Raw genomic sequence first — 139,448 nt, forward strand, 5'->3', positions numbered from 1 at the left:
AGACCGAGAGTGCAAGGTGCTGTAAAAACAGAGAATAAAAGCAAACCTTCAGCGTGGACTGTTGCAGACTGGCCTTGGCATGTCTGGAAAGTCAGATTTCTAGGGGAAGTATAACTTGGCTTAAAATATAGATGCACACATATATTTATGCATATAGTACGTAGGAGGCTGGACGTCCATGAACATAAAGGACCAGAAATAAGTATTCAAATCTTAATCTTTTCGTCCTCGTATTCAAAGTTGGTTGTGATTTATCAGGGTCTAAGGCACAGTTAGAGGCCAAGGTGATGATTACTTGACGGTACGAGCCCGGATGCTCAAACATCTTCATGTAATGCCTGGCACCGCTGTGGAGACCCAGCCAACGCGTCTGGGATGGGGAAGCAGCTTCGTGGCACCTAGACTGAAACTGGGGCAAACTGATAATTCCAGGCTGTGCCCTGTCGGTTTATGCAGACCTTTTCTTCCAAATGCATCTGTCCAGCAACTTGCATAAACAATGAATTGCCACATATTAAAAAAATATGTTGAAGGCTTTGATTAATTGCCTGGTCTTTCTAAATCCACCCCTTAGATCCAGGTGATGTGGCAGCAGTCTGGGATGCATTCTACTAATGTCAAACCAACTCATTACCCTAATCCTCTGAGAAAAGCCTGGCCGCCGTGTATGGATATTTATTATGGGTTACAACTTTTGTGATCAGTTAATCCAAGAAATTACTCAATTCTTCCAATTTACTAAGTCAAAATATGATTACTCTTCAAAGAATGAAAACTTGTATGAATTAATCTCTTCATCTAGGGATTTAATGGTTTTTTACTAATTTTATACAAAAATGTTGCCATGTGTGGCCTCCATAAATCTGTCTCACCCTGTTACTAGTTACTTTCCCCAGATGCTTTGAACTTTAACAAAAAGTTGCTTAACCAAAAAAACACAGCTGCCACATGTTGTAATTTCCTCTTTGGGGGCATCTGTTACCGTCTTTACAAACCTTTTGCCAACTTTCCTGAGGATTTTTCTCTATTCCTTATGTTTCTCGGTATCTTTCTAGTTTCACCCCAGAACACGAAAGCTGTTTGCTTCTCAGCACCTTGCCTATATCCTGGACAATGCAGTTGCATAAACCCAGGTTATATTCAGCATTCAGTAAAGAAAGCACATTGTCCCAGCTCTTTGACCTCTAGCAGGCACATTTTCCCTTGCTTATTGGGTGTCTGACTTTTTGTCTGACTAACATTGGTGTCGAATTCAGGCGAGGGGGGAAAGAAGGGAGGAAAAACTTCCATGAGACAATAAATCTGAGAAAGAATAAAAGGTCACGGTGTGAAATTTACCTTTAGGTTCTGCTGCCCGAAGGCTTCCCCTTGCGATCATGAGTGGCTCTACTGACTTCAGAGGGGTTATTTTCAGAGCAGGTGAGCCGGATGTGGCCCCTCTTCCAACGACAAACACTAACGTTGCTTGGGCAACCGCTGAGCCCAACGCTTGTAAAGTTTTGCTTAAGTTGCACCCACAAACCATGTCTACAGAAGCACCAACAGCTTCTCTAGACATCACACGGTGCAGAGTGGTCCAAGGAGAACAGCAGCAAGGGTCCTGACTCACTGCTTTCCGTCTGTGCTTTGGGATTTGGGTTACTGGGTAGTCTTCTGAAAGCTTATTTCCCTCCTGACTAACTCAAGGAGTGAGTGAGTGATTTTATTTGGCAAATACTGCTCGTTTCTCCCATTGTTTTTTTGCTGGGGTTTTGGGGGTTTTGTGTGTGTGTGTGTGTTTTTTTCTAACCACAGATAAAATTAGCTGAGTTTTGAGTTCTGTTTTGTCTTTTGCAGCTTAATTTTCAGTGGAAGCGTTGTCATGGCTCCTCTCCCCTGAAGACCAGGAGCTGGGAGAGCGGCGTGACTAAGCCGGCTGCTTATCTTTGCTTTTTCCAGAGGCGACGTGTCTCAGGTTGCTGGAGCTCTGCTAACTCTGAGCTAAAACACCAACCGCAGTGTAAGTGCTTGACTTTTCCTCTTAGCTTCCCAGCCTTATTCTCAAAAAAATCTACCTTTTTCATCATGCCTACAGCTAATCTAATCTAAAAGGGGGCACGATCCAATGTCCGTGGCATCCCTCGCTCCAGGGCATGGTTCGTCCCCCGGCTGCCCGTGCTTCCGCCTGCGGTCCATCCCGTGGGCAGCGACTGCAGACCACGGGGGTGCAGCTCGGAGCCCCAAATCACCCTTGAAGGTATGACCTGTGTTGTGTCTGATGTTGCTATTTCAGGCTTAGGCTGTAATTACCAGTAAACACGCAGGGAACTCTTAGGCACCTCCATACTCTACACGACCGGCCATTCGTTATAATCCCAGGCTTCGTACTGTGGAAGCTGTTCTACTGGAGTAATGCAATACGCTGTCAGTATTGCAGCAGGACTATTTTTCAAACACATAATTTTCTGCAAAAATAGCATGAAATTTGAAAAGGAAAGAGGAAGAAAAAAGCCAAGCTAAGCCCCAGGAGCTCAGCATCTCGAAGAATTGGGCCCTTCGAAAGCAATATCTTAGCAATCGTCCCTGCTATCCTTCTCTTTTAATGATCTATTTGACTACAATTTGCAGAAGCAGACTCTGTAACGTAATTAATCTTTGACTATGAAGTACCTGCTGTGCTGCAGTGAGGTTGAGAAAAATGTGCCTTCTGGAAAGTGCTTTGTCTCATAATATGCTGCTCTCTTAATATGTACTCTAATAACAGTGTAAAGGGGAAAACCATTTGGAAGGATATGTTATTTCTCAGTGCTTCATATTGGAATTCATGACACTGTAGAAGTTATTATTGTAATAAAAAGTAAAAATGAATTCTCAAAATACGCTATAGCATATTATTCAGGACAGCCTGTAAGCACAGCCTTAATGTTAAGCACATGCATGGGTCCCTCTGAAGTCAAACCAAAGACTTCTGCTCTCAGTAGGGATGAATTTAAGCTATCTCTTTTCCTGACTCAGGACTTCGTGCCGACCCTCCTGATAATATAAACAAACAGACACAAACTCTTGGGGGAAAAAGTCCTAATCATATTAATTCAATGGCAAATTCCCCTTCACTCTATTGCAGCCCAGACTTCATTGCTAGCTTAGGACAGAGCAAATTTCTGTATTTGTTTTTAGAAACGTTTCCTCACTGGCTGTGAAGCCATGTGTGCCTGCAGCACGGCATGCACAAAGGGATTAAACTGCACTTGAGGGCTGGGCTGATTTACCTCCTCTAGCAGTATCCGAACGATGCTCCAGACCTCCCTGTTCTGATGGTGGGAGACCTTCCCCCAGCACCTGCCATCACTCGTGTGTTCCCCTGTATTTTCTAACTCCTCGTATTACTTGGGGTTTCCTCCTGGAGCACTTCCACTCCCTTTCAGTCTTCATTTTCCTGGGCTGAGCAAACCAACCTCTCCTAGTTTCCTGTTAGAGGAGGAGCACTTCGGTCATCTAATAGACCTTCTCTGAATCTATTCTGCTTCCAATTAATTTTTCTTGAATGCAGTCACCAGAACTGCCCTTTTTTCCAGATATGTCTTTATCTAGACTTTGCCCAAGGACAAGAATACCCCTTTATCGCTCTCGGAAATCGGGTGGAAACACCAAGAACTGCCTTTGCTCGATCCATCAGGGCATCACATTGAAGTGTCATAACTGTGTCATAAAAGTCTAATGCTCCATTTCCTCCTGTCTGGTTTCTGATTGATGAAATAGCTTCTTAACCCTAAGTGTATGATTTTTCAGTCCTTCACATTTATCTGCACGGCTTGCTGGCACTTTATTGCCCCGTCACTCAGGATGATGTGCTCTGTCCACAACTTTTCTCAATTGTTTTCTGATAAAACAGAGTGAAACAAGACCTTATTATGGCCACTAGCAAAAACACAGGTGACTTCAGAGGGATCATTAAACTACCTGACTTTTCAAGGAGAAAAGCAGTAGAACAGAATATGTAGTAAAAAAAGACTCTCTGAAATGCCCTGAGATTGCAGTTGCCTGGGACTCAGGAGCCGTTCATTCAGAAGCCTTACAAAGGAGAATAATAACTCATACAAAACATTTTTTAAAACCCTTTACATGGCATTTTTCATCAAAAAACCCACATATTGGAGTCAGCACAATATTTTTGATCTTTCATCTGGTTCAACTTCCATTGTCCTGAATTTAGGGGAAAAAATGTAGTTCTTTGGGAAGATTTCCCAGCACTGACGTTTTGTGAAGGCCATGTCCCAGCACGCGTTGGTCAGGGTTAGCTGGTGCCACATAAGCCAGGAAAACTGCTCAGATAAATCTAGCAGTCAGGAGACATATTTCTTTAATAAATAATGAAAACTTCCACACCAGCTTATTGAAGACGCTGACATTATGTGTGAATTAAAATTACCAAAGACTTTTAAATGACACAGTGAAATAGGAAAGCAAAGCAGATGGAAAGCATGTATTAGTGGATCTCCTAGGTTTTGTCTTTAAAAAAAAAGATGCTTTTGTAATACTTCCCCAAGAGGTGACTTCAAGCCACTACTGACCAGTATCTATGTATCTTGGCAAATCTGACAAGATCACAGGACTGTGAAATTCATAACCTGCCCCTGGTTTATCAGGAAATATGGTATGTAATAACCCCCACTGTTGACAATTAATGTGATGCAAAGATGTATTTCTCATCCTTTCCATCTCTTCAAGATAGTTGCTCATTACAAGAAGGTATTCAGGCAAATGTCAAGAGCGAGGCGGCCTTCCTTCCTCCCGTGTAATTCGCTAAGATACTTAAAGGAATTTTAGGAAAGCAGACGAGCACTGAGAATCCGACTGACGGAGGCAGCGAGCTGCCAAGTTATTATTACAGCATTTTGTTATTATTTAATAGGAAGCATCCCAGACATCTTAACAAACAGGAGTCCCTTGCGGCTATTTTCCACAATATTGCTTGGATCCTGTGACTCAGCACTTCATTGACGAAGCAATGATATCAAAAATAGGATTTGAAGAAGCAGCAAGTAGCAATAGCAGCGGATCATAGCCAGCGAGCCGGGCACTCTTGGGGGCTCAGCAGCTGGGGAAAGCCCGGTGGTGTCCTGCAGCAAGACTGCCATGACCCCCGGCCCCTCCACACTCTTCCTCCTCAGCAAGGAAGTGTCTGTCCCACTGCCCCAAGAGGAGATGCTAGACCAGCGCCGCATGGACAAGATATCGTATCTAAAGGCAGACTTCAGACACGCTCATGCAGTTCCTAACGTCCTCATGGTGGCCATATGAGGGATGAAAACTGGTTTCACACCAGCATTTGCTGACAGCAAAATATAATGAAAAACATTTACATGAAACAATGTAGACCACATACTAATTGGCATTTTATGTAACCACCCTGAAGATCATAAGAATTCAATTTAGCATGGCTAATCACGGCATTGATTGCGTTCCCCTGGAGCCACGCGTTACTGTGAAGGCATATGGCAAAGAGAGGCTGCACACTTCTGTCCCGCAGCTCCAAACCACATCCATCAAGGTCTATTCTCATTATGTCAAGCTCTTCTAAGCAAAATAAATACTGAGCACAGGTATCCAGGCAATGGTGGCTACAAAACAGGTCTTTCAGTAGTATCCTTGGAAAAGGAAAAAAGAAGGAATTAAAATTCAGTGGTATTGGAGTCATATTGGACTCAACCATCATTAGTGTGTCAGCAGCTGTTAGGAAATTTGAAAGTCTCCTTACTCCTCTTTAAGGCTATATGGGCCCTGGGACCTTTAGCCTTTACATTCTATGTAAAGGCACATAAACAATGGCAAATGGCCATCATAAAGCAAGGGGCCAAGGGGACATCATTGCTAATGGACACCGAACCAGTTCCTCCATCCCCTGCGGCATGATGACACAGCCCAGGAGGCCAGTCAGAGCCCACCTGAGACATTTCACCTACTGTGGTGGGCAGACCCTTCAAAATCAGGGAGCTGAGCTGTTCCCGCTCAAATTTTGAAAGTGGTTTCAAAAACACATACGTTTTAAAACCTCTCACCGTCCTGCTGATTGGCAGCAAGGGCAAGCTCGCAACTTTGGGACGCCTCCAAAGATGTGCCACCAAAACACGCACGCTCTCCGTGCAAGACCTGGCAAGCCTGCCGTTCTGCAGAAACCCTTGCTCAACAGTTTGCAGCAGTCAGTAATGTACGATGCCTGGCATGATCTCAAGACCTTGAAATGGAGCTGTTTGTGTGCATTATGACTGCTAACGGTGCTTGCCAGGCTGAGCAACTTACTTCAGACCTGGAACGCGTCCCAGTTTTGTCCACTAGGTTAGCAAAACTTTGTGATGGATCTCTTGCAGGAGTCTATTCTTTCTACCAAATATTTGCTGAGGAACTGGGCACCAACACCGGACTGAATGCAGTAACTGCATGTGCTGCTTGTGACCTGCCGTTGCTCCTGGACTGGGGCATGCGTGCAAACACAAAAAAGTTGCACTGCACTTCAGCTTTGAAAAGCAGCTTGTTCTTCTGAGTCATTTCTTACTAAAACATCATTTTTGGCATAGTGTCTCCTCATTCTCTACCTTGAAAGGTTTTTTGTTTTGGGTTTTTTTTTGTGTGTATGTTTTTTTTTTTTTAAGAATGTCAGCTACTGTAAAAACTCCACTTGAAATAAAAATGAAGGGCTGGAAAAAGCAGCAGATGCACTTTTGCCAGCTTTCCAAGACTGCCTAGCGAGTCAGTGGCAGGACTAGGAAGAGAATCAAGGATTTTGGTCCCCCTTGGTAGTCTGCGTTCCCTCTTGCTTTCACCGAGTTGCTTCTGCAGTTATCCACAGTCCTCTCTGAGGTGGTTGGTGTCCAAAGGTCTAAGGGACAGATGCAAAACTGACATTAGAAAAATTTCCCATAGCTTTCCCTTGCATTGGCAGGTGACTTCGCAGCACTCCCAGGTCAGGCTGGCTGGCTCCCACCTGCTGCAAGCGCCACGTCTTCCTTCGCTAAGGAAACAACGATATCTACTGTGTCATGCAAAGAGCGTTTCCCAGAGCTAGATTTCGTTTCTCCCCTCCCCCTCCAGGCCAGCTCAGGATACCCCGGCATAAAAATATGACCAGTCAAACAATAAAAACATTAAAAAAATGAGTGCCACTGCAGCCACACACAGAGGGCTGCTGGAGCGGGTTAATGCCCGCTTGCCGGGCAGGAATGCAGGCAGCCACGAGTGCTGGCAAGAAAGTGGGTCCAAGGTAAGCAAAGCGAAAAACAAACCCACCACGTCCCCCCAGGTTGTTGTTTTCTGGCTGGAGGTTGAACAGGAAGTTTGCAGCCGGATGCGCCAGTGACCTCTGCTCTCCACGGTCACATTAACGCTTCGCTTGCCTCTTCTCCCACAATAAACCTCGTGCTTCCTCCCCAGGAACCCGGCCGTGGCTGCACACTTCCAGCATGAAGGAAGAGCGCAGCGCAGAGGAAGGGCACGCTGCCACAGCAGCGCCCTTCGCAAGGGTCCATCCACAGTGCCCTGTGATGGCCAGGGCTGGTCCCAGGAGGTGCACCTGCTGAGGAGCTGAGGTGCTCAGCTCACCCCAGGAGCAGAGCACAGACGAGCAGCTGGCGTTCGTGAGCTCATGAGCTGATCAGCACCGGCACCTGCAGGTGTTGCAACACCTGTGGGGAGGGCTCAAAAGGGCTCTTGGGAGGGTAATGAGCCCTTGCAGAGGTGGAGATGTGGTTGGGGTGAAGATGTCTTGCAGGAAAGGGGAAAAATTGGAGGGGAAAGAGAAAGATGTGGAAGAAACTACGGCCAGCGCTGTTGGCTGATGCTAAGGCAGGAAGCAAACAAGCTTTTCAGAGGCAAGAAGGAGGGCAATGGGCAGGGCTGGAGGTAGCGCAGCCATGTGGACCTCTTGTTTGAAGTCACCTGGAAGGAAGCAGCCCTGAAGGCAAGCCCGGATGAGGCAGGAGATTAGGTCAGTTAATACCCAGGAGTTTAGCTATGGCCCTGGTCCCTCAAGGACATGGGGGAGAGACCTTATAGGGGACCTCAGACGTAGCCGGGGCTGCCATGCAGCAGCGAAGGATGGAGCTCGTGGGGCCAGTGTGGCCTGCCAAAGCCCCACAGAAAAAACACTGCTAATAAAAGCAGGATAACATCTGCCAATAGCCAAAGGGTCCTGGCATCAGGGACGTAAATCTGCTCCCTGCCACAGGAGAGCAGGACGGTTCAGGCCCCTCTCCGGGCTGGTGGGAGTCTGCCCAAATGCATGTAAAAGTTCACGGGGTTAAGAAAACACTTTGTTCTCGTATGGACAAACCGGAAAATAAATCTGGGAACAAATTGTGTCGTGACAGTCAGACACTAAGAATATCCTGGGGTGGCTGCCTTACTCTGGGACTCCAGGAGGCCCCCCGAAGTGGCTGGGGTCTGGGGACCCGCAGTGCGAGCTGCGGCAAGCTCGTGGCGTCCTTGCACTCACTGGCCAGCTGAGCTGGTCTGGTCGGATCCCTTTAGATACCACCATGATTTGGACTTGCTTCCTGCCAGCAATGGTGCACACGGTTATCCTTGCTCTATAGGAGGAGAGGAAGGAAAAAGGAACAAAACACAAATCAGCATTTTTTTTTAATTAAGAACAAAATTAAAGTCATTTTCAGTTGGAGAACTGCAGCCCTATCTGTGTATTTCAGCCACTTTGAAATTAGAAATATGCTGGCACAGGGCCAGGAAATGCTCTTGACCTCTGCCGCTGGGGAGACTTGTCATGGCTGTGCCTGTCCGCGGCCGCAACGCCACCGAAAGGTTCTAGGCGGTCCTGTCCCCCGAGGCTCGGCCAGCTCCTACTATCTTGTTTTAATTATGCTTCCTGGTGGGGGGGCATTCACAACAATGGCTCAAAAACAGGCGCTGGAAAGAGCGACTCACTTGCTGAGCCATTGAGGATGTTGTTTATATGTTAGATCCTGTTTTCTTCCTTGAGCAAAGTGCTTCTCCTCCCAGGTGCATCTCCCACGGCTTTCCCCGCCACGCCAAAGCACGCGGGAGCTTCCTGCAGCCTCTGTGAACAGGGAGCTGCGCGAGAGCCGGCAGGGCTGCAGCGTGCTGGCCAAAGGCTATCTCCCACCTGGCCCCCAGTTCCCAGCCACAGTAAGAGTTGCTGCTGCCACGTAAGGTCAGCGGGTTTGTGCCTCCAGTCACATCACCCCAAGCCTTCCCACCACCAAAGCAGCACTTGCAGGGGAACTACTGTTGCAGTAGGGGAAACCGTGGGCAAATGTCCCGGGCTGGCTAAAATTGCAGTGTAATGAGTGAAGTCCTCCTCACGCCAATGGTGGTGAATTCAAGACCCAATTTAAATGTGATGCACACTGCTGTTTGATCGAGGTTATTCTAGCTTGTGCATGCGCTCCTGCAACACTGGGGCTGGATAGCCTTCATCCTCCGGGGGGCTGAAGCTCAGCAATGCTGAGCAGGAAGGAGAGCTTGGGCAACCACACCACCACGAGAACCTTCCCATGGCCAGGAACCTGGGGGATGGCAACTGTACCACCACAAGAACCTTCTCCTAGCTGGGGAGCTGGGGGATAGCAACCACCACCACCACAGAGGGCCTTCCCGTGGCCGAGGAGCTGCAGATGGCAACCACCACCACCACGAGGGGCTTCCCGTGGCCAGGGAGCTGTGGATGGCAACCAGCACCACCACCACGAGAGCCTTTGCATGGCAGGACAGTGGCAGGGGCACGCAGGGAAGAACTGGCCCCTCTTCAGCAAAAGGAGATGGGAACAGGGGCCAAAGTGGGACAGCTGCCAACAAGAGAATGTTTGAACCAGGAGAGAAACCTCATTTAAACAAATAAATAAACAATGTGACATCCTCTAGGTCCAGGTTTATGATAATAAAAACAGAGCACACAGCTTGTGGGAGGAAAATACATCGTGTATTTTCACATCTCCCATTTCCTCCTAGACCGTCGCAAGAATTTCCTCCAAGCCCAACACTTCCTTCTGACATTTTGAAGCCCAGAAATTCATATCTGAGCCCGGTGCCCTCAGCTCGCCAAGTGACGCAGGACAAAGCGGCTTTGAAGGATACCTCTCGGTCAGTTTTGCGCCTGATTTCTTTGAAGTGCTGGACAAAGCGCAACAGCAAAGAAGTGCAGGGATGGTGCAGAAGAGCCAGCACCAAACCCCAGTGACAAGGCCATGAGATCTGCAGCTGCAGGGGCTGGTTCAAGTGCAAAGGGCTCTGCTGTCATTTGGCCAGTGCTAACCTGTGTTGTACAAGTGGGTAAACTGAGGCACTGACCAGGCAAGCAACTCGTTCAGTCACCTCCACAGGTCCATTGCAGGGCCCAAGACAGAGTCCAGGGACTTTGGCTGTGTTTTCCATGTGAGGGTGCTTAAAACTACCAATGCTTTCAAAAAGCAGGTGTGAAGATGTCCTCACTTTCCATTTCCTCATGTCATGCTAACCCTGGAGCCCTGCACAAGGCCAGCTGGACAAATATCCCCAGTTTCTGAGCACCGGGATAATGTCAGCACTTTCGTGGGGCCTCAGAGCTGCTTACGCTATAGTGACGTTTAGTTATTTGCATTCAGTCAAAAAACTTACATTTCACCTAATATCATAGTAGATGGGTTGTAGACATGTGAGCCGGGGTATGGCAGAATACCCCAGCTGCCTGGAAAAGGAAAAGAGAGAAAAAGAAAAAGTTATAAGGATGTGACAGAGTCCTTTAGACTGAAGTGAATTTGCCCTAACTCTGGTTGCAGCCAGGGCAATTTTTTTCCGAGAGAACTCTTAATTTGGACTCCTTTGCCCTAAAACAGTGACCTCCAGCTTTCACCTTGGGGCCATGTCCCTCAGGGCAGGGCCGCTCGTGCAGCCCTGCCCCCCAGGCCTGAGAGAAACCCGGCATTTGTATCACAGGGGAAAAAAAGTACAGTCACCTTGGGAAGCGAATGCTTCCCATTTTTTGGCTCTCAGAGGTGTCAAAGGAAGCAATCTGACGTCGAAGGGCCGGAAAAAAACAGCTTCTTGGCTGATGTTGCTCATGTACAGCGAGGTCACTTAGAAAGCTATCAGTGGCTTAAAAATAAATCCTGCATGGAGGTTGCCATTCAGCGATATCCTGTATCCGAAAGCTGCCGGGGGTATAAGCAGGAAGAAACTGGGATGACCTTCCCTCCCCCCTCCCCCATTCCCACTTTTTTTTTTTTTTTCCTTTTTCATCGTCCTGGTAGTAAATCACTGAAATTTCTGCATTCAAGTGATTGCATCAAAAATAGAGTCCGCTCTACAGCAGCCAGGACTCTGAGTGCGCCCACTCTCTTCCTCGGCCACCCAGGCACAACAGGAGGATGTTTGCCCAAACTGTCCCCAAGTTAGGCTTGCTGGTGGGCAGGGCATGGCAGGCACTGCCGGGGAAGATTGCTGTGTGCTGCTTCTTATGCTAAAATGACGATGATGATGATGATGATGATGATGATGATTATTATTATTATTATTATTATTGCCAGATGGAGGTAGTTAAGAGTCCTCCCCACGCACCGCAAATTCACGGACGCACACATGTGGAAAGAGAAACTCTTGCACGCAATTATTCCTCTGCCGTTTTCCATAGTCTCTTCTCCAGTACCGATTCCCTCATATCATCAGGAAATTGTGTCCCTGTCAGCAGCCTTGTTGATGGCCCCTTTTCCTGCTCCGTAGCCTGGGATTTCCCGGCCGTGCAATGGTGCTGCTCATTCGTGGCACGTCGGCCACAGGCTGGCGAAGCCAGTGGGTCTCTGGCCTCGGGTCTTGCCAGCTCCAACTGCTAAAGCAGATTGAAAAAGCAGCTGAGAAACATCAATATTTTCCTAATGTAACCTGTCGGGACAAAAGGCAGCGTGGTCACTGTGGGAATGTTCCAGAGGAGCGTGCAGAGGTGAAGGTGGTGGCATGGGCACAGACCAGGCAACGTTTGCTCACGGGACAATGTGGCGCTATAGAAATGTCCCGGCCCCACTGCTGCCACTTGCTTGCTCTGCTGTCCGGGCTCTGCCTTTTTCTCACCTTTACAGCTCCCTCTGAGGCCTCTGACCTTCACTGGAGATTGTGTTTTGGGGCAGCCGGAGGAGGCTCTGACCGAGGGCCTGGGTCCAGGCTTCCCTCCCGAGCGAGCAAGCCCCTTGCATTTCCCAAGTGATGAACATGCAGAAACTTTGCCCAAAGGGCAAATTACAATTTCAGGCACATTATGCACAGACTAAACCAGTCCTTGTCCCAAACGTTTCTTGCCTGAAAATGTCAGGGCTACATCCTTGCTGCCTCATCACCCACCAGCACCTTGAGTCAGTCCCCTGGGAGAATGGCAGCACCGAGGAGAGCAGTGGTAATGCCTTGCTGCAGTGCGGTGTGTGGACCCTGCTCCCCGTGGGCCCGGTACCTCTCCTTCCCACTGCAGGCACCTGCCAGCTTGAGCAGAGTTATCCTGATTTATCCTGGGGGGATGGAGAGCAGAAGGGCTGCAGGGTTTTTGATGTATCAGATGGTGAAAGAGTCATGATAAGGATCACCAGGGTAAAAATCTGCAGACAAATAATCAGCTAATAAACCGGCTTACATTTTCTCCTGAGAAACTTCCGAGCACAGGAAAGGATTGACACCCAAACAGAGAAAGAAAGAGGAAGAAGATTGATGTCTCCTAGGCTTAAAGGATCAAAAACTGCCATGATGTAATGTGCGGCCAGGCCTGCAGCCCCCTTTTGATGTCTGCAGGAAGGAAAGAAGATGCTGAGAACTTTCTCAGCTCGGTGGAAGCTGGCCTGTACTTCCACGTTCAGGGTCAAGAGGTGATGGAAAGAAAAATAAACCCCAAGTCGGAAATGAAAAGTTGAAAAGAGCTCTTTCCTCCTTGGAGGCGGGTGGGCATAGGCAGAGACGTGCGAGGAGAGCAGCCAGCACCATGGGGCGCAGGTGTCCCATGCCAAGGCGAGCTGCGAGCAGGTGCTCTGCAGCACCGTGCCAAAAGCTAAGGAGAAGTGGAGACAAAGCTAAGCCTCAGTCAAATGTCTTGCCTGCCCCTCGGAGCAAGGCACTCACCACTGCCGGCAAAGCCCAGCACCCCCAGATTGCACCTTCTGCTCCAGAGCAAATGACTCCAGTCGGCTCCTTTAAAAAACAGCCCCAGCTGCCCCAGGAGCTCGTCCGGCTCTGGGGCAGCTCCTGCATGACCCAAACGCTCTGTGAGCACATTTCAGTGGTTCACACAGTGGGAAGGGCTCAGCCCCACTGCACGCTGGCCACAGGAGTGACAGTGGCTAAAGCATCAAGCGGAATCTCTGCCCTTCCAGCAAACACTATGGGAGTTCACCCAGAAGTTCAAAAAGGGATTTAGAAAAGTAAATGGGACCTGTTACTCCTTGACCTGCCGTCCCCCTTGCTGGCCAGGTCTCCTTGAACACTAGTCTGTGCTCCGGGGCACGCTGCTCACGGCCAATGGGACCCTAAATTTAGCTATACCAGCTGTGAGCAGTATGCAAGACATTTAAGGGCCTATAATTTTAGACTAAGCATAATTGTGAGACATATTTAATCATGTTATATCTGGGGCTGAGTAATGCAAAATATTTTCCACAGTTATTCACATAGATCCGTGAATTAGCAATAGCTGTGGGCATCCCTTTCTGGAGGCCATCAGTCAAAGGAGAGAAGGTGAATCTGAATTTTCGCTTCTCAGCAGTTCATACCGGTAAGGAAAGCGCTCAGGCACTTATCAAATCAGGGAAGAGAGAAATCCCTGGGTTGCATGGTCGCTGTCACAGACATCGTGACTGAAACTGGAACGGGCACAGTCCATCATCAAAGTAAACAAAAATTCATCAATCAATAAAGGGGATTTATCAAATAAGCCAAGAAATGTAGGGAATTTTTTATCTGCTCACAGATTTTCCACAAGCAGAAAAATGGGCTGCTGGGCCAGGTCGGTGACTGGGGTAAATCGGCAGAGCTCCCTTGAAGTCAAAGTGCTAATTTATAACAGCTGGGAAAAGCTGGCTTGGAAGTCCCCATGAGTCACTTGGTTAGTTTTGCTTATAGAGCTGCTCTATTCCCCCTCCGTGCATATGAGCAACAAGCACATGCTTGTGTGCAGGGGCAGATGACCAGCCTTGGAGGCGAGGAGCATCTCAGAAAAATCCTCAGAGAAGCACCTCTGACCAGCAGCTGTGAGAAACTGTAGTTGTTTTCAACTAGGAGAGTCATTTCTGCTGGAACCCAGCTGGCACCTTCTCTTGAAAGGAAACTAGAGCCATGACCCTTCCTCCATAGAAATGAATAGGATAGCTATTCTTTTTTATGCCATTTTCTGGGCAGCTTGGCCAGGACTCCAGGATTTCATAGCACAACTCCATCCAGGCCACCTAGGAATGGCAGGACGAGGTCTCCTGCAAAGCTCCATGAGCTGGAGCATAGCGCCAGCACGAGCATGGAACCGCGTCCCGGCACCAGGTGGAAGAAGCCACCAACAAAACAAGCGTGGGGTTGGGCCTATCTGTCACATGGCAAATGCGAACTGCTCCTCACAGCCTAGCAGGAGGCTTGCGATGGTCACTTGGTGCAACGGATTCAGTGACCTGGCAAGTTATTCACTGCCTGGTGCATGCTTGGGGACTTTTTTCAACACCTCCAAACATTTCTCTACACCAAGAGGTCCAAATGAAGCGGTTCAGGCTCTCACTCCTGCAGTCCTCCTTTTCCATGTTTCAGGCTTTAATTCTTCTGCTGAGGATACCAGGTTGCAAAACCCAGAGCACCTTTATTTCTACAGACTGCTCGAGGATCGTTCCAAATGGAGGCCTTTGGTCTCAGTTACCAACCCTTCCAGACAGTGTTTTAAGTTATGTCATTTTTAATAAGTCACAGCCAAAGTGCTGACTAGATCGGTTTTGTTTTGCTGGCCTGATATCCATGAAGTCGCCACCTCTAAACGCCTGCATGTTCAGTTAGAGCTGATTGCCTGTGTTTTCTTAATGAATTCCTTCGTGCCAGTTTGAATTATCCTGGACAATGGAAAATCCACTCAGCAGATGCCATTGTATCCCGCTCGGACTGCCTGGCACGCGCTTCGGTGACGCGGAGGCTTTGCAAGTTGCACCTACAACATACATTCGGAAACATTCCAGTCATTAGAAAAAAGCAAAAATAAACAAAAAAAAATCAGCTTTTCATGTATAATAGGAAAGATTGAGGCTGTGTCTATTGCCCCCTCAGGCTGATGCTCCTTGGGCTTGGCACCGAGCAATGCACAGAGGAGAAATGCCTGGCTGTGGCAAGTGAGCATTTGCAGAGATGGAGGCAGCTAAGGAGAAATTTCACAGCTGGAGAAAGATGGGGTGTCTGAAAGCGCATCTGCCAAACCCGGTGCAGAAGCCTTAAATACAAAACTGTCCCTGCTGCTCTTGATACCGTTTGGAGCTTTCTTTATAGAAAGGGTAAATCTAGAGATAATGAAAACATTGGGGTTTTGGTAAAGATGACAATGGGCTGCTCCGATTTGATGGAGTTACGTAAAATCAAAAGTGTTTTATTTGAATTGCATCCCAGTGAGACTGGGATGCTCTGGTAAAGAAACCATGGACAGGTCTCCTGGATGGGTCCTGCAGTCCATTGTGCTGCATGACGGCCAGGAGGCTCCATCGCTGAACCCCACACACACCATTTCCCTCTCTGCCTTGGTGCTGCCCCAGCACGCCATGGCACCAGTCGCTCCACGCTCTCCGCTCGAAGCTGGCCTTTTCCTATACCAGACACATCATCTATCATGACGGCAACGAGTCTTTCCAGAGCGTTTCCAGAGTTCAATGCTTGCAAGGCCAGATGCAAAGTCCACTGCAAGGCATTGGCTCCCAGCACTCCCCAAATTACTGAGCCCCTGCTCGCCTCCCCCTTCTTTTTATCTTCTAGTATTTCATGAGGGAGAAGAGGAGGAGGAAGGAAAGGATCATTCTGAAGGATGACGAGGTAGCAGTTTGGTGCACCTTGGCCAGCTTTTTGTCAAACACTCAGCACCCAGGCTCGTTCTTCCCTGAGCATCGGGAGGTTCGTGTTACCTTCCTACCTGGCAGGGTTGTGATGAGCTGCGGATGTCCTCCGAGCAGGTCCCATTTTTCCAGCCCCCACCCAGCGCAAGCACTCGGCAAGGAGCTAAACTCCAGCTATTTCCACAAGGGGGTTTTATTTTGTGTGTTGCTTTGTTTCCCTTTGCTTCGAAAGTGCTTTTTGGCTGCGGCTCTGAAAGCCTTTTTGGAGAGCCTCAGAGGCGGCCACGGCCACGGGGATGCTGCCCCCACGCGGCCCTCACCACCATGTCAGCAGTGAGCGCTCAACCCTGATCAGCCAGATCAACTCTGTCTGCCCCAAAATGCAGCGGAGGGGGCACAACGCAAAATGCCCGCCAGTGAACAATGCTGGGGATGCTCCGTATGCCCTGGTGGTGCTTGGGGACTCTTCCTGCCTTGGGGCAGGTCGCAGAGCAGCTATGAAGCTGGCACTGCCTCACTCTTTCTGCCTGCCAACCCACCCTTGGTGGTCTCCACGCTGTGGGAAGCAACAGCACCTTTTAGCCTCTCAGCAAAAAAAACATCCCAGCTCACGGAGTGACTTAAAAACTGCCAGTTTGGCCTTTGCATTGAAATAGCTTTGAGAGGATACGAAAAGGGGAACGTAGGTCTGTAAACGTGCAAAGGGCCAAGGTGTCCTGACAAAGTGTTGTGTTTTTTTGTTGATAGGATAAGACCAGGCAGGAGACAGGCAAAGGCTGAAGATCCAGAACACCTTATCTTATGGAACAGGCCGCAGCTTGGAGGAGGGATTTGAAGAAAATACAGAAGCACCAACATCGAGAAGAGGCCAAGCTTGGACAGGCCATACAGCCCCAAAGCTATCCCAGGGCTTTCAAGAGCGACAAAGTGTCCATCTTGATGTTGTTCAGCTCCGCTCACAGACTCTCTTCCAACTCCCAAGATTTCCTCTGCGTCAGCATCGTATAGCAGTGGCGGCCAAGGAGCAAAGGGGAAATGACCAGGCCATGCTGTGGCTGTGCACAGCCTTCACTTCGTATGCTCTGCGTTGAATGAGAATTGCCTTGGTTTATAAACATCATGACTGTACAAGCAACTGGGAAAAAGCTGAGACACCTCAAAGAAAGGATAGCTGAAAGAGGGGATCCTTGTTAGCACAAGAATCACAGCTGTAGGCAAAGACATTTATCCGTATTATGGATAACATTCCTTCCTTAGCCGACTACAAATGATTAACTTCGAAAAATCCAACTGCCTTTTATTATGAATGTTCTACCTTAGCTCCTCGTATTTCAGAATGAAATGAATTTGGGTCGTTTTCAGGTTTATCTTTCATTGGTTTCACTTCAAGGTGTTAAAGATGAAAAGTGGGTTGCAAACAAAATAGAGATTTTGCATACACTTATAATCAAATGATTTAATGGAAGTATGATTCCCAAATCATAGCAGATTTTTCTTTCCAGTTTTGGGGGGTTTATATTTGTTGATTGCTTTGAATAAAACCTAGTTTGGGATGGTTTTTTTGTTTGTTTGTTCTTCTCATTTGGGATGCATATAAGTGCACAGCATCTGCTGAAGCTGTGTGAGCATGTGGTTTAAACCTGCCTCGAAGCAGCTGCAAGTGTGTTACTCATATTTATCATGGCGAGAGGGATTACAACATAATTATGCACCACTAGTCAATAAAACAGGAATTATTGTAACAGCTTCCCTGTCACACACGGGATCCCATTCCAATTAAGCAGGGCGAGCACACAGTTAATCACTCTAAATGCTTTCTGCATGTTGTACACAAGATATCGAGGGGAGCATTTAGAGGGAGAAGCTACAATCTGAAGACATTGCCGCTTCCCAAACGCCATGGATCTGCACCCGCTTTCTCAGAAATCACTAGGCTACCTGCTCGCAGGAGGTCACAATTGTACCCATCAGAAAGGGTGGCAGTTTCTCAACTGGCCATATTTTGTGCTGCTACCATGAAATGGAAGAAGTTGTAAATGCTATTCTAAACTTATAGAGACAGTGAAGGACTTTTGACTTATTTTACTCTGCTTGCCGCTCCAGCGGTTCCCCAAGAAGACGTTCTGTCATCGCCCAAGTTCATTTCCCTGTACTTCAAGGGAAAACTGCACTCATTTTCCAAAGCGTGCTCTTTTCCTATCGTGAAGTGTATCTAGCCATGGATGTGATAACTGTCATAACTGCTGTTGGCTCGGGGTTAGTTTGCTGTTGCTATAATAGAAGCTCAGTCCCCTTCCAAGCACAATAAATGTTGCAACCACCAGGCCCAGAAGTCTCTGTTCTAATTAAAGGCTTTGAGTATGGATATTCCAAGAGCTGCTGAGACTCAGTGGAAGCGAGACAATGTAAACACCTTAGAAAATGCCTCAGTTTCCAAATGAGTTACCCACATAAAAAAAAATTAGCGTCTATCCTACCAGAACAGACCAGCAGTGAAGCCAGTACATTAGTCCTCGCTGTACTAAGCCATCAGGGAGATGGAAAAATACGGCATATTCATTCATTCCTAATCATTACTGATCAGCAGCGGTCCAGAAACTTGGTAATTGATAGCTATTATTTTTATTCCAGATTCTGCATGCAGGAGTGTCTATTACTGTTATTGAGTCCTGTCCTATTGCACTGAATTTCATGCTATATGATGAGTTATAAGACCTAAAAATCAAAAGCTTTCCTTGCTCTGTAGGCAAAGAGGACTGGAAATGTCTGATCCACCATTTTAACGCCCTCCGTTCACAGAATCACAGAATGGTTAAGGTTGGCAGGGACCTCCGGAGATCATCTAGTCCAACTGCCCTGCTCAAGCAGGGTCACCTAGAGCACGTTGCCCATTGACCTGCATAGGTCTCAGCCATGCATCCTATGCCTTTCTCTCCCTTTCCTTCTGCTGGGGGCAGCTGAGAGACTGGACAGGGGCCACCAGGACTAATAAAATCAGTTCTGCGTGCTCTACATTATCTTATGTCAAAGAATCTCGGAGGCCTTTTTGCACTCCTTAATTAAACCTTGCAAGCTGCCTGGGAGGTAGACACAGATTATCCACCTCGGTTCAGGCTGGAAGAGGTGAATCAGCTCATGGGAGCTCACGGATCGAGGCCAGCAGGTGCCCTCCTGATCCTGCTGGGCTCCCGGAGAACCCGATGCATAGTCCTTGTACTGGTGCCATGTTCTCCTGCATCCCATCATGGACCACACAGGGGAATCAAGGGAGCAAAAGCAACTGAAAAAAGCAACTCTAGCTTTTCCTAGTATCCAGAGGAGAGAAAGAAAGAAAAAAAAAAATTTAAAGGCAACATGAAACCATTCCACACTCCCAATGAGAAAATAAAAATGGATGTTGCAGGCTCATGTGTTCTATACGTTTCCAAATATTTCCATCTGCTTCTGAAATTTCCATTAGGAGTTGCCAAAAAGTCTTACAGAATTGTTAACACGATGGTAAATTTAGATTCTTTTTATGGAGAGATGTTTCCCCACCCTCTTAAAAGTCTGGTATCAATTTGTTCTGTCACCGATAAGCCAAAGGTATCACTGGAGTTGCCCTTTTGCCCTCCTCCTGGCTCAGCAGATGCACTCGCCAGGACGGGGGATGATGGAGAGGGCATTCGGTGCTGCAGAGGAGAGAGGGCAGAGGGGGCAGCACCACGTTCGGCCAGGTCCGGCTCCAGGATCTGTTCTGGGTGCACGTTTTTTTTGCCGCAGAAACCAAAGATTCCTCTCTCAGAGCCGCGCCTCTCAAGTGCACTTTCTACTTTCCCCACTGGGGACAGGATTTGGTGGGACAGTGCCGTACACAGACCCAGCCGAGCTGCCACCCTCTTCTCCCTGTGTCAGCGCTAATAGCAGAGATGTCTTGCAAGATAAACACAGACCGTCCGTGGCTAGTTTTCCCCAGCAATCGTGCAACGGGCACATTCAGAAACTCCCAAAGGAGGATTGGAGACTGCTCTGTTGAAGCAGTACCATCCACGTACCGCACAGCGTCCCAAGCCCCGATTGCAACCTGCCAGGCATTTCTGAGCTAGTGAATCACAAACACAAGCTTCTTTGCACCATCCGCGCTAGCAGGAAGCCTGAAGCCTTAGCTGCCTCCACTTAGGCGGTATCACAGGAGCATCCTGGACTTGCAAATCCAGCTGAAAGGCTGCAGTACCCTCACTGCTGGTGAAATGCGGCTGTCAGTGCAGGAAACGGACAGCTGCTCTAATTAAGGGATTGAAGCGCGAGCGATGGCTTGGCTCCCACCCATGCAGAAAGCGCTCGGGGCAGCTGCACATGCAGCTCGATGAGTTCAGAAGTCATCAAGCACCAACGCAGCCACTCTCCAGCGTAGCTCCTTCGATTGAGATGAAGTCATGTCACCAGTCTGGTTTGCCAAGGAGGGTTCACGCAAAATATTGGCACTTTCTCTGCAAAGCAGCACATTCTTTCCTGTTGGAAGGTGCTTTCTGGGGGTTGGCTCCTGCATAGGCTCTGTTTGTTGAATCAACAGCAGCATCATTCAGGGCTGATCAACCCATAGTTGGAATAACTGAGCAAGGGCACAGCGAGTACTCCCCAATATTATTTTAAAGCAATTACTCTCTGTGACCATTTAATAACAGTCCTATTCCCACAGCATAGCAAATAAGGGCTATTTGCCACAGGAGGCACTTAACAGAGATTACAGATTCAGCGCTGTAACAACAAGGTGGAAAGCACCAGTCGCCTGTCTCCCAACAGACGCGATGCTGAACAAACGGGGCCCTGAGCAAACCCCATCCGTGGATGCACATCCCGGGAGGGACAACGCTCGACGGGGACGGCGAGCTCCCCGTGCCCGCAGCCTCAGGAAGCTCCTGCACAGTACTGGAGCCGTGCCCGTCGCTTCACCTGCACTCCTGGCCAAGCTGCTCAGTTATCATAGGCTTTGCTCAAACCCCTTTCGAACGCCTTTCATCATGAGAAGAATCCTGCTACAGCACCTAGAGAATGGGGATTTCTAGAATGCTTAAAGACACTATAAATAATAACTTAATAAATGCAAATTTTACCCTTCCTTAAGGAAGGAGGGAGCGCTGCCAGTCTGAATTCCTGAGCCGAGGAGAACGGCATGACAAGCCGTGCCGAGGGAGTGAGAATTAAAGATGCATCTTTTCATCCTTTCTAGTTCTGAGATATCCCCGATGTGCCCCAGAGCGTCACATCTTGGGGGACGCCGATGCAGTTCGGGATGACTCCCCTGCGCGGCAGCTGGTGTAACCAGACCTGCACTGCAGCTGCGCGACGGCTGAGAACAAAGCAGAAAAATCACAGCAGCCGCCTTTAGAAACACACCATCCCCACCAAAAGGAAACCTATTTGCTCCCTTTCTGAAATGCTCCCCGAGTTGACATTGATCGTATTCCCCTCCCGATGCCGTTCTCCTTTGAGAGCAGCGTCCTCCGCTGCCGGCGTGGACGCGGCGGCGGCGAGCGAGCTCGGGTTCAGCGGCAGGCACATAAACGCATTGCCACCTGCAGCCCGCTCGCGAAAGAGCTGCCCTTGGGCTCACGCTGCTCGGACCAGACCTGCTGGTACTGAAGCTGGTACTGAAGTGCCTATAGAGTAGGTTATCCAGGAACGAAGGCTGTAAGCTTGCCTTGTCTCATCATTCTCTCAGTTCCCTCGACCGCTTTATCCGGAGTTTTAGAACGTGACTTTCGGCAAGTGGAAAACTGAAGAGCGGGACGAGCTAAGACGTGAACGTTTCGCTCTGATCACGTTCCTGGGCACTGTGCATTATTAGCTGCTGGAGCCGGTCAGTGGTTTTCACATCTCACGGTTAGAAAGATGAGGTTAATGCTTTCCCCATCTTTGATATTCTTGTCAAATTTCAAAGCAAAACTTCCTCTCTTTTTGCAAATAGCTCTAGTAAATACACATAAAAATGCACGATGACATACCTCAGTTCTCCAAAGATGAGCTAAGAAGGCGTGTTTATGCTGCCATGCATTTTAAGTAGTTTTATCTTAAACTGTTAATATTTCATAACATTGCATTTTTTGAAGTATTAGTGACTATGCTCTTAGCCAGATTTTTTTTTCATATTTGCATATTTGTAGGCAAAAAAATCATATTTGCCTGAAGAAAATGTCAAAATTTGAACAGATGGGAGTTTTTACCAAAATAAGACTGTTTTGCTCAGAAATCATTCCATTTCCAAAACCTCACATAAAGTTTCATATCTTTCAGCAAATCTTGGACTAGGATTATAAATTCAAAATAAAAATACAGAAATTTCCTATGTTGAGCTTATAAATGCCAGTTTACGACACTTTCTGGTGTCTTAATGAGAGCCATGTGACTACAGTTGCATATTATAGGAAATAGCCAAAAGGCATATGTTATTTTACAGGTATATTTTTAAACACAGAGCATTGCTTTTTAAAATTTTAACACAATATGTTATTATCCTTTTTTAATTAAAAAATTACTGAGGGTTTTTTTTTTTTTTTCCATTTTTACTACGCTCTGCACAGCACCTTCAAGCTAGACAAGAGAAGAAACTCTGGTCTCCAGAGCCGTCAGTGCCCTGCAGACATTGGCCCTGCTGTTATTCCTATTAACCTCGCAGCTTCCCAAAGCTCTGGTCATCCGTTTTCTTCTGCTGGGAGTGTGTGCTGTATTGCTTCGTAAAGGTTTTCATGAGTGTAGCACCACTACTGGATACTGTTGGATATTAACGGCATCATTAAAATAAATACTTAAAAACAGAGAACTGTCGAAGAACAGTGAGCAAAATGGCACGTAACGGTATCAGAGGGGAGCAAATCAGGGCCATCGCTAAGCCTTGCTGGTTATATATTGCCAGCTTAGTGCTGCAGGCGGAAGAGGTCTCTGCTTTTTGCACCTTGGTCCTTGCCATTATCCCCATTTACAGCACGGTCTCGGCTTGCTCGTTCACATTGACAGCGCTGCTTCTGAATACACAGTAATGCGCTGTAGCCTCCAGCTATCCTCCCTCTCTGGTAAAACACAACAGATGAGCCCATACGCCGAAAGGACGGCAGGCTGGGCTCTGTTCAAGGCAGCATTTTTCTCGGCAAAGGCATCAGTGGAGAGGAACGTGAAATTCATTTGGCTCTTAGATCCTCAGGTCATGCCTCACATGGAAGTGACAGCACCGCGGCTGTTTCTGTGTATCTGTATAGTATTAAACATGGGCTCACATTTCAGTGCGCGACCAAACTCGTCGACCGTCAGCAATGGGTGGACAGCTTGAGGCTAGCTTAGGGAGAAAATTCACTGGGTCCGCTTTTGAAGCGATATGGAAAAGTCCTCTCTGGCCCAAGTTGGTCCATACAAGGGAGGAACCGCAGCTGAAATCTGTCCTGGCATCTCAGATCTCCATATACTACCAAGAGATCAAAAAGTATCCCTAAGACAGTCCATATAAGCCTTCAGTGGCACCAATTTCATTGTAAAATATTTGCATGTTTTCAATTATAAGTTAGTCCAGGCAGACCCATGAGGCTCTGTGCAGTATTTTCAAGCTTTATGAGACTGAGAATGTATAATGGATGCATTATACAGTTCTCTTAAGCATTGCCTGGTGGGTCAGAAAAACACTGGGTTTACAAGAGTTAAGGATTGGGGGTTGGGAACTAATTGACATCTTCCAACTTCATGTGATCTCAGGTGGATACTTTATTTTTTGTCTTAGGAGGTTTATTTTCCTCCAGACTGATTGGATGAATTGTGTTCCCAGAGATCAGAGAGTTCAGATGGCAGAGGATCCTCTTACCAGAAGATGAAAGCCAATATAATCAACTGCACAACTTCAAAACATGCAGCTTGTTCTTGTTGGCTGCGCCTAAGTTTTCCCTGCAGAGAGGCTGTCGACAATGATTTGATATCAATCCAGTAACAATCCCTGGTTTCTAATAATAATTTTCACTTCAGTAGAAATGTTCATGTGAGGCTCTGAGAACATTTAGCAGATGGTCATTAGCGAAGCTCTGCAGTTCTCCTGCAAGGAAGAGATAACAATTATTAGCCTTGTTTTACAGATGGTGACACTGAGGTGAGGAACTGCAAGGTGAAATAACTCTCCTAATTTTCCATAATGAGCCAGTGGCAACAGATCTATGAATGAAACCCAGGCATCCTGCTGCAATTACTCTACAAATCCCCTCTCCTTATCTCTTACAGGAAAACATGGTCAAAGAGGTGAACCTGGAAAGCAAAAAGAGAATGACTCAAAAGCAGGATTCATGACATATTTTTGGAAATAAGGAATTAGGTCTAGGTCAATAAATAACTGGAAAACCAGGGGGATGCAATCTGAGAGGCACGTGAAATGAGGATGGATGGAAAAGTAAGAAGATAAAGGAAGGGAGGGGAAGGAAAACAGGGAGTACATCTGACTTTTTATTTCCACTCTTGGTTTCAATCAGTGCTATAAAATTAAAGGTTAGGGCTACGAAAGAAAGAAGAAAGCAAGCTTCATCTGTGCCTTTGAGGGTATGTCCAGTGGGTGCGGCTTCAAACACAGCGTGCAAAATCCTCATTCTCGTGCATCGTTTGATGCTCATGGCCCCGCAACAGAAGTGCACGGAGGGAGCAACAGCTGCCAACAGTCCACAGACAGGGGAAAATACCGTTTTGTTTTGGGTGATGAATGTCCACGTTTCATGGTGCTAGGTCAAGGAACGCAAGATCTCAAGATGATACGAAGCCCCTGCCTCTCTCTGGCCTTGCAGGGGTGCTTGGACAGGGAGGGTGAAAAAGGGGCTGGAGCTCTTGGAAATGCCGACTCCACCTGGGAACACCTCAAAAAACAGAGCTGGAAAGCTGGGGGGCTTGGCCGGGCTGGAGACCACTGCCTCGTGTCCTCGAGCCGGCAGAGGCCAAGTAGTAGGTCAGCCACGGAGTAGAGGTGCACCAACGGGTGCTTCAGGGACTAATTTTAGCTTTCAGTTATTCTGTTTTTTCCTTTCTCACCCAGAACGTCTGGACTGCTAATACCGATCGACTGGCTGATACTACAAGCCGGCTCTCTAACATCACACATACATGACAAGGGGAACCCAGCCCAATGAGCTGGCCCCGTGGTTAAGTTTATAAAACAGCCAAATGGAAGCCAAAAGACTTGAGTTTAATCCCTCCAGTTAAGTCATCTAGATTCCTTCTCGCCACTAGCCATCTGATCTCAATCAACAAATCTTGGCCTTCATCTCCTAACCTAGCTGAGAAGCGCAGTGCTTGGGCTTGAAGTAATCTGCATGCAAAATGCTTTAGTAATGTTCCTTCAAGAGGGATTTTTTTTTATTATGATTATTTCACAAAAACACTTTGATGAGGAAGTGGTTTGCAAACAAGAAAGGTGTCTTACTAACATTTCTTACTCACATTTCCCATCTACAATTTGTTAACACTGTGTAATGTTATCCAATTCATAACAATGCCTAATTTATTTAATAGAAGTATTTATAATACTTTCTAATTTATTTAATATAAGTATGTTAAAATAAGTGTATAGACATGAAGACATGAAAAGCAATCACTAGGTATTAAAATGGCATGATTTTTGTATGGCAGAAAATACTTCCCATTTGTCTATTCCTCTCATAATATTAGTAGGATTTGGCAAGCAAGTCAAACTTAGAATTAAGAGTCTATATCTATAACATTTGTAAGCTACATCATCTCTATATGCAAGATATTCCTATGAAACTTCACAGTATATAGCTTTCAGTGTAATACCATGTACCTCCAACATCACAGAGCCAGAGAGCCTGAACGGTGACCAGAAGTGTGCTGGAATGGTGAAATGTGCCTTTGTCACAGGGAATGTACAGGTAATTTAGAGAGCAGAAATGATGTCTCTGTTGGCAAGATCAGAAGTAACATTTTAAATTTGTAATCATGAACATATACATCGATGTTGCTATTGCTAGTGCTTCTGAGGGGCACTGGGAGCCTGCTGGAAGGAGCAGTTACCCAGCAGCCAACTGCAGCACGAAGAAATGGGACAGGAATTTCTGAGTGCTTAACTGGGCATGTTTGCATTTTGGGAGCAAATCGTACTGCACACCCAAAGAAGAGTAAGAAAGAGAAGAGCGGGGGGAGTAATCTTGCGCTGCTGTGCCTGGGCTAACTACAGCCTCATCCTTCTTGATACTGAAGGGAACGTGGCAGAGGAGCTCATGCCAAGGAAGAACATGTGTTGCTTAAAGAGTCTCATTTTCATGGCCCATTTTATACAACCTAAATGCTAAATTTTATGGGCCTTGTCATTGCCACAAGGAAATCAACCAGCAATGGATCCAACCTGCAGAGAAAGGAGTATATTTGAACAGATACTGTGTGATAAAAAGAAAACTGGAGGTTTTTGAAGTCATTGGTCCATAGTCCCGGAGTTCTGGCACCACAGAGAAGCGTTCATCAGCAAAGGAAGATGCCATTTGTCAGACCAAAGCATGTCCCAGTAACAGTGAGCAATTGACGTTGGATTCTAGATATTCGATGCTATCCTTAGTAACTTAGCAAGAAAAAGCTGTCGAATACATCTTTCTCTTCAATTTTATGATCTCCCAACGACTACAAATTATTTATGCTTCAACATTTGCTTTTTTCTTATCCTCTCTTTCAAATTTCAGCAACTTTCATACAGCAAGTATGTGTAAAACAAGGACACGTTCACTGGCCAAGGTACTTTTCCCAAGGGCAGGGACATTCCTCCAAGGGTTACCTGCTGTGCAGAAGATCCCGCTTGTGCCATGTGAGGAGAAAACAATCAACAAAATTGCGTGTATATTTGCACATGCACAACCACCAGGCAAAGGCCTCTTTCCAGCTTTGAGCGTTTCAAACACAACTCTAGGAGCGCATTTATCATTACTAGCACAGGAGGTGCTGAAGTCCCACGGAGGGACCAAATCCCTTGTCATGCATGGGTGCAAGAAGGAGTCCTGGCCTCAGAGAGCTCACTTCAGTTTCTGTGAAACGGCTCTTCTTTTTTTTAACTCAACTCCATGAGGTGGCTGCGTCAGATGAGATTCAGGCACTCATTCCAGCCTAATTTTCATTTCTGTTACAGGAAGTTTTACTTTAGTGGTGGCCGCAGCGCATCAAGAAGGTGCCTACAACTTCTGAGAACCCAGTCCTGACCCCAAGTTGGCCCTGCAAGTTACGTGCAGTGCGAGCAGCTCAGTTTTGGCCCTTTGGGAAAGCAACCCAAATAATGACCCTGTAAGAGCACAGGCTTTAGCCAGGACACATGTTTAAGTACTGTCAGATATAGGGATGTTCCCGTTTGGCTGGAGGAACCTCAGTTTTCACTCTTCTTCTTTCCCTCATTTGAAAGTGACCTTAGTTGTGATACTGTAGGGCGTTATCTCGCAATTTCTTTTTCTGCACACACATGAAATTCTATCTAGTAGGCAATGGAGACCGCGAGAACAAGATCTGCCATTTTGCCAACTAAAATAACTGTATTACAAAGCTCAGCATGGCTTACATTATTGTGCCTTGTTCAATCAACTGCTATCCCAAAGGTGCATACATATCTCTCGACTCTTTTAGGGGTTGGCAGCTGCTTCAGCACACTTACTCCTTTTTATTTTTTTTTTCATCCTGGGGCTTTTAAAATTGATGGGAGGTTGAAGGCAAGAACTGATGCATTGTAGATGACAACAAAAGAGGCTCTATAAAATTGCTTTTGGCATCTCCTGTGCGTTCCCTCTGCATCTTATAAATTACTGCTGCATTTCAGCGATAAAAATAGTTTTGTATTTGGAATTGATTACAGTGAGATAAAGCTCTAATAAAAAAAAAGTACCGATGCATAAATATTCTGAACATACTCGGGTAATTTGATTTGATAGAAGTATAGTTCTTAATTTCTTCCTTTTAAACAGAGCAAAAACACACACACACATACTGCAACACAAATAAAACTTCAGCAGCTGTTTTGCTCAGGATTCCCAGAAATGGTTATGTGCCTCTTGCAGCTCTTAAGACATTTTTATGGCAAGCTTCGTATCACCAGTGCTCTCCCCACTGACGCCGGGTTACCTTCTCCTAGCAATCCGAAAGCGTCCAGCCCCGGCCACTGTGCTTTCCTCTATCCGATAAATACCGATTCCTTTCCTGTGCCCTTAAAGGTTATTATATTACCCAGGCTATTTCTGTTTAATTCATTCCTTAGTGCATCAGCTCCGCAGCTAGTGCTTTTGCCTTAGCTGGGACTGCAGGGTCAGCAGAGGGAGCTGATATATTGTTCTCAGCAATTCTAATATAAATGGAAACATAACTTTATTTACATGAGGAATAGGGAGATATTCATGTTTCAGGATGACCCAGACCAGCATTCTTCACGCAAGCAAAATGCCTTTTGACTTAGACTAATGAATCAAAGGCGAAAATTTGCTTTGCACCGCAACAAATGCGCAGCCTAAGAGTTACCCATTAAATGTAAGGCTTACGTGCAGGTGACGGTGTCGGGGCCATAAGCGGCCTCTCGGGTTGGATCCCCAATCTGGTGAAAAAAAAGCAAAAGGCTGCGTCCGGGCTCGGCAGCCAAGCTAGCTGAAGCACAGAAAGAACAACCAGCGACAGAAAGGCTGACGAGTATTTCCATAGACCAATTGCAGCATTTCTGCGTTTTCAGCAATAGATGATAAGCCGATACAAGTAAAATGATCCTTAAAAATCTTCCATATGAATAACAAAAGCAGCACAAAAATGTGTTCCCAGCAGTGCCTGGTAGCGCTTCCACCCTGATAAACACAGGTAGACTGACAGCATGTTATTTTTAAAGTTCATTTATTTATCTTTGTGTACATTTTTCTTAATTTGACTGACATACCATCGCTATAAAGATGCCCTGCTCTTTGAATATTTAAACCAAGACCACTAGTTCAAGTGTGGTTATGAAAACTCACGGCAAACATACGACTGGAAAGAGGTGGTTGGTTTTGACTTCCAGGCAGTTGTTTGAAGCGCTTTGTAGATGCACACGATAACCAGCAGAGCACACGCACACGCAGGGCTGAGGTTAACACGCACACGCACACGCACACGCGCACACGCACACGTCTCGAAAACGGTTACAGTGGTTGAAGTTTCCAAAAGGTGTAACTGTCCCCTTCTCTCAGCAGCAGTAATTAACCTTTGGGTATCCTGAGAAATAAAATCCAAGCGTAGTAAAGAGTATTAACTTATTCCACCAGCAGGGTTGGGGTTTTTTTGTTTTTTCTGTGTTTTTTTCAAGTTAAATATGTTCTCCCAATCTAACTGTTTTGAGTCAAAGGGGGCGGAGGGACGGGATCTGGGGTAGCGAGGGTTTAAAGACCAGCTCCGTTGTTCCGCCAACATCCTTAATCCAGCACGACGCTGATCCTAAAAGCATCTCATTAAAACAACGACATTAAATAAAAGCCTATCTAAAGTTACGCGCAGGCACCTACTGTCGGGCTCCCGCTGGGTAACATCACCGCGGCACGAGACGCGGGTGTGAGATGCGGCGAGTTTTGCCACGCTCAGCCCTCCCCGGCCAAGTAAGAGCCCAGCGACCTCCCCGGCGGCGGCGGCACCTCTTTTCTCTAAATAAACGACGAGCTTTCTCCAGCTTTTCCCTCTGGGGACCCCCCCAAGCTGAGATGCGGGTGCAGGAGACTTGGCTTCTCATGAGCTTCCTAAACAAGGCTGGAAAGGAGCATTCCCCCCCCCCCCCCCGGCATCGCCCTGCTTTTTCATCCATTGTGCGTTCATTCATTTTTCCGCTCCTCCCGTTTCGTTAAGGCCAGGGCAGCGCCGACGAGCCCCAGCCCACGCGAGGGCCGGCGACGGCCTCAGGAGGATGAAAAACGAAACACGAAGCAATGAAAAGGAGGATGGGAGATGTGACGCGAGGCGTTTTGGCCGCGAAATAGGTTATCTGAAACATCGCCTTTTTTAACAAAAACGCTCGGGCTGCGCTCGGTTTACCTCTCCCGCAGCTTTGCAGCGCTGTCTCGGATTTGCGCCGAGACGAGTTTCTCGGGCGTTTTGCCCAGCCGCCCGGAGAGCGGCGGCGCGCGGGGAGGCACCGTTGACGCGCGGCTGCGGCAGCTCCGCTTTCTCACGGATGCTCCCGGACGAGGGGCGCGCGGGAAAGCGCCGTGTAAAGTTCCCGTCGGACGCCTGCGGAGCCCCCGTTCTCCTGCCCAGCCGTTCCTACCCGGCAGGGGAAGAAAACACAAAGCGGCCAAGAGATGCAAGCTGCGCGGGACCAGGTGCGCGAGACAACAACTGCAACCCAATCGGTGCTTTCTCTGGTTTGAGGTTTTTTGTTTGTTTGGTTTTTTTTTTTAAACGTGGACATCGGGTTTATTCAGCAGCCTCCAAGGCGCTTAAAGAAAAAGTGAAAACCATAATTCTTTCTTTAAAAAAGGTGCCTTATCCCCTCTCCTGAACTCCAGAGCAGAGCAGGTCACTAAAAAAAAAAAAAAAAAGGCAAAGAAAATTAAGATTTCTATAAATATAATTTAAAATAATAATAGTTTGCCATCTACTGACATTTGCCATTCCAGCTGTCAGAAGATACCAGAGTGATTCGACACGGCTCCAGAGCGGGCTGGTGATACCTTCAGCACACCTTGGGTAGTACCAGAAATGGATAAATAATAAATAATATGAGACAGAAAAAATGGCTTCCCACATGTGAGGAAAAGCGGGGACTTTCACAGTTATAAAATAAAAGATGTTGCTGTAAAAAATAAAACCAAAAATAAAAATAAAAATAAAATAAGATAAGATAATAAAATAAGGACTTGCATTACAGTAGGCTGGAAAGTCTTCGCTTTACTAATGTGTTCAAAATAGCTGCTTTGCCTGTGACCTCTTCACTACCAGCAGCCCACTGGGAAGTGGTTGCATTTGGATTGCGCTCCATTCTTTCTTAGTTTTCCTTTTTTTCAGCTAAAAGTGTGTGGAAATGTCTTTTTTTTTATGATTTTTCCCACCATCTCAAGAAAGAGTAGACTTCACACCAAAAGAAGGAAACTCTGGAAACTTCATATATTTTGATGCAAAATACGGATCTTTGCCAATAAAATTGTAATTGCTCAAATTGAAGATTTCAGGCATTTTCAGGTCGTTTTTTTCCTTTTTACAAGAACAAGTTTTACTCCAAACATACACCCAGTTTGCCAGAAGCTACATGTAGCAGCTTCGCCCCAATGTACTGCTGTTCAAAAACAAATGCAAAATTCCCCCGATTTTGTACGCGGTGACTACTTCCACCAAGGCAGCTGGCGCAGGGACAGCTGTCCCCAAACGCCACCCACTGGATTCACAGTTAGGGGGAGAAACGAAGGGGCGGCAGAGCTCCGGCGATCCCCGACACACCTGGCTTGTATTGGAAATGTTTGGAGCCGAACTCTGGTTTGGGTGTCCCCGCACCTTGCAGCAGGAGCTGGGGGCTGGGGACCAGGCTGTTAAACACCTCCGCGGGACTCACGACTCAGCCTGAGCTAACCGCAAACGCCGGCTCTGCAGCTGCACCTCTACACGTGAAACTTTGATCCTGCCTTACCAGCTACGATGTAGACTGTAATTTATCTTTAAAAACACCTTTTTGGCTCTTACTTAGCAGTTGGTCTACGTTGCTTTGTAAATCAAGGACACCTGGTCCTTTTTGACTTTTCACAGTATCCTTCCCAAAAAAAAAAAAAAAAAAAAACAGTATACAACTGGGCTGAGAAATCCTGCAGACCTTCAGATGATGTTTCTGGATAGTCCAGGCTGGCTGAGCAGAGCCTAGCTGCTCGCGGGGCTTCGGGCAGACCAAGGGTTTGGTTTTACCTTCAGTAACGTGCTTAAGTCAGGCTAGTGTAAGTAAAAATCAAGACCTCTGGTTCTCATAAAAAGAACAATAATCTGGGGCAAAAAAAGGATTGAATTAGGATAAACTCTGAGCTGGCCTGAATTCTTCCTACGAGAGACAGCAAACAGAAACTTTCCTGAACAGTCCAGTAATACTTGGGGTGTGTGTGTTTTCTCTTTATTTAAAAATTACACTAGTCTGAGCTTCCTGGATTTAGCTGCGCCCAAAAGCGAAAGTAACATATCAAAATACCATGAAATAAACTGCTAGGCAGGGTTTTCAGGTCTGGCGAAAACCACACAGCACTGGAAATTGCCGAAAGCTGTCTGATCTTGTGAGATTTCCATCTCTATTTCCAGAGCGCTTAAGACGCTTCCAAGCTTTTCCCAGCTTATCCTCACGGCACCTCGCAGCCACTGGAGTTTTGCCCCTTCCGTCAGAGGAACCCGGAGCCTTTCTAGGAAGCGGTTTCATCCCGCACCGGAGCCAGGCTGCCGGCACGGCCGAACCGCGGCTCAACTGGGCTGGGGTCACTCTGGAGCTGCTCCACTTCCAGGAAAGGATTTTTACGGTGATGCACAAAGGAAGAGCGCTCGGATGGACTGGAGAAGCTCTCACTTTCATGGGACACCTGCAGGGCAGCAAGCCCTGCTGTGACTTCCAGTGAACAGTCGCCGGGCAAGGGACAAGCAGCTCCCTTCCCCTCCCAAAGCACATACTGCCAAGAGCACCAGGAAATGTTGACGGAGGCTAAGAGCTTTCTTGCAACCTAGGAGTTCCCTAGAGGAGGCCAAGTACAAAATGTCATACAGCCAAGATCACTCCTGGGGGAACATCACTGCCTGCAACACAGGTCTCTGAAGGACTAATTTGTCTTTGCAGACTCTAAGTTGGATATTCCTACCAACAGGCTATTTAGAGACAACCTTAAAAGGCTTACCCTATTCTTTCTCAGCTGCAGAGACCTTTCCCGTGCTTTCCCTATTAATTGTGCCCAACCTTTGGATCTTACTGACAAACCTAGCATGGGAAGCAGCAGTGCACAAGACCACACATCGGGCAACGAGCCCAGCAGCACTTGCGGCCAAATCAGCCTCAGCTAAAAACCCTACTACAGGTTGACTTTCCTAGGACATTTTTCTTCCCTGACACAGAGGAAAAATAAAATAAAATAAGAGAGAGGTGGGTGAAGGAAGAGCTGTCTGAGGAAGCACTACCCATGCAAACCCAGCTGTTCACCCCAGGCAACACGGTTCAAACGCCTTGTGACAGGCAGCACCCAGCATGAACCTTTGCATCCAGACTTTCACACCATGACCTCTGAGCCATGTCTAGACTCATCTGCAAACACATGAAAGCCAAGATTCAAACGAGCCTTTTCTGGGCCTCTTCTATAGTGAAATCAGCAATTTTTATGGTGTGAGGCTATGTGAAGGAGCAGTGTCCTTCCAGCTTGGAGTAGAGCTGCCTACTGCGCAGAGAGTATCTCCTCCTACAAGGCTTGGGCAAGTGAACCCGTCTGTACTGCAGAGCCCTGGCCTACCAGAGCACACGTCAAACTCCATATTATCCATCTGCTCCAGCGAAGGCTGAGCTGAAATATTAATTAGGAGATCTGATCCCTTCTCACCACGAACAATCTGGATTTTATAGCTCAGCCAGAGGCCAGCAGAGCAGACAAAGCTCTGCGATACATCTTTTGCTGCTGGTTAACAGCTTTCAAGGAAACAACTGACTTGGGGGGAGGACACAGACTGTAAAACACGTGGACATCTGGTCTGTTATGTCCATCTTTCACATCCCCCCGCACTCAGCTCCCCCTCTAAACGCAGGCTCAGAGCAGAAAGTAAAGACTCCTCTGACATAAACAGCTATAATATGGCAATAAAGATTAATGAGTAAGACTTGCCATTTTATGTACAATCCATGGGGATTTACAATCATTAATCTTTATTAGTGGGTAATAACTGTTCAGATATTAAGGACAGATTCTCAGCTGGACAAAACTGGCCTTATTCCAGCCCAGCCAATGGAGCTATGCCAGTGTACACCATGCCTGACCCTTGCACTAAACGAGACCCATCCCCATTTGCAGGAATCGTATCGCTAGCAGTATTTCCCCAACAGCAGGGGCAGACCAGGGAAGGCAACTATTTGTCTTTCTCTGCATCCGAAAAAGCGAGCTGCATGTGTCCAGGAAGCTCAACAATAGACATGTCAATAAACATGAGGAAATTCAATGAAAAAGCAACAGCAACAAAAGGAACCCCAAGGAGCAGGGAAGTGGATGATTTTTGAGGCAAGACTCTAAGATCTGGTTTGGCAGGAGCATAGCTAAGAGGGATGTAGCAATCTTTGGCATGTGAAAGAGTGAAAGCACCAAGACGGGCTCCGAGAGTTCCCCTAAGAGGAACAAGATGGAAGAGAGAAAAAAAAAAAGAGCATCTTGGCTGGCTTTTCTGAGAGAGGAGTTTGGGGTTTGCTTTTAATAAAAAAGAGGTCTATTAAACAAGGGAGCTGGTGGGAACCTTGTCTGAACTACATCGGACCAGCCACTAATGCAATCTTGCATCGGCAGAGCCAGATTTCCTCTTCCAAACTATCTAGGAAACGATGGAGATGTGCAGGTAGATTCTTGCTTGCTGCCAACAGGGAGAAATCCTGGCTATGGGCACGTGTTCCCATATTCCCATGGACATCTCTGTGCTTTGTCTCTGCACCAAGACCAAGAGCTTTATCCTAACAACCCTCTCGCCTTCTGCTCAAAACTCAGATAATGTCGCAAGCATCACAAGGTACCCAGTGCCAAAGGGGACACTGTAGTGAGGCTGGGTGAGGAAAGCCCTGGTGAGGGCAAGGGGGTGGGCAGAGGCACTCACCAGGCTCATGATCACATCCCTCCACAGCTGCCAAAGAAATGGGAACTCAAGTGCTTTTTTTTTTTTTTAAAGAGCTATTTTTGAGTAGTGGCCCACCAACCGCCTCCCCCTTTTTCCAGGATGGGCCAGCTACCTCCAGAAATGGTGGTCCCACCTCTCTAACACATCAGAAATGTCTCCTTTCTAGCCAATGAACACAGCAGAAGTCAGGAAAAAGGCAGAAATACAGTACATAGATATCTGTGTAAAGTTCTGTACATCCGGAAAATCTCCAGAAGAGATGGGCATGTCACCCACCACAGCAGCACGAACCTGGCATGTACAAACAGTAACCAACAAATGCCCTCCAGCTTCTCTTTCAAGTTTAAGGGACCTGTGAGGAGCCCAGAAAACAGCTTTCCTATAGCCAGTCTACCGGCTACAGCTCAAGAGCACAAGCTAGCGATGGCAAGGCTTCGAGAGTCCAGGGACATCGGGAGACATGAGGCATTTGCGCTGGCTCCCCTCCAGGAATAAGGCGAAGAAGAGAGGACGAGCATCGCTGCTCTGTAGTGCCACTGTGAGGATGGAGCTGGGCCTCCTGCATGTGGCTTGGTAACCCCTGCCCGGGGCACAGCGGAGGGGTCCCTGCAAACACCTCACTGTGCCGGCATTAATTCACGTGGCCCATCGAGGCCACAGCTCTGTGTTGAGCTCTGAGCAGAGGTTTCAACTGGATGAAAGAGAAAAGAAACAGATCCTACTCTTGCAGCCCAGCCTGTTTTCAGAGCTGTCAAGGACACGAGATCCTGCCTCTCCACCAGCGTGGAGGCCACCCATTCAGGTGTCTAGGAAAAACTCTGGGTGGGTACAAGCTTTGTGCTCATATTCATCTTAAGGATGCCAAGATGGAGACAGCCCCTACCTTTCTCTCCTGCCGTTACTATCTTTTGCCGTGGTGATCGCTTGGATCACTTTTCTCAGTCATGCTGGTCACACAGATTCACATTTGGTGCTGACGTAAATGACTTTCAAAGGAACAAAGTTGTGGAGAATCGGGAGGGAAGGGAAGTTATTTCTTGCATGCCCCATTGTAATGTCATTAAAACAAAGGGATTAGCCGACCCAAGCACTGCAAGAGCAAAAAGCATAAAAGCAAAGCACTCAGCATGTAGTGTTGAGGCACGCAGGAATCATTTTAGAGGGTGACTAGCTGCAGACAACACTGACATTAATTTTCTATTGGAAAACGCTGGTGACATTAATATCTGCTATTAATACTGAACTTTGACAGTATCACATAAATTCAACCTGCCAATTAGAATGGCACTGAAATAAAGGTGCTCTGAGGTCAAGGAGATGTGGTGTCCAAATGAGACTTATATTCCAGGAGAAAAGCAGCAAAAACAATCTTTAACGAAAAGCATCAGATCCATATGTAGGAAAACCAAAGGGTGGTTTTAAATGTCATGTTTTTCAAAGCGAGAATTGGTGCTGGAACCAACTCTCTAAAGTGGCTGGCCGGACTCTGCGCTGCAGCTGAGGACAATCAATCAGAACAGCTCTGCGACTACGAGAAAGCGGGCGAGAGGAAACACACGCACGCACCACGGAACAGGGGAAGGCAGGTTATGAGCTGTGCTAGGCCTTTTAAAATTACACCGAGAAGTAAAACATGCTTGGGCTTCACCCACAACAACGCGTAACCTGAAAGGTTCCCCTCAACGGTGAGTGGAGTATGGAGCTTCTCATTACCGTGGGCCGGGCTGGCTCATACAGCCCAGGCTGAGCAATGGGGAACCTTGTCTCCCAAAACCCACAGGGCCAGTGAACTCATGGCGGCGTGCAAACGCTCCATAGGCCAGCTCCCGTCAGCCCTTCTCCAACCGCCCTGCTTTGCAGCTGCGGGGGACAAGATCAGCGAATCCCCGCGAGCAATACCTACGAGCAGCTCTACGTGGGGCCGTGCAGCAGTGCCTAGAGTGCCCAGCACCGCTTTGGGGACCCCTGCTCTAACACCGTCCTCCCCATCAACCTTACAAGGGCACCTCTTCCCCAACAGATGCTCCAGCTAGCCTAGGAGCCCGGTCTGCACTCCCAGCGTGCTGGCCCCGCTGTCCCGGGAGAGGAAGAGCTAGACCCCAAGGTTACATCCCACTGAACTTCCACATTGCTGAGCCAGGCATGTGTCTGGTCAGGATTTGGCCCTGAGGGTCTGCATTTAGAGGCTCCTACAGGCCAACACGGGCTTTGCAAAGAGCTTTTTTCAGAGCCTCAATGCATTTCTGCCTATTTCCAGCAGGACAACCAGGGGGTTCTCCTGCAAACCCTTCTCCTCACCCCGACTTTCTCCAAGAATTTTTCTTCCCCTATTATGGAAAAGACACAGAGGGAGTCTGAGCAGCAGGTTGTAGGGGAAAGTCTCCAGCAACGGAAACCAGGAGCGAGGGGAAGGGGGCTGTCGCTGCGACCGTAGCGCGAATCTTCCAGCTGGCAGGAGTCCACCAGCTCCACCTTTCCAACCAGCCACCTTACAGCTACCGGCCGCGAGCCCCGACGGGGCGGCCGCGATGGACGTGGAAGGGCAGCGCCGCAGAGGGACACCAGGCACGCACGGACGCACGTGCCGGAGCGGCCGCGCACACCGGGGGGAAGCAGCCGCGGGGAAAGGCAGAAGCGCTCAAGCGGGGCAGCGAGGCAGGCGACGCATGGCTCAGACACACCGTCGATCTGCAGCGGGCGGCATCGCTCCAGCTTCACCGCAAAGCCTCGCGGAGCACAGTCCTCGCGTCCCCTAAAACCAGCGGGATGGCGCCGCCCGCCCCGCCGGTCCCCCCGCTCCTGCCGTGGCAGCTCTGCCTTGAGCACGGGTCCGACAGCCACGAGGTCTGCCAGGGCTGGACCGTGGTTTTCCCAGGCTGCAGCTCTCGCTGGGACACCTGCAGCCCATGCGCGAGCCCAGCGCTCCCGGCTCCGTTCGTCATCCCGAGCGGAGCTGGACGCGGACCAAACCGCGCTCGCTAGCGCTTCCAACGGCTGCGGGGAAGCGCAGAGGGATTGCTGCCGAGGCCGTGCCGAGAGCGCTGGAAACTCGGGCTGCAATATCCCCGCTTCTTCCCAGACGCCCAGCTACGCAGGCTGTTATCCGTTCTCATTCGGAGGAGAGAGGACCACCCGAAGCAGCATGTCGCGAGCCCGGCGTGAGCGCGCGGATCTCTGCGACGCCCCCGAGCGCGCAGGCAGCAGCGGGACGGGCTGCTGCAGCCCCTTTCTGATCTTTGTGCAACTCATCCAGCACCTTTTTACCCCGGGCCTGTTGTCCCCGACAGTATCGCAGCACTGCCTTCCCGCTCCGGACCTTGCTGCCTGCCCAACACCAGCCATATAAAGAGGTGGGACGGCCGGCAGGACGCGGAGCCGGGGCCGGCGGGGCACCGCCAACGGCCGGCTGTCCGGCCACCGCGGCCGGGCTCAGGGCACCGTCTCCCGCAGGAGAGGCGACCTCGCGGGACGCCCGCGCCTTCCCCCGTGCCCCTGCGAAGGCAGCTCGAGGAGCCGAATTGAGATCCTTGATTATAAACTTTTTTTTTGACGATGCACATTAAATATTTTCCACAACACAGACACTTCTCTTCTTCCTCTTTTCCTGTGACACCTTTTCGCCAGCAAAGCCCTACAACTACTGCTTGCTGTGGCCTCATTTAGCATCATCATCGTCACCACGCATTCATCCTCATATAAAACAGAAATCTATTCCATCAAGCACTTAACATAAATATTAAAATAATGGAAGGGACAAAATATAAATCTACATACAACTTCATGACTACCATAGCACCTATTACCATGACAAAGCAAATTCCGGTTCAGGAGGAAGGGAAGGGGGTCGAGGAGCAAGTTAGGAAGAGGGATTTCAACTGTCATTAAATATGTAAATCACGCTTAAAATTTTTGTTGGCTTGTTTTGCGCTTGTTTTAAGGTCACCAACCTTATTAAAATTCATTTCACTAACCGGCTCGTTCTATGTCACTATGGATACCAAAGAACCCTTTTAAAAACTTCGGAGAGGCGGGGGTTTCTCAGAATAAAAACAAAACAAAACAAAACACGGCGACTTTCTGTTGGTGCTTTCATGACAAGTCCTGCCACGCGCCCCTCCCCGGCACCCACCAGTCCACAGAAGGGCAATTCATTTACAAGTCCAGTTCTCAGTCTCCCAGGATGAGTTTGACAAAAGAGGCGACGTCTGTCTCTTTGGATTCGTGCAGGGTGAAGAAAGGATGTTGCTGGGAACGAAAAGAAGAGAGAGAGAAAAAAAAGAGAAAACGTTTTAAAATTTATTATTCACAACTCAAAGGACCAGACCTAACAGCTCGTTAGCCAGTCTCCCAGACAGTGAAAAAAAGGGGTTTGCTAGCATCATAATAGGGGGCTTTCCATCTTCTGCGCTTTGGTCCCTGTCTGCATCCTCTCCCCGGAGGAGACGTGCTGCCCACCCCGGCAGCGCCCACGGGAGCAAGGGAAAGCCTCGCAGGAAGGCTGACGGCGGTGGGTTTTCACTCAGCTCCCGGCTTTATCTGCGTATTTACCCTTCGGTGACATCTGAGTCTCATTTCGTCCCTGCGATTGCTCATAGTCCCAGCAGGAGACGGCTACTTCACCCCTAACCGCCGCAGAGGAAAGCCACCCCAGCTGGAAAGCCCGCAGCACGCTGTATGTTTAACTACTTAATCGTGACCAACGTGGGAAGACATCCTGCCAGAAAACCTCGCCTGCATCTCAGCACAAACGGAAAAATACGTGTCAAGAGCAAAAAACACCACCAAATCCCCCTCCCCAGCACAACAGAGCCCCTCGCTGCTAGGACGGGCGACGCAAGCTTGACGCCGGGAGCGGCTCCGACGCTGCTCGGCACCCACCGCCTCGGCATCTAGTACGCCGTTACTTACATTTGCTCGTATTGAGGGCTGAGCCCAAAGGGCTCAGGCAGGGATCGGGACCCTGGGACATCAGAGGTGACCGAGAGGCCCCAGGGCCCTGCGGGGCTCGGGCGAGCAGCCTCCCTCTGCCTTGTGCAAGGTGACTTTGGGCTTCCCATACATTAGCCCAGTGGGACTGGGTCCGATTCCTGACCCTCTCTGTATAAACCACATTTTTACAGGCACTTTGTGGCTTGCAGGGGTTTTTAAAGCTCCCCGCCATGTTCCCACCTTCACACCTGCGCTGGGTAGGTTGAAGACGGGCCGGCACCCTGCCATCTCCCCCAAACCTGAGCCCTGCTCAACGGCCGGGTCAATACACTACGTAGCTGAGTCAACTCAGCCATCAGCACAGCCACCTCGTGCCGGCCGGGACGTGCTCGACACGATGCCCGGACCACCAGGGGAGGAGTCCTGCAGTAGTTTCACGCTCCACTTCACCTGGGGAAGTGGGTTTTAAAATGAAATTAAGCATCCGTATCAGTTTTCCTGACGCTCAAGATAGCACAGAGTCATATTTTCCATGAGAAACCTCAATTCCACAGGAAAGCAAGGGAGCAGCCTTGGTCTAAATGACAAGTCCAATCCAGTACCACAACTTAATGTCATAAGAGAGAGAGGAGGGAGTAGAAAAAACAAAACAAAACCAAACCCCAACCCACAGCCACAGGACCTCACAACATTCATGTCAGCCATAAAATACCACAGCATTGAGATACTCTGGAGAGGTGATCCAAGAACCTAATTCAATAGAAATGCACTCGCTTGCCAACGGGTATTAATGCTGCAACAGACAGAGCTGCTCTGGTGAACCTTTTTGATAAAAGGCCATTTGGCAAACTTTAGAGATTTGCTTAAAATATATATGTATTTATTCAATAATAAAAAAAAGGAAAAAAAGCCATAAACCTTGGGCCTCCCTTTGTCTGAAACCAGTGTTTGAGCAAACCATGCGTAAATCAGATCTATATATAGTCTAATTGCATTACAGAGCCCAGCAAGAAATGCCACAGGAATTATTCATCGCTTACACTTCATTTCTAAAAGGTGCATGGATTTCTAGCACATCTTGCACCTAAAGAGCACTTTAAACCTTGGCACCTTCATGCAATAGAGGTCCCAGCACCTCCATGCAGAAGGTACCAGGATGCAGGCAGCAATGGAGGAGATCCCTGGATGGCAAAACGCACTTCTTACAAATAACGGGAGACACTAATGCCTGAGCATATTCTGCAGAAGTTTTCACCTTGGCCCAGTTCTTACCAATGGCACCAAAGGATGGGGTGGGCAGAAGGCACAGACCTTCGTTTGGGTCAAGATCTTCAGAAATAACTAAGTTAGGCATCTTCCTGGCATTAGCAAGCCATGAATCGAGTGGCAACAAAAGGAACAGATGCTTCTGGGAGTGAAATACTGATTTCTCAAGTGGCGTGGATCTTCTCACCTGGTTTAGTGAGCTCTTGGTAGCAGCAGGATCAATACCAGAAGGTCAGGAGAGAGGGAGGCTCGAGCCCTGGCGCTGCGGAAAAATCTCATCCCAGGGCCGGCCCAGAGCTCTGACTAAGCTTATGCCAGTGTCTGCACTGGTGGGCGTTCGTCAGCAGTTAGTACATCTGACCACAGAGCCCTCACTGTCTTGCATTTCCCCCCACCACTGCAAGCCTTTATCAGCATTTTCGTCCTCTTAGTTACTCCTCTGTCCTAGCCATGCTCACAGCAAACAGTCTCTAAGCAGCACACGAAATTCAATAACTGGAGTTGCTAGCCACAGCCTTGTCTCTGTCCCTAGCATCCAGGAATCGCTCTGTTCAAAAACTCTTCTCTCCAAGGCACCACGTCAATACAGCTTAGCAGTTGGTTCAGCTCCTGAAACCCACGTGGTGCATGTACCGGTGTGTGCGTTGGGCTTCGGCACCCGAAGCCATCACACAAACCAAGGGGAGAATTTTACCCTTGGTCACTAACTCTGAAGCCTCACTGTTATCCTCTAACAATTTTGTTATCCACTTTTAGATATTTTTCCCCACGATCTGATTGGAACAGCACCTGAACAAGATTTCCAAGAGCATCACCTGATTTGCAGTCACTCTCCCGAGACACTGAAGTGACATGATTCTCCTGTCTGTTATGAACATCAAGATGCTGAGTATCTCAAATTCCCAGTCACAATTAGAAACCTTGGCTTCGGCACCTAATAATAACGTGTCTAAGCTCTGCAACCAATACGCTGCTCAATCCACACTCACCATAAGCTCTGGGTATGTTGGCCGTTCTTTGGAATTCTTCTTCAAGCTTTAATGAAAAAAGAAGAAAAAATAAAAAAGTTACATTCTGTATGTAATTTAAGCAAGGTCATGTAAACGTACCTTGACAAAAGCAAGGTTTCAAGCCCTGTATAGTAAGTCCAACCACTCATCCATATGTTGGATCAACAGCTCTAAGCCAACAGCTTGCACATAGGCCCTGCGTGGTACACAGCACTGGGTATGACAAGTGCAACAAGCTCAAGGTCAAATCCAGATCTGGAGACCCCGTATATACAAGTCAATACACTACACGTTGCTGAGGAACTGGCATAATTGGTCCTTTGGGTACTACCCACTGAAACAGGGACTAAGGAAGTGGATAGAGCCTCCAACCTCCAATTGGGAGCGGTAACTGAGTGGCTATGAAGCACGTGTACAACTATTTGTTTATCACCACGCTGTTATCAGCAGGGACGGTTACATGGGACATCCTTTTTTTCTCTTCTCCTACAACAGATGGCTCTGGAAAGTTGTAGCTGGAAGTTATTTTGGTTTCCCTCCAGCAGAAAATAGCTTTTAAAGACAGGACGTAATCGCTACTCACTTCCTGACAGTGTATTTAGGGGAAAGACACTTCGAGCAACTTGAAAAGATCTTCACACACGTACACATCGGTGGCGGGGAAAAGGTGTCACACTGAGCAAAACAAAAGTGAGAACCTTGGTGATGATAAGCCGGTGCTCTGCTGGGATTTGCCGGAGCCCAGAGGAAGTGGAGGACACACACTGAATAGATATTTCCTGCTTGCTGTGTGTAGCTAGCTCATGTTTAGTGTCATGTTGTGAATGAACAGAGGAACCTAGTAATGATACGTGCCAATATTGCCTGATTGAAGGTACGGGATGTGTCACATCCTCTGAGCTCCAGAGCAGCCCAGAATGAGATGTTAAGGTGAATGTCAAGTGTGGGTATAAGCCTCTTAGTTTAGATCCTCTACAAACAAAAACCTTGTTCCCAGGTTACTAATACCAGGAAATTTGATGACAAGTTACTGAAATCAATGTAAATCTTCAGGAACTGAGAGCCATATTTGGATTACTTATTACTGATGCCAGTTCGGACATCATAGCAACTTCCCTGCATTGGCTATAAGTAACGAGAGTTTCGCTGCCATGGACAGTAGATGGAGTGATTCACTCTGCAACCTCTTCAATTTGAGATAGGCCTAAGCCAGGCCCCTATAATAAGTTATCTCAATACATGAGTAGATGTGACCTTGTTCAATGTCAGAAGAAATTCTCAAGTCTCCAATAATACATAACCTAGTGCAAACTGCAGCCAAAGCTGCAATTTTCAGAGTATATGCAACTCCACTGGCGTGGAGGAGCCTTCGGCAATCCTAGAGGGGAGAATTTGCAAAGAGAGGAACTGCCACGGGAGCCCCAAAGCACACGCTTCCAAGACATGGGTGCTGCTCATCAAGGTCATTCTTCTCATTATAACCACTGTGAATGGCTGTGTATTTCTTATTCCTAAATCAGCCCATGGCAACAGCTGCAAGACCCTGTGCTTGCAAAAGCAAAACATGCCTCTGTTCAGCGGGGAACACCAGCCGGCCTGGCACGTACAGGCAACTTTGCAATAACAAAGAGTGAGCCAGCAGCATGGGAGAAGGGAAGCTGGTCCAAAATCTCAGGGGGGGGTCTTGCAAAAAGGGTGGCTATTTCGTGAGAGGGCTTTTCCAAGCCACATCCCACCGCTGGTGGACGCACAACAGCACGGGCACGTGCAGGTGTTCCCCAGCGCGCGTAGGCAAAGGGAGGCGTGCAGCTGAGCCGCAGAGAGCTCGCAGACGTGTTTGAACACGGCTCGGGAGAATCCGAGTGTCCGTACGTAAAGTCCCCGGGCAGGAGCAGCCGATAATCCCCTTCCTGGGTCACAGGAGAGCCGCCCGGGCTCCAGGCCCTGAGACTGGCAGCTCAGGAACAGTCTCGCATTTCTGTATTTGTCGATCTGCAGCCCTTCCTTGGCTACGGCGCAAACCACCGTCCACCTGCCAACTTGGCAAGGAGCGGAGGGCACTGCAGCGCCTGGAAAATAAAAATGCCTCCCAAGTGGTTTCCAGGGAAGCTGGAGGGAGCAGCAGTCAGGAGCCGCGGGGCTGCCGCCAGCTCTCTTCGAACCGTACGAGGGGGGCAGCTGCGCGTCTCCCCGGGCGCGGGGAGAGCCGGCGCTGCGACGCAGCTCGCCGAACCTCCAGACAGCCCGCGCCTGCTCCAGCCCCTTTTCCTACGAGGCAGCCAAGCGCTCCTGGCTGCTTCCAGCTCCGCGTCCCGCTGCAGCCGGGGCACGCGCCGGAGGGCCCCGGCGCCGGGAGGGCCGCGGAGGGCTTCGGCGGCCGAGCGAACCCCACGCCCCCCGTCGGAGCGGCTTCCCGCCGGCCCCCCGGGAGCGGGCAGGCAGGAGGGGCGGCTCGGGGTCAGGGCGCCGCTTCCTGCCAAGCCAGAGGAAACGGCCCTTTCCAAGGCCCCGCTCAGGTTTGCCCCCCTCGATTCCTCAAGGAAGGCTCGCACCCACCCCGTGCCGGCGGAGCGGAAACGGCGGCGAGCCGCTGCCGGGCCGGGGCCCCCCCACGTACGTGCGCTCCTGCGCCTCTGAAAGCCCACGCTTTTAGCACGGCCGGACGCTTCGCTGGAAAAACGTGGCTGGTCCCCTCAGGCGGGTGCCAGCCGCCACGCCAGCCCCTTCCCCCTCGGCCCGCCGCGAGCCAGCGCCTACCATTGCGAGGTAAAATCCACGAACTCCGCCGAGAACTTGTCCGCCGGCAGCTGCGGCGACGGCTCCTCCACCACCTGCTTGAGCTGCTGGAAGGGCGTCCCCCAGGAGTCGTAGGGAAACCGCAGGATGGCCAGCTCGATCTGCGGGGGGGAGAGCGGCCCGCTGCGGGCTCAGCGATGCCGGTGGAGGGGGGAGCCAACCCCCGCGGCTTCGTCCGCCAGCCGCGCGGCCTGCCGGGACCCCCGACCCAAGCCCACGGCCGCATGCTGCGCGCGGGGCTGCTCTCCATCGCCAGGGATGGCCCGGGAGCCCCGCTGAGGCCTCCCAGCCTCCGGCGCCGGGACGGAGCCTCCCGGCCCGGCCAGCGACGTTGAGTGGGGTTTGATTTAAAAGGCTCGCGCTAGACCGAAACGGAGGTCTGCCGACTTTCCTTCCCCGACACCAGACACTTCGGTTCATTTCTCCCCCCCTTTTCCCTTCGTCTGGGAGACGGCGGGGCTGCGAGTCGCCGCGCGGCGCCTCCGGGAGCGAGGTAACGTCTCCTCCTGGCTGTGGCTCAGCTGAGGCCACCGTGCCACCCCGCCGCGGGGACGCCGGCCGGGGACGCTGCCGGCCGGGCTCCTCGGCCGCTCCCAGCTCCCTCGGGAAAATCCCAACCGCCCAGACTAAGCCAGCTCCTCTGGCCTCAAACGGGCTCGCAGGGATGCGATCCGGCTGAGGCTGCCATAGCCGAGAGCCCAGGGACAGCTCTTCCGACCAGGAACAGCTCCGTGCACCTCTCCCATGGGTGCACACTACCCAGAAGGGCGTTTGTCTAGCCCCTGTACAAATACGTGATGGTTCCCCACCCCACATGGCCACAATTTTCTTCCAGGAAGTCTTCTCTTGCCCGTGGCTGTGTTTAACCTGCCCCAGCAGAAGAAAAAGGCCTAAGGAGATCCAGCAGGTTCTGTTACCCTTATGTTAGACTTCACTGAAGGATAGAAGTTGGGAAAAAAAAGGTTGAAAAAGATAACTGCACTAGAAAACGACTTGCAAGCAGATGGATTCCCTCTAAACACTGATTTTCCTGGCATTTGGGAGAGGCCATCGATCTCAGCTTTTCAGAAGGAGATTTTGCTAATTGCCACATGCCAGGAGGATTTGTTCCTGTTTGAAACCAAACCTGCTCCAAGGCGACAGCCGCGCGGCGCCGGACGCGCAGCACGAGCCCTCGCCTTAGCCCATGCTGCCATCTCCCGGCAGCTGGCCGCCACCGCCGCGGGGCTGTCCCCGGGGAGCCCGGCGCCCACGCGAGGTCGGCCCCGCAGGGACAGCGCTGGGGGCTGCCGAGAGGGGAACCCCGCTAAACGCGAGGGGAGGCAGCAGCCTGCCCCCAAAGCCGGGTGCTAGCACCGCCTCATCTCCTTTTCCTCCTCCTGATTTCTTTTTCCCCTCTGCAGTAGGAGACAGCGGTAGCTCGGGCGAGGAGCGGATCTCACTGCGCTACGGGCAGCGGGGCAGCTCTCCGAGGAGCATGCTCTGAAAGGTTATAGACTGCCTGCCCTGCTGCAGACGTACAGCCTGTCCTCTCCATGTCACCCTCTCAACGAGCCTGAGTTCAGTTTGAAGGTCTAGCGGTGAAGCTACTGGCCGGGAATTAGCAAAACAGCTCCAGATTGCTTCCCCTCCACTCTGCAATGAGCTAGGAGGGAATGGTACAGGTAGACCTGACTATTCCCAATTCCTGCCCCCGCCGCCTCCCAGGGAACAAGTGCCACCAGTGTCAGGAGGGCTACGGGGAAGAAAATGAACTCACAAAGAACATCCAACCCTCCGGCACTGCTGTAAGCCCCCTGATCACCCTACCATTGTGATTCCCAGGCTCCAGATATCAGATTTGACGCTGTATCCCTTCTGGTTTAGCTCTGGGTTAATCCTTTCAGGCTGCAAAGAGAGACAAAGATAGGTGGAGGATTATGGATGGCTCCAGTTCAGTGCTCCCACACCCAGGGCTCTTCGGCGTGAGCCACCACACACTCTGGCACAGCAGCCAACCTAAGCCGGGTCTTTTAAGAGTGGCAGGCCAGGACTACCTATCCCAGGCCACTCAGTTTGCTCTCTTGGCCACCTTGGGGCCAGATTTGGTTGCACATCCTTGCCAGTAAGGGCAGACGGGGAAACGGGTCACCAGAAGCAGATCCCTGTCCAAGAGACTGGAGCAGTGGAGCTGGCTCAGACACATCTGGCACCTCAGAGGTGACAAACCTCTGTTCTCCAGAACTGTTTCCACCCTGTGAAATGGCTCCCCAGAGAGAGAGTCATGAATGGCAGCTCCCAAGGAGGAGCCTAAAGGACCCAATCCCTAGGGATTATTTTTTCTCCCAGAAGGGAAGCGTTAATGTCCCAACAGGGCAAACAGTAAAAATGCAGCACAGAGTAATTACAGACCCCTCTCAAGGTCAGAGGCAGCAAAGGAGCAGGAAGCAGTGCCCAGGAGGCCTGATATGACCTCTCCTCTCTCCCCGTTTACATATAACTTCAGAGATACATCTTCCAAATTGAGTCCCTAGGACACATGCCGGACACTGATCCTTCTCTTTTAGGACGACCCGATGCCCAGTCTCATATTCCTCTGGCTGCCCTGCAGCAGGTTTCACACCCGGCTTCTGCGCAGCTCAACTTACAGCCATATAGGGTTTGCATCCTGCGTCCATGGTTTTAGCAACCGAGTCAACGAGGTAACCGCTAATTCCAAAATCGCACATTTTCACCTGCCCCTGTGTATTGATCAACACGTTAGAGGGCTTTACATCTGCAAGAAGGAACACATATCACAGTCACTGTCACGCATGGGTGGCTGTACCAAGCCAAAAAAGCTAATGAGCTTCCTATCAGTAGAGGGCACCAAAGGCACCCGTGCAAACCTCACCACTGCAACTCAACAGAAACCCAGGAGCTACTACAAGTGAAGCAACTGCTTCACAGGCCTGTCATATGTCCTGCAAACGCCCCTTCTGATGTGACTTCCCCTTCTGATGTGACTGAGTGGGCCATGATACTGCGTGTGGTCACCTCATCATAGCAAGCAGGGGATTGCGATGCATCATCAGACAGCTCAGAGAGCAACAACCTCAGGAGGGCTAGGAGCATCTCCAGAGGATGTCTGCAAAAGTCCAATGCGCTGGTGAGTCACCAGCTGGAGCTGCTCTCATAGCAGCATAAGGAAAAACCACATCGGAAAAGGCTGAGGAGTGAGTAGAAAAGGGGGAAGAGAAGTGTGTGTCTCGGGGGAACGAGGGAGCAGTAAACTAAGACAGAAGGATCAAGATTTAAGAAGTGACCTCTGATTTTAAGATTCCCGAGCTTGAAGGCAATGTAAACAACAGCAGGCATGTGGGTGCTCCACACGTTATGGAAATCAGGCCGATGTCTCATCTATTACTGTCAGATTTATCTGATTCCCATCACGGCCTTATAATCCTTGGTGTACCCACATTTGCATCTCGCTCATGAAGCCAGCTATAATCACCACCAAAAAGGGAAGTTAAGGCCCAAGAAAAGGCTAGAGGTGATATACACAGGAGCACGCAGGTGCTTTCCTGTACAGCAGAGAATCCCTCCCGATGAAACGACTCCCAGATTAGATCTCAACACAAAGTCCATTTCCTGAGCTGATTCCAGTGACTAGCAGAGCTCTGCGCTGATGCAGAGAACAGAGGCTACCCTGCTTTCTCTTGTCCCAGGACTCATCCTCAGAACGGAGCAATCTTTCTTTCCCTGTTGCCACCCAGAAATAAAAGGTCTCTTCTGAGAGAAGGTCCTCTATCTTCATATGACAAACTATGAAATAGAGGAGCTGAAACACTGTCTGAAGGAGGCCAGTGGCCAGAAGCCACTTTTGAGTCCTGCTCTTTAGAACTGAGTGGTTTACAGTTGGTTAACATCCTCTCTCTACTCAGTGCTCTGCAGCCAAAAGCTTCAGGTATCTGAGATCCTCACCCATCTGTTATTATGTTAAAATAACACTATTTCAGTGGAAATCAAACAAGCAAACAGAAATCCAGAAGCTGAGCAGCATTTTCCACCCACTTTAAATTATACAGAAGGCAGGAACTCAACCCCCAGCCACATGCATAATGTACAAAACGTGACCGCCTGTTACAGCTGAACTCCCTTCCCTTCAAACAGTTCTTTCCCCAGCAGTCACACACTCCAGAGAGGGCTTTTTCTTCCTCATGACAAATTGAAAATGATCTTTTAAAAATAAAGGTGTCAAGCAGCAACACTGCACATTTTTTTTCTCTCTAAGTATGTTTATAGCATCCTTGAGATGCTCTAAGGAGGAAAATGTCAAAAGAGTTTAAGGAGGGTATTCATGAGTTCACCTGATGCTATTTTAGACACCCATTCTGCCCCATAGGAATTAGGGGACAGCCACAGAACGGGATGGTGACTGGTTGCATGACTGCATGAGCCATCATGCTGGGGGGAGACACCGTTCACCTACATGCCAGTGAAGAGCAGCATTCCTCTGCCATGCTAGGGGAGAAGCCTGCAAGCACATAGCCTCATCCAAAGCCCAGCAAGGTCAGGGAGAAAGTCTTTTATTAATTTTGTGGAGGTGTCCAAGCAGAGCGTGAATTAGTCCTTCTGATCAGGGAAATGCAATCCAGGGGAAGCCAGCCAGGCTGCAGGAAAATAACCCTTTCTCTCTGCCAGCAGAATCAGGCTGGAGGCCACTCCTCTTCCACCTCAGTGGGAAATGTTGGGGAGAGCATGGAATTTTAAAGAGCAAATCAGCACACATTTCCTCAGACTAGGCTTTACTAATCCTTAGACGTTAGGGAATAATTTTGCCGTCAAAGCCCCATTTTAGCCTGGGTACTTTGGGAGCACTATGCCTGGCTGCAAGGCCAGCCCTTGCTAGGATAAGAGTACCCGGCGCAGGGCTGAGAGAAGCCAGCACAGTCACTGGCTGTGTGGATGGCACTTACCTCTGTGGATTACGGAGAGCTTACTGTGTAGGTGTTCTAGTGCTTTTACGATCTGAAACAACAAATCTAGAGTGAATCAGAGCTGGCAGCACTGTGATGGGGAGGAACTGCCCCTTGGCTTCACTTCCCCCTTATCCTCATCGGAACTGCTTCAAGGGAAGTAACAGTCTCCCAAAAGGCGGTGAGTCCTGCAGGCAAGCCGTGGATAAGACTCCTCCAGCAACTCTGCAGAACCTTGCCATGGAGACCTAGGAGCCTCCTTCCCCCTCAAGCCTTCCTTCACCTCCTGGTGGTGCACAAAATCCACCACTTTTCTCTAGCCTTGGATTTCTCAGCTCTAGGGACAGCCCTGGGAATAAATTCCTCTCCATCAGTTAGTCCTGATCTCCCACTGGTTTCTAATTTGTCTCTCTTCCGCTGTGGCCAGCCCAGCTGTCACTCCATCACCAAAAGTGAGCCTCAGTTGACCCCCATCCCTCTGTCCTGCAGCAGCCAAGGTGATGGTGATGACCCAGGGATCTCCCAGGAACGGCAGGAGAAGGCAAAGCAGCTGTAGAGCCCTCCCCACATCTAACGCTGTGCTGTCTCTTAACTACAATATGTAGAGGCACATTTTGGAGTACTTATGGCTTACGAAGAACCTCATCTCAGACCAAATACTGGAAGCCACCTAGGGATGTACCTACGTGCTGGCTGGTGGGACAAATTCTTTCCTGTGCAAAGATGGAAGGGAAGGTGAGTCATGAAGCTTAGAGAGGCTTAGACAGGAAACCTCCTTTCCCTTCCCTCTTCCCTCCTCCCCTTGCTAATACTCACAGAGACGGCTATTTTCCCTAAGATGTCTTCAAGAATCGTCAGGCCTTTGTCAATGACATGTTTGTAGAATTTGTCCAGTGAGGTATCCATCAGCTCCATGCAAATCCACACATCTCCCTGGAGGAGAAAGAAAGTAAATATCTGTCCCCTGGAACAGATCGTGCTTCCCTTTCATGTACAAAGGTCTTCTTTAACGTTTGCCCCTTGCTGGCCTATTTGTCTCTTCCCTGTCTTCTAGAAGAAGAGCAAAACTCCACTGGGCCTTCTCTTTCTCTCCTTTCAAGCTGGAAGTAAATGCTGTCCACCTTCACTAATGTTTAGGGTGAAATTGCTGCTCTTTCTTCCCAAAGCAGAGTCCTCATGATTTAGGAGTCCCGCAAGTTAACAGGATTGAGGCTCCTAAGTGCTCAGGTCACTCCGCAAATGTTGAGCCAGGAAATGTTCAGCTCCACAGAGCTGTGCTTAAATTCTTCAATAAATCTTGCTCTCCAGAGCTTTTCCTCCATGTGGCTTTCTCACTGCAAGTCAGGACAATATTAGCTCTGAAGGATCACGTCGTGAGTTGGTGCCCTCGGCACCCGGTTGTCCCCATCAGTCAAACCCCTGACCAAGTCCAAGTGTCCTAGCACAGAGGCCTCCCCACGCCCTCATCTGCCCTCTGCTCCTCCTCGCGTGGGAGCGTGCCTCTCCTTGTGTGCCAAGAAATGACCCTACGCAACATGCTCAGGCAGCGACTGAGCAAATCCAAATTCTACCAAGTCTTCACATCTAGTGAGAGATTAAAACACCTGGCTTGGGGACTCGGAGGGAGTCCAGGTCAGAGCCTGGGATGGATCCAGCCTCCCAGGCAGACAGAAGAACAGAAATGGACTTTTGATAGAGCCCAACCTTCTCTTCTCTAGCAGTGCCCATGACGGGTGTCCTGAGCCCACAGGCTAGGGGCAGGGCAGAGGGTTTCTGGGATGCCATACCTCTCGAAAAAGCGCCCCATAGAAGGTGACAGTGAAGGGGCAGTCTACCGTTCTCATGGAGATATCCAGATCCATCAGTAACCTCTTCTGCTCCTGGCTGTTCACTGTGGCTCGGATCCGCTGGAACACAAAGCATTTCAGCATTGGCCATCAGCCTCTCCATAGCACGCTTCCTGTGGCTGCGCGGGGACACGTGCAGCGTGCCTGGAGTAGCCCAGCTGGCCTCAGTGCCTTGACATTGTGCTTGTCCTTTACCCTTTTATCACATGTCTTTGCGCTACTCTTTTATCACTCCTCTTTGTGGGAGGCATGGCAGATGCACACCACCCACAGTGGGAGCACTGCCATGCCACAGGGAGCGATGGAGAAGGGGTCTTCACACCTCACCCCACACTGCAGGCGATTTTGCTCTTCCCTGCTAACACTACTCTTTTTACAACAGCCAAAAGTTGCTGTGGTTTGGGAGAGGAGGAAGGTGCAGGAAATCAAATTCTAGGCTGGTGGAAACCCATGACTTCTGGAGCTGCAGCGTACATCTATTTACATCAGCAGGGACTTTGGACATGAGACAGAGCTCAAGCCTTGCAGCCAGAGGGCATGTGCTCCTCGCAGCTTTGGAAAACAGATATGACATCTCCCAGTCTCCCAGGGAAGAGATGCCATTTATGTGAAATACCTGGAGATCCTCAGCTGTGAAGTGCTACACAGTTCAGCATGGGCCACATACATATTCTAGGCTCCTTGGTCAAAGCCACTCAAGGTAAATAATGTGGAGGCATCAAACTGTTCAGCATCACAGGTGCAAGTAATAGGCTTGAATGTTCCTTCCAAACCCTCCTGACCCCTTCTATCCTACTTAGAGAGATCTTTTGCAGTTTGGTGAACACCAAAGCAAACAAGACAACAAAATGCACAGCATGAAGGCCCTGGGACACATCCCAGCATCCACAGCAAGGGCTAGTCACAGACTAAGGAGCTAGGACTTGTCTATCAGTTTGCTCATAACTTTCAGCTCCGCATCTTTTTTCACTTTTTTCTTATTCTGGTCAGAAATTGGAGCTGAAATTTGGCCCTGCAAAAATTGCCTCTCCAAGCATATGAAACAAAAGTATTATTTTTCCTAGCAGCTTCTACAAACCTCTGTCATGACCCTACTGCACTAGACATTATGTGAAAATCCCAACAAAAAACGTTCCTATTCCAAAGAGACTAGGAAAGTCCCAGCTGAAGAATATTACACTATGCAACCTAATTTACAGTACACTCTTACTTACAATTTCAGTCATTATTGTCGTGCAGAGCCCTGACTCTGAGGGTATACTACACTAGGAAAAAGTACGCACATTTAAAAAATGAGGGCAAATAGCTTTTAAAATCCTAAAGGAAACAATAATGTTGTACATAAAGAGGAACAATATGTCAGTATGTACCATGAAGCTAAAAACACATTAAGTCTCATACTTTTAAAACATATTCCTTTTTTGGTTAAACAGGGCCCAACTCTACCTTGGCATTATTGCCCCTGTGTAGAAAGAGGATTTCACATGGGAAGAAGTCATCCCCAGTAAAGGCATGCGTGAGAACAAGCAAGGTTAGAGACGTGCACGAACGAGAGCTCAGAGGGTGTCCACACACAACGACACACACAGAAAGCACCTCGGGAGGCTCACTCTACCTTCACTGCCATGATCTGCCCGCTAGGCATGTGCCGCATCTTCTCCACCACCCCGTACGCACCTCGTCCCAGCTCGGAGATGGGCTCCAGGTCGTCGGCTTTCACCTCAAAGTTCTGCGGGGGAAAAACCCATCAGCGGCAGGAAGGCAGGCGGTGACCGCGCTCCACCACAGCCGTGGCATGCACCAGGAGCCAAGTGCCCCCAAAATCCAGGCCCCTCTCGAGCCACTCCATGAGGCTAGAAACAAAGTCATGGCCCTTAGGGACCATCACAAGGATTAGCTGTTTTGCAGCACAGCTCCGTGGAGGTCATGCTCTACACACGCACAACCAGCCTGTGCCTCTGAGCGCCCCAGACAGGGCGAGAACAAGAAGGACTCATCCCTCTCGGAGCTGCTCCTTTAGGTAGGAGGTCTCCAGGCCTTGTCACCCAACCAAGCCCTGTCCAGCCACACACAGACGCCTACACTCTCAGGCTCAGTCCTGTAAGCGTGGGGATGGAAAACACCGAGACAGCTTTCCCCTACGAATTGCCTTCTTTTTTTTTGGCTTTTTCTTTTTTTTTTTTTTTGTTTCCTTCTGTCCTCCTCCCCCAAACAATCATGGAAATATCTCCAAATGGTTTTAAGGTCTGGAAAAGCTTATTTCACCAGACCGGTAGATGGGCCAAATACCAGCTGAGCGTGCCCCATTTTTAAACCACGAAGGATTTATTTTGTCTAGCATTCGAGATCCCTTTCTCCCAGCCTCGCACAAAGGATGACTTTGTTTTGCGCCCTGCATTCTAACCTGCCCTTCTCCTTTCTGCCGCGACATTGTGCAGCGGCTCTATTTTTTGCTTATTATTATTTTTGGATGTTTCCGATGTGCCTTCGCTACTAAAACCGGCCATTCTGTTTGCTGAACGCGCAACCACGTAAGTCAATCACCCTGCAGAAAGAAGCGGGTTATAATGAACCGATTCAGAGCGCATAATCCCACAGCGCGTTTCGCCTGCGCAGCAGAAAGCCCTGCAGCCTGCGACGTGCTGGCTGCAGAGGCCGCGGGCCGCGGGGGCACACACTGCGCTACTGTACGGCGCCGGCTGCCGGCGATCCGCTCGCAGCTGTGTCGCCTGGGAAAGGAGCCCTGGCTAAGGCTTTTGTGTGATAGCGGAGATTCGCGCATCTCTTACTGCCCGCCGCCGCCGCCACCCTCGCCGAAAAAGCGCTTTGTCTCTCTCGGGGCCGCTCTTAAATTCAGCAGCAAAGATTAAACGGAGTAGGGAGAAGTGGCTTTCTCTAGGGATCAGGGATAAGGTTGCAAAGGCCTGTGCAAGAGGCGGGCACATCCTGAAGGAACTCAACTAGACAAATACGTAGCGGGTCCATAGGAAATTCAAGCCGTGGCAAGTCGCTGCCTCCGAGGTTGCCACATATCTGGACACACACAAAAAAGCCGGAGCGCTGTGTTTGTGCACCACTTTGCACCGTCCGACACGGGCTTTCTGCCTCCGTGCACGGAGCCTTTTTGGAGCGCTCCAGCTTTTCCTCGTCCTCGCGACTGTGAGGGGAGAAATGATTTTCTTGGACGAGGCGCTCGCTCTAGCAGCAGGCGTTTTCTCGGCCGCGCTACTGCGCCATTTTGCTCCAGAGGCATCTCACACTCTTTCCACCTTCCAGCCCCTGCTCTATGCCAGGGAAAATACAAACTCCAAAATGAAAGAAAAGCATCCAAAGATAGACATTATAAAATGCCACTGGCTTCGTATTTCACTTCATAAATTAACCCACTGACACCGAGGCCTATCTTTTGCACCTAATAAATTTATTGCCTAGCTTTAACGTGCTTTCATGAATGTTGCTGTGCCACTTTCTCCTATCAAAATAGTTGTCCTTGGTTTTGCTTTTTTTCTGCTGTATTTTTGAAACATCAGATGGAAGGGTTTCCATGCTGTCACAAGGATTTGCTTCCAGGACAGGAAGAGCTACCCTGAGTTAGACTCCTGATGAGAAGGCCTTCAACATTAGCAAGGGGAAATACTTTGCATAAAGGCTTTAAATCAGCAAAGGAATTGAAAAGGAAAGTCAAATCTGCAGTTAGCAATCCTGTTGTTTTGTAATTCATGTTTCCAGGGGATTAGCTGCACCTCATTGAGGCAAGGCAGGAATTTCCAAAACTCAAATGAACCTGTATTCTCATCAGCTTTTTTTTTTTTTTTGCTTGAAAAAAAGGAGGGCAAAACGTCTGGGTTTTCTTCCCGAAATGAAGAGAGTGCCTGGTTTTTATGTATAAAAAATATAGCAAAGGCTGTACATACATAGGCACCAACTGTAATGCTGTATGTGACCAATTCCAGCAATCTCAGTGATTGCAGAAGGACTGAGGGACCCCTTTCTCCCCCACGTAGCTATGTTGAAGGAGATTTGGCCAAGGCTCTTTGAAAACAGCATGCGGTCTTGGGTCATAACCGTGAGGTATTGGAAGCACGTGAGCAGGGCCTGAGGTGGGTTTAGAAAAGCCCTCCATCTGCCCTGTGCTCCGTCTCACTCAACAAAGTGCGTTCGCAGCGGAAAACGTGAAGGGACCCCAGTGCCCTGTCCAGAAATACAAGGGGTGAGCACAAGGAGACCCAGACAGACCTTCCCAAGCTTCCTAATGACGAAAATGCAAAAAGGCGATTCCCGCCAGGGCCCCGCTCGGCGGCAGCAGCAGGCTTGCGCCCGACCTCGGGGGAGCGCCGGAGCCCAGGCTGTACGTGATTGCCGGTGCTAGGGAAAGCTACCCAGAGTCCTTCGGTGGGGGCAAAAAACCAAACAAACTGCAACCTGCATTTCACTGCCTGTCCCTTAGCAGAAGCAGCTTGGGGTTAAGCCGGGCAGCTCTGCGGGCTCAGCGCAGCCGGTCGGCCAGCCAAGCGCTCCCTCGGCTAGCGCTCCAGCTGAGGGACGCCTGTTTTTGCAGCAGCGCCTGCCAACCGTGGCCCCAGGCCAGGGCTAAAACCAGAGGAGACACTCCAGCAGCTGGAGGGGGCTGTCAGGGCTCGCGCGAACACGGAAAAGCAAACTCCCCGGCTGCGTCTTCTTAGCTCTTACTCTTCCCAGATCCTCTGCATTCAGAGCGAAGCAAGGCTAAAGCTTTTCACGCGGTGCAGGGCTTAGCAAGCAGCACTGTACCCCCAACTGCGCCGTGCTATTGGTAACATTGAGCAAGTGGTGCCAGGGTGTTACGTAAGATCCAGGCAAAGGTGGCTCAAAGCTCGTTACACTCATTTATCCCTAGTGGGGGACAAATGGGAGTCACTGGGGCAACGTTCTTCACTGGAGGACTTGCTTACATGACTCTTGCAGCTGCACTCCCAGAACCTGCAGAAGACCTGGCGCCCTCTCATCTGCTGGCCGAGCCCCCCATTTCATGCAAAATATGCCACATTTTTTAGACAGCCGATGTTTATTAACCTGCTCCTTTTTATCTGATTTTTAGGTGGGAAGCAATCCCCTGAGAAGCCCATCTGGAGAAGCACCCAGTGCCACAGCAGCTAGGCAAGGATGGTCTCCTTCCCCCAACAGTCTTCTGCTCACTGTAACTCCTAACCTTACCTCCTCGCCAATAGAGATGCAGGCTTTGGAGTCTAGATCTCTGGGTGGCCTGCAGGAGAGAAAAGGGAAAATATGTAAACTGCTCCTTACAAAGATTAATTTTCCCTCAAAGAGTAACTATCACGGACACGGAGTCCCCAAGGCTATCCCCTCGCCCCAGCAGGTCTCCTAGCTTTGCAGGATCGGTAGACACTGCCAAAATTCACAACGTCCCCTCAGAAAGGGGTCAGAAGGGAAGGAAGCTGCTGGGGCTGGAATTTCACACATCTGCATCCAACTCCCACACAAAGCGACACAGGGAGATTAGTGCCTTCAACGGGCTGAGATCGCAACCGGTTCCTGTGGAAGGAAAGTGAGGCGGAAAGAACCCAGTCTCTGTCAGCCTGTATAAAAAATTGATTACAGGTCAAAAACCAAGCCCTGTCCTTTTTTTTCATAAGATACGGGAATGTTTTTCAAAAGCATCTAAGTTTAAAAAAAAAGAGATTCATTTAAGTCCTATGCTTTGCTTTAAGATTGTCGCTGTTTATATTGGGATACCGTTTCTTAATAGGCCAAGGGAGATTCGGAATAGTTTTTCTTTTGCACATTGCTTTCTGATGCTCACGGATCTCTTCTGCTCCAGCCCTGGACAGACGAGCGTTCATGCCAGCCAAGGTAAGTGCTCCTCACGGACGCAGGGCTGCAGCGCTCCAACCTGGACACATCTGGCAGGTTTCAACCCTGTTCTCTGTGCTTGTGGTCAGCATGTGTCCAGGAGCATATGGATTGATAGCCCATGAGACTGCTGATTACCTGACTTAAGCAGACAGGTTAACGGCCTACCTTCCCTGAAACATCTCTACCCAATCGACCTGGAAAAGAGAGACCGTGGCCTCCTCCTAGCCATGGCAATGGCATGTGCCAAACGGCTGTCAATTTAGCTGGGAATGTAGGAGGGAAGGATGAGGAACAACTGGCTTTTGCTAATTTATTTCTGGAACAGGGTAATTGTCCTAAAATTATTCCCACATGAGGACAGATGGAACAAGGCTGTGAGTAGTCCCCGCATCTTAGCAGATGTGAGCTCTGACATCTGTTGACTTCACAAGACCGCCGGAGAAGTCCAAGAAGAAAGTGCAATTTACTGGCAACAGCTGCTTCAGATCACTCAGGAAAAAAGGAAAATAAGGGTCATCTTCAGCAGAAAGCAAAATCACTCTCTCACTGACCGCCAGGGCAGCCAACTTGATTTTCACCCTTCCAGGAGACGTGACTCTGCTTCAGCTTTGGCCACTCTGTCCTCCCTGATCCTACCGGCTCTCTGACTTGTCAGCAGCCAGAGGCCAGCAGAAGAGCAGAAGGTGGCCAAGGGCAGGGCTGGGGCAGTGGTTTGTCATAGCATTGGGTATGTGGGTTTATTCCCATTAGGCTGGGCTGCTCTGCCAGTGCAAACAGACAGGCAAGTGGTGACAGGTGGTGACGAGTGCTACCAACCTCCCGAGCCAGGGTGGCACAGCCCTGGCCACTGCTGCCACCAGGTCATGAAGCTGCTGCAGGAAAGGGCTGCTCTGTCCAAACCCCCTCTGGCCCAGCTCTAAGGGGGTGCAGAGTGACATCTCCCCCCACCTCCAAACTGATGAAAAGAGTAGCAAGAGGAGCTCAGCTATCATCAGCTCCTCCACACCGAATGGCAATAGGGGCCATTTGATGTTTCTGTCTTGAGACTGGCTTTCCTAGCGCCACTCTCGCTTTTCAGGTGATAGCAGGATGGGAACCAGATCTCCTAACGCAGGCATTGGCCGCTGAAACTCAGCAAGATAAGAGGATTACCATAATAACTAATCGGTGGGCAACATAACGAGTTGGGAAAAGCTTACTCTGTCCTTTCCCCGAAGTGAGCAAGACTCCTGCTTGCTCAGCGAAGCCGTTTGCTGAGCCCAGCACCGGCCCAGCCTCCCCACAAGCTGCTGCCGCCAGCACCTCTCTTGCCCAGATGCCACCGCACAGGACCGCGCTGGGTGTCTGCTGCTCTGCTGCATTCCAGCCCCACCTTGGAAAACTATCTGAAGCCTTTCAGCGTTGGCCGGTAGAGGAGGGAGCCCAGCAGAGGGTCAAACGGTAACGAAAGGGAGCCGGCGCAAAGGACGGGGAGAGACCGCCTTGTATCTGGAGCTGTGTTTCTAGGGCTGTTTTTCTGGGAGAGAAAGAGGTCCAGGACCCAGAAAACAACTCAGTGTCCCAGCAGGAACTGCGCAAGAAGGGCTGAGACTCCAGAAAAAAGGCTCAAAATCTGAAGGATGAAACTTGGTGCCCTGGAAAGGGAGCATCTCCCTTGGTGAAAGACCTCTCTGGAGTTAAAGGCACTTTAACTGCCGGAAGGGCCCCAGCCCAGAGAGCTCCAGATCTGATGAAGGCAGAGGGGAATTTGTAGTCCCAGGCTTATCATCAGGGTACCAGGCTGCAAACACTGACTTTGCCAGCGCTTGGAGGAAGCAGAGGACAGATACTGGCAGGCAGGGGGGACTAAATCTCCTGTTTATTATATTAACTGTGAACTTTCCTAACAGTGCCAAAATTAATCTCGGCAGATTTGCCTCTGTTCCTCGTGATGGGTCTCAGTCATCCCAGACCTCCAAGCTGGGATACAGCTTGGCGATAGCGTGGCCGCCGCACAGCCGCCCGCCCGCCGGCTGCCGCGACGCAAGCGCTATAGCAAACTCTGGAAGGCAGCTGGGGCTCGTGGTTTTCCTTTTATTCTCCCTCAGCATTTGGAGACTTACGTGGAGCTTGTCTGTGGTTGCTCAAATGCTTCTTTAGGAATTTTCAGCCCAGGGTTTCTCTTCTTGCCTGTGAAACAAGAAGGAGGCAGACTTAAAGAAAGGCTTTTTTTTTTTTCTTTTTTGGTTTTAGTTTGCAAAATACAGCTTGCCTGTATTTGTTGACCTTATTTAACATAAATGCCAGGCCAGACTAGTGGTGTAGACTCAGGGCACAGAGTTCAAAACATAAAGTGCCTTTGTTCAGTAATGCTTCATTTAGACCTGCAAGGTCTGGCTGCCAACTTGGTACAGAAAACAGGCAAGAGCTCTGGCAAAGGCAGGCCCTGTGAAACTGCAAAGAGAAAGGTATTTCTCCTTCATCAGCCCTACCCACGTAGGATCCCTTAGACTGTTTCTTAGACAGATTTTAAGCCGTTCCAGATATGCAAGTGTGAACTCTGGCAGGATTTAACATCTTTTAAAATTGAATCTGAAAGTCCAGAACTAGATTCTGATTCTGTTTAAACTGCTATTTCACCTCTTGGTCATTAAAGCTGGACAAACCCATGAAAAATAAAGCAGAATTAAGTTTTTAGGCTTCCAACCCATTTGTTTCTGTTCACACTGACCAGCCAAGCTTTTCTGAGCTGGAAAAAACTCAAGCAGCTCTCCTGTAAATGGGGTCCAAGTCGGCAGATGTAAGAGCCAGGCAGACCAGAGAAATACAAGAACCTTTTTATGACTAAACATATACAGCCACATTTCAGCACGAGGTTTTGAATTCATGGATAAAATAACCTGAAACATAAGTCATGTCATCAAAACCCCAAGGTAAACATCTGGCTGTTTGGGTATGTAATAAAATCTGTGGTCCCCAAAAAAGCACAGGCGTCTAATTTAGACTTTAAACATTTTTAACTTAACAATTTGTATCAATTACTGCCTTTCTTTTAAGCTTGGTTTCTACTTTCTGTTCCCAACACTCTCTTTCAAATTTTACCTATGCGTGTTTGAGTTTGTTTTTCTTCTTGACACAACCTGAGGTCGATAGATGTCTGCACATCCCAGTGCTGCAGGGCTGCTAGATCAAAGCACAAGCACCCAGAACTGAAAATGACCTTTTTTTGAAGCAATTAGTCAATTCAGATTGCCAGTCTTCTTTTCTTGTCTGCTCCAAGAGACGAGATCACGCTCGCTCTGCTTGGCAAGGAATAATTCCAGCATGGGGCAGGCTGCTACAATCCAGCTGACACCTCGTGGGAAAAGCATTTATTGGAAACTACTGTTCGCACTCGCTGCTGTTGTCAGACATCTACAGAGCTGCAGACTTGCATAGGATGAAAAAAGTCAGTTCTCTGCTCCAAGGAGTTTCCAGTCTAACAGAGAAAAGGCCAATTACAAAGCTTAAAGAAGTAGTATTACGCAAGGGCATGAGGAACAGCTCTCAAATTTCCCAAGAGGTGGAAGCTGGTCTACAGGGAAGCAAAAATAATTGTAAGAACAAGTGGAGGAATTTCTACAGTTAGCAGAGCTGCTCATTTGATCCTTTTATTTCTAGCTACTTTCTTAACTGTATTACAAAGGTCTGCAAAAGGCAGAACCGAGAATCAAGCCCTGCTGTGCTAGATGCTCCAGCTACTGCTCCCGCCCAAGCTGCTGGTCAAGTGCACGTTGTGTCCAGCAGGACACGAAATTGGTAGTAGCATTCTTGTTGTACCAAAAAAAAAAAAAACCCTCAAAAATACAGGCCTTGCCATGCAAACAAACAAAGAAAAATCCAATTTCTTTGGCAGTCTCCAAGCCTTTCATCCCAGTGACCTCTTCCGCTTCCAAAAACTTGCCTCCATCCTCTGACAGCCCCGCTCCCCCTTGGCTGTGGATGTGCTTGCAGGATCACACATGCTGCACCCGTGTCTCAGGAACCTGCTTGCAGGCAGTTCTGGGAGGGTGAAAACGAACCTGCTGGAAATTAACCTAATTTGAACACGAACCAGAACAGATTGTGCCGCATTTGATCTTATCATGGTTCACAAGTGGTGTCAGCAGAAGAACCAGGTAGCAAAATGCCAAACTCAAATAAATATTAAAAGCCTTCCGCCTTTTGGTGAAATCAAATCTGCACTTTGGAGAGTTTATTTTCCTTATCTCGTCTTAACAGAATACAATATTTTGAAACTTTGCCATTTTTTTGAAGCACAATCTGTTCACACACTCAAGTTGCCAAGACACAGGCACAGTTTAACGTGCTTTGGGGTTTTCTTTTCAAGAAAGAAGAAAGCAACAATAATGACAAGAAGAAAACACGGGTTTCATGATAGCACCAGGAGGAGGAATTGCAAACTGGAATTACCGCAGCAGGCACTCACACCTGCAGCACTAACATGACACCGCCTTAAAATCCAAAGCACCATGCAGTCACCATCACCGCTGAGCAAAGGGCCGGGTCTGGGCTACCTGGGACCTGCATCTGCTCCCAGGTGCCCCCCGCTGAATTGGCTCCAGGAGAGACCTCAGCTGAGGCTCTGCAGCCACTCCAAAAAACAATCCCTGTCCAAAAACCATGCACTGCAAATCCAGGGGAGCCGGAGGAGAGCAACGAGGCACCCCAGAGGACAAGCAGAGGGGCCAGGAGTATGAACTCCAGTGGCCACATTTCTCCAGATGCCAGTTCTCCCTGCATACAGGTTAGCAAGAAAAACACATTTTTTTGCAGATTAGAGATTTAGCCTGAGCGGACGGTGAGGGAGCCTCTTTCGGCAGGACAGGAGATGTGGAGAGGCGCGCAACCTGCTTCCAGAGGGACCGCGTCTCGCTGCATCCCTGCGTGAAATCCCGGACACCTACGTGCAAACACACCCGCGGTAATGATACAGAACACGCTGCCCCTTTTCCAGCACTAAATTCACTCCAAATAAAAAAATACATGGGAAAGGCACAACAGCAGACCCCAGGCAACGGAGGCAGCGACGGGCATCTGCTGCACACGCGCGAGCCAGCACCCTGCGCCCGCACCGAGGCTCCCGCGCCAGCTCGCCCTCCCCGGAAGGAGCTTCCCCCCCAGCTCAAGCACTGACGCTTGGAGTGGTTTATTATCTTTGTTTAATTGGAAGTCCCAAGATCTGTCTTCTTCAGTAACAACTGCCAAGCAAGTATCTTTCTGTCAAAATAAAAAGCCTTCAGTTTAACAGAGAAGACGTAGGCTTTGGGAGAATACGCTGTATTAAAATTGCAACTTGGAGCGGGAAGCCATTTGTACAGGAGCTCAAAGTGTGGAGGCACCTCACTTTCAGACAATTATCAATAACACACTAAATTTGATGTTGCCTACTCCATTCACGAGAAAAACAGTATATTTCTTCATATTTTTATGAATCGTTATTATTTTTAGCTTTGTTTGCTGAAGAAAATCACCATGTGGGCGCATTTGTCAGCCTGGGTTCCTCACAATAACTTTAGATCCACTGGCCAATTTCAACCAAAGCTGGCGGAGAAACAGAGAGAGAGCAGATCACATAAAAACAGATGACTAAAGAAAGACGTCCCACAACTCAGAGAAAGGCTGAAGCACAAAAACGGCCCACGCCGGACACCAGGCATCCACGTACGAGTTGTGCTAAAGCTCCAAGTGGCATTCAGGCTTCGTGGACACCAAAATACACCTACCACAACGCACAAACCCACCAGACCTGGAGCATCAGTAGTTTGAGGGGTTCACTGCAACTCCTTGTTTGCAAGAAAGCAAGCCCACGGGTGCCGTCGTACAAAGAACGAAGCCGAAACGTGCCTCCTTCCGCACAAGGCTCGCAGTCCTGGCTAATCCGCAGATGTGATCACACACCTGCTTCCAGGCATCCAAAAAACATGTGTTTCTGGCATAAACAACCACTGGTGGCCTTCTGGTCTCCGAGCCCACGAGCTACAGCTCATTTTAGAGCTTGTCGCTACAATTTCCCGCACAGGGACTTTCATAAACACTCGACTCCAAAAGCCAGGTTTTCAGGATAATTGAGGAAAAAGAGAATGGCTTTGAGCAAGGCAGAGAAACAGCTTCAGAACTAAGTTCTGATTCAGTAAAACATTCAGGGTGTCCTTGACTTTAAAAACAAGCTTAAATCTACCCTCGCTTAGCAAAGCAATTGCCCACAGCAAGTACTGAACTGAGTGGAGCTAGAGAAGATGCCACCTTTAAAAAAGCTCAGTGCTTAATAGAAAAGTGCAATGAGGAGGACGGTACTAATCCGAGGTGTTAGTTACAATATCACTGCAATTTTCTGTGCGGCAGCTACACGCATTATGTGCCCCAAAAACGGGCATTTACTACACCAGTCCAGGGAAGTCAATGCTGAATAAAATGAGCTCTAAAGGCAGAATTGTAATAGGAGAAAGAAAAACTGACTTAGCAAAAACACATTAAACACTTCCTTGTGAAGGTCTTAAACCCAATTCCTGAGGGAAGAGAGAAAACTACAGCTTGCAATAGGCTTATTAACCTCTTTCCACTGCCACTGACAGATTGTACATGGAGATTAATGTCGCTAGCCCATTTCAATTAGACCAATGCTAAATATCAGTATTAACAGAGGAAACTTCAAAGTTTCACTGAAAAAACTGTAGGAAACGTAACAGAGAATAATAAAGAAAGGGAAGACAGAGGAATTCACTACCCACATATGCTATAACAGCAAATAAGCTTTTACTTCTGGAGAACAATCCCATTCTCCAGTCTCCACACTTTTCACTGCAGTCAAAAACTTTTTATATAATCCAAAATAAATGGTTTCTTGCCACAAAAAGCTCCCATTTCCTTCAAAGGATATTAACCGGTTCTGTCTTCACCACAATTTATTATTAAAGCCATGTTCAATAGTCATGTAGCAACACTTTCTCTCAAACAATACTCTTTACCATATGAGTTACTGGTAAAATTTCACAGGAGAGAAATGCCTCTTTTTCCCACTTTTTCTAAAAGTGGCTTATTACTATTCCTGGCTTTCCTAACTACTTTTTGTCTGCCTTTCTTGAAAGTTATTGAAAGTCCAATGATCTGCCCTTTCGCCAATCGGACTGAAGTTTTTTTGTCCCGGATGCCCTAGAAATGCCCCGCAGGAGATAGCTGCTCCTGCAAAACTTGGTCTTTGAACACAAAGGGCATCTCGTTCCTGGAGCCCAATTCCTGCCTGAATCTTAGCAGTGATAGGTTCAGTGCTGTCACAGAGAAGTTCAAGCCTTGTAGGCCAGGAGTGGAAACACCCAGCCGCTGAGAACTTCACGCATTAACACGCCTGGACCACGCACAGAGCAGGCTCTCTGCTGCAGTTTGGGGACTTGCTGCAGGAGACACAGCAACCGCATGTTCAACATCACTTTCACACAAGATGACCAAAGAGGCTAAAACGCCCAAAATTTTTAACTTAAAATTTTTAATTTAAAAACAATTAAAGATATCTCACAGGTGTATTATTTATGCTTGCAAATTACTAAAGGTTAACACACGAGTGATGGTCTCGGCTACTACAAGACCATCTCGAGACACATGAGCGGCTGCACTGGCAGGTGACTGACTTGGACTGTCTCGCACCGTCCTCAGCCATCGTGCTCCAGCAACTCATCAGCCACTCATCAATTATCGAGGTGAAAAGCGCTGAATTCTGCCCATGTCTCTCCACCAAGGAACGCTGCCGCCAAGGAGGCCCCAGCCAAGCCCGAAGAGCACAGTGGCATGGCACGTTCCTTGCATCCCCGCAGGCAAGCACACACCACCTCCAGACTAAACAGCAGTCACTGAGCAGAGGCGCCTCACGCTCCCTGCCAAAGCGCTGTGCCTAAAGAGGAAAATGCATACAGACAACAATGTGTGTTTTAAGTTAACAGGCTGCAGGGCTGAGGGAGCAGCCACGCTCCTGGGACGGTACCCCGACTCTTCACAAGCTGGTTCTAGTCCAGCTGAAACTTTAGTCAAGCCCTCGGCCAAGAAGAACAAATGCAAACGGGCACAAATTCATGAACTAGTGACTTCTGGCGGTTGTAGTAGCACAGATTTATCTTCCAAGGTTGCTACCTCCCCACAACAGCCCACCTGCCCTCACGCAGCTCCTCATGGCAGGCCTGCAGGCATCTGACCCCACTTTGTCGCCACTTCCTTCCTTTGCCTGGATCAAATCCATTGAATTATGCTAGATGGGCAGTCAAAACAGGTGATCAGACCATGCCCGTTGGTTTCAAATGTCTTTGGGACAGATCTGTAGGTGATACAGAAGTACCCGGTGGGCTGGTGGCAGCCACAGGGGTGTGGTGGAGCAGGTGGGGTGGCCAAAGGGGAGGCCTTCTTCTCCCACCGCTCATCCTCCCCGGCTGGGACTATTGGGATCATGTATTTCGATAACCCGCTCACTGACGCTTCAAAGGCACCGGGTGAAGCAACATCATTGAACGGGGAGAGCGGGGCGCCGTGGGCAGGACGGAGCGAGATCTGAGCTGCTCCCACCGCGCCGTTTTGTAAACGCACACCTTAAGCCAAGCCACAGTTTCTGGAAAGAAACAAAAGCTAGGTGTTAACGTAAGCAGTAAGCGGCAGGGAAGCGGGCCGAAAAATCTGTTTTCCAGCCCCTCATTAAGCCACGGTAAAGGAATTCAGACGCGAGAGATTCTTAAAAGCTCCTGAAGTTTCAACTAAAGGCCAAGGGAAGAGACGAAGTGAATGTCTTGCTGTATTTGTCTCCTTGAAACATCATTAAGCTGCTCTCTCCTCATCCCCGTCAATAAATAAGGGTGGCCAAGTGCCACCACCCAGCTGCTTCGCCCTCGCTGCAGGGAAAAACCGGACCGGTCGGAGGCAAACGGAGACACCCTGGCGAGGAACGCGGTACCTCGGCTGCACGCACCGCGGAGGCCGCTTCTTGCACCTCGTTTATCTGTGCCTTTACTGGCGCTCGTTTGCAATAACTCCTTGGAAACGGCAAGCTGGACGTGTGTTTCCTTAACAACTCGTAGCGGGGCTGCTCCCGAGGAAGGAGCGGAGCCGGCCGTGCTGCGAGGTGGCTCCCGACCGCGGCGCTTCTTCGTCGTGCGCTGCCGCCGCGGAGCTGCTGGCCTGCGCCCGCCGGCCGGCCCCCCGCGCCGAGACTCGCGTCGTCCTCCCTCTCGAGAACCGAAGCGTTATTTCCTTCCTTTTTTTTTTTTTTTTTTCCCCTCCCCAGAAAGCGTATTTCGGGACGGGAAGCAGGAAAGGCAAGAGCGCGTTTATGAGTGTCGTGGACCTTGCCAACGTGCACCGGAATCAGGATATGGCCGAAACCCCGGGCCAGGCTCAGACATATCCACGGGACAGCCTGCGTTTCCTCTGACTCGCTACTACTTCCACTCTTCCTCTGGCTCTTCTCAACAAAAAACAAAAAAAGAAAAAAACACAACTTATTTAACACCAAATGCCACTGGGCTAAACAGAGCGCTTGAGTCACTTTTCCTGGTCCTCTTCCTCTCCCGCTCCTCTCCGGAGCTGGCTGGCGCTGAGGCACGCTGCACTGAGCCGAAGACCGGCTCCTAAGGAGGGAAGTGGCAAATCTCCCAGTGACTTAAACGCAGCCGACGCATCACCCCAAATATGACCAAACTGGGTTTGGCAAAGAGCAGATGACCTCGGAGCCAAAGCCCAGAGGCGGTTACTTTCTTCTTGCAAAGTCAGTCTGGGCAGCGCAACTCGGGCGAGAGGAAAACCCTGCACCGACACGCGGAAAACCAACGTCTGGAAGCCCGCGCCGCAGGTAGACCCCGAGCCGACGGCCACGGGAGCCAGCGATGCCGTGGCTCCTGCTAACTCCCAGCGCTCCGGAAGGTCCGAGCGCGGCATGCCCGGGCCCGGGAGCAGCTCTCGCTGCGTACGACAGGTCCCGAGCTCTTGCTGAGACCGTCAGCACCCGCGTTGCGCTGCTGGGAATGACGAAATCTGCTGCTGCGGCCCCCAGAGGCAGCAGCGCCGGAGCACGAGCGGAGCCCCCGGGTTTCGTCCTCGCAGCGCTCGCTCCGATGACTCAGTCCTGCAACCTGTAATAAACCCAGCGCAGGAGAGGCCCCGAACCAAAATAGCCGAGGTTTTGCAAGGAGCGACTGAGGCGCACTGAATGAACCGCGCGGGGAAGGTTGTGCAACGTCCGCGCTGATTAAGCCGGGGTTATTTGTGTCTCAGGGCCTGTCTCTGCTGCCAGGAAGAGCTGCGCTTTCACCTCGCGGTGGCTGATGCACGTCAGCTCCGCTGCGGCACAAACACAACGAAGACAAAGATGTTAAGTTTTGCTGCAAGGTAAACGCACAAGGTCAGTGCTCCGCGCCTGCCTCAGGCCTGGCCTCCTACGGGAGACGCTGGGCGAAGCTTTGAGCAGGGCGAGCAGAAAACGCTCAAACAACTCAGGCCCCCGCTCGGAGCAGAAAGCTCTGCCAGAAGGACTCCAGCACACTAATCCCTGTACCCTACCGGCCAGAAACACACAGAAATGTCACCAAACTGTGCAAATACCAGAACCTACGTGCTTGCCTTTCAATAAGCTCTGTATTTCAGTAATTCTGTTTTCAGGCTAATTTCCTGATCCGGTCTGATCTCTCTCACCTTGCTCATTTTTCTCTCAACACATTCTGCGAAAGGGCTGCAGTCTACTGTGTCGGCTTGTTCATGTCACGACAAAGAAACCAGAGGGATGCAATTTCTTCTTATCTGTCTGCACATTTCAGTTATGAGTCTGTCTGTCACTCTGATACGACAGCACCTCTAAATTTTAGAAGAGTTAAGACTTTCTGAGCGTGAAACGGAAGAGGCGCTTTGGTAAGAGATTAGGCAGGAGATCCAACGCACACCGACCTCAGGATTGCAGGGGCTGCGGGAAGTGGGGGTACGGGGCTAAGACAGCTTTTTACCTCCTGTAATCCCTAGGAGCTCGCTGGAAGCCAGTCACTACCGGAACAATCACCTGCTAAAACAACCTTCCAACAAGCTTTGCGGGGCAGCAAACCCCCAACACCAGTTTTAAGATGAAGGTTAACCATCTGATGAAGGGGATGATACGAGCCGGCTGCAGGGCACGGGGTATGATGGTTCAGGACTACCTTTTGTGCCCCACAGACGCTGCTGCAACCTTGCTGAGCTGTTTTATGGGCTCCAACACTTGCTCAGCCTCTCCATGGCTGGGGACCCTGGACCACACTTCCCAGCTTGGCTCTGCCCCTACCTGTTCCCTGCACCTCCCTCCAGCGTTTGCTTGCTGTCATGATAGGAAAAGGGGCCTTCAGCATCTCTTTTCACACTCGCAGACCATCAAAAAAATAGCCAGTCACTGTCCAAGACCATGGCCCCTCCCCAATTCTCAGCTGCCATGTACAAAGGGACTTTGCATCCCCTATCTGCCACTTCTGTACTGGTATAAACTGGGGAGCTGCATAGCTTTTTCTACGAGTGCCGTACTCTTGACTGCTCATGTAACATCTCACTGACATCAGGCACGCTCAGAAGTAGTTTACGGTTGCGGGGCAGAAGCACAAGGACTGCCCACCCTTCCTCCCCACCACGCTCCTGCCACACCAGCATCGCACCGTGCTACCACCAGCAGGTGAATAACGTGGAACCGCAGCCACGAAATAAAGCAATCCTGCTTGCCACAGGCTCCCTCCTAACGCTAACGGTTCGGAGGAAACAGGCAGGTGACAACAAACACTGGGAGATGGCAGAAATCAGGGTTTTGCCTACCTACAGATGTCAGGATAGGGCACAAGAACCTTTAATATTAAAAATCCTGTTACAACACTTTGGCTGAACCAATCTCTGGTACGTGTATCAACCCATGAGAACTTCAACGGCCTGGCGGAAAGGGCAGGACTCCTTACATACAGCTGGCATCTCTGTGCAAAAGGTGGCAATGTTTCCCAGGAGAGAAGGCGCTCTGGGTGCAGCAGAGCCGGACTCCAGCACATCGTGCAGGGGTCTCATCGGGTACCCAGCAGTTATGCACAGGCACCGGCCACCAGCAGGAGCCCTGCTGCATCATGCATCTCCAAGAGATCGCCAGCTTCCCCCTTGGTTTAGGCATCTCCTGGGCCGGTGGGAAATGGGAATCTGTGGTTCTCCGACAATTCACTCCAGCTGCGGAGATGCTCCGTGAGCGACACGCTCTACTATGTAACCCATGGGATAAGGAGGGAAGGAGACGGAGGGCAGACGGGACCTGCCATCAGGATGCGCAGGCTCTAGCTGCAGCTCCAGTGACCCCATCCGGGGCTGCGGGCAAGTTACCTAACCCTTGTTTGTGCACGTGTGTGCCTCTCTCCGTCCAGCGCTCTGTACCGGGCCCAAGCTGCCCTCATTATGCCACCAGAAAAATGACTTCAACCCTTCTGCTCCCTCCACGTCATCCCCAGTGCATCCAGGCCCAGGTCATCATCTGCTGTTGCCCAGCCGAGGCAGCGAGTGCCAAAGCCACCTCCGCTGCAAACTGGCCATCGGGGCAGCTACCCTAGGCGGGACCTTGGCCCTTGGCTGGCAAACAAAAAGGACATACTGCTTCTTCTGAGCAAGACGCGGTGCGACCCACAGCTCACGCAACGCCGCCTGGCCGAAGGACCCAAAGAACGGGGACAAACCACCCGCGTTCGAGTAAGGAGCACCGGACACGCGGCTGTGACGTTCAGCCCATGGTGCAACATTGCCCAGTGGAAATGTTCTGGAAAAGCTACGGCAGCGGCAGGAGATCCCGCGGAGGTGCAAGGCCTGTCTGCAAGCCCTCGTGACCTCTCCCACTGCCCCAGTTACCGCTAGAAATAACACTAATAAAAATCGAGCGATACGAGCAGCAGGGGGAGTCACTCTCTCAAATCACCAGTAAACCATAAATCAAGCCTGTGTTTTCCTTCTGCCGAGGTCCGCTGGCTTCGCTGCCTTCCCGTCCCAGGGACTGTTTTCTTTGCTGCTTATCTCAAATTAGGAAATCCACAGGAATCCCAGGCTGGAGAAGCTGTTTGTCAAGAGCCTCCTGGCCCTCGGGGGGGGGGGGGTTATGACGGACTTTTGGTTTAGTTGCTGCTTTGTTTTCAAAACCTTGGTTGTCTGCATCCAGTGGGAGTTTGCTGGAATTGGACCTGGAGAAAGGCCCTTGGAATTCACTCTGGGAACAACAGGGCTTTTGTGCCCCAGGACTGGGAGGCCGCGGCTGCTTTCCTCGCCACTACCTCCGTTTGTATTTCTTCTTTGTCAAAGAGCACCTGCCACGGGCTCCCAGATGCCAGTAGAGGTGGCCGCGACCCGCTGCATGGAGGACGCACGCCCTCACGGAGCTCATCATCTCCTGCTCCTCCAGGCAACGGAAGCAGACCTCTGCACGGCGGAAGGGGAAAGCGCTTTGCAAACTTTGATGGATCGAGCCATGCAAAGACACATGGATGCTGGATGACTTACTCAAAGCCTGCAAATAATAAATAAGTCAACAGACGAGCGCTAACGCACATTGCCTGAAGGCTGGGCCTCGCGACACCCGACTTTCATCTTCTGCCCTCCATCTGATGGATGGAGGCCATCTCCAGCCTCACTTGCAGCAGAGCCTCTCCTCTGGGCAGATTATAATCTCCACAAAGCAAGACCAATCTGGGCTTTCTGCTCCTTGCATAAAATAAAGCAATAAAGGGAGAGGAACACACTCAGCCCTACAACTATTAGCCGCTCAGCTCCTGCAAGCCCTCAGCCAAGCCCTGACCAAGTTTCTCGTGCCCTGCGCTGCCTCTCCGCACCTCGGCGCAGGGGCTGGCATGTGCTCTGCCCCCCACTGCAGCTAAAGCACCCGAAAAAGCCACCAAAAAGGACGGGCAGGCTCTGCTGGTGGCCAGCCTATTTCCGCACCGCTTTGGCCCCTTTGGTCGGGGGCTGAAGCTCTCACACTGAGCGGGGGAGGAAGGATGCTCCAGGTTCACCCGCAAGCTGTAAATTACTCTCATTACTCCACTTATTTGTTTCATTTCCTCCTATCCATGGAGATTTCATCTCAAAATACCGCAACGGGTGACCACGTGCAACTATGGGGCTCTGCCTGCCTACGTGAATATTTAGCAGACTGCAGCTTGCCTCTTTATACACAGCATAAAATCGGCTGTCCTTTCTGCCCCAGCCACGGAGGGAGCTTGGATTTGCCCTAATTTTGCAAGCCCCCAGCCCAGCTAAAAGGCATTTCTTCATTTTCCTAACTGGCTGCTCCTTGAAAAACTTGCCACAAAGTAACAAAACATCCAAGTCCTTTCAACCTTGCTCTGCAAAGCCTCGGAAAACAACTTTCTTAAACCTGGCTTTAGATAGGCCACAATCATCTCCTCCCTGCGAGACGGCCCATGCATATCTTTTTGCTCAAGGTTTCATTCAAGTTTCAATTTTGGTTTTCAGCTTTTGAATGTGTTCGGCGCAGTTGGGCTTTTTCCCTGACGGCTCGGTGCACGGCGGTTCTAAAGTGGCACCACCGTTTGAACGAGGACCCCGCCGCAGAGGTTCGTTTCCCCCCAAATAAAACAGATTGCCTTTGGTTATCTGCCAGGCTTTCCTGGAAGCCGGAAAGGCGACAAGTCTCCCCCGACGGAGGAGCGACCGCCGGCGCGCCGGGAGAGCCGACGGAGGTTTCCAAGCCGAGGGCCTCCTCCCGTGACCGCTGGCGCGCCAGGAGAACTGATGGAGATTTCCAAGCCGAGGGCCTCTCGGCACGGTCAGGTGTACTGCCAGCATCGGGAAACGCAAATTGCTTTGGAAAACGAAGGTGACGTTTCTAGGCGCTGGCTGGTCGGAGCTGTGCTGCAGGCTCCGAAGCCTGATTCAGGCGCGGGGCTCTGGCGAGGGAAGTTCTTACGCCTTGACGACGCTCACATTTAAGCACGTGCTTAACGCGAGGACGCGTGCCCGCTGAGGCTGTGCTTCAGCGCCAGCCTGAGCAGGAACATGCTCTTAAGGGCTCTCCTGGACTGTCAGCTTAAGTCTTTACAGCAAGCGTCTGTAGTCTGGCTACCCCGCCTAGATGTCTGCAGGTCTGAGGCCCATTTCTAAGCTATGTCCAACCAAAAGGGACTACCCCAACAAAAAGCGTATACGTTTATTGCCCTTCAGTTCCCAACCACTGCTCCCAAAGCAATAACACGCTTGTATCTTTCTACAGAGATCTCTGTCCCCGCTGAACAGGCATCCCTCCTTTTCCGAGGCATTTCTGTCTTGGTGTCATCGCCCGCTCAGTGAGATATAACAAAACCTAAATGGTATCACCTGGTAATCCGATCTACGGTTTTATTTCTGTTACCATGTACTCCAGGCAGCCACAGGAGTCTCATTTTACCAAGAACAGATTTAACTTCTTCAGCGTATTGTAAATGCTGGGCGCTTACACTGTGCTGTTATCAAACCATCGTCTAGTGCTGATGCACTGCATATAAAACCTCGGTTTTTAATTTTATGCTCATGAGTAAAGCCATCTTAGGAAAAAAATGAGCAATTTATGTTCCAAACACCATAGACAGACAATTGGCCATTTAATTTTGTTACTGTGAGAGTTGTATTTAGAGCATCGATAGTTTTTACTTCCACATGAAGATTTTCATGGAAATAGAGAAATGTGTCACAAGCCATTTCTTTAGCGAGTATCTTCGCCCTGTGCAGAAGTTTTCTCGTGAACAGAAGTGCTACGTTAAACTACACGGCTTAACCTGGCACTGTCCTCCTGCTCCTCATGGGAAAACATTATCTCTGGGTTCACAAGGTTTAAATAGTGCCAAAGCCACCTCTAGACTGAAATGCTGCTGTTCATTTCCCAAGCTACGCAATTCTGTTTGGCAGTTGGTAACTGTTTGTTTCAAGTAAAAGTGTTAAATTTAAGATAATTTTAGGACCCCTTCTGTGGTGCAAATAACACTCAGAAGCATTTAAAATCAAGACCTAATTCTGGTCCCAGCGTTATGCTGCTCATGCTCTGTCTTTCACTCGCAGCTCGGGCCAAACAGGTATGTCGATTAGGAACCTGGTTGGCAGTCTCGCTTTGAGGTTCTCTCACATTAGCACAACACCGTAACACCCGCAGCATGAAGACGGAAGAATATCTGTTTCCTTGCTTCAAATTTTGTCATAGGGAATTTTTTTTAAAGTTAACCCCAGTATCGTGATTAAGTTTTCATGACAGTCAAGACTTTGCACAATCTGCCTTTGTGCCACCCCATTAAACAGCCCTCTCTCGCCCTTTTTTTAGTTATGAGCTTATTTGCTTATTTTTGTAGCAAAATTATTAGAGCTGGTATTTGATAAGTCTGGACAGCGTAGATGGCAGGAGCTAACTCACGCTCCCTCTGCTGGCAACGCGGCCAAGCAAAGACCCGGGGAGGTCCTACATCAGCAACGCCCAGCACCTCGCTCAGCACGAGCGGCAAGGGCAGCACCCGGGGCTGGACGCCCAGGCCAAGCTACGTACATGTGCTTGCATCACATTAAAAAAAATCAAGCGAACAGCGTGGGAAGTGAGGCTTTTCCCCAGTTCTCACCATGCAGTTTTATTTCAATTTGGGGGACACGCTGAAGAAGCACATCGCAGCGTAGCAGCATGATGGAAGACAGCAAGGCTTCTCCCCTCTCGTCCTGATAAAGGGCCCCTGACACAACAGAGCAGGTTTTTTCTATCCGCGTACATCCGCGTGGATCACACCCCGTTGGAAGGTTACATCCCTCCACCCAGCCTTCTAAATCAGGAGCTGTAAATACAAAACTCCCTTCATAAGCCTTTCTATCAAAGCCTCTATAGAAGTCCCTGCACAAGATTCAAGACTGTAGTTTCAGCTATAAACATATATGCCCTCGAAAATGATATTTTTTTCTAGGTTGCAGGACTAGATAAGCAGAAATGGGGGAAAAAAGGAAAGCAAGAGAAAGCAGGGTAGTATAAATCATCTACACAGACCCATAATGTCCATTCTACTTAGCAACCAGGACAAAATATATCCCCAGCCTTGTAAATTCTTATGTGTGTGCTCAACTCCAGGCACATTCAGTCCCACTGACTCCACAGAAAAACTTGCATGCTCCAAGCTCAGCACACACATAAGTACTTTCAAGATCAGAATATGGGGGGGAAAAAGTCACGTTCAGCTTTTAAGGGGAAAGAAAACCAAATTTTCAGGTCCCACTCCCTCCAAATGAGGGACTTAGGGGCTGCAGCTGCTCTGAATCTGCTCTGATTCCATCGTCCAGATTGCTCCTTGCATTTCAGCTGCAGCAGTGCCTTTATAAAGCACGGTCCTCAGTAAGAAGATCCTCCTCTGCAGGAGGTGCTGGCCTGGGGAGATGTTCTTGCAGGATGGGCCCCAAGTCAATGTCTGACAAGGTAAAGTAAGTGTGTTTTAATGCTGCAAATGCTGGTGTTGTTTTGAGGTGTGCGCAGGAAGAGTGAGAGGAGGACTGCTCTCCTATTGCAGGAAGCTGTTCCAGCCTCTTATCAGACATAAAGCTTCTGGTTTCTTGTGGGGGAAGTACCAAATGTTTTTGAGGGAAAAAAAATCACATGCTCAGCTATAAAGGAAGCTGCTTAATGACATGAATGAAACTGTAGTCATGCCACATGGAAAAAAGCTTGCTATTTTGCCTTGCTCAGATGGGTACAAGCAAGGACAGATCCCTGAGCTCTGGGTGGCATGCCTCCCCTGTGAGGACCTGGAGAGATGCAAGCCTGAAGGTCCTGCTCTGCCAAAAGGTGCCTGCTGTGAATTCAGTCTTGCTTATCTTCAGAGAGCAATTTACTACTAATAATCTCTGGCTGCTGTGTCTGTGTCACTCCCCCTAGCTGCCAGGGACTATTTTGGGCTCTCCCTTCAGTTTGGATGCTGCTCTATCAGTGGGCTGTTCTGCGATGTCCTTTTATGCAGTGCACCAGTCTGGTCTTTTAGTTAATTTGTACAACTGATTCTCTGGCAGTAATTCAAGTCCTCAGTAGACATGTTCCAAGTTTTATTAATAAGTGCATTACTGGTGTCCTTGGGAAAGGTAAGGAAGTCAGTCTGTTAATTGCCTTTATTTTTTGCAGAGGGTGCCTCTAGGGGGACAACCCTATACCACATAGAATAGGTTACCTAAGTACCTGTATGCACAATGGCTATTGTGGCTTCTTGTGGAGGTGTCTGACTAAATGTTGGTTTTAGGTGTGTTAATTACCTGATCTGACTCTCTGCTTTATTTGATCCTAGCTCTCATCTCCAGGTTGGTGTCTCCTGGTAGCAGTTAACAGGGGATTATGGTTTCTATCTCTTATAGCTTAAAATAGCTGAAAATGCTTTGGAACAGGTTGAAAAAACAGTATCTACTGTATTGCCTTTCTTTTCCCTTAATAGGCTACTCTGTCAACCCTATGCTGCTTAAATAAGAGAAAAATCTGTGGGCATGCAGTGAAAGTCAATCTTGTGGTTTTTAAAAACATTTAATTAGTAAAATACTGAGGTCTACTTGGGAATGAGCTTTGACATCGGCATCCTTCTCTTAAATGAAGCAAACCTGCAAGAAGGTATTGAGGGTTAAGGTCACATCTTCCCCCCCACCAAAGCTTCAGTGGGGTTCAAGCTTGTGATGAAAACTATTGTGGTTTTTTCATCCTGTTGTTGGCTTCAAAATCTGCCTGGGGTTTGGAGATCAAGCTTAGGTATCTGCCTGCACATCACTAACACCACCAGGAGTCCTGGCTGGCTGGATCCTGGCCTGGGAGCCCCACTGCCCCTTTGGGGACCCAGCCAGGACTGCCCAGGGCACTGTTGTGGCTTGTGCTCCTGGAGGGGTGTTTTGGGACAGTGCTCCAACAATTCTGCCCAAAAGGTAGCTGTGCTTAGCTTTTGGCATTTTAATGATAGCACATAGTCACTGCCTTCTCCTGTTGATGCATCTAACCAAAAGAAGGGGGACAGCTGTTCTTGGATCCTACAGGTGTTTCAGCTTCTTGAATAAAATGACAGTAAATGTCAAACATCTGTGTGCTTTTAAACCTAGGGCAGCAGCATGCATAAATGCTGCAATAACAGTCTGATGCTTCATTTTTCTAAAAGGCTGTATCAGCTGTTTAAAAGAGAAAATCCAGACCTTATAAAGCCAAACTTGGCTTTATTTCTCAGTATTTTGTGGCACTGGACACCCTAATTGCAGGCAATTAAAGTAGCACTAGGAAGAGTGAGCTGTGTTGAAATTAAGGCTGGAGACTGCCTCAAATTGCTCCAGTGGACAACATGGGGAAAGTGCCCCAGGATGAAGGAGTCTGTGTGGAGGGCGGTGCTAGATGCTGTACAGACCGCTGTGCAGCTTGTGCCGAAAAGACCACCTCATCTGTGTGCCCTTTTTGGAGGGTTTTATCACCTCTGTGTGGATACTGGTGTGGGCATGCAGGTCCAGCAGGCTGTTACTGGGGTTCCTTAGCATGTTGCTTGTTAAGAAATGAGCTGTAGCATGTTGAGAGTTGATGAGAAAGGATATAATGGAGCAAGTCTAAGAAAAAGGGGTTAGTAATCAATTCTGGGCTACCCTTTAAAACAAATGCTCTCCATTTTTCTTCAGTTACTTTTGTTGTTCTGAGGTTTGTTTTACCCAGATGGGGATTCTATTACTTTAGAATTGTTATAGAAAGTAACTTAAAATCTCATTATCTGACCTTAAACTACTGGAGAAGCAACAAACATGAGGAATAACAACACAGAATGAAGCTGTATTTTCATAATGTCACTTGTTGCTGGAGTGTCAAACCAATGAATAACTGAGCTATGGCCTGCTGAAAGTACATGAATGAGCAATTTCATGATCAGATCCCACTTAAATTATGAAAATAAGTACAAAAACATGTTGCTTGGGACTTTCACAGAACAGGCACATGATGCTCTGAGGCCATTTGGTGCTGATAAGCATTGTTTCATGGAGTGCAATTACATCTTTTTGTTTAGGAAAAGATTCTCTTTCAAAAGCAGCTATGAAGCCTTGTGCTTACTCAGCCTTTGCAAAAGGCCTCTTACAGCAGCCAGTGAAGTGTTGACTCCTGCACTTATTTTCTGTTGCTGCTTTATCTTTGGCATCTCATCTGCAACTTTTACTGTTTTATTCTCATCTGAGTGCAGGAAGAATGGATGCTTCTTGGACTTCAGCTGCTTCTAATGATTTTTTGATCTGCTTGGAGTAGGCTGGGAGGAAAAAAATCTAGCTGTGATTACAAAATTGTAAGCTAAGTAGGCTAACCAAACAGCAAGAAACTAGATCAGCTCAGGTCAGTCAAGTTTTCCTGCTCTGACAGGAAAAATGGCATCTTTCTCTGAAATCTTCCTTATAAATATAGAACTGTCTCTGAGCTGTAAAGGCCTCTGGCTGTTTGTATGCTTCCTGGGCTTTGTTGCATGCAGAACTGCTCTTTTTCAGCAGCCTGTTAAGTGATGCCCGCAGTTGACCCTGGGGAAGGAAGCCCAAGCAGCTCCTACCCAAACTGCCCATCTGATGCTCTCTTCCCCATGTTCATACTAACTTGGGTCCTTACTTAATACTAGGTGCAACTCCGGAGTGATTTTTTTTTCAGCCAGAGCTTGGCTGGCACCACAAGTTGGAGATATGCAAGTGGCTTCCTGGAGCTCTGCTGAAGGATGTTGAACATCTGTTTGCAACACCTCCAAAGTAAAGCTGACTCAGAAGGACTTTAGCACCCTAGAGACTTTAATGATGGGATGAATTCTGAAATGTCAACTCAGTGTTCGGAGTTTCTAGTGTAAAAGGAGAAGGATAGCTTTAATTTTGACTTTGAGGCAAAAAACTACAAGCAAGAGTCCTGCCTTTCCTCTTCCAAACAGCTCTTTACTGAGCCAGAACTACCATGTGGAAGAGATGCTTTTCTATTTGCACTTTTCAACATAGAAAATGTGGATTTGGAAGACAAAAGCAAAAAACTTTTTTGCATAGAGTAAATATGGCCAGTCTACTGAATGGCCTTCACCAGTGCTCTCACCGCAGAACATAATATCTAATGTGGCACAAGTCCAGGGTCCTAGATCAGCTAGAGCAGTGTTAGCACTAAAGCAGATAATGCTAATCTCTTAAACTATTCCCAGACAGGCCCTAAGGAAGGGAGCTAAGTAACTCTACAGGTAATGAAACTTTTTAATTATAGCTCTGGCCATGTCTAAAATTTGAGGAACAGTCCTGCAACTTATCCAGCCACCCAAGACTGATTCAACCTATTACATAATGATGCTGCTTCAGCAAGCCTAGTAGCTGTATGGATATACTGCCAAACTCTTCCAATGTATTGACTGTCCCCAAAAGGAGTGACAGCAGTGACATCTGCATGCTCTACTTCTAGCCCACTGCCTTTACTTTAGGTGGTCAGAATTATTTTTTTCTTATCTGCTGCCATCAAAGTGCTACCATTGCCTGGACCAGTTGCCTGCACTACCATCACAGTGTGCTGTGTGCATGGTAACGTTTTTAGGAACCAGGAGTAGAGATGTTGAGCTTCTCCTTGGGTTTTGAAGCTGAAGCAAACAGCTGCTGTGGGATGGGAGGGTTCAGGGCAGACAATGCAAGTCTGCAGGGTGCAGGCATGTAACCTGGGGAAGAGGGTTAGGAAATAGCTGTGAATGGAATAACAATACTGTGGTCCTGAAAGCACTTTTGCAGAGGAGACCTGCAAGGGAGTTCCTGCTCCTGTGCTATGAAAGATCCAATGTTCTTCATTTTCCTTCTAGTGCTATCATGTAATTCTTGAACACCTTAAAGGAGAGGACCTTGTGTTAGATGAGATGGTTTTAAATGTCCCGTGGCTCTTTTCAGCAAGAGAAACTGACACTGAATGCACATACTGGAGAAAACTAGTTTTAGTCATCCTGGTTATTTTTTGTAGCCACAGTACATGTAGAATTGGCAAATGACCCATGTGACTTTCAAAGTAATTGTATTCCATTAATGCCAATGCTCTCGGAAGAATCAAATGTCTCATCTTTAAATTGTTCCTGTGGTTTTAATTGAATATCACTCACTTCACCTTAGCCTGTGTATGGCATGGGGGGAAACTTGCCCCAGAGGAAGTTCAGGTTTTTGGTGGCTAAAAGTAACAAATGAGCAGCACTAGTGTGGTGGGAGATCTCCACTTATTTGAGTGGAGAGGAGTCTACTCTTTTTCCTCTGCAACTTGCTGCTTTTATTGCTACAATTACTTCTACAGTTCAAGTTTTACATGCTTGTAAATGTGTCCTTGGGGCTGCTGAGCAGTCTGCTCAGCACTGGGGAGCTGCTGTCCCCATGAGCACCTGTGCAGTAGGTGCCAGGCAGCTGCAGGGACAGGGCACCCTGCAAATGTGCTCTGGCTTCTTGCAACCTGAAGTACTACCCCCTGCAGCCACCCAGGCTGCTGCTCATTGCAGGACCTCAAGACCCTCCTCTGGATCAAAGCATGCATAGACATGCTCCATCGCAACTGCAGCCCATGGTATGGGCAGCAAGGTAGAAGAGAATTTAAGTTCTCTTTTTAAAAAAAAAAATCAAATTTGAATTGCAATTGGTGGTTCCTGCTAGCCCAGGCCTTGCTAGACTGGCACCTTGCTGACTGTGGCATGTCTTTGTGCACCCTGCTTTTGCAGACCCTCTCCCTGCCAAGGGATACTGTAAGGGGAGGGTGTTAATGGCAAGAAGCTCAGAGGTGCTGCTGACTAGGCAAACTGCACATTGCACAACCAAAGGGGATCTTCACAATGCTGAAGGTTAATTTTATACTAGTGAAAACCTGCCATCTACTCTGGATGCTTTTTTTAAGTTACCCTTTAGGTTTTACATCTGTTCCATTGATGCTTCTAGCTGGGGAAAAGAGTACTTTAAAAGGTAGTATTTTGAATAGGTGCAGTGCCTTTGATCAAAGTCCATAGGGTACATGTTCAGCCAACATCACGTGGGACATGTTTCTCATAATTTCAGTATCCCTTTTGAGCCTAGAGAGCAAAAAAAATCATATTTGAAACAACCAGGTGCAAGAGTTAGGAATGAGATCAATGAATAGCAATACTTAGTAGTTAAATGTACCTCACTTCAATGAACTGTTTATGAATTAGTGCTCTAATGGGAACTTATCCCCTTCCTTTTTGCAATTTCAATTGAGAAATTTGCATATTTGCAGTTTTTTCTGATGCAGGCTTAAGTGAATAATTCATCCATTACAATGAATTCGGAAGACTTTTGAATGTATCTGCTGTCACAAGAGTTCAGATTTATAGCTTCAAACTGTGTTTAGCTTGTAATTAATATGGACCTCTGCATTTTTCCTCTTCCAGAAAAATAGCCTATTAGTCATGACAGCCAAATGTTCCATATTTGGGCAACAATTCAATTTCTTCTGAACTACTATCAAAACCAATTCACACTTGTCTGGAGTGAACTTAACTCCAGAGGTAAGGAATGGAGTGCGTGCATGATCTGTGCTTGGGGGAGTTGTATCTTCCATACGCTGCTCTGTCCACCTAAACACCATTTTGCAACTTAAAGGGGAATGAAAGTAGAAATGAGAAAGCCCTGGAATATAGGGGTTTGTGCTGGCAGTAGTCTTTCTGCCTTGGTCTGTATTGTGTTCACCACAGTCTTAGGAAGTCTCTCTGCAGAGCACTGATAATGCAGCTGGGTATTGCGAGAGATGCTGTGAGCATCTGCTATTTTCTGCTATGGAAAGAACAAGAGTGAAACTGTTGCATCACAACCTCAGGTAAAGTTTTCTAAGGCTGTGTTGGCAATAGCTCCTTCAAACAGTGTCTGAGGAGTGATCTTGTGCCCTTAGCTAGGATGACTTCATTGCATGGAGTATGTCTTACTAAAGAATGACCCATCTACTGTACCCCTAACAAGGAGCATTAGAAAGGTCTCTGCCAACTTCTCATAACAACTTTGGCAACAACTCAAAATAGGGAGAATAGGCTGCACAGCTTGGCAGCTAAATTTCTAGTGTTTTTTACCTGAAGAGTGACCTCCCATGCAGTACAAGCAAGCTGATTCTGAAGAGGCAGATTATACCCTGCTTAACTCATCCTGAAGAATGATGCTTTTAGTGCAGACCTGAGAGCTGCAACCCCTTCCCAAGAAAAACCTCAGCCTCAACAGCTGAACTTGAGAAAGTTATCTATGCAAGGAATTCAAGCTTCAGGCACTCAAATTGCAGAGCTTGAGATGGATGGAAAAAGGATTCAAGAATGATGCCATTCATGGAGATTTTGTGGGTTGGCTACTTGCATTTTCTCATTTTCCTGGTACTGAAAATGAGATGAGACCAGTGCTGGGAACTGCAGGGTGTATGCTAAACCAGGCATGCAGGGCTGCTCCCCTTCCCTGGTGACCCCAGTGCAGATCTCCTTTTTTTTCCCAGCTCCACTTGACCAGTGTCTCCCACCTCCAAGACTTTTGGGGGCTCCTTAAGAAGCACCTCCTTCCTCAGCACAGCCCTGTCCTGCCAGGGCATGCAGGGACCCTCCTGGGTGCACGAGAGCCCCAAGCAAGTGTCCTGCAAATGTGCTGTGGGTATCATTTTTGTTCAGTTTTGCATTATCAAACTTCCTTGGCTCTTTTTCTTGGAAACTTTTACAATTCTCTACTTGGCTGGAAAAGAGGACTGCAGCAAACCCAAATTAGGAATAAATTATACAATAACTTTACTTTTTTTTGCAAAGGGAAACTGTGTGGCAAGAGCTCTCCAAAACACCTCCTTTCCCATGTCCCCCCCCAGCAAGACATAGTGGAAGGCCACTGACTTCATACAGGTCTTAAGTCCTGGCATGGAGAATGCTCTCCCACCTGGGCCATGTAATGTCTTTCAACCCCCTGTTCCCCAATATGATGGCTGCAAAATGCAAGAAAAAGCAGCTGCAATATGAAATCAAAATGTTTAGAAAGCTCAAAAAGCTGCATCTGTGTGGCCAGGCACTGAGATGTGTGAATCTGTTTTCACAATGAATGGCTAGAGCAACTCCTTAGACATCACAGCCTGGTCTTGCAGGGGCTATTGCATTCCCACAGCATTTTTGTAACATTAAATCCTCCAGCGCCCCCCCCCCCATGTTGCAGGACACAGGGCAAAGCAATTTCTGAATAATCATAAACTTAAAAAGCAAGATCACGCTTTCCCCACGGTGCTGGTAAAAATCACTGTTGTCCCCTACCCAAATATCCCCCTCCCGCTCCATCCGGAGCGCTGAGCCCCTGCTCCTAAATGCTAAATAAAGCAGTCCTCTGCATGCTCTTAGCGATTTGGTGTTACAAACCACACTGCTGCCTCTGACCAAAAGTTACCAAATATTAAGGGGGGAGAAATCGGTGGAAAATGATCTCAGTCCTGGCATAAGAACAATACTTTCCCATGGAAACATAGGTATATATTTAATTCCTGGTAACTCCACTCAAGTTTCACCTTTCATCTCCTCCATAGACTTCTTTAAAAGTTTCATTTAATTTTGCACTTGAAATTATCTGCAATTCGCGTGCATTCTGCCTATTTTGCATGCATATATACAGTAGCGAATGCATCTGCTCTTCAACACCCTTTATCTGTCCTGACTGTGCAAAAGGCAAAAAGGGCTCAGTAATCCCCGCAGAAGAATTCAAATAACGTCAATGCACAGCTGAACTGCAAGCCCTGCCTTACAGGAACTGTGTGTGTGAGTGTGTGTGTCTGCAAAAAGGCACATACTAAACAGGAAATGCAACTGAGAGCCATTGAAAGCCTCAAACTTCAAAATGCAATTGCATCCCGAAAAATGCATGCATGCACTTAAAAATGCATGCACGACTTTTTGCATATTTGCAACGAACAGAAGTAGGAGCCTTACCTCTCGACTGAGACATTTTCCCCTTTGCTTTGATGGGGGAGGGGAGCACAAAAGACTTTGCCTTGCCTCTCTTCTGGAGCTAGTTTTGCAACAAAGATGCAAACTGCAAGCGCTCAATCTTCATGCAACTGGAGTTTTCCTGACTTGCTGCAGCAGGTCTCCTTGCAGCGGGGGGCCGTGCAATTGCACACTTTGCAGGGCAGCTTGCAAAGTGGGGGGTTTTCCTCCCCCCCTGCTTGCAATGGTAGGGAAGGCTCTGCTGCACCTACATGATGGGCCAGGGCTGGCAGCTAAAAGCTCCAAACTTGGATCGGGGAGCTCAGTGCGCAGGCGCGCTCCCGACGGGCGCCGCGCGGCCTCCTGGGACTTGTAGTCCGCGCGCCCCGCCGCTTCCTGCAGGGGCCGCTGCGCGGGCGCGGAGCCTGCGCCCGGCCGCGGCGGCACCGCCCCCCGCGCGGGGGGCGCGGAAGTAGCGCCGCGGCTGCTGTTTAGCTGGTTGTTTTTTGTTTTTTTTTTTTCAAATTCCGGGCAGTGCGCGGAGCCTGAGCTCTCCGGTGCCCGCTGCTCCGCGGGGCGGTTCGCCTTTTCCCCTCCCCTAAATTAATAAATAAAGAGCGCGGCCCCGTTTGCCGGCGCGGTGAGGAGGGGGCGGCCGGGGGGGTCGTTTTGGTACAGGGGGGCGGGGGGAAGGCGGCGTTCGCGTGACAGAAACGCCCCACGGGCCTGGGGGCTTGACACTCAGGACGAGAGTACCCCGAAGCAGGCGGTGTTGGGGCTGTCGGCCTCCTGCGGCCCCGCGGGCGGGAAGGGCGAGTTGCCGTCGCCCGCTCGCCCGCCGTCTCTGCTGACTGGAGACGGGCGACTTCAGCGCCTCTGGGCCCAGCGGGGACAGACGCGGCGGCGCGAGCGCCGGCGGCCGGGTGTTGGGCACGAGGAGCGCGCCTCCGCCTCGCTGGGCCGGAAGCATCGCTGGGGCCGCGACGGCCGAGCCCGCCTTCGCGCCTTGGCGGCCGCGGGGCCGAGCTGCCGAAGGCCGGGGTTGGGGGGGGGGGCCGTCTTCGGCCGGCGCCAGCTGCGTTTCTCCTCCCCGGCGGACGCCGTCGGGCAGCTGAGCTGGGCCGGGTCCGCGCGTCCCGCGGGGGACCCTGGCGCGGACGGGCGCGATGGCCGCGCCGGCCCGCTCCGCGGACGGGGCAGCCTGCCACGGCGGGCAGGTCCGTGCTGCCGTCCCTCTTGGCGCGGGCTAGCTGAGAGGCGCGACGATGAAAACGAGCGAGGCCGCGGCGGGAAAGCGCAACGGAAAGCGAATGCAGGCGGGCTCCGTTTTGCCTCTGTTGGTTTTAGATTGTAAAGCACCCTCGGAAAGGAACCTCTTAGCTTTGTGTTTATACAATGCCAAGTGCATTATACAATTGTGCCTAGCACAATGGCGTTCTGACTTATGACTGCAACTCTTAGACACGTTATATAATATTAACCATTTCCTTTTTCCCCCCCCCCCCCCATCCTTGCAGGCAGAGCAGATGTTGCGAGTTTATCCCAAGCCTGAAATGCATTGAGTCTGAGGTGGTGACTGTGCTGTCGGAGCCACGACGGGCAGCTTGGCCCCGGTGGGCTTACGGTGCTTTTCCGAGTGAAGACCATCGCAGCCAGCAAGCAGAAGGTACTTCCAATGCGACAGGTAGCAGCGTCACCCGGAGGGGTGGACAGCGATCAGGACGTCGGTTGTACGCTGGAGTGTGTTAGACGGACAGCAGCACACGCGCCCCCTTCTATACTTAAGAACCCTACTTTAAAAAAGCCCCTAAGGAAAAGAAAAGATAGGCCTTCCTACAGCAACGCTTTAAATATATGTTTTGTTACGGGAACGCTGGAGGGGGGAAAAATAAAGCAAAAAGGCAGGGAGAAGAGGTGCGAAGAAACAAGCGCGTAAAAAATAGGTGCAGCTAAATTAGTGGCAAAGATGTCTGTTTACACCCCAGCAAAATATTGATGCCAAGGGTATAAAATCGTGTAAAAAGGTTCCATTGAAAACACGTCTGTAATTATAAGCAGTGCTACCAATGCTTTTTCCATGGGCTAGAAAATGTGCATTGTAGCAGATTTTTATACCGCAACGTCACGCTGTTTTGTTTCCCAGCATGCCCCTCGTGACTGAGCTCACATTAGGCTGTAGTTGTCAGGATTTTGCCATTTTTAGCTGCAAGGGCCAAAATCTAAAGGAGACTGTAACCCTCAATTAGTGATATGTTTGTATAACTTTTCTAATGTTGAGAGTGATTGTTTGGGGTGAGAGAAATATGCTGCTGTATGTGATCTTTCATGCCAAACTTCCAACTAGAGCAGATCTTTATAGCCAAGCAATAAATCCCCGAAATGAAAGGTTTACGATGGAAATGCTGACAAACCCTTAACTAACACATTACAAATGGCAGTGTTACAATTCAGTAGCTATAAGCTAAATTAGCAGCAGCATGGGTAGCCTTTGAGTATTGCCATAGTAAGCCAACTGCATCCTGTAGACCTTGCCTGTATGAGGATGTGTACTGAAGCTACTGTTCTTAATTTGGCTTGTAATAATTGTAATGAGTTGTTGTCAGGCTAAATGCACGTAGGGGCAAAATGAGTGCTATTCCTCTGATATTTGTGAAGAATTTTTTGGATGGCCGTTCGAAGAACATCCATCAAGCAAGAACAAGAACCCAGTTGTTTTAATACATTTTTTCCTATAGAGGGTGGAGTCCTTTTTCTTTGCAGTTTTACAAAGCATTCTGCTTGCCCCCTCGCTGGCTGGCACACAAAGTCCTGCATTCTAGGGCGTCTCCGTTGCACGCATGGACTGGGACAGCACAGCAAAACACAGAAACGTGGTGAATTGCTGAAATCCACCAAAGAAAATGTGCATTTTAATTGTTTTTTACATCATGTCTATTCCCCCTACCCCATAGGCATGCAGGGCATCTTCAATGTTATTGCAGAATTGCCTACAATCCTTCACTGAAATTATGACACTCTTGTACGGTAACCCTGCCAATGCTGAGTAAAATTTTCGCCAGGCTTAGTTTAGTTTGAGCCTGGAACCTGCAAAGACTTGTCCGTATGTCATGTGCTGTGCAGCAATTCATATGCATATGATTCGACTCTGTATAAAGTTCAGCTTGTGGACAAGTCTTGGCAGGATAAGGTGGGACGGAGACGATATGGATGGTGAGGTTTGGGCTGTACAGCAACACAGTTGCTACCGTGAAGCATATGATCTGCACTAGGCAATTATAGAGAGCTGCAGCCTTCCCTGATGCCTGCAGTAAATCCATCTCTGACCAAAACACAAATGATGATGTCAATGTGTGACCTGGTGTAACTAGAACTAGTCTCAATAGACAAACTCCTGTGGACTTCCATAGAAATTGCATCAAGCCCACAGCGCTGTGAATAGGTTAATATGTCAACTTTGAATTAAGTGGTACCAAAGGACTTTTATTATCTCTATTGTTAAACAAAGCAGCACTGACAGCAAGATTGCTCTGGTGAACATAGTGCCCAGCCTTTATGCTAGCTCTGTCTGAAGGCCTCTGCTTTTAGCTTCCCAGTGACAGTTTTTTTTCACTTGTAAATTCTGTAGGTAATGTGACCAAGTTTCTTTTTCCCTAACTAGGATTCAGCCTGTTCCTATTCAGTAACCGGTTCAAGTCTCTGGCTTTGAAACCATCTCCTCTAGTCAAAAGCATTTCTGAGCTGTGGAAAAGGCCGTTTGTCTTTTGAGCACTGTTAAAGTAATTTTTAAACACAGCTTAAGTTGCTGGTTTTGTTTACAATAAAACACTTTGATTAACTGTGTAGCGGTTTCATCAGAGCAGACGTTGAAGCAGAACAGAAAAATCCTTTCTTGCACAGTTACATATCTAAAAACTGAAAGGAGATGGACAGAAAACTAGCTAGGTTCATTATACAAGCCTATATATGCATATAATTAAAATCAGTAGGAACATCGCTTTAATCACTTTGTTGTGTCAATAAGTAGCGTCATGTCTGTATACATACCTATGGAATGACTTTTTATAAAGGGACTCACCAGTTTGTCTACTTGAAGCATACGTCAGAGTGTAGGATGTGTTAATTCCATATCGTAGTGATAAACCATCAGAGGGCATCTGCCACTACTATTTGCTTGGTTCATGGTCCATGAATGGACACCTGTATTGCATACCTCAAGCATCTGTAATGCTTATAGTGGAGTCGGTATTGACTGTGATCACTGTTTGCTACCTGGGAGGTTCACACGCTACAAGCAATGCTTACTGTAACCCACAAAAGTTTTGAGCAACCAATTAAGTAGAGTATATACGGCAAGGCGCCTGATGAAAACCTTGCCGCTCTAAGGACTGAAAAGAAAGTTAGTTTTATCATTAATCTGTAAGGCTGACTGAAGAATCTAATTTCTAAATCTGTGTCTGTCAGTAGTTTTTTTTCTGTAGTGTTCACTGTCTGTATATGATCATTCCAATTGTATAGGTGCCTATGATTTGTTTATTCCTGCTTTCAGGTTGCTTCTTCATTACTATGCTAAGAATGAATGTGCTGCACAGAAATTTGATAAACATGCTGTGGCTTCAGGACACTACTGAAAAATCTAATCACATTTGTAAACAGATTTACAATGAAATATGCTTTTGTTTTAAAAATGAAGACTTCATTTTCAGAGTTCACTTTGATCAGGGCACTTGGAAGGCATGCTATGTCATATGACGCTTTTGTCCAGTAAAAATACAATTAGAAGCTTCAGTTTCAATGTGGGCTAGAATGATTGCTTGTGAATAATCTGCAGGCCAAAAATTAATTCCAGCAATCTGTTCACAAACAATGGCAAGCTTAAAGAGAAGTGCTGTTTCCTTGAAATTTTCCCACTTTACGTTTACATGACTATTGTCAAGTTTATTTCTCTCTCTGTATTTCTGTTTCTTACTTTTCAGTGGGAAGGAATATGTTTTTCCCTAGCTCCTATCCCATCCTTAAGAATTCTTTCAATGACGTTTAGGAAACACAGATACTGATCTACCACATGCTGTTCACATGTATGTTTTGTAACTGTTATGGCATATACAGTGTGAAACAGAAAGAAGTAAAATTGGTGTCTGAAACACCTCTGAGTTCTTGTGCGTTAAGACCAGCTATCTGTTCTCAGAATAACAGCTTTTACAGAATGTCACACAGTGTGAAAATGCCATAACTGTTGCCACTGTAAAGTGGACCTTTAAAGCTGTTGTGTATTTTGGATGACAACTATGTGCAGGGAAGGACAGAAGTCACAGTGCTTGGGAAGTGGGATCTTCCAAAAACAATACACGTTGCCAATAAAGAAATCAAGCAGAGCAAAGGCGCTTGGTTAGTGAGCGTCCACAGAGCAGGGAGATGGGATGAGCTCCAACACTACCTCTAAAGAATCACCCAGTGGCTATTTCTGTTTCCTTTATTTCCGGTTTGCATTTTTATTGGATTATGCTGCTTCCAGCCATCATCTCCTTCCATGGGAATGGAAACGGTGGAAAAGGAAGGATATTGTGGGGCAAGTATAAAGAGGGTTTGGCTTAGTCTGTTCTTGTGAGAGTGTAATGATGGCTTTTAGAGCACCGGGCAAGAGGACGACATTAAGTGTGATCCTGTCCCCTAGACAGTACCCCTTGATATATCCCATTATTTTTTAATTGGCAGAGTAGCGAGCCACAATAGAGAAGCAGAGGTAACTGGATGTGGAAGGGGAACGCATACCCAAGCCAACTCCATGCTTTCTGGATTCTTCTCTGTTTAAGTGGACAGCTCTGCTATAGCTTTGAAGAAAATACTGAGAACAAAGTTGATAAGAGGGAATGCAGCGGTGCTGGCCTGAGTCCGTAGGAGGTGTGCAGCAGTAGCTCTGAGAGGTAAGCTGCACCTCTGCTTTGCTGCTGATATATCACAGCAGTTTCCCTAATGCTTCTGGGGTACGGAGCTCTGATGCAGCCATGCCAGAAAAAAACGAAGAATAGTAAGAGTAAGCACAATAAAGGGTATGCTTGCTATGGGGCAGGCAGACAAGGAAGTGCTCTTCGCTATAGAAGATAAAGACACTGTAGGAGATTCTCCAAGACAAGAGGGACCAGCTGGAGGAAAGGATGCCCCCAAGGGAACATCTTGGGACGGAGCTTGAAGAAAAGCCAAAGCAAATAGTGGGTGCAGATGCTAAAGAGAATAACGGGCTTGCTTTACAAGAGAGGAGGAGATAAACAATGAGCCATCCTAAGCACTACTAGCTTATGTGAGGAAAGACCATCTGCTCTTTCCCAGCCTGAATGGTGCAAAATGATATCCTGCATTCTTTTGTTCTCCAGTTTAAAGGGAATTGTAGGCTGTGAACATTTTGAAAGCCAAAAAGAGTTCCTGAGAGTTCAGCTACGTCTTACCTTTTGTTTGCACTTCCTCTGTCTCTTTCTTCTCAAGCATTTTCTCTTAGAGCCCTTAGTACATAATGCATGTTTCCACTTAATATCTTGAATAGTTGGATCAAAAGGACAGGAGAATATTGTAGTTAGCAGAAGTTAAACTACATTATGCCAGTGCACGTGGGATAGGGCAGTCAGTGAAAGTGGCTTTGTGGCTTTAACCAGATAGCTGAGGAATTCATATAGGACAAAATGAACCATGAAGTACATACAGCTCACAAAAGTGACAGAAGCCTAACAAGCAAAGCCTACTTGCAACTTAACCTAGGTAATAATGAAGTCTTAGAGCTGTAAACAGTGGTAAATAAGAAAAATGGGTTGAGCACGCTGTTCCAGGACAGGTGAGGGTGAAAGGACTAATCTCCTTTAACCTAAACAAATGGGATAAAGAGATGGAGATGCAAGAATTCTCAGATATATCTTGAATTGCTAAGAGAGGCAGACCTTGATATGTAAGAGCAAGACAGGACTTTTTTTTCTTCCTTTTTTTTTTATTATTAGATTAGTGCACACAGACACACAAACCAAAGCAGCTTCGTATCACTGTCTGGGGAAGGTGTTCTTATATGACCTATCTTATATTGCATGTCCTTTTTTTCTGAAATTTGCTATCAGAAGACAGAGATAGATGTGCTCTGACTGACATTTGTGTGTCTGGTTAAAATCTTGAAATTTTACCAGATGCGTCTTATGGGGTCACGTTTTTGCTATGTTGCCATGCGGAGAGGTCCATGCCCCAAGACGTGTCCTGCATGCAGAAAGCTCTCGTCAGAGCTGCCCTACCCTCCGTTGTGTGCCATAGTTGTTGTCCTGAGTTGGCATCACAGAGGGCAGAGCTAAGCACTGTATCGTTTTTTGTTTTTATTTTTTGGCTCCTTGTGCAAATTTTTGCAAATTCTGCTAATATGCTTGTTCTTTTCCTATCTGGATTTCCTTCTCTCTGTATTTACATGCATATATACATTTATATGTATATATAAAAGGTTCCCTGTTTATTTTGGTTAAGTAATGGACCAAAATACATCCTTTTTGTATCATATGTGCGCTTGGTTCAGTCTTTAGTCACAGACCTTTTGTGCTTGGCCAGCATTGCAGTGTTTGCTCCCGGTCCTTTCAGCGCAGCTCTTTCAGCACAGCGTACATCAGCCGGCCTCTCTGAGACGGTACCCGGAGAACTTCGTATTCTCAGGCCCGCGATTGCTCAGCTCCACCTAGGAGTTAGAAATTTAAATATCTTTGGGGTCATATCCACAATCTTCAGTTTCCTTTGTACTAAGATTTGCAGGTCCTTTGCCAGCTACCCTTTGAATATGTTGCAGCATACCCCGGCTTTGTCCTGAGGAGGAGCAATAAGCGAATTAAGACTCCTGACCTTCTAAATTCTGTTTGGCTGAGTGTCTGTGTAGGGAAATGGTTAGCACTTCTCCAGGTCCAAATACCCTACCCCTTTCTAAGATTTAGTGAAAGCACCATAGATGCTATGGAGAGCCAAGTGAGAGCGTTTTTAAATGACTCCTTTAAGGTTCCTTTAAGATAAGGGTGCCTTTTGGCTTAATTAAATAAATGCCAACTGCAGAGCATTCATCTTGGTGTAATTGTCTCTTGTTCCTAGGCAGGTATGGGTGGGGGCAGAATGGAGATCTGTGCCTTGAGAACAAGATCCACCAGATCTGTGACACTGGTAACAATGATTTGATTGCTATTAACTCCATGATAGATGTAGTCACAACCTTTGGCCTGATGGATGTTGGTCTACAGCAAGTCACCTGTCTCATATCCCTCCTCAGCAGCAGCTTTCTAACTGGCTTAGGTATGTTTTTTTCACCTTGCAGTACTCCTCTGTACTTTGGACTTTGTCTCTTGCTGTTTTTCCCGACTCCTTCATTCCACCAGTAACGATGGCGCCTGTATTAAGCTGATGAGAAATAAACTCTCAGGACTAATGCTTAATAGCTCCTTCCCCCAAGCCCTTAGTTTTTGTAGCAAAATGAGTTGCAGGCTGTTTTTCTTAAAAAAAAAAAAAAACTTAAAAGTTCAATCATAAATCATTTTTTGCTCTGGATTGCCCCACTGGATGCAGAGCTTTGTCTGTACATGCTCCTGTCAAGGGGCTTTTTGTGAGATGACTTAGTGAAGCTAGCCCAGTGCAAAACACCACGCGCGAGAGTGAGCAATGGGTGTTTACAAGGGCTTTAGGCTCCAGTTGTGAGCGCCATGAGAATGAGAACAGAGGGCTTCGTGTGGGAATGCGCCCAAGACAAACCTCGCTGCCAGACTAGAGCCTGTCTGTAAGCTCTTCAGGGTAGGGATGGTCTTTATCACTCTGTATGTACAGCAACCACCACCACGTGAGTGTTTTTGTTGAGGTGGTTTATTAAACCTTTATTACATTTATGTAGCTGCCAGGGTAATATGATCTGGTGTTAATTACTGGAGCCTGTTTTCTTTGTGAATACATCTGAAGTGTTTGTCAAAAGCTTGCGGTAGTATTGTGTGCTCCGGTTCAACATGCTACAAATTTGAATGACTCGATATAAACGTTGACATCAGCGGGCCTTGAACGTGTGCTTAAAGTGAAGGTCGCTTGCGGGCTGTGCTTTGTAGGGTGGGCTAAAGCTCCAAAGTGAACCATCGTGTCTGGGGGCCTCACTGCCCACCTCACCTGTGCACCTTGGAGCTCCTTTGCCTGACTGCTCCGCAAAAGCTGGAGCTCCTTTTGGCCAGGCGTGCAGCCCTGCGTCGGCCATGGTTGCCAGCTGACTTTGCGGCAATAGCTATAACGCCACACGTTGTCCTGGGCCTGCCTGGGATTTGAGGAGGAGGCAACCTGGAAATTCCAGGTGCTGAAGAACAAGGGAAGGAGTCATGTTGCCCAAATATTGAGGGCTAGAAGATCATGCCTAACCAACAGCCGGGGAAAGGAAGGAAGAGAAAGAGGAATCTACTATAAAAATGTTCTCAGTGAGGTTTAGCAGCTCAAAATGTGAGATTCTCAGAAAAGCAGTGCTAAGTAAGGACAGGTAGCAGCCTCTGTCTGAAGAGATATTTGCATTGGGTCGGCAGCAGGAAGCATAATTTTCTTCAAATGACATGTATAGCTAGAGTATCCCTCAATATAAAGCCAGCCAGTGCTGCACTTTCCTAAAACAGGAAATTATATTTCAAAATCTGTACAGCAGAATTTACTGGGAGAGGAACATAACTAGTGTCGGGCAAGTGTTTAACAGCCACTGAATTGAGAAGATGCTGCCATACGCAATACGAACTGTGATGAAAACCACCTGTTTTCTGCCACATTTCATTACCTGGAGGGACACCTTTGCTCAGTGCTAGACTCCTGTAAGGCAAATAAAATCTCTCCTTTCAAAACAGCCTGCTACAGAATGACCCCTCTGCACTGTGTATATTTTGCATGCCTGCTGATCCAGCGTCCTTGCACTACCAGTCCTAAGGAAACAAATTGCCACCAATGCTGGCAGCAGTTACCTGAGGGAGGTTCATGACTCCCTCTGCGGCTACCCTGATTCTTCAGCCCCAGCCGGACAAAATGAGAGTTTGCTTAGTGTTCGTATATGAACAAAGGAAGCAGAGTTTGTCCTTTGGTATTTTCTAGATGAGAACTTTACATAATTCTGCTTGTTTCACAAAACTAATTTAAAATAGGCATTTTGAGTCTTTTTTTCTACAAACATGAGGTATCGTTCATGACCAGAATGAATATATGTTTGTATAGACATGGCTATAATTACAGTATTCTATGTGCATTGCATGCAATGTATATATTATCCTTGTATCCTCTGGCACTGATATTGTGGATGCTTCAGTTAGAAACCTTGTTTTTTTTTCAGAGGTTTCTAACTTCCCATAAAAGTTTGTTCTGGCTTGAAACTCTTTGTGCCAGGTCTTAGGCCCAGACTGAAATTTCATTTATGAAATTTTATTCTGAGCCAGTTTTAATGTTGTTATAGAAAGTGGATAATCGCACAGAATAAAATTTTGTTCATGCGGGATGGCTTGCGTGCCATATGCAAAACTGACTCTTAAAGGACTTGCATTTTGTGTAACTATTTATTGAGGTGCAAGATACTGCCACTCTGGACAGCATTTTAAAGTCTTTTCTTTTTCCACAGGTATTAATGACTATCAGTATCGCTCTGTGCTTCATAATCGTGCCCTGGTTCTACATTTCAGGTGAGCTTTGGTGGCGAAGAGCTCATGGCTTTGGTAGACTGGCAAAACACCCTTTTCCAGCTGTGATATTGAAATAGGTACACTGGCTGCAGAGTTTTAAACACAGAAGAGATGAAATACAGAAGGAGGTTGGTGTTCACATAGTTTAATTTTAGTCTCCTTATGAATCAGGAGAAGGAGTTAGGCCTCTAAATTAGGTGCTCGGAACTACTGCTGAGGAGCTTCCCTGACAGAGAATCTGGGGTGATGTGGATGCCTCATCTTTGTGCTTACATGCAGATTCATTGATGCAAGCACATCCGTTCCAGTAAACATGGAGTGTATTTCCTTTTTGAAGTATTTTCTGTCTCCTTACGAGCTGTTGCATCTGCTGCAGAGGATGGAATAGCGGTTCACAAGCAAAGCTACCTGATTTCTGAGGTGCTCTCCGGATTACGCTGTTCGTGGTAACTGTCTGGTTGAGTGCCCTTTAGACTTCTTTTGCATGAGGAAGGGAAGAATAGCTGATCTGAAGGAAAGGCCTAAATAATCTGCTGTCCAGCTTCACCTTCCCCAGCAGGTACATCCAGGTCAGCACAAGAATCCTTAATTAAACCTAAAATATTCCAGACAACCTGCTTTTTTAACTGTTTTGTTTTGTTTCTGTCAGGACGAAACTACAATAGGGGAACCGAGCTGGGAGGCAGCAGCAGCTTCTGATGTGGTTACCGCTACAGCTTGGCACCTCTCTTGTTCGTAATGATGTACTATACCGCATGCTGACTTGCAGCCGAACAAAACTCGCAATAACAAAAAAAGGCACAAGCATATTACTGTGGTTTTATTCTCCCAGTCTATGTTCTATTGAAAAGCAGGGCACATGGGAATTGCTGTCTCCCAGTAGAACTGGGACACAATGGGTAACTCTATTTTCATATGTAATTTGGTTCTACCTGGCACAGTCTCCAATAGCAATCTTTCGAAGAAATAAAAGAGCAGTTTTTCAATGCAATCCTGCAGCAGTGAGAAACCAGGCTGTTAGCACAAGGCAGAAAACCTGGCGCAAGCTCTCCTCCAGTACTCTTTAAGAGAATTACAATGTTAGAGAACTTACAGACCACCAGTTAGGGTGCAGAAGAATCCTTTTGTTGGTTGAGAACATCTGTGCCTTCTTATAGCATGACAAAAGCATGTATGACTGATGGTATATATGCTGTTTGTTTTTTTATTTCTGCGTTCTGGAAAGTGAAGGTACCCTTAGATCCAGTCCAGACAGAGTAATCTCCTTCTGAATAGCATGCCAAAGACTGGTAATAGTCAAAATAAAGTAGCCTTTAGGTTACATTTGCACAGCCTCCTCTGCAATACTGACGTTTCCAAGGTCAGGAGACCATCTGTGCAGAGTAAAGGCACAAACGTAACCAATGCGCAAGCCCGAGTGTTGCATGAGAAAATTGATCTAAACATTAACAAAAAGCGGGCAAGGAGTAGTATTCAAGTCAGTTAATAAGCAGATGGTAAGTCCAAAGGAAAATGTAAAACAGAGTTTGGTTTTGTCTGTATTTGAATTTCTGAGCAATATACGTGGTAGGCCTCTGATTCTCGATGTGTTTTGCAATGCTTTGATAAAAAAAGAAATAGTGAAAGAACAGTTGCGTACCTGAAGTTTCAGCATCCTTGGACGAAATCATTTGAGCATTCCCGGGTTTTCTGCAGACTCTCTGCTGAACGTGAGGAGAAGTCAGAGCAGGCACCCTCTTCCCGCCTGTGACGTAAAAGCCATGCTGGAGCCAAAAGTATAGTGACAGGAGGAGGACACGGATCCACAAAACTGAAATCCATGTATAAGGTTCCAGCTCTGGCCATCTAGTTGTCATCTACATGCAGAACTTGTTCTTCCTTCTCTCCGTAGTACTGCAAAGGATCTGTGGAACTCCCCTATGTGATTTCAGGAAATAATGGCTGTTCTGACATAGGCATTTCTCTCTCTGTTCCATATTCAGGCGTAGAATATATTGCACAATGATTTCTCTAGCAGAATGAGCAGGGACTCTAGCAAAAAATTTGCAAAAGGGTTCTTTGTGATTGTAATGTTCACTTTTTTTCTTTTTAAATTAAAGGCTGAGTCACTAACTACTCAAAAAAAGGAAACTCAGTTGCTTCACATTTCCTTTTCGAAACACTTTGTATGATCATATTAGAACTTTAGTGTGTTGAACAACCATTTCCTTAGGTGAGAAACCAACAGCTGCGTACAACATCGAGCAGTTCCCAAGTATTCAGTGAAGCATTTCCGTGAGGAGATTCTCCAGAAAGAAAGTGAATGTCCATGCAGAGTTTGTCAGGGAAGAAGTGCTATTCTCCACGTGCCGTGGTGGCTTCAGAGTTCCTGGTCCAATGCAGATTAGTAAATCAGCGGAGTGATGAGAACGGGAAAAAATTCTCACCATTTTCGCACGAGCCGTCGGTCATTTGTGTACAGAAAGAAAACTTGAGACTTACTAGCATAAACACTGGCAAGATACTGAGTTCCAAATTCCAAGATTTCCTTACATTTTTGAATTACAAATTCCAAACTTAAACTCTACCTGCTTAGTTATGTTTGCCACGTAGAAACAGAAAACAGCAGTCAAAGGAGGAGCTAATGAAACACTATCACTTTAGCCTCAGCCACCACTATACCGACTCCAAATAGGGCCTTCTTTCAGCATTACTTACATAAACCGTTTGTCATCTCTTTTAACCATCTCCTTTGCTTCGGTGTTGGATATCTGGAAACTGAAGGCAGACTAACCACTGAAGCGAAGAGAAAAGGTTGGGGGCTGCCTTATAACTGAAGAAAAAACTTCCTGCCATCTGGCACAAAAGTTACCAAACCTTATCGCAAGGAGCTGCTCCGATTTCCTTAAACCGTTCAAGCCATTGTAAGGGCTCGCAGCCTCACCCTCAGCACCGAGGGCTCTCAAGAGTTATAGGCCCACTTAGCTGGAAAACGCCTCGAGCAGGTAACGCGGTTCCCACGCTAGCCAGGATGCCCCAGCCCCTTCACCCCTTCAGTGCTCAGAGACCTCGCTGTCCTCAAAGCCACCCCTCATGAATTACCTACTGTCTTTAAGAGAATTGCAACTCAAACTTACTCAACAGATCATTCAGGAAAAGTATTTAACCTTCCCTTGTCAGACTCTTGTAATTTAGTTTAAGCACCAACTGTTTCGACTATGAAGTGTTTGCACTGAACTCCCTCAGCAGCAGGGAAACATCCAAAATCTTAAAATAAATGCACAAACATTACTGTCTGCTCCCTAATGCTTAACTGTTCTGCCAGGTGTAATCTTTCAATACGTTTGTTATGGACTGCACCCTTGACTTTGATGCTGGTGAAAAAATGCCTTTCTGGAGAAGTGAAAGCTTTGCCATTTTGAGGTAAGTAGAAACTATAGTTCTATAGTCTAAGTTTCTGTAAAAAAGATAGGATAGCTTGTACCTAGCGAACCCTTGTTCAGTATTCACACAGCTTTGTTGCATTATTTCCATTGCCTGGTTTTAGGTGCTTAGAACTTTAGCTAAGTAAAATTGCTTCCTCTTGAATTGAAAGTTTTTTGCTAAGATGTTGGAGATTTTTCTGATTACTACTGTTTGAAATAAGGAATATGCATTTCTTCCGCAGATGCAGACTCCTTTTGGCCTTCAACAAATTGCATAACTCCTGCCTGGCTTTCTGTATCTATTAATGGAGATTATATTTAAGGCACCTGAACACACAGGGATGTTGTAAAAATTAATTAGGTAATGGTTTTAATGTGCTTTGAAGATGAAAAGCATTGAAGTATTTTAGATGATAAGTACTCTGTGCAAGCTCTCTCCCTCTTCTGAGGAGTGTTTTTGACTTGCTTGCTGTACTGGATGCTGCAGCACGTATGCTTTGTGGCACGCTAGCATCATGCCATGTTTCCCAAAAACTGCAACAACAACGCCCAGCGTGATGGGTGTCAGTTACTGCTGCTAGAGTCACCTATTTGAAACCAGAATGTATTTTAGGTCATGTTATCTTCCCATATGACATAGTCTGAAACATCTGTGCGTTCTTTGGCATAGAAGAGCGCAATGATTTGGACCGACTGCATGTGAAACCTCTTCAGTGCTCTGTGCAGACTGTTCACTTTGCCGTTGCTATGAATTGCGTTAAGATGGGCTATTGCTAGAGATACCACGCTCTGAGCTCTCTCCCTGATGGACTATATTTGAGGTGAACAAGAGGTATCAACCTCATGATGAGGGGCTGTTATGCTAAAATACCCTAAACTGCCAGGATCGTCAAACCTTCTGGGTAGAACGTAAGTAGCTAAAGTTAGTTTCAAGTATAAAAGGCAAACATCAAAGTGAGCAGAAGAATTCAGCCCTAGACAGGCCTTCTGTTATATTTAATGCTAGACAGATGAAGATAAGTTACTTTTCTTGAAACTCAAGTTTTGCCATTGTATTTACTTGGTATTCATTAGGCAAAATTAGGCATGATTTATTAGGCATTTGTATCTAATGCTCTTTGTTGGGTGGAATTTAGAAGAAAAAAGAAAGTTTTCTAGCCAAAGGAGCCCTTCTCGATGGCTTTTTATTTTCCTAAAGGAGGAATAGCAAGAAGATGAGATGAGACTTGATCATTTTCTAAATGTGATGTAACTGCAGACACCTGAACCCAGCCACCTGGGAGCTGCCTCACAGCTACTAGTTCTGATGTGCTGTATAGAAATAAGGAGGCATCAGGGTTGGGGAAGCTGTCACTATGCTGTGCCCAGAGTCGCATCGCTCTCGGAGGACACCTGGTGGAAGCAGTCTCATCCACAAAGCCTCCTTCGTGGTGCCTGGACCGCAGGGATATTTGCCTGGAAGCTGCCAAGCAAATGATGTTTTTGCCTCTTAATGAAGGCACTGGCAAGTCAATGACGAGGGTTGGGCATAGATGTTCTCCTGAGTTTTAAGACTGCTTTCTCTATAATGGCACTGAGTGTGCCGAAGATCACATCAGGGAGCAGAGGAGGCAGGTGGAAGATGGTCTATTGTGTCTAGGAATATGAATGCAGTGGACTAGACTCTGCAAAACTGCAAATGTGATATCTTGAATCATGAATATTCCTAATCATCATTGCATGCGAAAGTGTGAATGTAAAGGCTTCTGCACGGCCACAGTACCTAGAAACGTAAACTGAGCTTTCTATTTAGTAATGTGGCTTGAGACCCTTTTCTTCTTCCAGGTGTGGGAGCAGGCACCTGATTGCAGTTTTCCATGTAAAAATATTGAATCCAAATTGTTCTTGTTATACTGCTGCACTTCAACGCATACGTATGTGGTGCTCATACTGTCCTTATCAGGTACACAAAACCAACTCAAATGGGCATTTTGAAATACTAGCTCAAAACCTCGTCCATCAAAATACTGTGTTCCTCTGGAGGAAGCTGTTGCCAAGCAATGCTTTGTGGAGCACAGGGAGCTGCACAGTCTCTTCCTGAGCACACACACAGCTTCTCTTCTGCAGCAATGCCTCTGGGTTGAATTTTGAGCTCATCCTTTCTCCCAGGAGCTTGAAGTAGGCATTTAAAAACGAGCATGCCAAACTGGTCTCAACATTGTGAACGTGTTAAGAACTCTGTATTTTTGATCACAAAACATCCCACTTGTCCCCCAAAAGTGGGTCATTGACTAAGACGAAGGGCCTTTCCGATGTGCGCTCGAAAGGAGGAATGACTCAGCCGGCAACGTCACGCACCGTCAGCATATTCCCGCTTTCGCAGAAGCTGACCGTGCAGGGAGCCGGCACAAACGCTCAGCGTTCAGCAGTTGTTCTCAAGGCAATATTTTCCAGCGCTTGGACTGTATTTTTGGTAACGCGGACAGATACGGGCAGCTTTCAGTGGCCGGGCCTCAAATTCAACACGGCGGCTCCCGCTTCACCCTTAAAAACCCCGGCGAAAGGGGCTCCGCTCGCCGCGCAGGAGGAGGAAGAGGAGGAGGAAGAAGAAGAAGAAGAAGAAGAAGAAGAAGAAGAAGAAGAAGAAGAAGAAGAAGAAGAAGAAGAAGAAGGAGGAGGAGGAGGCGGCGGCGGCGGTGGCGGTGGCCGTGCGGCCGAGGCGATGCTCGAGGAAGGCGATGCCGGGGGGGGGGAGGAAGGCAGCCGAGCCCGGCTCCGCCGGGGGCAGCGCCGCTGCGCTGCGCTCCGCCCCGCTCCGCCCCGGGGGCGGGGGCGGCAGCAGCAGCGCGGCCGCCCCTCGCCCTGCGCCGGCCGCGGAGCGCTGCGTCCCGCCGCCGCCGCCGACCGCGACGTGCTCCGCCGGGCTGGGGGCTGGGGGCTGCGGGCAGCGGCGGCGCCGCGGGGCGGTGAGTCCCCCCGGCGGAGCGGGGGGCGCACGGGGAAGGGGGCTGGCGGCGCGGGGGGGCCACGCTGGTCACTGCGGATTTGGGGAGGGGGGGATGCTGCGCCACCGCCGTGTAGGGTGTTTATGGGAATAAAAACGGGTGGGGGATAAAAAAAAAAAAAAGCAGGGGAAGAGGAGGAGTTTTGCTATACCTGGCGGTGCGCGTCATTGCTGTGTAGTAAACGCGTTAGCACAGCGCGTCGGATTTGCTTTATTTAGTTAGTTAGTTTTTTGGGGTTTTTTCTTTTTTTTTTTTTCTTTTTTTTAGCTGGGCGGGTGTGCAAGCGTGAGGAAATCGGCTAGGAGCCAGCCGTCTAATGGGCTGGGGAAAAAGGGCAAGCGAGGAGGGTGCCTGTCGCCGGCGCTGGCAATGAGCGAGCTGCCGAAGGTCCCCGGGGAGCCGCTGCTTTGGGCAGGGAAAGCGGCAGCGCAGAGCGCCGGGCCGGAGGGAGCTGCGCTGTAAACAAGCGCTTGTGCAGTTGCATCTTCCCTCATTACCCCCCAGTTAAGTAACGATGAGTTTGGAGATAAGTGCTCCGCAGCTGCCCCTCTGGCTGGTGCTGGTCAGCAGCAGAAACATCTCTTTCCTTTGGGATTCGGATGGGGAAGGGATTTCGGGTAAAGTCCTTGTAAATGCATAAATGAAGTCCTTAGCTTAAATAATTCAAGGCCAATGAAAGGCACGTCGGAATTTTTTTTACTTATCATTTAGTCTGTTGACTGCTTGTAGCAAGATCAATAATATTTTTTTTTAATCTTTCTGCAGATATTGTTGTCCATTGATATACTTCCTTTTTTTTCCCCCAAGCCACATTTCAGTTGGCCAAGGTTTACACGTCTTTAGCTAAAAACCGAGGCAGTGTGATTTGAAGCACAAAATCGTATAAATTGTCAGGTTGACATCTGGGGAAAAGAGGGAAATGTTTCTGAGTATCATGTTATTTTGTCCTGTAAGAATCATCAGTATTTCAGATGTGGAATTAAATGCATAAAACCAGTAATTTCCTTGAGATTGTTTGGCTGAGACACCCACGAGCAGTTGTGCTTCAGCCCCTCCTCCTATCAGTGCAAGATCATAGGGAAGTGGCTAAATTGTTGAGGACGCTTGCAGGTTAAGAGTCTTTTCATTTTGTCTAGTGTACTTATTCAAATAAATGTCTTGGCAGCTCCTTTTCCTGTTCAGCATACGCATTCGCTTTTCTGGTCTGAAGTTTCTGAAACATTTTTTACCAAGATACAGCTCTTCAACATGCAAGTGATAGTTCTCGGGGTTCTTAGTTGCTTGTAATGTAGTTTCAGAAACACTGCTGAGATGGCTTCCCAGATGCAATACCAAGAAATGAATGTATGTCCTTACAGTGACTCCCCCTTCAACCTACGTGATCTGAATTAAAGCATGGAAACATTTCAGTGGATATGCAGAAATGATGCTGTGTTTTGTTTTGTTTTGTTCTGGTTTTTTACCGGATAGAAAAAAAGGAGCAGTAGTGATTGCAGGTGATTTCATCAGCTTTGCCGCTTTTGTGGATTTCATGAAAATAGTGAAGTGTGACTGAGGGAGACTATGCTGCTTTAATCTAGTCATGTAACAAAGAAGCAGTGATGTAGCAAGGAAGTCAGTGGAGCTTCTCATTTTCTAAGTGCTCTTGAAATCTGCTCCTGAGATGCAGACAGTGGAAGTCTAAGCCCTTAGTAGTTGTGAACAGAGAGAAGAAACACTTTGATTTTTACAATCTGCAAGCAATGGCTGCGTTTCTTGGTTATTTTTAAAACTCTCTGCTGTCATTTTAAAGCGTTTCTTGCTTGAAAATGTCTAGTGCTAGTGCATCCTTTTTCTTTCTACAAGAATTAATTAGTAGCATTATGGTGGCATTTAAGCATTTTGTTTTTTATAGAAGGGAAAAAAAAAGATGTTTATTTTTTAAAATAGAATTAATTTCAGTGCTATTAAAGGCACTCTAAGAGTTGGATGCTGGCTCTGGCTGGAACCTGTTCCCAAGGCTTCATTTTCAGTGCGCTTGCAAACACGTCTCCTGCAGGCCCTCACGCGGCGTGTGCCTGGCTGGAGCCTCGCTGCCTCGCGGGTGACCGCTGACCGAACGGGCTCCGAGCATCTGCGAACCTGCCTGTGCAGAGCCAAGTTCAGCATCGGAGCCTGAGAAAGCAGTGAGTGGTGGTTCTGTTTACTTTCAGGTGTCTTTCCTCTCCTCTCTTTCCTCCCACGCTTACAGAAATGCGTGCTTTGATATACATGCCTAGCTATAAGCAGTTTGCTCATTTTAAGTTTTTCATTGCACAAGCTTAAGCTCATAGCACTGGTGCTGACATCTGAGCAACCTCATGGGTTACTTCAGTAACATGAGATAATGTTTGAATTCCCAAAATAGGTTTCCATGTTATAATATAGCTTAGGAAGGAGCCTGAAAATGTGTGTTGTCTAAAAGATAGCAGAGCAGCCAAGTCCTGTTGCAGGACTGCTTTGAATGTGCAGCCACCAAAAACATTTGTCAATTTTTCGATTAACGGTCAATAACCAGAAAACCTGGAATACAGATAAATTCTTAAAGTCTGTACTGAGTTTTGACTCAAATGTTGAAAAAATGACTGAATTGTTTACCTGTGGCATAGAGGCGTTGCTGCAGGTAAGACTCGTGGCCCAAGATGTTGGTTCCCTGTGGGAGCAGTCTCAGAAGAGAACGTTTTGGTACAGAGAGTTTCAGTTTCCATCCATCTGCCATTTGGATGGTTTCTTCTTGTGGCATCCCAACCGTCTTTCCGTTAGAAGGGGATGCTAGACGCGAGACATGCCCCTGAGTTTGCAAGACCCTGCCGTATAACTAGTTTGGCACCAATCTTCTTAGCTGGGCTAGTAAGATAAGAGCTATAAATGGTGGTGGTAATCATTTAGAGTTGCTTGCATCTGCCAAGAAGTGTAAAGACTTGCACTTGTTGTCCTGTGATCTTTCTTGGGCAGTTAACGATTACATTTCAACTTTATATGCGAGGAAATGGAGATAGAGATTAAACAGTGACTTCAAACCTCTGACAGTGAGTTGGTGGCCGAACTCGGAATAAAAACCTGATTACTCCCCAACCTCCCCAACCTACTGTTCACTCTGCTCATAAGGTACGTCTTGCTAGAATTTAAATGGTGCCTGTTGAAAGAGCATTTTCAAATCTGTTTGGGTTTTTTTTTCCAAACGTTTGTGTTCATCGCTGCCGGAGTGTTCATTCTGCTTGCCTAATGAAAAGGTAAGTTAGGAAAATAAGTAGTATTGGATCCACTGCAGTAAAAAGGATTGCTCACAGTTAATTGAACAGTTTGCCTGGGGCGATATGTCTCTCTTTAAATGCATTGGTCTGGCTAGCTGCCCTGAGCTCGTGTGTTGCACATTGGAATTATGCACTGAGATGAATATATTTGTTTATAGTATACGTGTAATAAAATGAAAGTAAGCCGAGGTTAGCTTGAGTCTTGTTAACTTTGCACAGAGCTGATCCTGTCTTTGAGTGGAAGATCGCTCAGAGGACATCCTGAGGTCTCTCCCAGGCCTGGCATGTAACAGCTCTCTGATTGTCAATGAGTACTAACAACTTCTCGATGTAACAGGCCTGGCATGTGTATTGGAGAGCGTTCTTTAGAGGTAACGAGTGCTGTAACAGCCTGGCTTTTGTGTTTTTAAATTATTCTGTTGTTTCATTTTTTTGTTTGTTTGTTTTTCTGTTAAGCAAACTAGTCTTGAAAAATGGCACCAGGCACTCAGAGAGAGGCAGGAGTATGGAGACAAACCAAAGCTCTTTTATTCAAGAACTGTCTCATTAAATGTAGGACTAAAAAGAGTAGCGTTCAGGTAAGTGGAGTGCTTGTTCACTGTTGTATTTGTGTCCGCAGTTACTCTGCGTTTAAGTGATTCCTGAATTGGAGGCAACGCTCAGCTTCGTTGCAGTATTTCTGAAGCTTCAAGGTCTGCTCTGATTTCTGGTTTGAAATAGGCTTTTTCAGAAGCTGTTAGGATTCTTGGACTGGAAGTGTTTCGTAAGAATGTAAGGCATTACCCAGAAGATCTCCTTGAATTCATAGTGCCATCTTAGTGCACTTTCAAAAAAGTCTGCGTGCTTCTTGGGGATCATAGCTGGCTGGTGTTGTAGGCCTAGACCTCTTTAAAAGATTGTTATCTCTTGTAAAGGTTTAGCCATCTGCGAAGATAATGTGTATGATATTGTAAGGGAAGTTCTAAGATGAGCAAGAAACACTGTAATGCTTGGCTTGGCTTGTTTAATGGTTCATGGTCTGTATTTTGCTTTTTTTCTAAATAGATAAATTTACTGATACTTGGAGTGGGTGGAATTTATCCCTTTGTACCTTAAAATGGCTTACCAACACATGCTATTAAATCCTGCCACAGTGCCAGAGAAGATTTTGGCATGAAAGGCACTCAATCTGTTATCTGCATTGAAAACATTAAGGACTCCTCACAGTCGAGCAATCAGAGAGACAGCCCCTTCTTTAAACTTTGTGTAACTCAGGAAATTCTTTTTCTACTACTTCTAAGTTCTCCTTTGTTATATTTCTTTGTACAGGAAATCCTTTTCCCGCTCTTCTTCTTATTTTGGTTAATACTCATGAGCATGATGCACCCGCATAGGAAATACGGCGAGGTACCTGACACCGATCTTGGTACTCTAGATACCTCCTTGCTGGTGAATTTTGTCGTTGGATACACGCCGCCAACCAGCATGGCAAGAGAAATCATGAAGAAAGTGGCTTTCGATAACTTTGAGGATGGTATACTGAATGCCTAAGCGTTTTGTTTTTCTAAGTATATCTCATGCTGTGGCTTGTGTTTAAAGAGGAAGTTCGCTGTTACTGCTAATGGTAGATCAGACCTGTCCCCTTCTGACAGGCTGGAAAGCATTTCTTTTCCATCACAGCTAAAGAGAACAGACTGTGAAGACACTTTTTGTTTGTTTGGTAAATATTCTTGCATTGCCACCTCATAGCTCATGTTTCCCTGTTACAGCTAACGAGTGTTACTTAGCTAAGAGAAAGGTTTTCAAAGCCAATGCAAAGTATCAAAAGCCATTGAAACACTCTAGAACTAATTAGTACTTATACTGTGACATCCTGTGGTAAATTGAATAGATGATACTGATCTGCAGATACTCTAGGTTGAGTTTTCAATCCTGTTGTTACTATGAAAACAATCTTTTTTTTTTTTTTTTTAAATGATGGTTCCCATTAGCACTGTGTCGCCACCTTGATTTTAAGTGATTTTTTTTTTTTAAAGCACTTTTTCTGCATAGCTAACACAGCTAGGGGTAACTGGTCTATCCGAAACCACTCTGTTGTATTTTTAGTTCGGTGTCTTTGATTCTCTTCCTTGTGGTATTCGTGCTTCAAAGGTATCGCTCAGATACAGCACAGCCTGATGTCTGCGTTTTCATTATGGGAATCCTATTCTGTTTATAGTAAATGAGTCCGCTTTCTGCCTTCAAAGTCTGTTCTCCCTTAAAACTGCTGCTGTGCTTTCTGTGTGCTGAAAGCTGAAGTCCTTTGTTGAAATCAGTGGCAAAATATTATATTTTCATATATTTATCCTCTATGCCAGTTAATCTGTCCCTGTTGAAAAGTACTGGTACTTGCAAATAAATTCTCAGATAGCAGCTTCTGTGCCCAAATTTTCTGCAGGTTGGAACAGGAGAAATGGGGAAAAAGGACTGAGGGAATGGTGCTGGGGTAAACTTCCCTTTGAATTACTCACCCTGCTGTTAACGTGACACTACTGCAGGCTATATTCACGCTTTACTAGGAGAAAAACATAGACCTATATATATCCAAAACCAAATAAATTATTAATGACTGGCATGACTTTGCTTTAAAATAAACTATGTTGCACAGTTTTTCTTGCTGCTGATACCTAAATCAACATGATAATGTGTTATCTTGCAGGCATAATCACAGAAGAATATTTAAGTGAAGAAGAACTGCAAGAGGCTGGTGCTTTTAAACCCTCAAACTTTGTGGGTGTAGTATTCAAGGATGCTATGTCCTACCAGCTCAGATTTCCTGATTCTGTTACCATGTCCTCTGTTTACATGGAATCGAGAGGTACACGTGCACATTCCTATTTTTACTCCTTAGGGGAATAAACTGGAAAATGATTTCCCTTTTTTTTTTTGGCCTGATGTTGCGTGCTACAATACACGAAGCCGTATGGAGCGCTGCCTAATTTAGCGTAACGCAGAAATGCGTGAGATGCGCAGGTAAGCTTCAGTGCGGTGCCAGCCTGGAGCAGCTTGGCAGCTCGCGCTGCTGCAGCTGCCGTGGCCCCGTGGTTCAGGGCCAGGCCTTGTGCTGGCGGCGCGCTCCTGGCCGCACTGCGCCGTGCAGGCGTGCTCTCTGCCGCATAGCGTGCAGGTCTGTGGACCCGCTGCATCCTGGTGTGACTGGGCTTTTTCAGTAAAGCAGCTTTGCAGGTGTTGAGAGCGTAGGAGACGGCGGTGCTCCACGGGTTTTTTGTTCTGGGGTTTGGGGGTTTTTTTGATAGCACTTCATAAGCCATTCCAGATTATCTGGTAACTCATCAGATCCTATTATCCTTTCACTGTTGCTATAGCAGTTATAAGCTTAATAGTGTATCCCTCGTGCTGTTTGTCTGCCCTGGGGAGGGGATCCTTTTGAATACAAATTAGTCCTTTATGTTTTTTAGAGACACATATATATATATATAGATATAGATACAGATATATGTGCGTGTGTGTGTATAAATATATATATGTGGGTTTTTTTTGGTAGTTGTTTCTACTACTTATAAGGGATTGCATCATCCTGTGGCATCTTTACATCGAGAGTAGGGCAACTGTAACACCAGCTTTTTGTTTTTTGAAACGCCTTTATTTTCTGTAGCCAGTTGTTCTAGCTTGGTGAAAGGATGTGAATCTGTAACGTACTGGCACTCAGGATTTACGGCTCTGCAAGCCTGTATTGATGCAGCGATTATACAGGTAAGTGTAAATAAACAGTGTAGTAAGAGCAAAGAATTTCCAGTCTTTGAGTTGCCTTCGCTCTGAATGTTTCTGTGATGTTATCTGTTAACTGCATAAAATACCTTACCAACCATTGGCTTACATCTATTGAGGAGGCAGGATTTTTTTTTGTGGGTTTTGCCGTATTGTGTACCGAAATGTTCTTGCCTAGTTCAGTACTGCAGACATTTGTCATCTTTTTGTGTTTAAATGACTCTGAAGTATATGTGATAGCAATCATTAAAATATAAGTGTTTGGCAGTAGTCACTCCAAAATGATACTTCAGATGCTGCAACAAAACGGGCAGCGGTTTGCTGGGCTGCTTTCCTCCCCACGCGCGCGCGTGCACATACCCTCTTGTGCTGCAAGCACTATTCATTAGTCTCTGCTGCTGTAGAATTTGCCTTGCTGTTTTGTTCCTGGTTGGTATTTGCAATACCTTTTAAAGTATTTCTCTCCCATCGCACCTCTCTCGGTAAGTCTCATCTTTTTAGGTGATAGGAATTGCAAAGCTGTTGTCCATTTAATCTCTGTCTCTTCAGATGTTCTCCTGTTTCTGTGCTTTCGGATTGGGATTTGGGGAAATTAAGGTCTCCGAGTTTCTTTGAAGTCTCCAGATCTTTCCACGTCAGTGAAGCTATAACCTAGCTGCAGGAATGATTTAGCAGAGTTTTATGAGTTGCCACGTGTCAGCTGAGCGGTGGTAACTGCCTGTTGCACGTGTGTAAGGTAAAACAAGTCAGCTTAAGTTGCAGTGGAGGAGATCGGCACTGCTGTGAGCGTCCTCACAGGTGTCTGAGCTGAGGGGACGCTTAACTGTGCATCAGCTGAGCGGTAGCAACTTCTTCATCAGTCTAAGCCCTTATTCATTGTGGTCTGTTAGCAGGTTGCAAGCCTGCCAAAACCACAGCCGTTCTTCCGAGCGGAATGGGGATGTAAAATCAGAAACGATGCAAGAGAAACTCTTCTCTCTTTTCCTTTTAGCTGAAGACTAATCAGTCAGTTTGGGAACAGCTTGAATTAACAAGAGCTGTCGTTATGGGAGAGGCTGCGGTGATGGAAATAGACAATTTTCCTCGTGCAATCATTTTAATTTACCTAGTAATTGCTTTTTCACCTTTTGGATATTATTTGGCAATTCATATTGTGGCAGAAAAGGAAAGGAAGTTGAAGGAATTCTTAAAAATATTGGGACTTCATGACACTGCTTTTTGGTATGTGAGTATTCAGTATAACCTGTTCATTACGGAAAAGATTTTTAAAAGGGGAAAAAAAAACTTGTCTCTCCTATTCTCTGCTCTGGAAAATCTGACACAGATACTTACAGTATCATAGCATTAGGCATGATTTTATAAGTAAATACTAGGGTAATGCTGCTTCATTTATAAATAAAGGATTATACCAGACTTGGAGGGATTGAATGAAATGATGCATGAGATTTTTATGTAATGGTTTTGTCATTTTTAATGTTTTGGCTCAGTAACTCCTCCTTTTGAGGCTAAACAGGTAACATGCAGTCTCTCTTCAGAGCTTGTCTGCAGCATTTCCCCAACTCGCAATTAATCCAATCTAACTCTGTAATTTTAACATGACGGAAAGAAAAGTCTGAACAGCAGGTTTTAAATTGTTCCTCCACTGTGATGGAAATTGTCCTGTGTAATACAACATTTTTCCCCCCCCCCACATAAGTGGCTGTACTAATATGAAACCATCAGTAGCTGTAGAGCTAAAACAGGGTGTAGCTTTGCCCTTGCAGCAGTGGTGGCCCACAGCATCTTAGGACCTTGTCCTGGTGCATTATAACAACCATCTGTGATTGGGTTTTGTCTGGTTGTTTTTGTTCTGTTTTTTTAATTGAAGCTCTTTTTTGACATTAAATTGTTTTTTGTTTTGTGATACGTCCTTAGTGACGAGTCATCTTTAGAATGAGTTACATCCTTCACCTGCAGTGTTGGCTAGCGGTCTGCACTTGCTCCTCCTGCATCAGTATTTGTTAAGAATTTGTGATCTTGAGAGAGTCATTTTACCTTTTGGCTTCGGGGAATCCCTGTGTAAAATGGGAGCGGTGTGCAAGGGCCTGTTGTTAACGCAGCTTTGATAGACTGCTGGAAAAAACCTGACCAGCTTGCTTGGGAGGAAGATGTGTCACCTGTAAGAATTTGTTTCCTGAGATCTGAATTGCTCCCGGACTTTCACCTCTGTTTTTATACAGAAGAGTATTTTATTACCCTGCCCAGCTACTGGAATGATAATTTAACGTATTAAATTTTAAATAGAATTTCTTTAATTATTGAAACGTACTACTCAATTACCCTCTTTTGGTTAAACTAGGGAATTAATTAGGCAAGTTCAAAAAATATCATGAATCATCTAATTGTTTCTTTTTGGTGCAGTTGGTGTCGATGTGCGTGCTCTAGCGCTTTGAACAATTATGTTGATATTTACTAGAGCTCTTTTCTATTGGGGGCTGTTGTTTTGTTGCAAGCCTGTCCTTTGGGGCAGCTGTCAGGGATATTAGAGAGTTGTAGTTTCATAGTTTCAGCTACTTTTGTGTGTGAATAATTCCGACTGAATTCATTCATTCTTTTTTTTTTTTTTTTTGGTGCCCCTTCCCTCCCTCCCGCTTTTGCTTGTAGGCTTTCCTGGGTGCTGCTCTACACAAGTTTGATTTTCGTCATGTCCATTCTTATGGCGGTCATTGCCACAGCGTCTTCGCTCTTTCCCCAGAGCAGTGCCTTTGTGATATTTCTTCTTTTTTTTCTGTATGGAATCTCTTCAGTAAGTATTCTCGATCTCGTTGAATTCGGCCGTCCTGTCCAAGGGTTTTTCCTTCCTGCCTGATACTGTTCTCTTTTCCTGGACAGCTTGGATGTAGTTTTGGTAGAACAAAATAGTAACCAGGTGCCTCATGTGCCCCATCCCCTTTCTGTAGTCCGCTCTGGTTCTGGTGCTTGTACAGGTCTCGACTGCGGCTATGAGAAACGGCTTTCCTTACCGAAGTACTTGAGTTTATAGTCATCATCTGTCTTTGAGCAGAAAATGCAGCACAGGACTATTTTGAAGTCCCAAACCATGCCCTCTTCTAAACATTTGCTATTACTATATAGTATAATGCTGAAAGCCTAATTAAACTGAAGAATCAATGTAATATAGCAAATTACTTGTCTGTGTTTATAATCAAATAGTTTAAAAATATTTATTTACTGTATACCCTTTAAAACAGGGTAACTGACTAGAATGTGTATGCATACTGCAAAGTATGCCTTCATATTTTTCTTTCATAGCTCTCGTCTATGGTCCCTTGCCCAGCATCTTTGGGAAACCTGTTGCTTCGCATGGTCTGTTTTTAAAGCACTTGTAGGCCTTGGGTTAATGCTGAATGGTCTGTATCAGGAAAGTGATTTGGTTAGCAGAGACAAAAATGAAGTTATGGTCTTTCTACTTTACATTTTCTATGCTTTGTTATGGTTTTTTTTAATATATTACCTTGTTATACTTTCTGATCTGTTTGTTCTTAGGTTTTCTTTGCACTTATGCTGACACCTCTATTTAAAAAGTCAAAAAATGTGGGTATAGTTGAATTCTTGGCGACACTGGCTTTTGGTTTTGTGGGTCTTTATATTGTCCTTCTGGAAGATTTCCCAAAGTCGTCTGTGTGGATTCTGAGCCCCTTGTGTCAGTGCACCTTCCTGATTGGCATCGCAGAGGTAAACAGCCTTGTACTTCTCGGAGCGCAGCCTCGTAGCGGTGATTTGTCTCGCGTCACCTTGAGTGCGGTAGTGATGTAGATATATTCTTAAATAGTTTAACTTTTTTTTAAAAACTAATGATGGTGGGGGAAAATTGCCTGTCTTCATAAACTCTCTATGGCAATTTTAATATCAAGTAAAATACAGTGGACCCGTCACACAAGCGTTACTCTTTGTTTGTTGCTGTGATCTCGGTCGCTTTTTGATCTTTTCTGTTCCTAAGTTTTGCACCCTGTCATTTCGTTCGGCTGATAAAATTGCAGGTCTGTAACGTTTCCGTCTGTTCGTGTTTGTTGGCAGGTCATGCATTTAGAAGATTATGAAGACGGTGCAACTTTTTCGAATCTAAATCATGGTCCTTACCCACTCTTTCTCTCTCTTATTTTATTGGTGCTGGATAGCATATTTTATCTGCTTGTAGCTGTCTACCTTGATCAGGTTATTCCAGGTATGTTCATGGGAGAAACTGAACTGCACTTGCTAACGTCACAAATTCCTGAAATCCCGGGCCCCCCCAGTTTGAAGTCAGTGGCAGAGTTAGGTGGAATTTCTGAACAACGAGGTCCTTTCTCAGTGGCTCCGATGTGCTGTGATACTGCTGCTCAGCCCCTTGACACTGTAGTGTTTGTCCAATTCCTCCTCTGTGGAGAAAGGAGATGGTGCCTGCTGTTCACAAATATATTTTTAATTATGGCTTAGACTACTTTTCACTGAAATAATTTTTATGATAATAAAACTGTGAGAGGGGAGGAGGAGTGTTAGCATGGTTAGAATTGATTGCTTTTAGATATGTCAGCTAATTTTTTTGTTTTTGTATCAAACAATCTTTTTAAAAGGAAGAGCTTCGTTACTGGGTTAAATAGTGTCTCAGCCTTTGCAATTTGTTTTTACAGAGTTGAAAATGAAAGACTGCTTTGCCTGCTCCAGACCTTTCCCTACCGTGACAGCGGTAGTTTTAACCCAGAACATAGAACAAAGTTGTTAATCGTGCTACTAATCCCTGGTTAGGCCCTTCAGCTCCCTTTGCTTGTGATCTCTGTTTCTTTATACCGTATGTATTTAAATCACCGTTCTTTCAGTGCTAAGGATTTTTCCGGAGTAGAAAGAGATTTCTGCATGTATTTAAATACTTAGAGAAACTAGAATCTGCTAGGAGCACTGATGGGAATGATGGCTTAAATGCAGATAGCGTAAACTTGGCTGCCTAAACCCCTCCAGCCTCAGGACGTGCGCTGGCTCCTCAACTTGCCGCAGGATTGCTCATAGGTTTTATAGCCAAAACTCCAATAGTGAGGTACATCTACAGTTACTGTTAAGAAGTTTTATTTTTCTCTGTTATTATTCAGGGGAGTTTGGACTACGCCGAACATCGTTTTTCTTCATGAAGCCCTCGTTTTGGTCAAAGCGCAGAAAAAATTACAAAGAATTGTATGAGAGCAGCATCAATGGCAGTTTAAGTTTCAGTGAGCTGGTTGAACCTGTGCCTTCTGAATTTCAGGGAAAAGAAGCCATCAGGTATGACTCATCCCATTCCCCAAGTTCAGTTGAGCAAATCACCTGCATTCCTCATGTTTGATGTGTGATTTGAAAATTGCTCTCATTTTTCTAGTGTGTTGATTCAAATAGCATATGGTATGCATTGCAGATAGTTCTCCACACACACAGCACAGCTATTTTCCATTCTCAATGAAGCCCCATCATCAACTACATGGATGTCCTCCAAGGATAAATCACTCGGCCTAAAGAAAGGATTTGTTTGTGTATTGTATTCCTTCAATTGGAGTCCTCTCAAAAACAGTCAGTTTTCCATTCCTTCAGTTTCACTGAGGCCACAAGAGGCGTAAGTGTTTGCAGATGTTGAAACGCCTACTCTTCTGGAAGGGCTATTTTCCGTTAGCACACATCTGAGTCTTGCTGAAGAGAGAGTTAAATTCCAGGTTTATGTGAAGGCTACGTTCTCCATAAACTGGAGAACTTCTTGGTTGTTTTACCCCAGATGTCATATGTAAGAGGGTAGAAGAAAACTGAAAAACTGATCTGCTTGCTTTCATCTTGCCCGCTTCATTTCATGTTGCCTGTTGTCTTGAGTGCTTCTCAGAGTTTATTTTCAGAATCATTCCCTTAGTCTTTGTTTTCATTATTTTCCAATAGAATAACATAATATGACCTGAGAGGAAACTTCATCTTCACTCCTCTTTGTTGACTCTGCTCCGCTCAAATAAATGCTTGAGCTTAGTGACCAGAGTTAGTCTTGTGTTGTCTGTTACTCATGTCTCTCAGGAGGTCCAGCACAGGTGGAAGGATCTGTTTCTTCTCCTGATGCTCCGATGTTCTCATGAGAACACTGAAGCCTTTTCTGCCTTATTCATCTGCCCTGGGCTCTTTCCATAGTATCCTTCTACCAGCTCTCTGTTGTTTTCCCCCTCTTTTGCCATCTTTGTACATACAGGTTTCATTATCTTTCATACCCCATTCGCTTCCCGATCCTTTACACCTGTAATTCACTCTCTGACCTCATTGGCAAGCTTGCCAGGCTTTCAAATGCAGCTCCAACACCCATCTTTCTCATTGTTCCTATAGATAAACAATTTATTTTTTTTGGTGGTGGGGGAGGGTTCACTTTGAAAACCAGTGGGGCTGGAGGGAAGGTTTTTACCTTTCTTGGAGAGAAAGATACCTGTGCTCCTTTGCCTAATTTTTGTCAAGAGCTATCAGTAGTTACGTCTTTGGAGTCTATTGTACTAACGCCTCTTTTTTGCGTTCTATCTATCTATCAAATCCTCTATCAGATTGTGAAATTATTGAGGAATAGCTGTGCCCTCCTTTCTAGTTTCGGAAGTCTTTAGTGCATTATTCTACCCTGTGAAAGAAATATTGATTTAAAATTACTCAGTCTGTCATCATAGACAATACCTGGTAAGGTGATGAGAAAAAATCCGGTGTGGAGAGGCAGCAAGTCCTACAAGATCTCCTGTCTCTTGACTTGCCTCTGTGGCTCTTCGGTGTATTTTGTGCAACTTTAGCATGGTCTTCTTTTTTGTGGCTGTTGCAGAATGTTGATCGATCAAAATGACATATAAAGATCTTACAATAGTTTGTAAAATGACATGTCTTCTTTCAGAATCAGCTGTGTTCAGAAAACATTCAGGAAAAAGGGGGAAACTGTGGAGGCTCTCAGAAGTAAGAACATTTTAGTTTTTAAGCTGCTTGTGAGATACAGAGGAGCAATAACTGAATTACTCAGTGGTCTTTTGTGTTTCGGTTTGGCTTTTTTGGTTTCTTTTGGCGGGGTGGGACTTGGAGCATGAATGCCAGATATGCTTTTGTGTGTCTTCTCTCACCGCTTTGGCAGTAGTCTGTCTAAAATTATATCACAAAAAGAGGAGCCCTTCTGTCACTAAGAGAAAATCTAGTGATATCTTGGTCTCTATTCGTCCTCCATCCCTGTCGTTAAGTGATGCTGTCTTCCCTGCCCCGTTTCCCTCTTCCCCTTCATGTCATTTCCCTGTGGCATGAAACCTTGTACTGCTTTTAAAAGGAAGTCTCACCATAGTCAGTGCCGGCAGCGACTGTCCCCAGGTCTGTTTGCTGCCGCTCTTGCAGTGTTTTCCGTGCCGTGCCAGTGTGGAGGTAAGGCGTTCCTTCGAGCAGAGTGTAAATGCATACCCAATATGTCAGTATTTGAATTTACTTCTGTGATACAAGCCTGTTGCAGGGTAACGCAAAAACGTCACTAATGTCTTCTCTTTCCACTACTTCTGCCTTTGCTGAGCTAGATTTATCCTTTGACATCTATGAAGGCCAGATTACAGCTCTGCTTGGCCACAGCGGGACAGGAAAAACAACGCTGATGAACATCCTTTGTGGGCTTTGTCCACCAACAGATGGTGAGGTTTTCTGATGTTAGGAAATTTTGATTGCATCAACCTTTCTTTTGAAAATGGAAGCCATTAGCCTTTGGGGTCATTCCAAGTCCCGCTAACTTTTTCTTTGGCTTCTGTCTAAAAGTGTTCACTTTAGATTAATGTCCATTTTTAACTGACCATGTTAGCCTACTTTCTGTCTTGGTGTTAAAAAAAAAGAAAAATACCAGTTGGTTGCTTTTGGCGTTTTTAGGGTTCGTCTCTGTCTACGGACACAAAGTCTCTGAAATTGATGAAATGCTTGAAGTACGAAGAATAGCGGGTGTGTGCCCTCAGTTGGATATACACTTTGATATCTTAACTGTGGAAGAGAATCTATCCATCTTTGCTGCAATTAAAGGAATACCTCAAAATGATTTGATACAGGAGGTAAGTCAGCGAGACACAAATACCGTCATTACGTGTTCATTTTTAATCTAGCAGGGCAGCACAGCCCTACACCGCAAAGATACTTCCTTAGGACAAGTGTTCGAAGGAATATTAGCTTACAGTGCAACTGGTAAGGAGACAGCATGTAGACAGATTTTTTGTTTTACAAAGACAAGTAGTGAATCCTTCCTAGGAGATTAAAATGCTGGTGAAACACTTAAATCCTAGCATTTGTGTACAAACATAGACGTTTAACTTTTACAGTTCTACTGGAGCTTAGGTCCTTGATTTCGACTTACAGGTTTGTTAGCAGGGTGCACAGTTCAAATTCCAAATACTCTGTGAATTAGAAACAGTTGATCTGGATGCTGAGAACTGTAATCCGGTAAAAAATGGTAGTGCCTTGCTTTTGTTAACAATAGCTCTGCCCCTTATTTTTCAAAGGTGCAGAAAGTGTTGTTAGATTTGGATATGCAGCCTATCAGAGACAATCAAGCTAAAAAATTAAGTGGAGGGCAGAAAAGGAAGCTGTCAGTAGGAATTGCTATCCTTGGGAATCCAAAGGTAAGTATGACAGTTGAATTCCTGACTTTCTATCTCTAAATACACCTAAATGTTGTTTTTTGTCAAAACTGAGCTTATATATGTGTGTGTGTGTGTGTGTTTGTCTGTGTGTGTGTGTAACATACAGGATGCAGAAGTTGCTATTGTGAGCAGCTGTTGATTTTATTCCCTCTTCTCCTCTGTGGTTTAGACAGATAAAATGGCTTAAACATTCAGGATGTTAATAGTTTAGGTGATGGCAGTAGCTATGGATTCAATCACTGCGTATGGTAAGTAGCATGCAAAGTTTTAAATTGTGTCTGGCAGGTAACACTTAGCTTCCAACAGAGAAACCCACTGGCAGTGGACTTTCCTTGCGAAGGCGTGTAAGCAAGTACGTGGAGCGAGGAATGGAGCTGTACTGCTCTCCTGTGTTACAGGCTTGTGTATTTGCGACTTACAAGAATTGAGACTGCTTTTACAGATGTGTGTAAAAATAAATGTGACAGTTCACTGTGATTTTTAGAAGCGTGTGCACGTATTTAACAATCCCTTAGTAGAAGGAGTCAATAGATAGCTAAATGTAATTGTATTAGAAAAGGAATAAAACAGGTTAGCACACTAACTTACTATGATTTTTCCGTTTGTCACAACAGGTGATGTACATGTTCAAAAAATGGTGAAGATAGCTGCTTTGCATACCTAAGAATTTTTCCCAGATGTTTTAAACAACTAAATAGCAGCCTTCAAACAAAACAGTCCTATATCTGTTATTTAAGTAGGATTTCCTGAGATGTGAATATGGATTTGAAAGCATTTCTCGTTTTGCAACTAGGTTCTCCTGCTGGATGAACCAACTGCAGGTATGGATCCGTGTTCGCGACATGTCGTCTGGAATCTCCTGAAAAACAGAAAAGCGAATCGCGTGACAGTTTTCAGTACTCATTTCATGGATGAGGCAGATATTCTTGCTGGTGAGTTCTGCTGTGATGCTGGGTGATACAGCCCTGAAGGGCAGAGGCTGTCTGTAAACGACAGTTGCTTTACAGTGCATAAGGTGATTCTCCTTCAACCCTTGGAGTACAGGATTGTTTGAAATACATAGGAGGGGTTTTTTGGAGCAAATTGACAGTACTGTGATTCAAAGGGCCCTTTGATTTTGTTTCTAGATCGAAAAGCTGTGATTTCTCAAGGGATGTTAAAATGCCTTGGATCTTCTCTCTTTCTCAAAAGCAAATGGGGAATTGGCTACCGTTTGAGGTACTCTTTTCATGTGATATGTGCTACCTGGTGTCGTTCATCCTTCCTTTTTTTTTTTTTTTTTTCCCTGTTGAAATCAATAAGATAGCACCCCAGTCCACCCTACCGCAAAAAAAGATCCTTTTATCTTCCTCATACTAAGTGTTTGGTGCTCTGCTGGTTACTGTCTCTGGTATAGAGATAAGGAGAAATGCAAGTTTTTAAAAACCCATTTTTTTTCTGTGCATTTTATTAGTATGCACGTAGATGCGTATTGCAACACTGAAGCGACAACGTCATTGATAAGGCAGCATATACCTGCAGCCAGCCTGATACAAGAGAATGATCAGCAGCTTGTGTACACCCTGCCGCTCAAAGACATGGACAAGTTTGCAGGTATTGGTGCTTTTTCAGGGTTGCAGGGTTGAAAGAACGTAGAAGAGAAATCTATCAAGCATGGTTGCAGCTTGTGTTACTTTAAGAGGTGTTAAAATTGTCATTTCTGTCTGTATGCATTTCTGTATGTGCTTGTTGTTTTGCTGAATATCTGTCAGTGAGGCCTTCGCTTTAATTCTCACTGACTCATTTTTCTCAGGCGAGTGAGGACCTCGTCTTCTCCTCCAAAGGGGTTGTGGCACATTAAGAGTGATGTGGGAACCCAATAGCAAATATTAGGGAAATGCCTTTTAGCAGAAATGTAGAGACCTTTTGGCCAAGAACGTACTTGTCCTGTAGAAGCATCCTCTTATTATTGCAGAACATTTTAATGAACGAGGCTGGCCTCCAGCAGGAAGCCAGAGAGGCGCAAGTCCTACAATAATCCCTCTTGTTGTGAGGCAGAAAGAACATCGTGTCATTACATTAAAATTCTCCGGTGAAAGAAGGAGAGTGGAACAAATGTGTTGATTTCACTAGATGGCAGCAATTATCTGATCAGTCATACACAGGGCTCCTTGTTCATGTCCCGGGAGAAGATGGAAGAAACAGTATGTCCTTTTCACAATGCGAAAAGCTAGGAGACGGAACCAATACAGATGTGAATGTGGCTAATATTTCATAAGTACCTTTTCCTCATTGCATTTAACTAGCTAATGATTTGTTAGCTTTATCTTTAGCAGTCACTGAGTGTACTTTTGAAAAACAGGCGTCTTTCTGCAAGATAGAATCAAGTCCCCCAAACTATTTTAAAGAGGAGTAGAGGTTAGGACTATAACTCAGCCATTGAGGTGGAAAACATTAGAGCTCTGGTAAGCTTCATTGGGTGTCCTAGCTGTCCTTCCCACTACTACGCGTTTGCATTTCTTTTCAGTTTAACTTTGACTCAGAAGCTCCTGGTTCTGTCAAGTGTTTCACTTTATAGGATTGGCAAGAGCGTGAAAACGTTTTTTGTCTCCAGGTGCTAATAAACGTTCTCACTGTGAACGTAATTTTGGTCATCAAATTATGCACATCATCCAGAATATCCTGTCTAGTTAAGATAGCTTTACAGTTGTGGGTAATTTTTAACATGAAATTATTGAGTGGTTTTATGTGTAAAATCGCTTTGTGCTTGGGTACGCAGATCTATGTAGCCTGAGTTCTTCTCCAGTCCCCATGCTGATGTTTCCATGAGGGATGTGTTTGGAGCCAGCTGTTAGGCAGCTCTAAGTGCAGGTAGACTTTAAGCTGGTGATCCGGTTTTTGTAAACACCACAGCTTCGGGAAAACAGTGCAGCGTTTTCCTTACCTGACCAAACGTTTCAAAAAGTTTTGTGCTTAAAGGAGCTTATCACGACCTTGGTTCTCAAGCCATGAGCTCTGTCTTCGTAATCAAGTAATTATATTTACGTAGTACTTGCTTTTTTAGTGTCGTGCTGAAGGCTTTAGGGATGCGGCGAGTCCAACTTCAATGAAAGTGTCTCAGGAAGATGATATAATCCTATTTCAGAGCCACCAGTATATTTCATTTCTTCCTCTAGGCTTATTTTCTGATCTTGACACTCACTCACATTTGGGTGTTATTACTTACGGTGTTTCCATGACAACATTGGAGGATGTTTATCTGAAGCTGGAAGTTGAAGCAGAGATTGATCAGGCAGGTGAGACAGACCTCTAATATTTTCCTTTTCTGTTTTCCCTTGTATTCAGTTTAGACTTAATAATTAGTGAACGATTGTCTAGTCCGTGGCACTGCTTGAAATAGTCTCACTAAAGAGGTAGAATAAAAAATCCACTTGTAAGCAGTCCGTCAGGCAGTACAGGACACATGAGATCACATGTTATTCCAGACTTCTGAAATATTCAAAAGCAAAGGGTGATCTGGGTGAGAAGATATTCCCTGGGGATCAGGAGTGGAAAATCCTTTTACTGGCCTTCTCTGCAGTGGTTAATTTTTCATCTAGTATACTTGCATCTAATTTCTTTCCTTTACAATGCCACCGTTTATGGCCAGTTTTTTAAAAACTTCCGTAAGGAAAATGAAGCACTTTTGTGCATTTGTAGAAGCACAAAATATAATTGTTTCCAGCTATCTACTTTGACATTAATGTTTGTAACCTGCACTTAGGGCTGAGGTAGCTTGTCTTTCTCCCCGATCTTTGAATTTACTTTCAATTCCGATTTAAAAGTCAGAGGAAAAATTGATGGCCACTGAACTTTTTCCAGCCCTGTGATTCCGAACTGCGTGGCCAATAGTGCTGTCAGAGTAGTCAAGTTTTTATAAGTTTCCTCTTTTCTTTTTCAGATTATAGTGTGTTTAATTCCCAGCAAGTACAGGAAGAAATGGATACAAAATCAATTGATGATATGGAGCAGAGCCTCCTGGTGTTCTCTGAGACAAAATCCCCTACGATGAGCAATACTGCTCTTTGGAAGAAGCAGGTTTCTACTATTGCAAAAGTTCACTTCCTTAGTCTGAGACGGGAAAATAAATCTGTGCGAGTTATGTAAGTATTAGGGCTTTGTTCTTTGCATACAAAATTCTCAAAACCTGTTTGAATGACAGCAGAGGAACTGGAGGATGTGATTTAATATATTTTAGTAGTTACATTTAAACAATAACAAACGTGAGACTATCCGTTACTGTTGAATACTTGAATACTGCTTTTTGGGGTGAAGGACATGTTGTTTCAACTGACGTGCACATGAACTGGGTCTGCTTTCCCTGAATTTTAATAAAAATGAAACTTTTATTTCTTTCAGGTTATTGCTTTTTCTGATTTTCCTTTTAGTTCAGATTTTTTTGTTTCTTATACACCACTACTTCAAAAATTCTGTAGCTCCTATCAAACTTTCCCCAGATTTGTACTTGCTGCAGCCCGGAGAGGAATATCACAAGTACAGAACTCGTCTCCTGCTGCAGAACTCCACAGGTAGGACAGCAAACCCCAGCGCCATGGGGATAGCTCCTCGTTACGTTCATCTCTTAAAATGTAGTATTTCATCACTGTGAGGAAAGAAAGCTTGCAGACTGTGGAGAAGGATAGCATGTACAACTCGGTGTTTCTGTTACGAACAAATAAATGTTCCTTGAAATTATTCCAAATGGTTTATCGTGAAGAGTTTTAAACTTGGTGGAGAATAGACATCTTCCCTATTCCAGGGTTCAATTTCGAGATTTTCCTTCTTGCGTGAGTTCCCGTGTTCTCTGTTTCTGGAGAAAGAACAATGGCTATTGTAAATGAATTGGGCAGATACTACAGCAGAGACATTCAGATATGTCAGCATTGAAGTCTGAGTGCAAAACGCTTTGGAAAATCCCATTTTGTTTCAATTCAAAATGTTTGAAGTTATGTAGCTGCAATATGTGCAGTAGAAAGAAACCTATACTTGATCAATCCAGAATTTGTACTCATTACGATTTTAGTCCCCCAAATACCGTAGCAGGATGACAATGATTTCCTGCTTTATTAGTTAATTCTCTGTACCACTGAAACTTTGAGTATTTTGACAATGCTTCTGGGCATCTCCGCTTCCTGACTGTTGCGTTTGATCTGTACAACTTAATTGGATAACGCAGCTAAAAATTTGTCTTTAGTTCTGGTGAGGCTGTTGAGTGGGAAGCTGAAATCAAAACATTTGTGTTGCTCAAAATAGCCGAGGACATTCGTAGTAGGCATGCGTAAGGAAAGAGTGGTCTTTCGTCGTAGGGTTAAATCAGTGAGAAAACGTCACTGCTGTTGACTAGAAAATTGATTAATAATTTTGTGCGAAATATTGCATGCTGGTGATGAATAGTAATGTCATTTTCTTTGTCTTATGCTAGAATCGGATATCGATGACATTGTCAGCTCTCTTGGCAGCCTGAACATACTGTCGGAGATAGTTAATGACAGTGACTACGTTTCAGCTGCACCACACAGTGCAGCTTTAAATGTTTTTGAGTCAGGAAAGGTAAGTGAGATGGACCCGCACTGCCATATCCCACAGACCAGGCCAATGGTTGGTGACGATTTTGTTGTACCGTTTCCTGACAAACACATTCAGGATAAGCTTGATGAAGTTGACGCTGATCGTTCAGTTGAGGTGACAGAATTAGATTTCATCTTTGCTATTTGTATGAATAGTTGGGGACAACTCCAGGTATTGAAATTGTGGGTTATTTTTAATAATAAGGTCAAATTTTAAAATGTCTCAAGTATTGAATCATATAATGAAGGAAATACGGCTAATACCAGAGGCCTGAGAGATTTGTGTATTAACAGATGGAATATTATCAAGATAAATGTTCCGCAGAATGATAATTACGATAGTTTAACCAAAACTTCCACTCCCCTTTTTTCCCCACAAAGACACGAAAGGCCAAGAGAAATATTTTGCTTCACAAGAGACCTGGTCTATGTAGTTTATTTTTCCTTCTCCTTATACAGTTTGAATTGTACAATTTGACAGAAGTATAATTCCGTAGTGCTCGTGTAAAGAAAAATGAGTTGGGTTGTAAGAATTCACTTCGGTGTGGTCATTGGTGGAGTGTCAAAAGGATTTGGATATTTGGATTGTGTTTAATCCCTAGTAAAGGAAACTCTTTGCAGTATGCCAGCTCCCTTGTTAATATCGGTATGACAATGCAGTCCTTCACTAGCGTAATTTTTTGCCCGCTTTTTAAATGCATTGGTGAGAACTTAAGATGCACAAGGCTCTGCATTCATGTTTCTCAGAGCTGTAGTTGGCTGGACCATCATTTGTCATAGTGCCACAGTTCATAAAATATTTTGGGGATTTATTCCAATTGATATATTCTGTATGAGCAGGGCTATTTTACTGAATTAGGTTATGTATTATTAACCAGCCTGAGCAGTACAGAGCTCCCTGCAAAGCATGCTTTATTATGCAAAGATTTTTGTCAGTATTCAGGTTTAATTTTGGCCATAGTAGAGTCCTGTTCAGGGTATTACCTTTCATGCAGAAGAATTAATATAGCAAATGCTTTTTTTTTTCCTAGTACTACCTTTTCGCAGTCGTATTCAACAGTACCATGGTGCATTCCCTGCCGGTTTTGATCAATATTGTTAGCAATCTTCTACTTCGCAATTTAAACGTGACTGAGAGTATTCAAATCTGGAGCAACCCCTTCATTCAGGTAAGCAGCACCAAGGCTGCAGCAGAGACTGTTCAAAGAGCTCATGGCTGAATTGCACTTAAGCACGCGGTGGGCAGCGAGTCGTTGTTAAAGAGCTGCACAGAGCTTCCCCGTGGCCAAGAGGCGCTGTCGGGAAAGCACAGTAAACGGGGGAGAAACTGGTGAGCTAGTGGTTGGGGCTTGACTGTGGCACGAAGGCGCTTTCTCCATGCTGCTCTCTCTCGGGAAGGATTGGACCCTGGTAACAAGCCTGAAAAGGAAGCTCTTGATGAGGCAATGCTGACGTTGGCAGAATATAAGAGGACTGGAAAGGAGCTGGGATTTCACTCCACAGCTTATCATTGATGTAGCCATGGAGGAAGAGGAGCTCTGAAAGAGGATGACACCTTGGGATTTTGTTTCCTATGAAAATATCTGTTACATGATTAGCTGCAATTTTGAGAGGCTGAACGTGAGGTCACTGGAGATCTGCCTCCTTCTGTGTACCGCAGGGAGTAACCTTCAGCAGGGGAACTCTAGAAAGGCTAGGGGCAAGCACGAGAGTGAAGAAGATACTGCATTAGATAAATACTCTAGTTGTGTATTAGATACTGCAGAAGATACTGCATTGAATAAAGACTCTAGTAGTGTATTAGACACTGTAAGTTATCCGTACTCCAGAAACTTCCATAAGTTGTTTTTCCTCCTCGCTACTGCTCAGATGAGCTTAAGATATGCAAAGTGTATGTTTTGAAACTTAGAGTCATGTTCCAGTTACTAATGCATTTCTTGTCACACACATTCTAGATTTCACCGTATAGGCTTTTGCATTAGCACCTGAGTGGAATATGCAACGGTTAAATGATTTGTTGCATTTTCTTTTTCTTTCTCTCTTTTTTTTTTTTTTTTTGGTAATCTATATTAAAAACAACGTTGCTAGAAACACCTTCTGTAAGGAATGAAAACTTATGTCTGATAAAAATATACATGCTTTTAAAAATTCTTATGTCGGGGAAAATATAACAAAGTATCCTTTTTCTTTTTTTTTCTTATTTTTGGTGTGTGTGTGTGTGTGTGTGTGTGGTGTTGTTCCTCATATCAAAGAAACCTGTTCTATTTTTCAGGATGCTCCTGACACAGTTTTCAAGCTAGAGCTCTATTTTCAAGCTGTTTTGCTAGGAATCATTGTTACTGGAATGCCACCGTATTTTGCCATGGAGAATGCAGAAAACCATAAGGTAAACTTTCAATTAAAATATGCAGTTTGAGACACATTTGAAAAGTGTGTATCTAGTCACATAAGAGAATTTCTGAGACGACATGATCATGCAGCAACTACCTGCCAGTAGTCACTGCAGTGCAGCGTTGATTCATAGAGTGCCCAAGTTTCGATTTTTTGAAGACGTTTAAGAGGCATCTTAAATCATGTCTTTTGCCTTGAGAGGAACAAGGCGGGCACAGCTGTGCAGGCAGGAGCATGGTACGTGTTACATCGGGGAGAATAGATATGAGGAAAGCCCTTTTGCTTCCTGTGGAAATACATTATGTTTCTTTTGCAGCTAAAAGCTTTGGATGAGGAATAACTAGGTAAATTACTCTGACCTCACTTCAATCTAAAAGCATTGTATTAGAGTGAAAAACGAGGTCCAGCTCACTTACCAGTGAGAATTAACGTGGTGGACGTTCTTAGCATTTTCTTTTCCTTTTGCAGATTAAAGCGTACACGCAACTTAAGATAGCGGGTCTTTATCCATCTGCTTACTGGACAGGGCAAGCAGTCGTTGACCTCCCACTGTTCTTCTCCATTCTTGTCCTGATGATAGGCAGCCTGTTTGCATTTCACTATGGTGTTTATTTCTACGTTGGCAAGTTCCTTGCTGTGGTAAGTGTAGTGGGGATCGTAGCATGTCAGGGTGTGTAAGGACCTTGTTAATGTTTTTTTTCATAACTGTTTACTCTTATTAGAACTGATGACTTGGCAGAATTTTTCCAACCCATGTTCACAGAAAATGCCTGATAAAACTGGATGTTGGCGAAGATGATCTGGTTTTGACACAGCTGTAAGAGAAGACACTCAGGGTTGCACTGGACTCCTTGCTTGATTTCATGACAGCTTCTTGGCAGACTGCTTAGCAGACTGATGGGAAACCAGGAGCTGGAAAGCACAGAGGACATGTGTCCAGGGCTTTTGGCTCAGAGATACCAATCAGATTGCCCCAAAGGCAAAATATTGTTTCTTCTCATGGAAAAATATGAATGCTTTGGAGTCTCCTTCAGAACTGGAATAAAATTGAAGATGCCTGTCCTTCTGTGCCTTGTTTGCTAGATCTGCACTACTTGCACTACTTGTTTTTCTACCACTTGATAATCATTCTACTTTTCAGTGGCATGCTGCTTCATGAGAAAGTTACAATGTCTTTAAACACAGACCGACTAGACAATGAATTGCGGCATGTGATTAAATTGGAGGGTACAAGACTCCATATCTTTTATGTTCAGGGAGGGCTTGTCTGAGATCTCAGCTGTAACTGGAAAGAATCAGATTTTCCTAGCTTCTTGCCCAGAATCTGTTCGTTTGCATTAATCGTGTTTGGTATTCGGTCATAGAACTGCAGGGCTATTTTTCTACCAGTGTGTCTACCCTTGTTTCAATTTCTGCAAAAATGATTACATTGAAGATGGATTTCCTAACATTTACCAAAATCTCAAGGCCAGCATTTATGAGAGCCTGTATTTTAAAAAATAGGAAATAGTTTAAAGGAAATTCAAAGCTTCCAGATGTATCCAGAATTAGAGTAGCACATTAAAATAATCCCAGTTGATACTTAAACAGTAAGGACCTGCAGTTGAATTTCTTGTATATTTGCTGAGAAACCTTTTTTTCTTCTTCTTCTAATCTTTGCAGATATTTTGTCTGATTGGCTATGTCCTGTCAGTAGTGCTGTTCACTTATGTGGTCTCCTTTACATTTAAAAAAGTGCAAAATACAAAAGAATTTTGGTCCTTTATATTTTCAGTGGTGAGTAATTTTATTCTGATTTTATTTAACTATGAAGATAGGTTAACTGCAAAGCCACAACAGACTTTCCAGTTACTGTGCTTAAATATGTGTCCTTATTTGAAACCTTTGCCTATGTCTCTTTATTACTGCCATATCCCAAGGTGAGAAAAGCTTCAAAAATGTGCTTCTAATTAGTTAACTTATACCGTAAGAGTCTGAACTGAGTGAAAATGGATATTTTTTTTTCCTTTTCTTTGTTGCAGACAGCCTTGGTCTGTACTGTTGTCACTGAAGTGGCCTTCTTCATGGGCTATTACCTTGTAACCAGCATCCTGCATTATGTCTTCTCTGTCTTCATTCCTATATATCCCCTTATTGGCTGTCTGATTTGTTTTATAAAGGTGAGAGAATGCAGAAAATCCTCTCTGGAACATGTGTTAATGGCTGGAATCGGGTGGTTGTCTTTGACTCTAATGACACGTGACTAGGACAGCTGTCTAATGTCATCAGCAGCCGTTGAATGCGTTAAGAATAGCAACTGCTGGTGCCAAGTCAACTTCTTTCCTGTTAGTGTTGCAGTTTTAAAATGATAAAAGAAAAAAATCTTCCCTGAAATATGTAATAGAAAATTATTTATTTCCCAGCCTGTGGAACTGAGCTAGTTTGATGCACTGACTGCTGAGAGACCATCTCCGGCAAACGCAGTGATGGGCGGATGGGTTAATTTGGAGTCTGTGGCTCTAAACTGGGAGCACTTCCAGGGACTTCTACACAGTTGTACTAATTTCAAACTTGTAGAACCTATGTATATCAAGATCTCTGGAGAGCTCAAAGGGCTTAAATGGCTAATTTGAGATATAAGTAAGATGCAGAATAGGCAGCCTCTGGTGGATGTTAGTTTCCTTGAATTTTTTTTTTTTTTTTTTTTTTTTTTTTTGCATTGTCAGGTCTCGTGGAAAGACCAGCAAAAGAATGAAGGATTCTACAACCCGTGGGACAGACTGTTGATAGCAGTTATAGCTGTAAGCATGACTATTTGCCATAGGGAAATGTTAACCGCTGCTTGGAGGCCCCTTTTTTAAGATGTCTCTATTAATAAGGACTTGATTTAATACTTGGCATCACTGCAGCCTGCTGCTTTGCAACCTAGTACAGCATGAACAGTATCAGCAAAAGCTACTGGCCTCTCCAGCTCAACACCTGCTTCGATAGTGTTATTAATGGTGCTGCTGTTAATCTTCATTTTTATGGGAGTTTGTACTGATGAAGCAAGAAGCCCAGAGAAGGGGACAGTCCTTTCTCTTTCCCAAAGAGCAAATGATTGCCATTAAATCTAGATAGACATGCTTGCTCTGGTTGTACGTCCTCAGTGGCGTTTTGCTAAGCAGCATCTACCAGCCCTAGTGGGCTTTGGGGGAAGGCAAGTTAAAGTTGGCAACGGTAATTTTCCCAAATAGAGGGAAAAGAGGAGGGTGAAAGAAATGGGAATGAATTGGGCAGGACAAAAGAGAGGGTCAGTGTGGTCCGCTAGCAGTGCTTTGATTAACTATAATTGCTTTTGTCTATTTTAGCCCTATTTGCAGTGTGTAGTGTGGCTCCTCCTATTGCGATGTTTTGAGGTGAAGAATGGAGGTAAAACAATTAGAGAAGATCCATTCTTCAGGTTTGTCTCTACATTGAATAAAATTTTAAAAAGTGATAGTCTGGAGAAACTGTTTTTAACAATAGCAGTGCCAGTTGAACTAGAATATGTAATGCATAGCTTTGGAGGATATTACAGAAAACAAAACGAAAACATCCCTCTGTTACCACAGGGTTATCTAGATATAAAATATTTTGACAAAGCAGCACTGGTTTGATCCCTACAGCTTCCATTTTCCGTTAACACTTCCTGCTGGATTAATGCATCATTGAGAGAAATGTTTTCTGCTAAAATAAGATTCTGTTTTGTTCTGAAATATGCGCTTACAGTGTCAGACTTTTGACCTGCCTTTAGAAAACTGTTTTGAAGTTTTGCAGAAGGGAAGCATGACTAGTTATTGTAGAATCTTGTTTTCCCTTGCCATATCCGCAGAGATGGTTATAGCCCATCCTAAGTGCCTAAATAATTTGCTCTCCGAACTTCAGCTGCCTGAAACGTAGTCAAGTCAAGAGAGCACAAGCATGGTTTTTACTTCAAATTCTCTCAGTGCGAAATGGGGAATTTCTTAAGGACATCTTCTGTGCATAAATAGAGTCAACTTGAGATTTTTCCCTCAGATTTGCCTCTTCTAGTAGTGCATAACCAGAAACAACGGGTGCAAACTCCCGTAACGCGTGCCGCAGAAGGGAAGGTCGGTAGCGTCCCGCCGGGATGCCGTTCGCTCGCTGCTAACAAAGCAGATTTGCTGTTTGCGTTGCAGAGGATTATGAACTTCCTTTCTCATCGCCTGACTAGAAACTTGATACTCTTAACAAAGAGCTCAGCATAAAAATGACATAAATGCAATCGTTCTTTCTCTTCCTTTGCCTTTTGGGGCTTCTCAGATGTGCTACATAAACATGTTGCTTCTAGATTTGACAAACATAAATTGCTTTTCCCATCAGTTAAGAGGGCAAATCTCCCCTGGTTTCTCTGAGAGCTTTGTTTGATCTGAATGCTGAAGTAGAGGCTTGATTTTTATCTTCTTCCTCTTAGGAAATATATTACGAAAGCCAAAACCTGGAAATTCCCAGATGTCCCACATGATGAGAGCGAAGACGAAGACGTGAAAGCAGAGAGACTGCGAGTCAAAGAACTGCTAAGCAGCCAGAACAGCGAAGAGGTAATGCCGAGCCTCTGGTTTGCATTGCGGTGCGCAGTGTGAAAGGTGACACCACTGTTACCCAAAAATAAAATCCAGTATTTCCAGGAGCCTTCCCGTCCTGCAGTCACCTCAGACGCCCAAAAGGGCACTGGGGGATCCTGACTTCAACCCTCCGTGGCAAGGGAAGCCACGTTCTACTGTCTGCTGACCAAGAGCCCGTGGCCAACCCCACTTGGTTAGTTACTGAGCTCGGCGTTATCTCTTATTTTCTATTAGATGCCAGCAATTCTGGTCAGCGGCTTGCATAAAGAATACGATGAAAGAAGGGAATTTCTTCTTGGGAGAAGAATAAAGAAAGTGGCAACAAAACACGTCTCTCTCTGTGTAAAAAAAGGTTGGAGTTATTGCTTGCTGTTGAGCTGTCACATTTACAAAAAGCAGTCTTTGTTTTTCAATTCACAGTTCCATTTATTGGACCTCACAGGCAACATGTGGTATGTCGTTCCTTTTTCAGGAGAAATACTGGGATTGTTAGGACCAAATGGAGCTGGGAAAAGCACGCTAATTAATATGCTCGTTGGAGACATTGAGCCGACTGGTGGGCAGGTATGTTACATGCTGCAAACTAAATAGAAAATGAATCTAGGCTAGTTTTTTTATTTATTTTTTATTAGTACAAGTATTTCCAATTCCTTTTTTGCTAAAACTTTACGAAAACAGTTGTGAGGTTTCTGTGAAGATATTCTTGGGTAAAGCCTATACGTTTTTCCTGCAGGTTCTGATGGGAAATTATTCGTTTGGACTGAATGGTGAAGATGATTCAGTTAAATTTGTGGGGTACTGCCCTCAAACAAATCCCCTTTGGCCAGATATTACATTGGAGGAACATTTTGAAATTTATGGCTCTATCAAAGGAATGAGTCAGACGGATATAAAGGAAGTCTTAAAACGGTAAGTGGTTTATTATGAAAGTATTTGAGGCTTTGGCTTTATTTTCCTTTCTTTTAATAAACTTATGATTCCTTATTTTTCTTTTTCTAATGCAAAGTTTTTTCATTGTAGTAGGGTCCTTTTAGCAAATTCAGCAAGTGTTAGCTTACAGTTTAGTTGATAAAGATTAAGCCACACAAAATTCCATTGATGTTTGTATATTTGGTTATTTCACCTGGGACATATAGTACTTAAGGGTATTCAGCCACCCATTTTGAACAAGGAATGAAGTTCTAATGATGATCTTTGTACAGGCTGCAAGGACGGGTAGTCCAGTGGTTGGAGCCGTTCTTTGGGTTGTCACCACAGACTCCTCTGGGACACTGGGCAGGTTGTTTTGTCTCACACGTTGGATGGATTTATGCCCGTTTCTCACAAGGTGGTTAAAATTATTGTCAATTTGTAGGAAAAGTCATATCAGAAAGTCTGTTCTCTTCACTTGCAAATGCTGGAAGATGCATGCTGGAGAAAAGCAATAACGTTATAAAAATATTTGTAATTTAATTCTTTAAATGAGAATGTTTACCTGTTATATGATGCAAGGAATGCTAAAGTGTCTTCAGTGAGGTTGCGCTCTTGGCATATGTGGGCCATTTACGTGTGGTCCTCCTCCTTCCGCAGCGTTGCAAGTGCCCTGGATTTAAAAGACCACCTGCAGAAAACAACAAAGAAACTAGGAGTAGGATTGAAACGCAAGGTATGGAAAAGCTTTTAAAGCTGTTGTGTTCAGTGTTTTCAGAAGGCTATAGCATAATAATCCTTTACCTTTCCTTTCCTCTCAGTTGTGTTTTGCATTGAGTATGCTGGGTAACCCTCAGATTACGCTGTTAGATGAGCCGTCTACTGGAATGGATCCAAAAGCCAAACAGCGCATGTGGTGAGTGTTACCTGGTGCCACTCTTAACAGCAGGCTTTTATATGAAGATATTTGGGTTTTTCCTGTTTATTTGTGCATCGTTCTTGTCAACACTGAGAAAAGCCAAGTAGAGGGAATCAACATTGTGCCTTCATGCGAGGTGCACTTCATCTGTGTCCTTTCTCAGAATAGTTTGAAGATTAAAAGCTTAAAAGTCCGGAGAACTTCTAAATAAAATAATATAAACAAGAATGAGTTTTGAGTCGTCTCTGTGAGGAAAATCAGGTATTAATTACGGTTTTGAGAGTAATACTGCTCCTTGAAGTGAGAGGATTTGTTCGGCCCTCACAGGCACAGACTAAACCAGGATTTACTGTAACATGTCAGGTGTCTAGGTGGCTTCAGCAAGTCCCTTAAAAAGAGATATCAGTCTAACAAGGTGACTGCCTTTACTCTGCAAATCAAACTCCGGGCCAATGGAAGTGCGTCTCCACGCTGCACATTTGATGAGGGAGAAGAAATTTTGTACGTAGTAGGAATGCTCTTCGTATTGGGAAATTTTGCCTGTCCAGATCTCTGTATACAAATACTGATATTTCAGTATCTTTAACTAGAGCAGTTGAAAAACTTCAGAAACCAGAAGGAAACTAAGAGTGAATTTGTGTATCTTTTTACAGTGAGGGAGGACTGCAGCTTTCTCCTTATGATTCCCCTGATAGTACCTCGCCACGTTTTAAGTGCGACTTCAGAGGTGTTTCGCGGTTGCTTCAGTTGTGTTCTTGGGTCTGAGCGTTTGTTTCTTTCTTAGGCGGGCAATTCGAGCAGCATTTAAAAATAAAGAGAGAGCAGCTATTCTGACCACTCACTATATGGAGGAGGCTGATGCTGTGTGCGACCGAGTGGCCATTCTGGTGTCTGGGCAGCTCAGGTATTAGCAGTCCACCCGTATGTGCATGCTTTGTGCGAAAGAAAATAAGACCTCTACTGACTTGATTGCGTTTCTTTGGAAAAGCAGGTAGATAATTGCCTTCATCTTAGGCTCAGAGCAGCATAATTGAACTTGTACAAGGTTCTGTTGAATGTTAGTCTGCTTTTTGAGTGAGGAGTAACATGTACAACACCCGTTTCTTTCTCTACCAATTGGTAGATGTATAGGTACTGTTCAACACCTGAAAAGTAAATTTGGCAGAGGATATTTTTTGGAAATGAAATTAAAAGACACAGTGGATGTACAACAGCTGGAGTATCTTCAGAGACAGATTTTGAACATCTTCCCAAATGCAAATCGACAAGAAAGGTAAAGTTTAATAAATATACAGAAAGCATTCGTATTCATACAAGCTTCCAATTTGTCAGTGACTTATCAGTACGGCATAAGAGTTGCGTTAAAATTAACCAAAAAAATGTGCGTGTTGCTAAAAAAGAGGAAGTGTTTTGCAAGTCAGTAAAACAGGCTGCTAGTGCTGATGGCCCGGGCTGTGCATCTCTGAGCAATATGTGCACAGATGTTTGGCACAGGGGAAGCAAAACTAGATTTCTGCATAGCTGTTGCCTGGCAGCTTCCTTCTTGGTAGGGGCCCCTCTGTCATCCAGAAAATGTGGGTAGTGTTTGAGTCACTAAATCACTGTCCCTTATGAACAAATACTTGAAAGTTTTCTGTGGATACCTCAAAGTTTGAGGGTTGTTTGTGTGTGGTTTTTTTAGGAGCATTTTACTGAGCCTCTCAATAGCTTGGAATTTCTGCTGTATAAACTGTAGGGTTACTAGAGTCTCGTCGAGTTTCCATATATGAGAATTTAAGAAAAGGGAATTGCAGGAATTACATAAGAAAGGAAATTTCCTCAACGTGTTCCTCAAAGGGCCCAGCTTGCTTTCACCATGCTCCTCAACGTGGAGGTTTGGGAGGGGAGTTTTATTTTTTGGGAAACAAATGCATATGGTAAAGCAGCTCCCTGTTCTGGAGTCTAGGTTGCAGGGACCACTGGATGCAGCAGAAAGACCGGTGAAATCTTGTGACTCTTGGTTGAGTTCATCTTAAAGGCAAAACATCACATGTTTTTTGGGCCCCTGGCACAGATTCTCTTTCATGAGTTGAATTTATAGGTAGAATATAAATGGCTGACTCTTCGCTAAAGAACATAACAGTTCTAGAGTCACCTACGGAGTCTTAGCTGATGCGCCTTGACCTGCTTGCTTTGGTAGAAAGTAATACACTAGTTGATCTCCTAGTTTTGGATCGTTCCTGTTTTCTTATATGATGACAGCTAGGTCAGAATGCCTGGAGTGGCCTTTAGAAAATGAATTTAAGTACATTCACTTGGGTTTTAATATTTTTGCTTTCAGTGATTTCACCTGAGGTTAATTTTGATCTGTTTATTTGTTTCAGTTTTGCCTCTGTTTTGGCATATAAAATTCCTAAAGAAGATGTACAGTCACTTTCACATTCTTTTTCGAAGCTGGAAGAAGGTAATTAAGCATTTTGCCACACATTATGGAAAGAAATCATTCTGTTTCTTTTAACTGAAGCATTTGCCTTTGTTCTGTGTATGGTATAGCTTGTCACTTTCCCATTTCTGTTCCGAATTAATTTAATTATTATTATTTTTTATTACTGTTGCTGTCCTCAACTCTGTTTCTTGTAAAGTCAAAAGTAAGCATTTGTACCAGCTTAAAATATTTTAAATCAAGTTGTCTCAGTGCGTATTCACTCTTGTGAATTCTCTTAACAGTAAAACATACCTTTAACGTTGAGGAGTACAGCTTTTCTCAGGCAACCCTGGAACAGGTACGTTAAAGCCAATTATATTTCATGAAGGTAAACCACGCCAGTTTAACGTGTTAAGGAAGAGTTTTTTAGATAACGTGTTCACAAATGTCTTTGGTGGATTCGCATAGCTTGTGCTGCATAGGAGTCGAGCATCCAGTCTGAGCAAATCTTTGTTGTCAATGGAGGGAAGAGTGAGAGGAAGCTCCGGGATGAACCCTGTACAGATAGCTTGAACGTGATGCCCAGCTTTCAGACAGCTGAAGTTGACTGTGCTGACTCCCGTTCTTATGTTTCTCTGGAACTGAGGCCCCATTTTCCAAAGGGAATTTGGGCTGTCAGTTCCACTGGTTTCATTATTCCCGTTTTCACCTTTTCTTTTGAAATAAGAAAAGTAAACGGCAGTGACTGTAGCAAGGTAAATCCGTGTAATTACTGAAAATATCACTTACTTAAATGATAAGCTTTGCAATCTCTTTCTGAAAAGAGGGTAAAGCTGAGGCTCATTATTTCTTATTCTGCGTTAGTTATTGCTGACAATAAATATCCTTCAGTTTGTGGGTGGTTCAACTTCCTTTTCAGTGCGTTCTTGAAGAAATGATGGGGGGGTAGAAGCAAGGAGAAAACCTCAAAATACTAAAAACTGAAATCCATACTCAGATGTGAAGCAATATGTTCTATATTAGCAGGGTTTTTACCATGAATTCTGCATCTTGTGACTATGAAATTTTTTACAAGGAACATGATATATTTATATCCTTTTTGTTGATTTTAGGTTTTTGTGGAACTTGCTAAAGAACAAGAGGAGGAAGATAGCAGCTTTGGCACGTTGAACAGCACGCTTTGGTGGGAAAGAACGCAGGAAGACAGAGTTGTTTTTTGAACTCTCTAAGATTCAGTAGATGTACTCTGCAGTTCATGTTTTGTACAGCCGATAATCCTTTGTACTATGTGTTGAGCGCTAGGAGAGGTGAAAAACATCGTAGTGAGGAAGGAAAAGGAAAACAATACTTGGAAAAATCAAGCGTGTTCCATCTTCCCGATCATATGAATAATGCTCGCTGAGTAATGATCGAATCAATAATTCTATCGTTAATTTGTCATTTCAGAAATTCCTTCTCTGCTCACTGTTTTCTAGTTTACTGTGAGTGAGGAGTGAGAAGAAGCTGCCAAGACACAGTGCATCACCTCTTGGTCTTGATCAGTCTGCTCCGCTCTTACAGCAGCTCTCACCTTGCATTTGTGCCTCCGTTCATACTCACCTTTGCTATGCAGAGGGCTCGTTTAAATGCCAAGGTGATGCTGATCAGCTCTACAGGCTTAGGAGCTATTTGGTGTCAGGGGGCTATGTGTGAGGTTAAGCAGTCCTTGCAGAAAATAATTCGTTTTGGCAAAAACAGTAGCCTGGCGTGGATCCTGCCCCGCTGAGTCCAGTTGCTGTTTCTCAGTGGCCGTCTTTTCGTTGTGCCGTCCGTGGCCATTGCTGTTGCACGGAGAAGAGCCAGTCATAGGTCTGTACCCAAGGGCACAGCTTGCTTTCACCACGCACCTGCCTACAAGAGGCCCTCCTGTTTGAGGGGAAAAATCACTCCAAAGTAATGCATTCACTGTGAATAGGGTCCTAAATTACACAATGAGCGTAGCTTGGTACCCAGCTGATGTAAAAATGTTCATTTACAGATACAACGTGGCACTCGCCAACAGTTACGTTCTTTCTATTGCAAATTGGCAGATCTATCTAAATCATGCTACCATTCTAGGTGGCGTTAATGTTTGTAATGCATGCACTGTAGGGTTAAATGGGAGTATACAGAAATGGATGTTTTTTCCCCCCATTTGGTAAAAGTACAAAGACATAAGTGTGTGGTTACGGTATTTGCAGGAATGTCAGTATTTCTAGTCTTCGTCAATGCAGTCTAACTTTTTTATTGGGTGTAATGACATTTATCCTGCCAGCCATTTTTAAATACGGTCCTTTGTAGATGTTTTCATTTTTCTTAACAACAAATTCGTAAGCACATGCAACAATATTTTCTAATCCATCTTTGTTGTGATAGTGGTAAGTGATGCAGTAAGTGATGCGGCAGTGTGCTCAGCACATTAATGTTTGCTTCTTTCTAGCACGGTAGTTTCTCATTCACCTTTGTAAACCCAAAAGCATAAGATCCAAATGCACAACCTCATCAGTAGGAATGGTGCCTTTAATTTGCAGGACTAATAGGAGCAGAGTATGTGATCCTTTATTCTCAGATGTGGCAGATGTATGTTTAAGATGCATTATTTTTGTTTTTCTATACAAAGCTATCATTGCTCATTTAGTTTTATAAGGTGAAATTAAAGATTGTTAATAATTCATTATGTTCTGCAATGAACAAATTTAGTGATGCATTTATATCAAAACATTGGCTTCATAAGTCATATCAGTTCTGTATGCTCACTCTAAAGTTAGAAAATACCTTTGTTTTTCTTGTCAAAACTTAGAAATTATGGCTTAAGGCAGAGTTTTGTGTGCCAACTATTTGTAATGACCAGGCAATAATGTATGTAATGTTTATGGCAATCGTTTATTATAATGTTGAGAGCCTAAATCTGTTTTCATTGGTATCTGTAGAAACCTTGTTATTTAATTCAGTAGGGGGAGACGTGAACCCATATGCATAAATTTTCCCTCCTCCTTTGTACCTTTGTGACTGCATATGACAATACAGATTTTGTTTTGTAGTTAAGTTTGAGCCCAGGAATTGCACAAACATCTGGATGTCCCACGTACCCCCTTGACTGTGGTTTGCTTCCTGTAAAAGAGCAGACAGTCGATCTGTCTGTTCTGATAAGCCCTATGCACTGGTCTTTGCATATGCTCAATTCTGGTGTGCTGCAAATGAAATAGAGGTAACAAACTGATTTAAAGCAATAATGTGTAAACTGCAGCTCTAGTAGCAGTCTCTTCCAGGTTGAAGCTTCCCTGTCAAAAAGGAAAAATGACCCAGAATCAGCCCCTTTGTTCATGCAGTCCTGTTGCTCTCTTTTATTTAGCACCTAGGAATCCACCAGCCAACTGCTCCCATCTACATCCCTGCAGCTGGCCAATACTTCTGAGTGTTTCACTCTAGTTGTAATAAAAGCAGGACTGAGTTTTGTCTCATGATACTTTCCCATGAATATACACACAAGATAAATGTTTTCTCTAAATCATGTTGCAGTTCTTAATTTCATCTCTCTTTGTAAATTGTATTAAAATTGCATCAGCTGTGTCATCTGTACATCTGTCTAGCATAATGTACAGCACACTCTTTTCACATAAACTTATGAAAGTGCGGTTCTGACTTGTTTTACTTGGCATCTTTCCTCAATTTTATTCTCTTTCATTTACAACCATAGTTAATAGGCTGCAAAGCAGTTCTTACTCTATACCATAGTATTTGTTTGGATAATATCACCAAAACTTTTCTAGTAGGGGTCTTATTTTCTAATATTTCTAATGGGCCGTATGAAAACTTTGTTAGCATCTAGATTTGCTCGGCTTGGTACTATACTTGTTTATACTGCCATAACCCAGTTGGTGGTGGCACTGCATTCATACAGCTGCTTGTACAAAGAATTTGGCTCATTAAGGTAACGGTGTAGTTGGGTAGGATCTGCTGTTCTATGTGACGATATCATGTTACAATGTGGTACGAAATACCACTCCACAACTTTGCCAAAATCATATTGTACTGTGTAACCAAGAGTCTTCCAAAGCGTCACACAATGTCCCTCTGATGTAGATCAGCTGTCATCAGTGATGAACTGAACCCCAGCCATACAGTCATGAGATGCAGTTTGTGATTTAAGACAGAAAATAAGCAGAAATCAAGGCAGTGCTGACTATGATGTGCCTGACTATCACGTCCTGACTATGATGTGCCTGTGGGACTCGAGGCAAATGACTTAACTCGGTGCACCATTTCTAGGTATAATGATTCTTCACCTACCTTGCAGGGATGTTGTGAGGAAAAGTCAGCTAGTATATAATTTAATGTAGTATAAGGTTAGTATAAGGATATGTTTTTATGTGGGAGAATTTAATAATTCTGATCTTGTTCACATTAGCAGGAAAAGTCCTTCTTTAAAAATCTGTCCGCACAGTGAGCGCAGTCTGTTACATAGAGGACAGCCAGTATTTCTGGTAGTAAGAAGCAGAAGGTAGCAGATTTGAATGTGTTATACTTCTAATGCTCGTCCTGACATTGCAGTCAGGAACTTTGAATCGTTCGTGATTTATTTTGTTTGGGTTTTCTTTCCTTTATCACTTTGCTGTATTTATAAAATAAGCAAAGTTTTTTTTTTTTTTTTTTTCCTTTTCCAGCAGAAGGTGATACTGAAGTAAAGGAGGATTGGATTAGATCTTGTGTTTCTATTAAGCATGTGTTTTGTGGTGCTAGAAGCAGGGCTTCCGATGTTCCACGGAGAGCGCCAGGGTATAGGGGTAAGCGAGCTTTGCAAGTCCGGCCGGGCTGGGTGAAGAAAAGCTGTTGCCCTGCAGCTCCCGGGGCTTTGGCAGTGAGCGCCGAGGTCTGGGTTCCCGCTAGGGTGCAGGGCTGGCTCCGTGAGCCACCCAGGTGAGGCCGGAGAGGATGGGACAGCAGCTCAGAGGGAAGGTTTCCACTTTGCAGTCTGCAATCAGGTATCTAAGTCGCCGCTCTTCCTTTTAGCACCCAAATCCTTTATTGGATTTGGTCCTTATTTGTGTTGGGTCTGTGGGTGTTGGGAGGGCTTCTGGTTTTGTTTTGGAAGATGAGGCTGTATAGATCATGAAAACGGTGGGTTTAATCAGTGGCTTTTTAATGCAGGGGTTAAGATCATGTTTTCAGTTGGATTCAGGGAAGTGTAGTGTTTGGTGGTAATTAATCACCCACAAAATGATATTGCAATACTTTGGATTCAGCACCCTGCAAGAGTGTTGCCTTTCACAGCCAGATCAATTCAGAGCAACTTTGGGCTGTTGCTGAAAGTGATCCCAAGGCAGTTGCTTACTCCTGACACTGGTAATTGTGCCTCTGCATAGGTGAATCAGACTGATCCGCTTGAAAAGTCAGCCCAGCCAGAACAGTTCATTTTCAGTTGGATCAGTGCCTCAGACATATTCACTGTGTGGCTGGATGAGTGCGAGGGGAGAGGAGCTCCTGCCGGAAACGTGACAGTTGCCGAAGAGCCTTGGTGCCGAGGAGGACAAGGTGGCTTCCAGCACTGCAGGTCATTTAAGGACTTGATGCAACAACAAGTTGTTGCAGCAAGTTTGTGTTTGTGCCTGCAGAGGACTCTGCTGTGCCCATCAGGAGGGAGAAAAATTATCTCTGAAGAAATCAAATCAGAACTTGGTTGAATTTTCCGGGTTTTCATACTAATTCTTCTTCAGTGGTGTGTTAAGGGTAGCTTGCTGTTTTTTAAAAACTGGAAAAGCAGTTAATTTTCCTGTAGTGTTGCCTTAGAAATCTTCAGGAAGCCCCATTCCGATTTTTTTGTTTTTTTGAAAACAGTTTCTTGTAGCTTTCGGTTCTCCTTTTTTCTGAAGTGAATTGTTTCAAGTGTTCCCTCCGAAGGCACTAACTCGATGCCCACATCCTTTTCTCCTCCTGGTAGATCTGGAAGGGCTGTTCTCTCTGGCCGGCCCTGAATTCGCTCATCCAAAACCTTGCGTTGCAGCTGCTTTATGATCGTATCCACAGGATTTTAAGATGATATGTGCTGTCTAGCTGCTTTTCAGTGAAGCCCCAAAGGGTTAGACTTACATGGAGCCCTAGCTCATTGGCAGGGTCCAAGCGGTCCTCCACTACACAGGAAGGTAAACCCAAAGGCGTCCCAAGGAGAGGTGTCATTTTTATGTTAAAATGCATCTTCTGGAGATAACGAGAAGGTATGCCAGAGCTGTTTGCATTGGGCCAGCTGTTCCAAGGGGACTGTGAGCTGGTGTGTGTGCATGGTTTTTTTGAAACACTGTAGTACTGTTTAGAGAAGCGCCCGAGCATTCTCCTTCTAAAGACCCCATTCCTGGACAATGACAAACTCAGCAGCTGCAAAAGAGCTACAGCCTTTTCTTCAGCAACAACCAGATTACTTTTGTTTTCTTTACTAAATTCTGCAAATCAGATGCAGAGTCCTTAAGCTGTTGAAGTTCCAGGACAATCAAATTACATTCTTTCAACTACTTGAATTGTTGTGTGAGTATATAGGCTTCCAATTCATTTGCATTTCCTGGCTTATCTGAT

The 139,448-nt window shown here is 46.2% G+C and overlaps 2 protein-coding genes across 8 annotated transcripts; one reads left to right on the top strand and one right to left on the bottom strand.

Annotated features, from left to right (window-relative positions):
- Positions 1-22,448: 22,448 nt before the first annotated feature.
- MAP2K6 (mitogen-activated protein kinase kinase 6) lies at positions 22,449-83,681 on the bottom strand. Of its 3 annotated transcripts, none has more exons than XM_068913465.1 (13): positions 83,366-83,666; positions 59,549-59,615; positions 56,787-56,835; positions 53,209-53,322; positions 51,534-51,653; positions 50,563-50,679; positions 49,747-49,798; positions 47,437-47,564; positions 46,619-46,696; positions 44,771-44,910; positions 41,993-42,038; positions 38,938-39,053; positions 22,449-24,066 (listed from the first exon to the last, which is right to left on the bottom strand). In XM_068913465.1, the coding sequence occupies exons 1-12, from the start codon at positions 83,379-83,381 to the stop codon at positions 38,976-38,978; spliced, it is 1,005 nt and encodes a 334-aa protein (XP_068769566.1). In that variant the 5' UTR covers positions 83,382-83,666; the 3' UTR covers positions 22,449-24,066; positions 38,938-38,975. The 3 variants fall into 3 exon arrangements, with proteins under 3 accessions (XP_068769566.1, XP_068769565.1, XP_068769564.1); XM_068913464.1 differs by lacking the exon at positions 22,449-24,066 and adding an exon at positions 28,857-30,516; XM_068913463.1 differs by lacking the exon at positions 22,449-24,066 and having other exon boundaries at positions 38,493-39,053; positions 83,366-83,681.
- Positions 83,682-100,284: 16,603 nt separating this feature from the next.
- Positions 100,285-136,519, top strand: ABCA5 (ATP binding cassette subfamily A member 5). Of its 5 annotated transcripts, XM_068913344.1 has the most exons (42): positions 100,285-100,381; positions 102,459-102,585; positions 103,394-103,546; positions 103,912-104,063; positions 104,149-104,270; positions 105,001-105,205; positions 106,370-106,528; positions 107,327-107,424; positions 108,431-108,660; positions 110,083-110,224; positions 110,965-111,153; positions 111,496-111,643; positions 112,542-112,710; positions 114,317-114,375; positions 114,972-115,082; positions 115,312-115,487; positions 115,932-116,051; positions 116,866-117,004; positions 117,200-117,290; positions 117,526-117,665; positions 119,228-119,347; positions 119,992-120,193; positions 120,450-120,619; positions 121,513-121,640; positions 122,689-122,826; positions 123,930-124,043; positions 124,517-124,687; positions 125,711-125,824; positions 126,070-126,207; positions 126,754-126,828; positions 127,378-127,469; positions 128,484-128,610; positions 128,869-128,986; positions 129,107-129,198; positions 129,368-129,543; positions 130,204-130,279; positions 130,365-130,459; positions 131,247-131,366; positions 131,586-131,735; positions 132,826-132,905; positions 133,169-133,224; positions 133,979-136,519. In XM_068913344.1, exons 5-42 carry the CDS (start codon positions 104,166-104,168, stop codon positions 134,084-134,086), a joined length of 4,941 nt encoding a protein of 1,646 aa, XP_068769445.1. In that variant the 5' UTR covers positions 100,285-100,381; positions 102,459-102,585; positions 103,394-103,546; positions 103,912-104,063; positions 104,149-104,165; the 3' UTR covers positions 134,087-136,519. The 5 variants fall into 5 exon arrangements, with proteins under 5 accessions (XP_068769445.1, XP_068769444.1, XP_068769449.1 ...); XM_068913343.1 differs by lacking the exon at positions 103,912-104,063 and having other exon boundaries at positions 100,290-100,381; XM_068913346.1 differs by lacking the exons at positions 100,285-100,381; positions 102,459-102,585; positions 103,394-103,546; ... (3 more) ...; positions 106,370-106,528; positions 107,327-107,424 and having other exon boundaries at positions 108,511-108,664.
- Positions 136,520-139,448: the final 2,929 nt, after the last annotated feature.

This window comes from Struthio camelus, chromosome 19, assembly GCF_040807025.1.
Source record: "Struthio camelus isolate bStrCam1 chromosome 19, bStrCam1.hap1, whole genome shotgun sequence".
NCBI lineage: Eukaryota > Metazoa > Chordata > Aves > Struthioniformes > Struthionidae > Struthio > Struthio camelus.

Coding starts and splice junctions, on each gene's coding strand:
- MAP2K6 (XM_068913465.1), bottom strand. Junction 49,799..50,562: donor TAGGGAAAATAGCCGTCTCT/GTGAGTATTAGC, acceptor TTGTTGTTTCAG/ATCGTAAAAGCACTAGAACA. Junction 47,565..49,746: donor GCTCTCCGTAATCCACAGAG/GTAAGTGCCATC, acceptor TCCTTCTTGCAG/ATGTAAAGCCCTCTAACGTG.
- ABCA5 (XM_068913344.1), top strand. CDS start 104,166: ATGGCACCAGGCACTCAGAGAGAGGCAGGAGTATGGAGACAAACCAAA. Junction 108,661..110,082: donor CTTCATGACACTGCTTTTTG/GTATGTGAGTAT, acceptor TTTTGCTTGTAG/GCTTTCCTGGGTGCTGCTCT. Junction 128,611..128,868: donor GCAGCCAGAACAGCGAAGAG/GTAATGCCGAGC, acceptor ATTTTCTATTAG/ATGCCAGCAATTCTGGTCAG.